The 142,467-nt window shown below is 41.8% G+C and overlaps 3 protein-coding genes across 10 annotated transcripts; all 3 read left to right on the top strand.

Annotated features, from left to right (window-relative positions):
- Positions 1–12,421: 12,421 nt before the first annotated feature.
- SINHCAF (SIN3-HDAC complex associated factor) lies at positions 12,422–27,951 on the top strand. Its single transcript, XM_066550320.1, has 6 exons — positions 12,422–12,504; positions 22,355–22,505; positions 23,919–24,018; positions 24,966–25,092; positions 26,430–26,580; positions 27,436–27,951. Exons 2-6 carry the CDS (start codon positions 22,378–22,380, stop codon positions 27,596–27,598), a joined length of 669 nt encoding a protein of 222 aa, XP_066406417.1. The 5' UTR covers positions 12,422–12,504; positions 22,355–22,377; the 3' UTR covers positions 27,599–27,951.
- Positions 27,952–49,195: 21,244 nt separating this feature from the next.
- CAPRIN2 (caprin family member 2) lies at positions 49,196–81,825 on the top strand. 6 transcript variants are annotated; one of them, XM_066549840.1, is made up of 19 exons: positions 49,197–49,956; positions 51,632–51,694; positions 54,762–54,848; positions 56,764–57,002; positions 58,371–58,453; positions 60,320–60,481; positions 60,987–61,030; positions 62,372–63,217; positions 68,365–68,496; positions 68,695–68,782; positions 69,216–69,271; positions 69,856–69,957; positions 71,562–71,672; positions 72,303–72,455; positions 75,377–75,560; positions 77,108–77,293; positions 78,552–78,652; positions 79,364–79,430; positions 80,911–81,825. In XM_066549840.1, exons 1-19 carry the CDS (start codon positions 49,708–49,710, stop codon positions 81,474–81,476), a joined length of 3,519 nt encoding a protein of 1,172 aa, XP_066405937.1. In that variant the 5' UTR covers positions 49,197–49,707; the 3' UTR covers positions 81,477–81,825. The 6 variants fall into 6 exon arrangements, with proteins under 6 accessions (XP_066405938.1, XP_066405937.1, XP_066405936.1 ...); XM_066549839.1 differs by having other exon boundaries at positions 49,199–49,956; positions 77,111–77,293; positions 80,908–81,825; XM_066549838.1 differs by having other exon boundaries at positions 49,199–49,956; positions 80,908–81,825.
- Positions 81,826–88,700: 6,875 nt separating this feature from the next.
- On the top strand, positions 88,701–139,407 carry IPO8 (importin 8). Of its 3 annotated transcripts, XM_066549569.1 has the most exons (26): positions 88,701–88,812; positions 96,926–97,007; positions 99,098–99,254; positions 100,892–101,050; positions 102,014–102,170; positions 103,463–103,552; positions 103,949–104,043; positions 104,607–104,691; positions 106,585–106,719; positions 107,567–107,666; positions 109,317–109,393; positions 110,654–110,770; positions 113,019–113,108; positions 113,766–113,931; positions 114,492–114,652; positions 115,099–115,224; positions 115,874–115,940; positions 116,584–116,709; positions 117,172–117,269; positions 118,307–118,402; positions 119,828–120,048; positions 126,469–126,674; positions 128,095–128,331; positions 129,008–129,124; positions 129,222–129,282; positions 129,832–129,946. In XM_066549569.1, the coding sequence occupies exons 1-25, from the start codon at positions 88,729–88,731 to the stop codon at positions 129,242–129,244; spliced, it is 3,072 nt and encodes a 1,023-aa protein (XP_066405666.1). In that variant the 5' UTR covers positions 88,701–88,728; the 3' UTR covers positions 129,245–129,282; positions 129,832–129,946. The 3 variants fall into 3 exon arrangements, with proteins under 3 accessions (XP_066405666.1, XP_066405665.1, XP_066405667.1); XM_066549568.1 differs by lacking the exon at positions 129,222–129,282 and having other exon boundaries at positions 129,832–139,407; XM_066549570.1 differs by lacking the exons at positions 129,008–129,124; positions 129,222–129,282; positions 129,832–129,946 and having other exon boundaries at positions 126,469–126,728; positions 128,095–128,153.
- The last annotated feature ends 3,060 nt before the right edge of the window (positions 139,408–142,467 follow it).

Below are 142,467 nucleotides of genomic sequence, written 5' to 3'. Positions count from 1 at the left end.
CTGTTCAACAGCAGGTCTGCTGTAATGTAAAATAAAGGGGGAAAAAAGCCATGAATGTGAAGCCAGGAATAAAGTCAAGTCCACTATTAGGACACAGCTCCTGTGTATTCACATTTCTATCAAAATCCAAGTGAGTTTCACTCACAGAATGAACTCTTGGTGCAAAAGCCAGTGAGTGAAACTCCTTGCTTGTTCCTTGCACCTGATGAAGATGCTATGGAACAGGCCTGATTTAATTCTTCCGCTGTGTCAATGCCAGACTAGCTTGAAAGAATTTGATCCAATTTTTGAGCACTCTAATCTGAATATATCGAACCTCTAAAGATAACAAAACTAAGAACTCTGGGATTACAAGAGCATGTAAAGCCAAGTGCATATTGTAGCCTTGCAAAGCAGACAGTATGAGCCATCCTGAATACCTGTTTCTTGAAATAGAGAGACATTTGGGGAAGTGCTCCTGGCTTAATGCAGAAACAAAACATTTCCCATTCACTACAAGGTCCTGCCACCACTGTTACAGTACAGTGAGCAGGGCTTTGGAAACAATTCATGAAGAGTTTGTAAAAGTTCCAGATGAGAACAGATGATTGAAAATGTATTTTCTGTGCATTGTGCAGGAGTTCATCTCATTCTATAATCTCAGTTTAAGTTACTTGTCCCAAAGAATCAGATCCAGAGGCACAAATACCCCACTGAGTCAATGTTTGCCATCTTGCAAGCAGACTAGGATCAAAAATATCATTGTATGCCTTGGTCAAATCAAAAATCACAGTTTCTCTCTTGTTTTAATTTTGGGAGTAGATTCTGTCTCTGTGTCTAGTGAAAAACTTTGTTCCAAGATGTTGCTTTATGTCAGAATCCAGCCTTGTTTAGCACCCAGAATTTGCACAGCCAACCTGGGTGCATACAGAGAGTAAGCTGCTCTTGGACTTACAAGCTGCACAGTCTGGAAGAAATTATCAGGTAGTAGTTACCAGTTTGATTTATCCTTTCTATCACTCTCACTTTCTGTCTCACCCTGGGCATCCTGTGTTGGTGAGCAGCATGAGACATGAAAGCTGACAGGATTTTTTATGACCTTCTTACTAAGGTTCACCTGATACAATCTAGATCAGGTGGTTTTTATCCAGCCAGAGCAGTCTCCAGTTCCTGAGCAGAGAATAACTGGAGTATGCTTGGCTGGCTGTGCACTAGAACCAGTCTGCACATCCAGGTACTGCTTCTTTCTGCCTTCCAAAAGCTAATCCCTGTTGTGGTCATGCTGGTCAGAGACACCTCACAACCTGGGAACAAGGGATGGTCTCTGTGCCAGCCCCAGCTTCCTGGGAAGAGACCAGGTTAATTTCTTAGCTGGCCACAATGATGCAGTTTATTTTCCCAGGGCAGAAGCCTCCACTCTGCTTCACACACCACATGTGGCCCTGTGTCTCTTTTGGGACAGCTCTGTGGAATGGATGCTGCCCTTGATGAACACTTTGGAGGGTCCTTTGCTGTAAGATCACTCTATGGTACATGTACTTGGGAACTGGTTAATGCTATTTCTAATTTCCTGTGACTGGTGTTCTGGGCTTTATTGATCCTACTTGAGAGAAACACAAGTTTTCCAGCAACAGGTTAGTGACTACCTTGAAGAAATTAGTTACTCTTATTTCCTGTTTAAGGAGAGGGAAGTGCCAGGAGCACACACAGAACAGGTGAGTTTTATAAGCCCTTAGTGCCAGCAGAGAACTAGCACTGGGGGGAACATATCATGCTTCCTCAGGAAGTTTTTGGATGCTTTCAAATCTGTCACCCCCCCCCACCACATCAGACTGATTCCTAGCAGGGAATTCCTTCCCCCATTGGTGGTAACAGATTGCACTCCAGCAACTCAGCCTAAATTTCTCTGAGAAGTGTAGTTAAGATGCTACAGCCAGCTACTCCCAGTGTTTTTGCAAGGGCTGTATTTGAATTTCACACAGGCAGATGGTCTACCAACCATTACAGTCCTGGTGAATGGAAAATGAGTAACTGGTATCATAACTGCTGCCTCTAAATGGTCCTGGGCTGTTTCAAGGATGACTTGCCTGGAGCATGACTGCAGCTACCTCTTGGAGGGGAGTCTGGAGCTTCTTCTGCATTGAAAGTATTAAAACCAGTGGAGCAGGAAGCAGTGGTGATGGTAGATGACATAAACCTGGCAGGGAGGGGTGCTGTTGCAGAGCAGAAGCTGGCAGCATGAAGACACACCAAAATACTTGGGAGGAAACAGTTGTGCAGGTATCACTGAGTGCTGTGTCCCCAGGAGGGGGCATGGATCCCCAGGAGGGGGGGATGGATGTAGAAGCCAGGCAGGAGCATCCCAGCCTTAAGGCAAGGGGTGTTGGGAGCCTGGGACGGTGGCCATGGAGGGGACTGTCACAGCACAGAGACTGCAAACCCACGCTGTGTTTAGCAGAGCTCAGGGGTCTGTGCCTATGGACAGGGGCACTGTGCAGGGGGATTTTAAGGAAAGGGGACTGTGGCACTGACCTGTTTCCCTCAGTCCTCAAGAAGCTGAGTCTGCCTGCACCAGGTTCACATCCTGACATTTTAGTCTGTATGGGGTAGATAAATAGGTGCCACTGATTTGAAGTTGACTTCTGAGTGTGGCCATTGGTGTCTCTCTCCCAGGACACCCTAAGAATGCTTTTTCCAGTGCCCCAGTCAGTGTCTACAAGCTGAGTCGGTGTAAGGAGCATGCTGGGAGCCCATTTACCACAGCTTATAAAAGAGGCTTTAAAGGGCTGCTGCTGCCTTAAAGAATGGCACAAACAAAACTCCTCCTGTTTTGCAGACCTGCTATGAATGGCTACTTATTCTAATTTACCACAGGATGGGCTTTATAAGAGGGTAAGTTTGGCCTGAGTGTGTAAGTGAGAAGCATTTGAACACTTACACAAGTGGGAAAGACCTGGACATTCCCACCTCACACACATCTGCTGGATGGGTGCCCTTGCTCCTGAGGGTGGCAGCTGAGTCCCTCCTTGCCTTTTTTGTGTGGCTGAGCTGTCAGGTCTCTGTGTTTTGGAACAGCTTGAGGGTCTAGAAGTAGAGGGAACACCTCACTGGCCAGACCTGCAGTCTGGGGTCTGTCTGGGACAGTGGCTGGCACAAGATGGCACAGAGGAAATTACCTGGGACCTCAAACTCTTTTGCTCACCATGAAGCAATTGGTCCAAGCAGGAGGGATTTAGCCCCTGTTTAAACTTTTTTTTACTACAGGGTGTGAATGGGATGTTTGTGATTCCCCAATCCACTCTGAGTGGAGTACTGAGCCCTGGCATATGCAGGGCAAAGTAGGATCAGCACAAGAGGTCACTTCCAGAGCTATCCAGTTTTCCCACTTTCCTCCTACAGATAATGCAAATCAACCAGTAAATATTGCTCTTGCTTTTGAAGCCTTGAGTTAGGACTGGTTCAACCACTACTAAGGGTAGTCATCCTGACAGGAAGAGTCAGTCAGTTCAGCTATGGATAGAGATTTGTTTTGACAGCATGTTGAAAATAGCATCTCAGAAACCACACTGCTAGGTGGTTTTAGAAAGGCCAGTTTTTGCAATGTTTCTGACCAGCCAGCTTGTTACTCTGTAAATAGCAATTGCTTTGTTTAGCTGTTTTTCAGAAAGTGCCCGTGCCTGGAGGACAATGCCATCCCAGGGCACCTCCTCACAGCCTGGTCATCCCTGCAGGCTGCTCCTTTTCAGCCACTCCTGGGGATGCCTTGGCTCAAGGAGCCACCCTCAAGTGCCTCAGGCACTGCTTCCCCTCTGCCTTCCCAGGTGAGCTCAGCCCAAGCTGGAGTGTTTGCTCTCCCACAGCTCCTAATCAGCCCTAACCCTTACACACAACCCAGTCACATCCTAGGTTTTAGCTTTTATGTTTTCCAGATTCTGTGCTGCTTTGGTGTGTAGTTCTGAGCTTCATCTTGGGGAGTGGTGAGCTCTCTTCACAAAGGAGGGAGACAAAACAATTCCTTCTCTAGCTGGGGACCAAGGACAAATGATCCAAATTTCAGGCCCAAGAGCATAAACAACATGGACTGAAGAGAGAAAAACAAGAAGGATGGGACCTTATAAGCTAAAGCTGTAATTGGACAATTAAGTCCAATATGCAAATGGACCAGAACTTATAAAAGTGTGAGACCCTGTGACTGGTCGTCCATTTTTGTGACCATTTTGGGTTCATCTTGGGTGCAGCCCTGGCTGGGCTCTTGTGCTGCCCAAGGCGCATCCATTGAGGCCTTCTAATAAATCCCTACTTTATTCTTTAACCCCATCTAGCCTCTGTTCTAGGTCAGCCTTCACAAGGCATCACTACTGACTGAGAAAGAGACAGAAAACTCTAGCTGTGGCTTTAACCAAAGAAACTTCTTTGGGAGGTAAAAGGTATGTGGTACACAAGTCCTAAACCCTCCTGATTCAAAACCCACCCTCTCCTTTCTGAGAACCTTCTTACATTTTTCCTGGAGGTGGAAATAAGTTGCAAAATACTCTGAGCCTGCAGGGCAGTACCCTCCTGCATCCCTTCTCTTCTACACGCAAATAGAAGAGGTCCTGGTGTCCCTGGTCATCCCTGCAGCGTGGGGACAGTGCACACAGAGGAACTGTGTCCCTGGTCATCCCTGCAGTGTGGGGACAGTGCACACAGAGGAACTGTGTCCCTGGTGATCCCTGCAGCACGGGGACAGTGCAGACAGAGGAACTGTGTCCCTGGTCATCCCTGCAGCATGGGGACAGTGCACACAGAGGAACTGTGTCCCTGGTGCTCCCTGCAGCGTGGGGACAGTGCAGACAGAGGAACTGTGTCCCTGGTCATCCCTGCAGCATGGGGACAGTGCACACAGAGGAACTGTGTCCCTGGTCATCCCTGCAGTGTGGGGACAGTGCACACAGAGGAACTGTGTCCCTGGTGATCCCTGCAGCATGGGGACAGTGCACACAGAGGAACTGTGTCCCTGGTGCTCCCTGCAGCGTGGGGACAGTGCACACAGAGGAACTGTGTCCCTGGTCATCCCTGCAGTGTGGGGACAGTGCACACAGAGGAACTGTGTCCCTGGTGCTCCCTGCAGCGTGGGGACAGTGCACACAGAGGAACTGTGTCCCTGGTGATCCCTGCAGCATGGGGACAGTGCACACAGAGGAACTGTGTCCCTGGTGCTCCCTGCAGCGTGGGGACAGTGCACACAGAGGAACTGTGTCCCTGGTCATCCCTGCAGCGTGGGGACAGTGCAGACAGAGGAACTGTGTCCCTGGTCATCCCTGCAGCATGGGGACAGTGCACACAGAGGAACTGTGTCCTTGGTCATCCCTGCAGCGTGGGGACAGTGCAGACAGAGGAACTGTGTCCCTGGTCATCCCTGCAGCGTGGGGACAGTGCAGACAGAGGAACTTTCCCGCTGGCCCTGAGATGTCTATCAGATCACTCTGTGCCTCTGGAGCATGGTGATCAGGCAGCAAAGGGCTCTGTGGCTCAGGCTCTGCCACCTCTGCCCTGGAGGCAACATCTGGGTCCTTTGCCTTCTCTTCGTGCTGTAATTTGCAATCTGAACAGGCTGTCAGACCTGAGGGACGTCTCTGAGGTCACATGTGTGTCCTGCTTTGGGTTTATTTCTATTTCTTCACCTCTGACTATGAACATCCACTATGAGATCTGACTTGTTTTGGGGATCCCCGTGATCAATTTGTGCTCAAATTTTGCCTGAAGCTTGCCCATCCTGCTTCTGCCCTCCCCTTATCTACATAGCTTTGTGAGTGAATACTTCCTCCTGGAAAGCTTCTCACCTTTTCTTATCTTCTTTTCTCTTTCAGAATGGGATGCCTCTGCCCTGAGGAAGGGGGATGTATCTTCCCTTTGTGCTATATTCTCCCTGCCTGCTCTTTCCCTCCACCTGCCCTTGGCTTGTTTTTCAGAGGATGTTGAGTGCCAGATTTGGTTGATTTGTTGCAGTCCAATTAACTGATTCAATCCAATTAAGCTATCTGAAGTTATCTCTCTAATGTGGTGGCTTTGTTAGTCAACTCCATTCCCTCCTACCCTTGCAAAAATTTTTGCCTCCAGCTCCTCCCTCCAGATTTTGCCGGTAGATTTCCACCTGGTTCTTGGCTCCTCGATCAAAGCTTGCAATCCGGACTGCAGATCCTGCAAGTTCCCTGCAAGGACCAGCTCCTCCAGCTGCCTCTTTTCCTTGGCTAGCCAAGTCTGCCCACAGCTCTTCTTCCTCACCAGGGCACTCACAATTACTGTGTCTGCCTTTGGCAGCTTGGCAAAAAGGTCAGCAATGCTCTTTTCTCTCCTCATGAGGCTTCTCACTTGTACCTGAGCCTGGAGAGGTATCACCATCCTCTGCCTTGCTTTGGCTCACTGAAAACTGCCCACAGAGACACATGTTTTCCATAGTTTCTTTGGCTTTCTGCAGTCAAAGTCTGAAATCTGAAATTCTGTCACCTCTCAAGGTGCCTTTGTTCCTTTCATTCTGCCTGCTGGTGCTGTAGATTAAGTAGTGTCACTGAGGACAAACCTTTCTGAAGAAAGAATGGGTGATGCCTTAACCTGGAAAGAGCTGCCTCAGGTTTCTTGGTTTTATTTGGCAGAGTACCTTACACCTGTAAGAAAGCCCTTCCTGACAGGCCCTGTTGCCCCCTATGCTGGCTGCTCCCAGCAGAGGATTTCAGGCATCAGACATGTCAGACAAAAACCAACCTTCTCCCCTAGGAGTTTCCATTCCCAAGCATTCCTGTTTACCTTCTTGATTCCTGTTAAGAAAGAGGTCAAGGTGAAAATCCTGTCACACTTTGCTTTGCTTCCTGGACAACCATGGATGCTCTCCCCACTACCTAGCCTTGCTTTTCATTTTCCCTCTGCCAGCTCTGTCTGTGTTCAGGCCATGCAGTAAAAAATAGGATTAAGGAGATGGATGTACCTGGTCAGGAGTCTTATGTTCAGTAAGAAACTTCAAAGAGCAAATTCTGTCCCCTAAGTGATCCCACCTGAGACCTACACTCTCGGGGTCTCTCGCTGCTCAGAGAGACCCCGAGAAAAATCAGAAAGTCTCTTTTCCCAGCCTGGTGGTCAAAGGAGTCAGAGCTCTTCATTTCTCGGTCTCAAGGTTGTTTATTGTATCTTATCTGTAAAATTCTTTCTCCTGTCCTGCCGAGGTCCATCCAGCAGGACAGTCCAGGGCACTCTGTCTGCCCCCAGGGCTGTGTTGTTTTTTATACTAAAAACGATGTGTACAATGTTTACAATTACTTTCCAATACCTATCACCTATGTTAGACAATGAGCTTCTACTCTAAACCAATCTAAAAGTGCCAACATCACAGCAGAAGATGGGGGCATAGAAGAAGAAGGAGAAAGGCTGGACACACCCAGATTCCTCCATCTTGCCCCCTGAATCCCCATTCTAAAAACCCCAAAAATCTATTTTTTCACCTTGTGATAAATTCACTATCATTCTACTTAAACTTTTGTGGCTTGTAATTCTTCATATAAGGTTGGTAATTGTTTTTTCCAAGGGCTAAATCAAAGGCACAGGGGTCTTGAGCTCTGTGCCAAGGTCTCTGAGCCCCCTGGGCAGGGACTTGAGTCCTCCAGGACAGCCAGAGGAATTCCCTGGGCTCCCACACTACACAACACTCTCCAAAGGAGTTATCAACTTCCTCTTCCTCAAAGATTACTCTGAAATCATCAGTATAAGATTTGGAACTGCTCCCCATGCTGTTGGGAAAGATGGGGGTCTCTGTTCAGAAGAGGAATCTCTTTTAGGTTTCCAAACACAGTCTCCATTTCCAGAACTACCCGAAATGACAGGATGAGGGGGGATAACTTTATTGACAGGAAACAGCCTGGCAGGCAGAGAGGGCTGATCTTCTTAATGGTGTCTTCAAATCTCCTTAATATAAATCCCCATAGAATAGTCTTACTGGCTTTAATAGGTATGAAAGCAATAGTGCTGCAAAGAAACCAGCAGTGCTTGAGAAGCTGCATTAAAGGTGTTTAACCAGTAATAAAAAATGGTCATTTTGCTATAGAATTTGAGGAATCCTTAAGAATTTAAGAGAATTATCTTCCTCTTAAGGAATTTGAAATGTCAATTAAAAATGCTTCAGAAAGGTTATTATTCTCTGTTAAGCCCTGATGGATTTCTTAGGCTGGACTATAAATGATCTGCCTTGCTCCTAGGAGTAAGCCAGTTCAGGGTCCTGTCTCTCTGAGCCTCACAGCTTGAGTACTTCATTCTGGAAGCATGAATATCATAATATCAATTTTGATTATCATCAAGATTTGCTGTCATTTTTTTTGTAGCTATCTGTTATTTGGCCTAAAACAGAAAATGGTGAAAATCCCATTTCTTTATTAACCTGCTTGCTCACAACTACCAGTTTTCAGAGCATTTGCACCTTCAGAAAATTAAAATGCTGCTACTTACATGGGCAACTGGTGAAAGCAGAACTAAAGAACTCATTTGTTGATGGCATCTCGCTCTGAAATTTTACTCCTTAGCAAAACCTTATTTACAACTCTATGTCAATCAGCAGTTTTTTGTTCCCTTGAAGAATTCCTGGTAAATATTTTCAAAATCTTTTGGTCAATCATTAAGCCAAGAAAGTAAATTTTTAAATTACTCAAGTTACAAGAAAGCATTTTACAGTTTTGGGGAGCATTGAGCAGTTCCTTGAAGCAGGAACAGCTGTCTGGGTTTTGTCTTGACAGCTGCTCTTCACCTAAAAACAAGTAGCCTATTTGTGTTTACTTATTCATTAATATTGAAAAATAACACAGTAGGATCAGATGTCTTGGCTGGCAAATGCTCTCCTTTTTCTCTATGTTAGCAGCTCTGCCTCAGCATTGATGATACATGCAGGTTTTAAGTTTTAAAAACCCTCATGGCTCACTTTATTATTACACTATTGACATAATTTAGCTTTCCAGATAAAATAATTAAGAGTCCAGGCAGGGGAGGTACCAGTTTAGCTGGAGCACAGCAACAGTCCAGTTAGTTTTCCACATGCATTCTTAAAATAAATGTTTTTCAGAAGTGATCTGGATGAGGATAAATCCTCTGGTCTAAAGCTCATATTCAAGGTCACCTGGGATCCCTGTGAAATCCCATATTCCTCCTTTATACCAAGCTCTGAGTGGAAAGGAAGATGCTTAATTTTTAAAAACAGAGCCTTGTGAAATGAGGCTTTACCTGTAGTGTAAAGGTACATGCATTGTTTCAGATATCTGCATTTTTAAATTAAACTCTCCAAGTTTGTCCCAAGTTGGGGGGCAATTTTTCATCACCCTCTTTCCAAACAGTGAGGTCAGACAAGGTGTCCCTCTGATGCTGTGGAGAGCACACATGCCTTGCTCAAGGGGAAGGGGCTAGGGGAACCTTGATGAAAGCTCATTAGGTATTTGAGTGCCTTTTCTTTATTTGCAAGCTGGCTATCAGCCAAAAATTAAATCTCAAACCACTGTGGAGTTACAGCAGAGCCCTGAAATGTCATCAGCAAACACTTCAGGGGAACCAGAGATGCTTCAGAAATGAAGGTTGGACCATGCTTTTCATTTCTGTGTTGCCATTTGGAATTCTGTGGGTAGAAGGGATTTTTTCCCTCTGAGAAGACAGGGATGATGGAGCTGTTCACAGGCTGGAGCAGCACCGAATTTGGAAACTCAAATCCTCCCCAGGTTACAGCAACACCTGTCCTCATGAGATTGGGATTGGAAGGGCACTGTGAAATAAATAGCAGAGAAGTCGTCCTGACCCTGGTTTGTTTGCCATCAAAGCCCACCCTGAGGTGTTCTGTGAACATTCAGCATGGTGGTGACAAGGGCAGCAATTGATTGGCACCAAGAGATCCATTTTGTTCTATTGGGTTCTGCTTGGTATCTTAGGGAATTCTCCCTGGAAATGTCATTTCATTGTCACTTGGGGATTTAAATGCTATCGTAGGTGATGCTGGACTAAAAGGAATGTCACCAAGGGGCCTTGAGAAGTGTGCTAGAAAAAAGAAATGGGGAAATACTGGGAGAAAATCTGGGAGAACCACTCCCTCCAATCAAAAAGAAAGAGGCAGGTGAAATCAGACATATTATATAAACAAAAGTTGCCAAAAGTGCTGGTAGAGTTCCCTAGATCAGTTAAAAGCAGTAAAATTACAGAAATATTTTGAGTAATTATTCAGCATTTGGTACACCCGTGGCTCACAAGTTGAATATGATTTGGTTCAGGTGTGTCTGGAAGGAAGCCCTGGTAGCAGAGGCAGCACTCTGATCATTCAAAAGGAACCCCAAAACTCAAATGACAACCTAGAGGGTTCCCTGGGAGGTGTTCTCCTGTGCTTTGTGCCCAAACTGGCTGGTCTGGCAGCACTGAGGAAGGAGATGGGGTACAATTACCACAGGTTTACAAGCAAGTAGAGAAGATGTAAGATCCTCAGACTAAGGTAAGGAACAGTAACTTGTCCTGCTCTCTGAAAATTCCCATATCACATCTAGTGCTGTTGATGGAAGCAAAAGGATAATTTCAGCAAAAGTTCTTGGTGAGTTGTTAATTCTGTGCCTAAATCAGGATTAGTCTGAAAAGGTCACTGTCATGAAAAAATCCAATTATTATAGAAATATTCATGGGCATTATTTTAGTTTTTTAGAGTATTCAGCAACACCTGCATGTGGTGCCTGAGCTGCAGTCGATTCTGTGGGAAACTTTTAAACTTTTAAGTAGCTCAAAAGAGAGGAATCCATATTTGGGCTCGGTTTGAGTGCCAGCCCGGGAGGGAGCAGCTCGCAGCTTTATTGCAGTCACAGGCTGCGATGGTGCTAAGTCATAACTCCTTAGGTGTTACCTTGTATATCACACGCGAATCCGTCTGACACAGTTTTTAAAGGAAATCTATTTCAACATAACCTGCCGGCCGCCTCGCCAAGCAGCTCTTCCAAAATTGCACAAAAGAGCCGTGAACCCAAAGGCTGCGATGACGCGACTTTTCAATTCACCCATTGTGACGCTGCAGGAAAAGTTACATAAGCCACTGACGGCTTTTGGAGCGCTTTAGAAAGCGAACATTAAAATTAACCCGGAGCGGAAAAAAAAAAAAACAACCAAAAAAAACCCCAACAACAACAAAAAAACCCCTTTCCCTGTTCCCCGAGGCGCTCCGCCCGCGGGGCTCGGTGCGGACGGACGGGATGCGCTGGGACGGGGGCGCCTGTCGCGGGGCTGTCACCGGGGCTGTGTTTGCAGTGCTGCGCTGTGTATGCGGGGCTGTGTTTGCGGGGATGTTTGAGGGCTGTGTGTGCGGGGCTGTGCTGTGTTTGGGGCTGTGTTTGCGGTGATGTCTGCAGTGATATTTGGGACTGTGTTTGGGGCGCTTTGCTGTGTTTGCGGTGATGTGCTGTGTTTGGGGCTGGGCTGTGTTTGCGGTGATGTTTGGGGCTGTGTTTGCAGTGATGCTTTCGGGCTGTGTTTGCGGGGCTGGGCTGTGTTTGCGGTGATGTTTGTGGCTGTGTGTGCTGTGTTTGGGGCTGTGTTTGCAGCGATGTTTGCGGTGCTGTTTTCGGGCTGTGTTTGTGGCTGTGTTTGCAGCGGTGTTTGCAGCGATGTTTGCGGTGCTGTTTTCGGGCTGTGTTTGCGGTGTGTGCTGTGTTTGGGGCTGTGTTTGGGGCTGTGTTTGCGGTGTGTGCTGTGTTTGGGGCTGTGTTTGCGGTGCTGTTTTCGGGCTGTGTTTGCGGTGTGTGCTGTGTTTGGGGCTGTGTTTGCGGTGCTGTTTTCGGGCTGTGTTTGCGGTGTGTGCTGTGTTTGGGGCTGTGTTTGCGGTGCTGTTTTCGGGCTGTGTTTGCGGTGTGTGCTGTGTTTGGGGCTGTTTTCGGGCTGTGTTTGCGGTGTGTGCTGTGTTTGGGGCTGTGTTTGGGGCTGTGTTTGCGGTGTGTGCTGTGTTTGGGGCTGTGTTTGCGGTGATGTTTTCGGGCTGTGTTTGCGGGGCTGGGCTGTGTTTGGGGCTGTGTTTGCGGTGTGTGCTGTGTTTGGGGCTGTGTTTGCGGTGTGTGCTGTGTTTGCGGTGTGTGCTGTGTTTGGGGCTGTGTTTTCGGTGCTGTTTTCGGGCTGTGTTTGCGGGGCGGTCCCGCGGGGGCCGTTCCGGCGCGGGGCGGGGCGGCGCGAGGCAGGTGCGGGGCGGGGGCGCGCGCGCGCCGCGTGCGTGAAGTCACCTCTGCCGTCACGGCGGGCACCGCCCCCTCGCGCGCGCTCTTCCCGCGCGGCCCTTTCTGCCTTAAAAGGACAATGGGGCGCGCGCAGCCGGCCGGGCCCGATTGATGAGAAACGGAGCCGTGGGAACGGCGCCTGCGCAGAGCGGCCGAGGGGCGGGCCCGGTGGGCGGGGCGTGGGGGGGCTCGCGCGGCCGCCCGCGCCGGCGGCAGAGCGCGGGGAGGCGGGAGCGCGCGCACGGCGGGAGCGCCGCGCTCCGCACGGACGGGAGTTGGTGGGCGCAGCGCGGCGGTGAGTGATGCCTTCCCTGCTTGCTTCTTGTTGTTCGGGGTGGCTTTTTGTTCTGTGTTGTTCTCTCTTGGTGGGTTTTCTTTTATTTTCTTTTATTTTTTTTTTTGGCAGTGTTGGGATTTAATTTATTTTTTTCCAGTAGCCGGTGGTTTATGTTCATTCCAAGTTACTCCCCGGAGCTTGTCCGCAGTTTTTGCAGCGGCAAAAAGACTTTGCCGCCTTAAAACACTTTGACACGCGTGTGGCTGCTGCGAGCGGCGTTGCGCCCGGTTTTTTCTTCCATGAGTAGAGTTTTAAAGGATGCGCGAGCGGAGAGGAACGCCTCCCGCATTGTTGCGGACCCATCCCTGGAACTCTGACTTCTTCCCCCCCATCCCAAAGTACGATTAAATCTCCAAGTCTTTAGGAGGAAAGAGTAGCCAGTTCTCCATAATTTAACTCCGCAGGCAGTCCCAAGGTGCGGAGCGGGGTTGGAAAACCGGGCTGTTTGGTGATGACGGGCTGCAGGGCGCCTTTCCCGGGCCGCGGCTGCCCTGGCTCGCCACGCGGGTGGCGCGGCCCCGCCGGTGCGGAGCGGGTGCCGCAGGTGCGGCCCCGGCGCGCCCCGCAGCGCACACCTGTAGCGCCCGCGCTCAACTTGGTGCCAGCGGCGCGGCGGAGGGGAGGGGGACCCGCCGGTGCCCGCCATCCCTCTCTCGCCGTGTTTCACGTGGGGAGAGCGGGGCACTTCTTATTGTTTCCAGTTATCGCTGGTAATTGCGGGGGAGTCCGAGTCCGTGCACGCTGCCCAGGAGCAGACCGTGCGGCCGTGGGCTGGCGGGACACGTGCTGTCCGTCGCACAGGTCGCGGCGTGGGGCCTTCCCCGTGCTGCCCCCGGCCCGGTGCGCGGCGTTGCCGGCGTGGGGCCGGTGCGGCGGGCGGCGATGGCGTCCTGCCGCTCCCGTAGCTCGGTGCCGGTGCGAGCGGCTCCCGTTCCTGCCGCCGCCAACAAGTTTTAACTCGGGGCTCCGGAGGGCGGCGGGGCGGGCGGCGTGCCCCCGGCGCGGCACGTAGGCAGCGCCCGGCTGCAGGAAAACAAAGGGCTCGCATGTGCTGCGGGCGGCGCGGCTCCCCGGCGCGCCGGGGCACAGCGCTGCTCCGCGCCCGGCGGGGGCTCGGCCCCGCGGTGCCGGGTGCCGCTGGGGTGACACTTGTGCGCGGGACGCTGCTTTTTAGGGGCTGCCCGCCGGTTTTGGAGGAGTTTGGAGGGGCGGTGAAACTTTGGCTGCCGGCGCGCTCCGCACGGCTCCGCGCTGCGCGCACGGCGCTGGGGCGGGCAGGGCCCGGCGGCCGCCCCGGGGCCGCCCCGCGCTCCGGGGTCCGCCTTGCCCCCGTTACGGCGTGCCCGCGTTGCCGGGAGGTCCGCGACGGCCCTTTGAAGTGAAACTGTTGCCATGTTTGAATTACGTCAGGGCCGAGCCATGAGGAACCGGCGCGGGGCGGGGGGGAAGGACGGGGGGCGGCGGGGCACGGTGGGCACCGCGGCGGAGCGGGGCTCCCGGGGCTCGGCGGGGCGGCCGCCGCTCCGTCGCCGCTTCCCGCCGCTCCCCCCGCGCCGGATGGGGCGGCTGCTCCGCGGCCGCGTGGTGGGGCGGCGTTTGCAGCGCGGGGGCCGCCTCGCAGCGCCCACCTCCGCGCTCGGGGCTTTCCTCCCTGGCGCGCCGCCTTCCCCTTCCTGTGCTCTTCTCATTTATTTGTGATTTCGCCCGTCCTTCGGCGAGTCGAGCGCTCGGCAGGGCCGGGAGGGGCCGTGGGCACCCGCGTGTGCGCTCCCGCGGCTCCACCTGACCGGCGGGGCCGCCCGCCAAAGTAGGTCGTGTGCCCCGGGGGGGTCTTTGTTCCCGGCTCCGGCCGCCGGCGCTAATGGGGGAGCGGGGCCGTGCCCGGGGCCACGCGGTGGCCCGAGCTCTGCCGTTCTGGGGCGTTTTTCACCGTTGTTATTCAGGGTTTGGTGGGGTTTTGTTTTGTTTTAAAGTCGCCGCGTTGCGCCAGGAAAGCGCTCCCCGTTGCGCTCTCGCTTTGGCGAGATAAAAGTTGCCGTATGCTCTCGTAGCCCCCTGTCCGGGTGCGTGCAGCTGATGAGGGGATTTAAAGGGACCTGCCAAACCTGTTGTTTACGCAGCGAGCGGGGCTGAATCCCACCTGCCCCGGAGCCCCCCCAGCGGCGCGTTCCTGGCGGGAACAACCCCGGTTCATCCTACAAAGAGCCTCGTCCCCGACTCCTGGCCCGTCCTTCGGACCGAAATGATTCAATTTACATTACAATTGCTAAAAGCTTGGGCGCTGTGGCTGTGCAGGGCTGCCGATGCAGGATGCTGCCGTGCCCTGAACACGTGTCTGCGCTGGAGGCCGGGCCGTGCCACCGTCCCCTCGTGGCTGGGGAGCGGCAGGAGAAGGCCCAGCGTCCTGCCTTGAGCCCACAACTGCAACAGCACTGGTTGTGCTTGAGCACAGCCTGTGATGCTCTTTTTTACTTTGATTGGGCGCTTAGGAAGGTGGCAGGCGACAGCCGGGCTTCACACGAGTGTTTCGCTCTTTAGACAAGGCAGTCGGTGAGGGTGATGGCTCCTCAGCAAACTCCTTTCCTGCTTGCTTCCAAAGCTGAGACTGCTCCTGGCAGCCGTGTGCAGGGTGTGTGCACCCCCTTCTCACCACCCTGCAGGCAGACAGATCCACTGTGTGCTTTACAGCTTTTTAAAATTAGAGATTGCACAAACTGTGTGCCAGAGGTTTCCAGTTCGCTGTCTGTCCCTCTCTTCTGATACCATGTGGACACTCAGCTCCTTTGGTACACAGGTGAGCTCTAGGTTTCCTGGGATCTGTGGTACCTGGTAGAAAAGCAGCAAGTAACAAGTCGGGATTTTCAAACACACCCACAGGCATGCAACATCCAGCTCCCACTGAAAGTAGGTGGGATTGAGTGCCAGAGCCTCTGGGAAAAATTCCTCCTCACTTCATTCTCTAAAAGAAGCTAATTGCCGATGTATTCAGTCTTCCTTTAAGAAGAAAATATCAGTGACTCCTTTGCAGAAGACGTTAAAAAAGCTGATAAATTCACAGAGGCTAAAAATAAAGTTAAAACTGTGACGGTTTGTTGTCTCACTCATGCTGAACAGCTCTTTCTGTGTTACCTAACTCTGCTTTGCATTGATTCTTAACACCTCGTTTCTTGTACCTCTCTCATAATGACATGAACAACATCCGCAGGGTCCTACTTGGCAATCAGCTTCGTTCTTGCACCCCCTGTAGCACTTGCTTTTTAACACAAAGAAGAAGCCAGTGAGCTGGGACTTGAAAATTGCCCAGGCAGGGCTCCATTTCACAACTCAAGCCTTTGCATTTCTGTAGAATGTGCTCAGTCCAAAGTCCAAGTGAAATGACCAGTAATACTGCTTAAGGACACGGAAAAGTATCCTTTTTAATGAAGTCACTTCAGTTGTTCTGCCAAATAATTACTGCTCCTTCTGTTTAAGTCCCCATCCAGGTATGTTGTCCTCTTTAAAAACAACATAAAAGAACCTGGCCAGAAAACACAAACCAAAGCTGTTGTGTCTCATGATCTGAAGTGGCTGTGATGCTTTTTTGGTAGCAGGTGCTCACAGACGGCATCATCACAGCTGTGGTGACTGCACCCAGATAAGCATCTCAGCCTGAACTCCAGCACATTCCAGCACAGGAAAACATCCCAGTTTTCCTGCTGGGCTCGGGCTCAGGCTGAGCGTGGTGTGAGTTAAGCAATAGGAGTTTCAGGCAGGGGGAAGTCATCTTTCAAGCTGGAATGTCTGCAGGTGGGACAGGTTTGGAATTTTTTTTCCCCCTTATGCAAATCTTGCTGATTATTGTTTTCATGCTTTGGCCTATCCCTTCTGGAGCATGAACCACATGGCAGCTCAGAGGAACACCCACGTGGCTTAGCCTTTCAGTTCTCTAGCTCAAATGAGTTTGGAACTTCCTTCCCAGGGAAGATCCAACAGGTGAGTACGCTTCTTTATGACTTGACTGCTTCTGCAAATGTAACTAGGAACAGCTTGTGATCCAGCTAGGATGCCATGGAGACTCAGACATGGGAAAGAAGTGTCCAGTTTGATTTTTGATACATGCTTAATAGTTGCTGCTAGGTGCACTGGGTGTGCTGAGATTTCGCTTACAACAGTAGCTGTGGACATCTACCAGCAAAAGAGTGACTTGCTTATTTTGTCAGAGGAGAGATTCCTGAAGATGTGGTTTTGACCTTTTCTGGTTTTGCTGAACTCATCAAGTGAAAGCATGCTGTGACAGTCAGATGTTCCTGGTAAATACAGCTTTCCTCCAAGTAAAGTTGTTTTGGGTGGAGAGAGGAAGGAAAGTGCAAGGAAAATCTGAGGATACAGGGAACCAGAAGAGTGTACAGTATGCACAGTTCCAAGGTTATGGTTGTTGGTTATTGGTGCCTCTGTTTTGAACTATAGGGAGAGATGACAGTAAAAAATATTTTTGAAGATACTGAAGTTGCATTTTCAGATTACTCCAATTAGATTGGTCTCTTACCATTCTTGGAGCATTCTGCCTCTGTGCATGTTGAAATATTCTTTTTTTTTTTTTGAGGGATCCAATCTTAACTTCTCTTCCAAGGGTTTTTTGCAGCAGCCTGTGAACTCAGGGGAGGTATGTTTATGTTGAGCCTCTGATAGAGATCAGTTCCTCTGTTGATGTACAGTTCTCTGTCTTGCAGTTGATTTGCAGTAGAGGTATTGCAGTTTATTTCAGCAGAGAGACAGGCTCAAGAATTTATTGTGAGATGGGTGACTCTGCCTCTGGTGCCATGGACAGTTCTGGAAGCATTTTTCATGTGTGTGCATGTGCCTGGGTGTATGCTCCTGCAGATGCAAAAGCCAGAGCACCTATGTTCTTTCTATATTAAGGCATCTGTTTAGTTCCCTTTAAAAGAGAAAAAAAAAGTAATTTTGTCTGTGTTTCTTAGTTCCAGTGAAATGCTGTAGGGATGACAATTGTGAGATTTTTACTTTTGACAGGAACCGGCTGCATCAAGGTATGTAGGGTAGATGGTATTTTTCTTCAGCCCAGCTTCAGGGAGGCTGTGCCAAGGCTGTTGTGTACACAGAAAGGGAAATCAAATCGTTGTTCTCCTCTCTGGCGAAGGTACTGGCAGTTCTGGGTTGCACAAAGGATGAATGATCCCGGGTCAGAGAGGGGAGATGGGAAGAGAGGAGGATACTGATACTGTGTATTTGCACTGGCGTGCCTCTGCTCCTCTGTAACTCCAGGGAATGTTTCTCTTTCAGCTTTGCAAAAAGCAGGTGAGCATGTTCGTTCCCACTGGCCTGGTAATTGTGTTACAAAGTGAGACGTGCCTGTCTTCTAGGAATTCCATCCTTTCTATTATAAAAGGTTTTCATTCTTCTTGGGTGATCAGAAAGAATGCAGAAGGAATCTGGAAAAGCAAATGAAAGTGGCTCGGCTTACTCTGAGATCTGAAAGAGTTCAGAAGTTCTTCCCTAACTTGAAAACTTAATGAGCATCTGAAGCAATGCCTCCTTTTAATTTAGATCATCAAATTAAATTTTGCAAAGAAAATTAAGCACCGAATTCTAGTCCTGACAGGTAACAAAAACATGAAACCATTTTCACACACATGCTTCTTTGTACCAGCCTTTCACAAAGGTAATAAGCAGGGTGTGGGGATTTTTTTTTTTTTTATTTCCCACTACTTTTTCTCTTCCTGACTTCACCATTCTCTTTTGCAAGACAAGTTTCTATTTTTGATGCTGCTTTTTCAAAAGTGAGAGGGCAGAAAAATGGTGAGAGCACTTTCCTGGGGACTTTGCTGAGTCCATTCAGGTTGCTAAAGCAGTTATATAAAGCAGAACTTGAGGGAATAACAACTTCTGCATGGAGAAGCTGTGGAGAGGGACACCAGGAAGGGAAGAGGATCACCTTTCCCCTGGCTTGGGGGAATACTGCTTTCTCACTAGTGCAGATAGTTCTTAATTTCTGCAGAATGACAGATAATGCTCTGCTGAGATTTCTTTTTTTGAGATCTGTCCCTTTCACTTCTGTGCAGCTGCTGATACATTTTTATAACATGCTTAAATTTGGCAAACAATAACAAAGTTAAATAGCATTAATGGCATGCTTAAATTTGGCAGAATTATGTTGTGTAATGCTTTTTAACTTCTGGGCAAGTTACTTCGTTTCTACTTGCCATCTTTTTTTATCTGTCCCAAATTTTGTTGAAGTTCCTCAGCTAAGATTCAGGTGTTAGGGCAGCTGGCATCCTAACTGCCTGCTTCTAATTCAATATCTAAATTGCAAAGCTTTCAAGTTAAACCTTAAATGGCACAGTCACATTTATTTCTAAGTCCATATTAGCTATTAAGCTCTCCAGCTGACAGAAAATTTAGTGTATAATGGTCAAATGGCAACTGTTTAGGATTAAATGTGTAACTGGACTGACGCCTTCCATTTATGACTGCACTTGGATGCAGTTGTCAGAGAAGTCTGTTTAACTTGTGGTTTTGCTACTAGCTCTTCCCCATTCAGGCATGATGTGTGGTAATACCATTGCTGACCATTCATCAAGTGGGAAACAGATGGCACTAGTTTCCCTTCTATTGAAGGATGGTGTTGAAAGGCTGCTCCTGTGAGAATGGTAGCAATGATGCAAGCCAAAATATTTTCAGAATATATGTGTTTTCCAGTCTTTGCCAGAACATTGATTGTAAAACATGCATCTTATTCTACTGTGGTGTAAATACCAGCTGGTGACAGAGATCATCTTATCACTGCTGGATTCCTAGAAGAAGCTTGGTTAGAAAGTAAACTGCATTGTTGGTAGTTGTTTCTTGACACGTAGCAGTCAAGATTTTCTTGCCATTTAAGTTTGGCAGCACGGGAGAACTTTGTGTCCGCAATTAGTCTTTGGCTTTCTAAAGAAAAGTACCAGACCACAGATTTAACGTTGGAGTAGTCATGCAACATCTAAAACTGCTGTTTGGAAGTTGAAAATTCCCAGGTGAGCACACTGTTAGATCTCCAGAGGCTTGTTGAGCAATGTCCTCAAGAGTATCTCCTGAAGAAGCACATCAGGTGCTAAGAAACCAAATACTCAGAGTGTTTGCCTAGATACTCTGTTGTTTATTTCCTTGACAAGCCAGGAATATTTGCCTGATTTGGCTGTGCATTCATTTGCTGCACAGCCAGCAGAGGCTGAGGGTAGTTCTGAGAGTAACCATCCCTCCATGGGTCCATTCAGCTGGTCACTATTAGATACCTTCTTTTACTTACTAGATCTACTCCTGGCCTTCAGGTCAATGCTGTACTAATACAGGGAGCAGTGAATCTCCTAAGAAGCCTGACACCATTTGGGGTGACTTTGCTGGATATTTGCACAAGTTAACCTCGGGAGAACGTAGCCCTAGGTGAGCTCCTTGTGCTGTAAATGTGAAGAAAGGAATTCAGCACTTGAAGCCTGTGTAAGACAGCATGACCTGGGACAGGAGGGAAGGAAGGACTTATCCTCTCCATCTCTCTCCTAGGCCTGGAGGATCTCCTTGGCATTCAGCTTGAGCAAGTGCCTTGCCATCAACAGGCTCTACAAGTCAAGACAAGCTTTATGGAGAGTTGAGTTTTCCTAAATGTTGGTGCAGTAGTAATTGCAAAGAGCCACAACCTCAGTGAGCCCCAAGTGGTCTCTATATGCTAGACTGAAATGCACCCTTTCAGCTGGAAACAGGTTCCTTGATGGATTTTGTGTCAGAGTATTAGCCAACAATATTGGATACAATTATTATTTTTCTCTTGCTCTCGGGAGTCTGGGAAACTGCATGTTTATTTTGCCATGCTCCTGTACTCTTGATCTTCCCCCCTGAGGTAGGGGGATGTGTTTTCACCTCTGCACAGGACTGTGCCTGGTCCTGGGTGGTTCCCTAGCTTTTGCTGTGGTCCCACAGAAGTGTGCAGGATCTTTTCCTGTTGCACACCATCCCCCTGTCAGTCAGGTGAGTGTGATGCTGAGTATGATCGTTTTGTGGAAGCATGTTTCTGACCTCACCTGAACCTGTCTTTCAAAATATTTTATTGCCATAATGATGTGGCAAGTCCTGGCAGTGTAGGCACAAGATTTCAGATGATTTTTCTCTGTACCACTGGAGGGTAAAAGGATTACAACCCTTACCTTTCTGAAGGTGGAAGATTTGGGGACAGATGCCTATGGCACAAATGTTAACCAGTAACCTGAGTTGGGTTACTGGGACTTGGTAGTACCTGGGACTGAGAAGTGACTGAGAAGTGACTGAATTCCTCCTCACTACAGTTGCTCCTCTCCTGAAAGTCCTTCCTGAGCTGCTGGGTCATTCAGTATTTTTTTTTTTTGGTCAGCTTCTTAATGAATTCAGCAGCTTGGCCTTGGTTAAGGAAAGAGAGGGAAATGTTGTGTTATTTGCATGGCTCCATCCAATTTTAATTTTTTTAAAGCAGTGGGAACCTATTCTCCTGGAGCATCCTGCAGCCTGTGCCCCCCTCTCTGAGCCCTTGGTGTGTGGTGAGCAGCAGAGGTGGCTGCTCGCTCCTTGCAGCAGGTGGTGGAGGCAAACCTTGCAGCAGGCTCTGCTCAAAAGAGAACATCTTGGAACAGTCCCTGCCTGCATTATGAGACTGATGCTGTGTGGCCTGTGAGGACTTGCTGTGTGTCCAGGCCTGGTGCCAGGAGAGCAGCAGCTTTGCTCAGTTGTTGGTTTGGGTTTTTGAAGCGCTGTGGGAACCCTCTTTGCTCTGACTGTGCTCATGCTGTGTCAGACTGTGCAAAGACCACCTTAGGGGAGAGCTGGTTAGGTGGGGATCATGGTGGCTGCAGTGGCTAACTTGAGAAGTTTCTGCCTGGAAAACGCCTCCACTGTGTGATACCTGCTCTGATAGCAAATCCCATCCTTGGTGTACTGAAAAGAAGGAGCCAGGAGTAGGAGGGCATTCTCAGCTTGCTGGGCTGGCACCAAGCGTGCAGAGCTGGTGGTTTCAAAGCAGCAACTTCCCTGTGACTGGGGTTCCATCCTTTTGGCGGGGCATGTGTGGTAGGCACATGCTGAGATGCGCCCCAGGGTCCTGCTCCCTGGCCTTTCTTTCCTAGCTTGGTTTCCTCCCCATGGAGAGCAGGGTGGGGAAGGCAGGAGGCTGAGAACAGAGCGTGTGCTGACATGGAGCTGGGATGCTCACCCAGGCCCTGAGAACAGAGAAGTGCTCCCGGGTCCTGCAGTGCAGACAGGGCCATTGAGGGCTGGGTGCGACTCCACCCTGCTGTTTTTAGAGCAGCTTTTCAGGTATGTCTGCCCTACAGCCCGGGGGTATGACTGCAGCTCATTTAAAATCACTCCTACTCACTCTCAGCAAAGTTTGCCAGGGGTGTTTCCAACCAGCCCCGGTGGTGGTGGTGGTGATGAAGTAGTTCAGTGACCCAGAGTTCAGCTGCCAGCTCCTTATCCATGGCTTGGACACAGGGGCTGTCCTGCAGCCTGTTCTGCCACATGCACAGGCCTCTCAGTGGCCAGGTTGGCTGCATTCACACATCTGGGCTTTGCTGCCTCTAGATGTGCCCTTGGAGTAGATTTCTGCAGTAAATGAGCTTGTTATGGGTCCTGCTGGGTATTGCTTAATATTCCAGCTGTTGATTATATAATTTTCTTAACAACTGCATTCTAGGTGCATCTGTTCTTCTGAGGCAACGTGGGATGAAAAAACTATGCCCTAATCTAGCATAGATTTTTGTTCTTTCATTATCTAACAGTGATAATTAACACCAGTTTCTGTTTGTTTTCACAGGAGGGTACAGCTGGGAGGAAAAGATGTTTGGCTTTCACAAACCGAAGATGTACCGGAGTATAGAGGGCTGCTGTATTTGCAGAGCTAAGTCTTCCAGTTCTCGTTTCACTGACAGCAAACGTTATGAAAAGGATTTCCAGAATTGTTTTGGGTAAGATTCCCACCTTGGTCAGCAGTTTTGGCATTGATCTCTAAGCTGCAAACCTGATGTAGTGTCCTTCTTGCTCTGAAAGCCTGAAAGATTACGTGTGTAAACACCTACATAAAATAATGAACTCTACACATCCATGGGGGCTTTCTGTGGGTCTGAAAATTCAAGAATGTTAGCTAAAACTTGATGAGTAAATATTTAGCAGTTTCAGCAGGGTTTATCCAGAGTACCCTGTTACAAATATTGGTGTCTTTGTTCAAATAGGACATAGCAATGTGTTATTAAAACTTCTCATTGGAAAACCATTCTCTTGGAAAGTGATTAGCTTTCCAGTTAGGTAATGTTACTTGAAGGCACTGGTAAATAAAACTATAAATACTAGAGATTTCTTGTACCAGTTACTGTGATCTTTCAAATTTTTTTGAATACTTTTGAAGAGCTTTGAAATTTTGTATAAAATTCAGAAAATTTTCCCACTTTTTCTAGCAACATTCTTTTCATGTAGTGAACTTTAGAGTGCTTTGTATTTACCTTGGATTTTTGTACACAAGTCTGGTGCTGGCAGTTTTCCTTATCATATTTCTTCACTACTGTCCTTGGCAGTCAAAGGCTGTGTGCAGATCCATTGCTTTTTTTTTTTTGGTGGTTGTTGTTTTTAACTGCAGCAAAGCATTTTGCAGTTTACCATGACCATTGATGTTGTGCTATCTGAAATATGTTTGCCAAGGTAAAAATGCAGACTGACCACTGGGAAAATAATGGTTTTCTGAGCCTGCCTAATTCATCTATAAATGATCCAAAGTCTTCCTATTTAATTGGCTGAAAGATTCTGCAGTGTTTCCCTGTTATATTTCTTTTAGCATGGATTAGCAGTAGAGATGGTTCCTGAGGAAAGCTTGTTAGAGGGAGCAAGTATTGCTGTCATTCCAGGGAGTGCTGTTTCTGAAATCTTATCCTGTGCTCATGTGGGAGTGTGTTAGGTGATGTTTGTTACTCATCCTTGAAGCTCTGTGGGAAAGTTAAGACCTGAGCAAGCTTTTGATGTTTGTTCCCAAGTGTACGTTTGAATAACATGATTATTCCTCCTGCTCCAAACGAACCAATCCACTGCAATTGTGTCTTGGTTTTGGGGGAAAAGATTCCAAAACCTGCAGGTGATGGGACTGTTGTGTTCAGTGCCCCTCTGGAGGCAGATGGTGACACCTTTTTATTTCTGTGTGGACGAGTGCTTTCTGAAAGTGAGACCTGATCTTTAAATGGCACTGCTTGAGCATCCCAGATTAACTGTAATGTCAGAAAAACAGAATTTCAGAACCCTTCTTATTCATCAGTTTTTATCCTTCTTGCTGTTAGCAAGTGGGGGTGTGCTCTTCTTAACTGTTGTTAAGTGATCTTTGCTTTTGTTTTTGCCAGGCTCCATGAGGCTCGCTCAGGAGATATTTGCAATGCCTGTGTTCTTTTGGTGAAAAGATGGAAAAAATTACCAGCAGGATCCAAAAAAAACTGGAATCACGTTAGTAATTCATTTCTCTTCTGCCCCAAAACAAACTCTTTCTAGAGAGGAGAGGTGCTGGCAGGGGTTTGGGGTTTGCTCTTTCAGCCATGTATCTCTAAATCCTTCCTGGAGTATTTACTACAGTGTGGCTCCTGCCTGCTTATGTGCAAATGCTGATTATGCAAGCCTGAGATGCAGTCACAGACCAACTTGCCTTGTAATTCCTTGCTTTGAAAAGCTCATAACTTTGTCCAAAAGTCTCTTATGACATTAAAAAAAAAAAACCAAACAAAAACAACCCAAAAAACAAATCAAGTTTGGCCTTTATCCAAAATTGGTTGTTTTTTTTTTTTCCCCAAACAAAGTGACTTGCTCAAGCAACACATTAATCAATCTCATTTTAATTACAATGACTAATAATCTTGCAGCTATTTTCGCTCATATCTTCTGTTTTGATATGTCTAATTCAATTCAGGCCTAAGGCTGGGAGGATGATCAGGATTCTTTGTGTAATTTTTATCCAGGATGCCTTGACAGTAATGGGAGCCATAACTATGGTTATTATACTACCACTAGCTTTGCTCAAAAGTTAAATTTATGACTAAAAAAAGCTCCAAAAAAACCACAGAGCAAACGCTTGGCAGACACTCCTAACTGGACCTGTATTAACTTAAACAATTATTTGGTTCTAAACTGAATGTGTTAAAATGGGAAGTTGGCAAAAGTAGAACCAAATGTGCTTTTTAAACTAGTTTGCCGTGTTTTCCTGCAGGCTCAGCCTCTTGCAGAGGCAGAGATTTAGCCAGATTTAAATGAAACTGGAGAGTGTCAGTGCACAGAACTGCCTTGGATTAACTAAGGGGGTTTGGAACACCTTCTGCTAAGTCAGTACCTGTGTCTTGACTCTGGCAATAATACCTCAGCATGATGCACAAGTATTCAGACATGCATTTTCTCTGTCCTAGGTGGTAGATGCCAGGGCTGGACCCAGCCTTAAAACAACATTGAAACCAAAGAAAATGAAAACCCTCTCTGGAAGCAGAATAAAGAGCAATCAAATCAGCAAACTGCAAAAGGAATTCAAGCGGCACAGTAAGTGGATCCAGAGAGATTCTGGCAGTAAACTTCAGCCTCCCCTAACACAGCTCACTGTGAACTGGCCAAGATGAATCACTGCCTAGATTTGGTTGTGTGCACTCCCACATTTGGGCTCTCCCTGTTTTCACAGCTTCTTATCCTCTGAGAGTTTTGGGAGGGTGTGGAATGAGAAGGAAGAGCTTGTGTGCAGGGTGGTCTGCAAGACAGGTGGGGAAGTGGCAAGGGGGCATGAGGAGTCTGGCTTGAAAGTGCAGGCAGCTGTAGCTTATGTCCAACACTTAAATGACACATCTCTAGAAAGAGCATCTTGGGCAAAGATCTCTTTGAAACTGAAGCTGGAAGAGGCTTCTTCCTGCTTTCAGTAAAGTGCTGTGGCCATTTTCAGCTCTCTTTTCCCAAAAAACATTGCAGTCTTTTTCTTCCATGTGTACTTTTAAACATAGATTTACCCCCCACCCCCTTAAATTCCTACCATGTTTCCTTACATCTTTCTCTGCCAGTCTCAGTGATTTCTTTCCAGTAGCATAAGGACTCTCCAAAGAGATTTGGATTCATAGCTTTCCAACAAAATCATCTGCCAGTTATACTCTAAATGTGTGTCAGTACTTAAGGCTTTTCTTCTAAAGCAAACCTTCCAGCTTCTTCACTGTTGCTCACCTGGTCTCTCTCTTTCAGTTATCCTGCCTAGTCAGAAGGAGAAGTCTCCAAAGAATCAGTGAAGGCCCTGACCCAATGAGCTTTTATCTCCTCACTCAAGGCACTGCAGTTAATTTAATGTTGTCACTGTAGCTGCCAGAGATGGCAGCTGAAAGGTGGGAGAGCAGACACTGTTAAGGTATGTGTCTGCACTGGGTCTGTAGTTCCTGGTCTTGATCCAGCAAAAGCTCAACACTACCTAACACATAATGGGAATATAGAATATATATAAAATGGACTATTGGGAAGAGCTTTGCAGCACTTTACCTGAAAGGATGAGAAAGAAAATGTACAGTGAGAGAGAGTCTGGAGCACTGATCTTCACTGTCTTGAGGGATCTCCCAGTGATTTCAGAGCGTGGCTAGGTTTGAGAGCCAGAAACTGAAGCCTGATCCTGAACCTCTTTCCAATCCCTCATGTACAAGGACTCCTTCCACTTCTGAAGGCTCTTTGACAAATCCTGACACTCTCTATGCTGAAACAGGCAGGAGCAAGTGAAATAAATGGGTTGTCATTGTTAGGTTTTTCTTGTTAATTGAAGCACCTCTGTACCTCTGCTCCCAATCCACAGGTCAGGAGGAGGGTAAGTCACTGGGTGCATGTCCTGACCCTTGCATTTCCTCTTTGCCCTGCAGATTCTGATGCCCACAGCACAACTTCAAGTGCCTCCCCAGCTCAGTCACCCTGTTACAGCAACCAGTCGGACGACGGCTCTGACACGGAGCTGAGCGCTGGGGCCAGCAGAACACCAGTGTTCTCCTTCCTAGATCTCACCTACTGGAAAAGGTAAAAAGCAGCAGAACCTGCCCTCTGTGCAGGCAGCAAGCTCACTTTGCATACATGCTGCTTGATTCTGCCTCTTCATCCTGATCTGGTATAAGGATATAATTTGCAGCACCTGTCTGTTCATGCTTGGAAAGAAATGCCTCGTGTTTAAGGCATTTTCCCCTATCTCCTTTCAGTTCCCTAAACATTAAAACAGTTGCTGGGAAATATTTTTGCTGGTTTTGGGAATAGCAGATTATATTCCTCTCTGTCATTATCTCTTATTAAAACTATGCCCTGTAGATATGATGTGTTGCTACATACAAGAGTGCTCCCAGTTGCCAGCAAAACACAGCATTTGATTTGGTTGACCTGTGATGGTAGTCATTTGGAAAAAAAAAAAAAGCAACCAAAAACCTGGAGTGGGAGGAAAACCACAATGTTTTCTGGGAGCTGACGAGCTTGTTATCTTTTATTGCATGTTGTGACACAGTAATCCCTTGTTTAGCTAATTGCTCAATTGAAATTGTTGTGACTTTGCTGCCTCCTCTCAAATAATATTTGCAAGTGCATTGTAGCCAAGGTTAGTTCAGACCAGATGGTTGTGTCTGAAACTTCTCTGGGAAGCAAAGTTGGAGACTTGGTTTTTGTTTAGGCATGTTTGGATTTTTTCTTTTTTTCTTTGTTGGTTGCCCCCCCCCAAAGACTTGTAGATTTAGACACAGACCTGTTTTCTCTTTGTGAGCAGTCTTTTTGCCGTGTCCTCTGGGCTGGAAGCTCAATAAAGCAGTGTCTGGGGTCAGACTTGCTTTTTTGCATGTTTGTGAATTCTGTATATTCTAAACAAAGTATCTGTCTCCCTGCCATTTCTTCCAGGCAAAAGGTCTGCTGTGGAATTATTTACAAAGGGCGTTTTGGAGAAGTCCTCATAGACACTCATCTCTTCAAACCTTGTTGTAGCAATAAAAAGTCTGCCACTGAAAAGCCAGAACAAGAAGGACCCCAATCTCCAGCAATCTCCACCCAAGAGGAGTGGTGACTTCCTTGGATAGCTGCAGAAGGTTATACAGATCCTCTTATTCTCTGGAAAAATACTAGAAAAGTGACTGTTCACTTTGGACACCTGCTATGCTGCCAAAAGACTATTCCCTGGAACTGTTTTGGGTTTTACTGCTACGATTCCACAAACTCTGAAGCCAGTTTGTATCCTTTCAGAAAGACTGTACATAATATTTAAGATGCTATGGAACACTTGGCAAAGCTGAATGCTGCTGCAAGGTTGTCTAATTTTCCCCCACACTCACTTCCCAAGTGAAAATGGATGGGGTTTGTATATGAAAGTATATGTAGTTCATGTTTCTGTACTGAAAAAAGCAGTGGTTGGAAGCCTTTTTTTTTTTTTTTTTTTTTATTTTGGGGGTTTTTTTTGTTTTTTTTTTTAATTTCTTTAAAAGTTGGTTGGCAAACTTCCTAAATTCCCAAGAAAATATTTCATTCTTAGACATGTATGAGTCAATAAGATGAATTAATACATAGAAATGTTATAAGTCACCTCTCTAGTTATATAAATATATATTTTTGAAGGTGTGGCGATTTCACCCTGTACTACTGACATAACAAAGACAAATATTTCATCCCTCCCATGTGACACAGACTGGTAATCTGCAGACATCTCTACTTCAAGTGGTAGCTATCTGAGAAGGCCTCCAGCATAAAAGTGCTCTTGAGAAGGGGTGGGAGAGTTCCCCACCTTTAGCTAAGGGTTAAGATTTACCTAAGAACTGAACATGCAAAATGGGAGGTTACTTTTTTTTAAGCCAGCAGCAGGCACCCTGGGCTTGATGTTAGTAACCCCTGGTGGTTAGAGATGGACCAAGAAACCCCTTGATGCCCAAGTCAGGTGTAGATGGCAGCCAAAACTGAGTAACTGCTCTCTGTAGGACCGGTGCAGCTGAAATGTGACCACAAACAAGACTCCTCCTGGTTTTGGACCTGACAAAGAACCAAACCCCTTGCTAAGCACATTAGGCTCTGGTCCAGGGACGTAATCTGGTTGCAGCCTGGGGTTTGGATTCACAATAACTGTTTTGAAACCCTTCCTCTGCAGTGCTTCTCTGTGTTTGGGTTTTGTTGGTTTTTGGGTTTGGTTTTTTTTTTTTTTCCATTTGTTTGTTTAAGCAACTGCCAGGTCAACACATTTGTGAATACTGAATCGGAAAAGTTCTGCTAAGAATGGTGCTGTGCTGAATCAAGGCAGCAGCTCTGTTTGCATATGTGATCAAAAGATAATACTTTCTACACTGATTCCCAGACGAGCTCATGTGCAAATCGTTGTGACACTCCTTCAAACTCTGCTTTGCCTCTAGGGTGGAAGCAGCTTCCTGGAAGGTTGTGCTGCAGTTTTAGCTCCCAGTTGCTTCACGTTCCTTTTATGAAGGTTTAACTTGTGTGAGTTGGGAATTCTGCTTTTTGTTTGGTTGGTTTTTTCCTGGTTTTAGAGGGAGGGAGGATTGGTTTTTACTATTACTCTTTCGGGATATCCTACAATGGATTGCTACATGGTGTGATTCTTGTGGTGTCCTGTGTAGGGCCAGGAGTTGGAGTTGGTCCTGATGGGTCTCTCAACTCAGCATATTCTATGATTCTAAGCTTTCCTTTTTTGTGAGAGTCATTGGCATAATACTGTGGTGGGTAGGGTTTAGGACTGGATTTCCATGTAGTCTTGGTTCCTGAAACGGGAATACTTAGCAAATGAAAATATAGATAGGGAAAGATATGCAGGTTTTAAGAGGAGCCTCTACCCTCAAAGCTTTTTTTTTTCTTTCTTTTTTCCTCTCCTGTTGGGTCAGCCAATCTCTGGAGAGAAAGAAAATCAGGGGAAACAGGGCTTTGACTTATCACAGCCTTACAGCTTAAAGCTTTCCTTGGTCTCATTTTGTTTTTCCTAAACTCTGGGGCTCTTAAGGGAGGACAAAGCTGCTTACCTTGCTTTTATTCTCAACCAAATAGAATCGTTCAGGTTGGAAAAGACCGAAGCCCATTGAGTCCAGCCATAGCTACAATGGATACTTGATTGTATAAAGGCATAACTAGGTTGGTCATGTCTAATAAGGGCTTGAGCAAGAGTCCTCACTGTGTTTGCAGACACCTATTTCATGTGAATTTGTGTTTTCAGCATCAGTAATTCTGTACACCTAAGAAGGCTGCAGTGTTGGTGGTAGGATGTGCTCTGATACGGATCATCTCTTCTGTATTTATTTATTTATTGCTAGATTTCAACCGCCAGCTGCTTCCCCTACTCCCTCCCACCTCTTCCATTCCCGGTAGTAATGCAAAATGAGTAGTCATGCACTTTGTATTAATGTATTAGAAATCTATGGAACCTGTTTTGTACTTTTATACTGTTCAGACACTTGTAATCCAAACTTTGTTTTTACTAGGGTAATGAATAAATTTAGTCTTATTTAGAAAATAAGCAACTTCTCATGTGTTTATTTCAGCTCTGTTCTTCTGTTAATTAGATTTAGTGTTGGAGCCAGCCCAGGCAACCCATGTTTCTATTTGAACAAGACCAAGCCTCTTTTTTGAGGGGGTGTGAGGTAATTCCCTTCCTATTTAATTTGGAAAGAAGAGCAGAGCAAGGGAAGGAGGTGGTGTTTGTTATGACAGACAGCTGTCTCAGGGCAGAGTCACAGAGCTTTCCCCTGGCACTGCCTGTGTGGCAGGCATTCCTTTACTGGCAGTGGGTGGTGCTGGCATTCCATGGGGCCTTGCTCTCTGTCTAGCTCACCAGCGTTCATCAAAGGCCAGCTGAAGTAACAGCATTGAAGGGTTGGTGCTGACAGCATTTGGAAACATCCCTTCCCAAATCCAGAGGAGTTGTGGAAGAGCCTTGTGCTGCTCTGTTGAAGCTGGAGCCTGGTGTGTGTCCCTTCCCACGGCAGGCATAGGCAGCTGGATGAGCTCCAGCAGACTGGTGGGAGCAAGGTCTCTGGTAGGAGCTGTCAGTGAGTAACTGAGTTTAGAAGATAATGGGGAAAACATTGCAACCTTAAGCACGATGGCTTGTTGCAAGAGACTACTTTGGACTTCGGTGGAGATGCTGATTTATTCCTGCTGATGTGTTGGCTGTTTTCTTGCAAACTGAGCACGATGATATTCAGAGATCCATGTAGAAATAATTTCAGAAAACTCTGCATAGACTGCCAGATTGTAAGACGATAGTATCTGGTTTTGACATATTTGCATTATCTGCTGTAGATGCCTAAATATACCTTGGGCATAATTCAGTTCACCTAACATGTAAAGTCTACGTAAACTCACTGAGGGGAAGCAGATGCACTAAAAAGTGGTTTAAAACAGGTCACCTACTGTGCAATCCATTATTTGCAACTTTCCACCCTGTTTCAAACAATTAGTTCCTTTTCTCACTCCCCCTTAGACTGCTGCTGCACACCAGTGACTGCAGCTACAGTCAGGGTAACCTCTGGGTGCTGAGAGCATCTGTGCTGATGGATAGAGGAGTTTGTGGGGCAGAACACCCAACAGGGTTACAGCTGTGGAGGAGGAAGCTCCTCTGGGAACAATGGGGAGGCATCTTCAGAGCAATGGGAAACAAAATCCTGGGTGTAAAGCCCTCCTGTGTTTCACCTGGCTGAGCTGTCACAATGACAAGTGTGGCATTGCTAAAATGCTTCACAAAGCACACACTATAAAGGTGCTTTACAGAGGATTGTATTGAAAGATGAGAAAAACACTGCATGGGACAAGAAGGTATTTTGTTGGAGGTCACCAGTGGACCATGGTTTCCAAAGCCTGAGCTGGGCATCCAGTGCTGCTGCTGCAGCATGCAATGGCAAAGTCTGTTTGCTTTTGTGTGGTGCTGCGTGAAGAGTAATTTTATTCTGATCTGTACAGTTTTGTGTACAGTCTCTGTGTCTTCTACAACACTGAACCTGAGACATGTTTTCTGAGCAGATGACTGGGTCCCATCCAGTCCCAGTGACCAAACAATTACAGCTCTTTTCAAGTCATATAAAAACTTCATTTGAATGTAATGTAAGAAAAAGGGAAACTAAATGGCTCTTGTATCACCTAACACAATTTTTTAGGTTGTCCAGATCAGGGGTAAGAGCATTCTGACATGTATTCTGCAGACCTGGTCCTGCAAGTGTCAATGCCAGAGACACAACTAACTCCTTTTTGGCTTCTTTTAAGTTTTCTGTCTCTTTCCCTGGACATCTGTCCATGAAGAGGAGAGGGAGCATGTGTCCAGCTTCTGTCCAGCTCCTTATTCTCAGACACTGGAAGTGGCACCAGAGAAATGCTGCTGGCTTCCTCCATAGAAACAGTCTACAGTAAAGCAACACAAAACCAGTGCTCCTTTACAAACCCTCCTATATGTAGGGTTTGTAAAAATGTTGTGGCATTATTTGGTCGTGGTGGGCATCATGTTGCCAACCCAGCCTTTTCAGGAAATTCCATTTTGATCTTTGGTAGCATTTCTATTGGAAATTCCATGTTTCTGTAGACCAGCAGCAGCTTTGATCTCCATTAATGGAGTAAGTTATGTGTCTATAGAGAAGTTACACATTCTGAGAATAAAAAGGTAAGCAGAACCCTTGTGTACTCCAAATCCTGAATGTGCTTGAAATGAATGCAACACTAACATTTCATACCACCTATCATTGTGAATTAAGATTTTGTACCTCTTTTATATTTATTAATGAGACTTATTTGGCAAATACTTTCTACTGTATCTGAGAGAGAGGTTATCACTACAGGAGTGTGGGACATTCCTTGCCATTGCCTCTGGCCCAGCAGAAGAGTGACTGGAAAGGGACAGACTGCTCAGGCATCCTAACCCTCAGTTCTGGGTGTGGGAAGGGGCTGCTCATGATCCTGCTCAGCCCTTGCCCTCGCTGCTGGTGTCTCAGCACCACAGACTTGGCTTCATATCTCAGCTGCAGCCTTGGCCCAGCATCCCTACAGAAGCCAGAGGATGGGAGAGCACTGGAAACGGACAGGAAAACACGCCGTAGCTGAGACTTGGAGAGGAATGGGGGGATCGGGCCCTCTGAGCGCTGCAGAGAAGGGGGTGGCACGGGTGACTCTCGCTGCCGACCTCTACAGCACGGCCTGACAACACCAGGGAGACCACGGGCGTTTATGAGGAGCTTGGAAAGCCTCAGTCCCCGACGGCCCCGCGGGAGCCACCGGGGCCGCCCCGTGCCGCGGACGGGGCGCGGCCCCCGCCGCTCCCGGGGCCGCCAGGTGGCGCCGGCCCGGCCCGGCCCGGAGCTGGGAGGCAGCGGCAGCGTCCGGTCCGGGTACAGCATCCCTGCCGTGCCCAGGGGCAGTGCCAGCGTCCTGGGCATTCCCGGCTATGGGCACAGCATCCCCGCCGGGCCCAGGGGCAGTGCCAGCGACCCGGGCATTCCCGGCTATGGGCACAGCATCCCTGCCGTGCCCTGCTGCAGTGCCAGCGTCCCGGGCATTCCCGGCTATGGGCACAGCATCCCCGCCGGGCCCAGGGGCAGTGCCAGCGACCCGGGCATTCCCGGCTGCCGGTACAGCATCCCCGCCGTGCCCTGCTGCAGTGCCAGCGTCCCGGGCATTCCCGGCTGTGGGCACAGCATCCCCGCCGGGCCCTGCTGCAGTGCCAGCGTCCCGGGCATTCCCGGCTGCGGGCACAGCATCCCCGCCGTGCCCAGCTGCAGTGCCAGCGTCCCGGGCATTCCCGGCTGCGGGTACAGCATCCCCGCCGTGCCCTGCTGCAGTGCCAGCGTCCCGGGCATTCCCGGCTATGGGTACAGCATCCCTGCCGTGCCCAGGGGCAGTGCCAGCGTCCCGGGCATTCCCGGCTGTGGGCACAGCATCCCTGCCGTGCCCAGGGGCAGTGCCAGCGTCCTGGGCATTCCCGGCTGTGGGCACAGTATCCCTGCCGTGCCCAGGGGCAGTGCCAGCGTCCTGGGCATTGCCAGCTTTGGGCACAGCATCCCTGCCGTGCCCAGGGTCAGTGCCAGCGTCCCGGGCATTCCCGGCTATGGGTACAGCATCCCCGCCGTGCCCAGCTGCAGTGCCAGCGTCCCGGGCATTCCCGGCTATGGGCACAGCATCCCCGCCGTGCCCAGGGGCAGTGCCAGCGTCCTGGGCATTCCCGGCTATGGGCACAGCATCCCCGCCGTGCCCAGGGGCAGTGCCAGCGTCCCGGGCATTCCCGGCTGTGGGCACAGCATCCCCGCCGTGCCCTGCTGCAGTGCCAGCGTCCCGGGCATTCCGGCTGCGGGCACAGCATCCCCGCCGTGCCCTGCTGCAGTGCCAGTGCTCCTTTCCCTCTGCAGTCCCGGCGGAGCCCCGGGATCGAGCCGGGAGCTGTCGTGGCTCAGGCATGAGCAAACCTAAGTTCATGGTTGTCAGCCTGAGTAAATTAGTGTCATTGTGTCACCCAAGCCAGGTGGCACCAGATTTGGCCTGGTGAAAGCAGCTGGAGGCTATAAGAGAGGCGCAAAGGAGCTGCTGCCAGCAGGATCCCTTAGCAGGGAAAGCAGCTCGGTGGATGATGCACACACAGGTCTGTGTGCTCTCTCAGAGCTGCTGCGATGATGTGAGAGCCACAGCCACACTCAGGGTGATCCTGGCCCGGGTGCTGCTGTTCTGAGGGTGTGTGGATGTGTCTGCCCTGTGAGGTTCTGAGAGCAGCTCTCTGCTTGGCCAACCTCCACAGCAAAGTAGGGCACAGGCCCAGCACTGCTGCAGGCTGGGACACATGGCAGGCAATTTTCTTAGAAGCTGGGCTGGAGATACTTCCCTGCTGCCAGGTCTGTTCCCAGGAATTTTAACCTAGCAAGTGTTTCACCTTCTGACATCTAGGCAGTAACTGCTTCCTGGTGGCTCTGCCTGATCAAGGAGCTGGATCCTGGGTGTTTGCCTCCAAGTGATGATCTCTGAGCTCCCCTTCTGCCTGAAATGAAATGACCAAGGACTGTGACCTCTTCCCTATCACCTGTAACTGTGAAAGAAATAGATCTTATATCCACCTACAGGGTTTTTTCAACTCTGCTTTAGGGAGAGCACACATCTGGTCACAAACCAGTAGGTGGGCTTTGCTGCTACATTGGGAGGCTCTGGCATTCCATGTTGCCCCATAACTGCTGTCATGCCTTCTGTGATTTTTTTCTTCAAGAAATGGAAGTGCAGGACATGCAGGAGACACACATGTCATCTATAACCTGCAGAGCACTGGGCCAAATCCTGCTCAAAGATGCAGGTCACTGCAATCACCAATCACACTCAAAAGGCCCAGTTCTTTCATCTGAGAACAGGTGCAAATTAAATGGCTGTGAAATTTACAGCTGATTCCCAGACACTACGTAACCAGAATCAACAACTTCTGTTCCACTCCAACGAGATTTCACATCCATGTGCTCCTGCTGCTCATTAACATTGCCTTAATTAGGCCACTGCATTCCACAGCAGTCTGGTGCTGCTGCAGCAGAGTTCTGATCTGGTGGGATGAGGTCTTCCACCTGCTTGAGAAACCTCACTAAGTAATTGGGAAAATGCAGTGGATTGAATCCAGGTGAAGCATCACAGGTCAGTCACTAATGGCTCCTCACAGGGATTGCCACCTTGTGAGGAACTGGAGAGCAAACCACAGCCTTTACAGAAAGGCTGCCACCTGGTAATGGTGGAGCACATTACCCAAGGACCTAATTAGATTTATGTAAATTATTAACAGTGAATGCAGCCTCTTTATGTCTGATTTACCAAAATGCCCGTGATCCAACCCTTTCACAGAATCACTAGGTTGGAAGAGACCTTCAAGATCACCAAGTCCAACCCATCTCCTAACACCTCAACTAAACCATGGCAACTGGGTGCCACATCCAATCTTTTAAACACATCCAGGGATGGTGACCTCCCGGGGCAGACAATTCCCTGTGGCTCAGGGGACTCTGTGCCAAGGAACCCTGCTGGGGGCCCTGGCAGGGGTTGCAGGGCCATGTGTGTCAGTGTGACAGGCTGCACCTGCAGAGGGCTGCTCCATGTGTGCACAAAGCAATGTGCCCGGGGCACAGCAGTGGCATGTGTGCCACACAGCCAGTCCGTGGCCTCCTGCTGAGCCAGCCATAGAGACAGAAATGCCAGGGGAGGAAACAAAACAAGATAGGCATTGTTCCTGAAGCTGCTGTGGCAGAGACACTACTGCAGTTGTGTCCTGAAGGGGCATTAGATTTATTGTCCTCCTTTATGTCTCACTGAAACATTTTCCAGGAAAATTGGAACCTGTTTACTCCTTTTTTCTTTCTTTTTTTTTTTCCTTTCTGCTATTTTCATATTCTAAAGTTCCAGAGTTTCTAGAAATTTCAGAATAGTCGTGAACAGGGATCAAGGCACCCTAGAAAGAAAAACCTGAGTAAAATCTAACCATGTTGTCTACTAACTCTCCTAAGTAACATCACCCGCGTAGTCTGATCCTGTCCCCTCTTTTCTCCCTTTCTCTCAGCTTTGTCTCTTTTAGTGTTTCTGTCATTTTTGTCTAGCCTGTTGGACACACTTTTGAAGTCTGAGTGATAACAAATCATCCTGGGTTTGCCGCTGACTCTGAAGCTTTGGGGGTAGATGGCAGTCCTGGCACCAGCTGAATGTTTGAGACAAAGATCACGTGGAAAGCCGGAACAGAGAATCCACATGGATTTCGTGGGAAGGCTAAGCAAACGTGCCTCTTAAAAAAAACAAACAGAAAAGAGAACGTTTTGTAAATGAAGGAAAAGATGTTTTTTGCCTAAATGTAAACAGGAGTATAATGCATGCTTCTATTGCAGGTGAGGAATGTGCCTTTAGGAAGGGTCTGGGAGAGTATGGATATAAGTGGGAATACTGAATAGGAGGAGAGCTGAGAAGCGTCAGAACCTGAATGACTTTTCAGTAGTGCTCGCACACAGCAGCCATCAGTTGTCTCCTGTGCTTCTGGAAGGCCCCCATGGGGAGGCAGGAGGCAGGAGAGCCTGTCCTGCTGTGTGTCCGCAGCTTTCCGCGGCAGACAGACAGACAGACAGACGGGCTTTATCCTCTGTGCCAGCGAGTGCAGAGCGCATCCCTCTGCAGCACCTCTGCTGGCTTACACGGGCTAACCCCAGGCTATTGTCCGTGCCTGTGTGCCCATGTGCCGATGGCAGCGTGGGGACAGCTCTGGCTTTGTCCCTCGAGCGACCCGCGGGCATCCTTCACAGCCAGCCTTACCTGCAGGCTGCACAGAAAGGAAGCTGAAACTAAATAGGACTGATTTCACATCCATGCAGAAAAGTGTAATGCAGAGCTTTGTAGGCTTTGAGGGGCCAGGGAGAAGTTTTGGAGGTGAAATTTTTGCCGTGTGGTTTGGAAGGTGATTCTGGTGCTGGGGTATACAGTGAGATTTGATTTGATTTTCTAGCACAAAAATGTCAGGAAAATCATGCCTTCTCCTTTCATATTAGTGCTTTACTATGTCCTGCATCTTTTGAATGAGGTTAAAAGCAGCAATGTCTGTGAGCTGTGAACCATGAGGTGGATTTCTCCTGGTTTTCTGATGTGGAGATTATGTACCTGTGAGCTGGCCAAAGTGAAAGGGCAGTGTTTGTATAAGGGATTATGCATTCTGCCTGCCTGTGGCTGCAGAGGAATGAACCCACTCCATTAGCCAGGATGGGTGCTCTCATATCTCTGTGCTCTGTAATGAGTATGGAAATGGTATTTTATACTGTAAATTATTTCTGTCTCCTTGTTTAGAGGAGTTTGGCCAGTTATTGCCAAGTTATTGGCCAAACCTAGTGAGAAGGCAGTACAAAAATTGTGCTGTCGGTCTGCTTTTGTCTCAACAAAAAAAGTGAAAACTGCATCTTTTTGTTTCAGTCTTTTCTCTCATTTATAGTCTAGCAATAGTGTAAATTATATGTGTATGTGCATGAGATGGGGGTTTACCCAGGCTCCTTGCTAACTTTATAAAACTGTCCCTTCCCCTTGGAATTTCCACCTAATTTCATTTTTTTTTAACTCCAGGTTTTCTAAAAGCTTGTTTGGTTTTTTGAAATAAAAACCAAACAAAAAACCCCCACCAAAGCCAGACAAACAAAACCAATATACAAATTAATAGTGGATATTAGCTGACTACTGCTTGTTTTCAGCCATAGCTCTTATAAATACAGCAGTTGTTGTGAGCAACCACTGAGAAACACTAAGAAAAATGAGATTTCTGTTTTCAGCACTGTCTTTCTGTCATCTCTTGTAAACCGTAAATTCATTTAAATTTTCAGGTTAGTTGAGAACTTATGTCCAACAGAATAAGTAAGTTTGGCTTTTAAAAACCCCAGATATTCATCATTACTTCTACCTGCCTTAGTGTCTATCAAAAATAAAAAATTCTTCAGTTTTCAGTGCATTCATTTAAAAATTATAAACATTCACTGGGCTAAAAGGATTCAAAGCAAATTAAATGTGCAAGTAACAAGCCTCATGACTATGCAATGAAGTGGGAAATTTTCAAATCACGGTTTTACAGCATGTGTATGAGTTCACTGTTCTCTATTATCTATTTAGAAATCACTGCCACAACTCTCTTATTAATGTATGAGATAGAACCCAAATGTATCATAATTTCAATCACCTTCATAATTTTTTTAAAGCATTGCTTTAAGACTCTCCATTATCACATGCAAAACTGCAAAGTCGATTCCACTTGATTTATTTCGTGTGTTATTCCAACAGCATCACAAACAGTTCATTGTTACGCATCTCTCCAGATAATGAGTTCAAGACATCCTTTCCTTCCCTCCACTTCATGCTGCACATTTCATCATGGGTAATTGTCTGATGGAGAAGGGAAGCAGGTAGCCTGGGGCTATGAGAAAGAAGCAGCATCAATGATGTATTGGACACAGGTCTTATACCCCCTAAGGACCATGGAATATTTGGAGAATGGATAAAAAAAGGAAACAGGATGAAACTAATCAACAGATGATTAAAAAACATAGTTTAACTTCCCTCCCTCATCAGAATGCTATCCATCATCACAGATGTTCTCTCCTAGGATGGGAAACTTCCAGGCAACCATGAGATTCCCATAAAAGGTACTGGATAAAATTAACTCAGCTCTGTCTGAATGCTGCACTTACAGTACTTGCTGGAACAATTAACATGAGTCTAACAAACCACTTATTAACTAATCAGTATATTTTTAAAAGCCTAAGGAAACAAAAAAAAAAATCACATAATGGTGCTAAATTAAATTGGAATAAATTAATTTCTTGTGCACTTAAGCCTGTGCTTTGCTGGATGGGCAGCACACTAATCACATAAAATGCATCTACTTAGAAATACTCCCATTTCTTCTCAATCTACAAAATATAAACACCCCCTGTTCCTACACACACAGAGTGAAGCACATGTTCCTCTCCTGATGATTGTTATGTAATAGTACAGCAACTTCTTCCTCCTCTGTATATTTGGAGGGGCAGGCTGTTTGGAAGGCATCTAGTCAATTTGCTAAAATTCAATCTGCTACTTGACACATTTTTTTATCCTTGATGCCAGTTTTCAAGGGAAGTTCCCATGTGAAGTTCTATTCAACTGCACCTGCTGCCTTGAATGAGTTCCTAATAGCAAGAGTAACATCAGCTAAACATGAAAGAAATTTAGAAATGTTTTGCAGCCCATTAAATTGCTATCATTTTTCTACTTGAAGTCTGTATATATAATTTCACTGTAAATAATCACAAAATTATTTGGCTGTGAGAAGGGTCATTTGCTGTGAGGCTGGAGGGGCAGAAGTTTCACAAAAATATTTTCTTTAAGTTGCATTGGAAATTTAGGCAACCAGTTTAGGTTCCACCCTAAGGTCATTCATAATTCTTGGGGTTTGGTATATTGAGTTTTCTCTGCTACATCCCACCATGTAAAGCAAAGAGCAGAAGAGGAGCTGAGCAGTGTTGTACTGCCTTGTGTAGAGCCATTTTATTCCTGGGGATGTTCCAGGTCTGTGGATCCCCTGTGTCATTTAAAAAGCCCCACAACTCTTAAGTAAGAGAGTCTGAGACTCAGCCTGTGATCCACTGAAGGAAGGCAAATAATAACTGCCAAAATAATGGGTCTAAATTATCTTGGCACTTTGTATGGCCATCACACCTGAGTATCTTTATAAAATCAGAATGAGTAATGCAGTTTCCAGTGGATTTTCAAGATCCTCTGAGTTTCTACTGCATGTTTCCCTGCAGAGAGCAGAAACATCCACCTACCTGCAGTCAGGCACTGCTTGGGGGACTTTTTTGTAAGGGTACAAGAAATTTGAACTGCACAGCAAAAGAAACTTTCAACAGGAGCAAACTTTCAACATGCAAACCTGAAACTGGTAAACCTTTGGAAATGTGAAACTAGCAGCAGCATCATGTGTAGGCACCAAGGTAAAGTAAGCGGGAATGTGGACATTTTTAATTTAAAATCTTTCTCATAAAACACATCCAAATATTCAGAGTGAGGGGGTTTTTTTTGTTTTGTTGTTTTGTTATTGTTTGTTGGCTTTGGTTTGGTTTGGGACTTTTTTGTGAGCACAGAAGTCAAATTTAGGTCTCCACTTAATACCTAAGTACAGAGGGAGTGAGGGGCAAAATACTGACTGGTGAGAAGCCCCCAGCAAAATTCCCAATGAAGGCTGGGTGATGTCTTGCAGGATTACTTATGTACTTCAACATAAACCTGTGAACAAATACCTACAGACCATGGGGCTTTTGGTTTAGTTTTCAGAGTGGCTGGACCTTTCTGGTTCCTTCTGATGTCAGAGGGAGATCTAGGTGGTTCAGCATTTCTGGAAGTGGAGATTTTAGTGGTGGTGCTCTCTGCTGGGTCTAGGTGTTTTATTCTGTGAAATGAATATATACTTATTTATCATTGAAACATGAAGATCTGTCTGTGCTGCCTTTCAGCCTTACTGTAAGATTTGTGCTTTGATGTGGTTTTTATAGTTTTCCCAAGCTCACTCCTGGCTCTTTGTTTTGTTATCAGCAGTGATAGTGCAAGACTGCTCTTCTGAGGGTCTGAAAACACTCTGCTGCTGTTACCTTGTCTGGAGGCTGAAGGCTCTCATTATTTCACAGGGTTTTTATCTACTGTTCAGCCCATTGAAAACCAGGAAAATTTAATTATTCTCCTCTATCTTGTCAGGCTTCAGAGATGGTTCTGGTGGTTTTTTTACCAGAAAATGTTCCTGGTATTCCATTGGCTCTAGGAGGTATGAGAGCAGTATGCTTTTGACAACATTATTCATTGCTTTTTTTTCACTACATGTCTGCATGCTCTAAGTGCTGCAGAAACACTAAGGTTTTCTTTTCTTTTCTTTTCTTTTCTTTTCTTTTCTTTTCTTTTCTTTTCTTTTCTTTTCTTTTCTTTTCTTTTCTTTTCTTTTCTTTTCTTTTCTTTTCTTTTCTTTTATTTTTTAACAGGATGTCTGAATTGACCATTATTCATAACCTTTAAAAAATAATAATACCTATGTATCTGAATTAGATGGAGGAATAATACCAAGAACAAATAATTATTCATAAACACTCTAAGTAAAGTTCTTTAATGTAGCTTTTTTCATTGGCAACCTAATATTGTCCTGGGAAGCTGTTTAGATTTTATATCTCAAGGAAGCACTTGCTACTTCTCTTTGAGAAGATGAACTATCCCATTAAAATCACAACTCTTGTGAGCAGGAAAACCAGCAAAGGCAAAAAACTGCATGCTTTTCAATATTAATCTTTAATAAAAATGAAACTTGCATATTGCCTTAATTAAGTCAGTGGGATTAGTCAATTGCTCAGGGTTAAACATGGGCTTATGCAGATGGCTAATAAGGGTCCTGGTTAAAAAAAATAATATTCAGGTTCAGCTGCAGTTTATACTCCCTGTGGTTTCATGTTCTGACACCCATGTGAATGACTGCACTTACATCAACAGAGCAAACATAAAAAATGCCAAGTACTTAATCAAAAACTATGAAGCATACTTAGATTTTACTTAATCAAGTTGCTTCAAGTGAAAGCTTCCTTCTTGTGGCAAAACTTAAAAAGGTGAGAGAAAACCAGATTAGTTTCTATGCAGGCATTTTAAGAGGGAGCTTTCTTTGTAACAGAGATCAAAAGTAAATGAAAATGGGTGTTAGATGAGGCAGGGGTTTAAATCAATGGCCAATATTGAATTAATTTTGATAGTATAAAAATATTAAGACCCAACATATCAGAATCCCTGGACAAAGGCATGCTGCTCTCTGAAAGCTTTATGAAATTGTTGGGATGGTTTCAGCCTTGTTAAAAATTGTCAACGATATTCTTATTTCTCATAAAAATCGATGGCTTTTTTTATAAATATAGTGATAGATTTAGGAGCAATTTGTTTGCTGGTGAGTCTAAGAAAATAATGGTTGCAGGATAAGATCTTTTTAGAATATAAATGAATGAAGAGCCTGGATTTTATTAAAAAGTAGGAAAATGAAGGACTATTATCAAAATTGGCTTTTGTACTTTGAATTCTGCAAGGAATCATTGGAAGCCTTCAAGAAAGACAGGGCCTGTTCTATAAATCTTGATTGGGTTTATTTGCATTCATGTGTTCACTACTGTTTTATATCGTGACAAAATAGCCAAAATAAAATTACACATATGCATGCACATATTAGAAAACACTCCTCTGTTTTATAAAAGTACCAGAGAGATGTTTTGGATCTCTGTTTTGTGATTTTCCCCTATAATTTCTATTTACTACGCATGTTAAATTTTGTCAACATTTTCCCCATATAAATACCATGTTATTTCATGTAAAATTTAAGTATTTACAGGAACACAGATGAATGAAATAAGTTAACTGATAATAAAAATTTGTTCAAGATTTGTTCACTAATAACTTTGGATGTTTTTTTCCCTCCTGACTGAATCTCACAATAGTACTTTGTGAAGTTGCCAAATTTTGCCCCTCTTTTTATTCAATTACATACAGATGCACAACATTTTGCATATTAAATTGCTCAGAACTTGAAGCAGGAAAAAATGGAGCCACAGAAATGGAGTCCTGAATTCAGGTCACAGAGATATTTCAGGAATGTCAATTGTCTACCACTCATCCTTTCTTCCTAATGAGAAAAAAAAATCAGAATGTGGGGTCTATTTTTTCCTTTCCTCTCAACTTATTGGGTAATGATGCAGAGGAAGCTACCAAATTGCAGAGATAATCTTCAATGGTCTGAAATCAGACTTTTAAATTAAGTTTAATTGAGTCCCAGAATGCATCAGTGACACAGTAGGATCCAAAGGGAGACACAAGTGAAAACATTTTTCACTGGTCCACCTGAAAAGCCTGAAATCAAAGGTGTTTAGGTGGCAATAAGAAGGAAATAAATCTGTCATTAGCATTTCCCTGGGAATAATAAAATTCCATTAGCTTCTCTGGAGGAGCCAGATTATTGGTTGTGGAGTAAAAGACATGAAACTCATTACTATCTAAACCATACTTAGGATGATTAACTGGATCAAAACCCCAAGCAAGTCAGGCTGTTATATTTTTAAAACCTATTTAACTTAAATATTTCTGGTTGTAAGTGTACAGGAAGTATGAGATTCATGTTTGTGAGGTGCCACACAGAGACCAGAGCCATGAGCCATTAAGGATTCTGCAGCTGAGTCAGTGGACAAGAAACCCAAATTCTGGGAGAAGAAAATGTGATCACATAAGAACTCAGAAATCTGAAAAGGAAGGACCTGAGAAAGATTTTTAAAAACAGTTGGAAAGCGACTTTCATGGAAGTGAAAACCCTAGCAAGAAACCATAGTGCTGCAGCAGGAAAATACAAGGTAAGAGTAATATTTTAATGGAGAGCTGCAGCATCCAAGGGCTCTTAGGGCTGTGATGGAAGGACAAGGACACCAAGCAATTCATAGGCACTCCTTGGGAAGCAAAGAATCCCTGGACTATCGAGGTTCTTCCAGGGGAGCAGATGAAGGTAGCACACTTGGTATCTCAGTAACATGTGGTTAATCCCTGTGCAGAACTGTGAGCATGTGCAGTTCTATAGCTTCTCTTTCCAAGATACTCTTTCCACCACAGAACTCTCCTTTCCTTTTAGGAAAAAGAAAACATTTTTCCACAGACTAACAAAATGAAATAATAAAGATCTGTTTTGGAGACACCGTTGGTTTCAAATGGACAAATAACCTGGGCAGTTTTTAATCAGTATTCCTGTGAATGGTAGAGGTGGGATTATCCCCCTTTTCTACATGCAAAAGTCACAGATGCTACTAGCTTTGAGTACATAATTCAAGACATAATTCCTCAGTCTCCAGGATATTTGTATTCAAAGGACCCTATTATGCTGAAAGCATCCCCTTTGTTTATGCTAGTTGCAGCCATTAGTGCTCTGTACCTCCTCCAACCAGATCCTAATTCATCTTGAAAATGAAGAACACATCCATGTAAAATTCCTCAGAAGTTTAACTTAAAAGTCAATGTTCACTTGCATTATTCATAAAAATCTCTTTTCCTGCAGTTATTTTGCTCATTCACTGTAAATCTTCTAAATCCTGCAAAACCTAGGGATGTATCCTGAACTCAACTGTTTTAATGCACAGCCCAGCTTTGTTCTAAGGTCACATCCACGCCAGGCACAGAAAAAGGGGATAGGAGAGGTGTTGTGGAGAAAATAACACTCCATGTGTGTTCATGTATCAAGGTATCAAAAAGAAATGTTTCTGACTCAAATAAATCCACTTTCATGCACTGGTCCTTGTTTTGAAGCATTTACAGGCACATGACTCTTTAATCTCACAGCTGCAAATTTGTGATCTTTTTAAAAAAAAAATTCCCTCAAGCCCACACCATTAAGAAATCCCATATGAATGCTTGCTCTGCAACATTCCCCTTTTGCAATTGATGTTTGATTGACTCCTAAGCAAGGACAGAGACATTAACAGAGGCAGGTTCTGCTGCTTCCACTGCTCAGATAACATAATCTTTCTGCTTAGCTGCGCCCTCTTTTTACTAAGCTTGCCCAGAACTTTTAAAATTTGCTTTTGCTTTAAGAAGTTTTCAGTTCTAAATGAACTCTTCCATTCTGGGTGAGTGCTTCAAATTGAGTTGAGACAAACTAGGGTTTGGATTAAGTGATTTTTAGATGTCCCATCCAACCCCAATCATTTGGTGATTCCCGGTGGGACTGAAAAAACAAGCAGTTCACAGGATCCTTTCTACACTTTCACTGAAATTCCAGAAGCCCACAGCCTGGAAACAGGAATTTCAGCTTCTGCCAGGGAACATAACTCCATTCCCTTGCAGATCTTATGGGTGTTAACATGGACCTTAATTAAACACATGCTGTTTGGCCTGGAGCTACGTAGGTGAAATTTGGCTAAGCTTGTAATGGCTGCTTCCAGGCACAGTAACTGTTTCTGTTTAATTTTGTTGCTCCTTTTCTTCTTTCCCTTGAAAATTTTGGGAGAATTTTTCTGATGAAAACACAGAAAGTGAGTGGGAAAAAAAAGAAAAGCAAAATGAGAGGAATGGAAAAGGAATCAATAGAATCTAGAATTCTGGTGAGGTGAGAAGTGAGCCAGGCAACTGAAACCATCTGGGAATTGGAAAGGAAATGGAATGGAAATGCCTGGCACTGGTTGCATGCAAAGAGCTGGAACATGAGCCAGTTTGCTGGGCAGGATTGAACATGGAGGTAAAAACGGAGGAAAAGTTTCTATACAAGGAAACTGCAATCAGGATCCTGTGACAAAAACAGAGACTACAAGGAGCTGGAGTGTAAAGGGAGAAATGTATGTTTAAGAAGCATTTCTGAAGTTAGAAATCACTGTGAGGTGCAGCAGCTTGTGTAAGGCAATGGTGGACGCTGAGAGGAACAAACTCTCTCCAGACCTCTTGGCTCTGAGTTCTGAACAGCAGACAGGCAGCCACAGGGTTTATATGTGGAAAAAACTCCTTGTAGCATAAAACAGCCTTGTAGCAACATATTTCCTCTCCAGGGCCTTCCAATAAATTGGGTGTAATTCTGACTAACAATCCTCTTTGTGAGACCTAATGTATTCATCTCATGTTGGATCCAGAATTCCTTAGCTTTTCTGTCTGAAATATGTTCCATGACTGAAGCAGGTCTCTCTAGTCCATTGGTGGATAATCTTTGCAACATCTTCACTGTCTCTCTCTTTCCTGAAGTTAACAAGGAGCTGATCTTATTCTACACATTGACTTGCTGGAGTTTGACAATGCACTAACAGGAGGGATGGCAGGGAGTGAGAATGGGAAGCTGGTGTCAGTGTTCACCACAGCTGGCTGTGGGCTGGCCCACTGCAGCTGGAGGAACACAGCTGGCATTGAGTGCCACTGGCATTAGGGAGGGGTTCAGTGGGCTGGGGAAAGCTGGAAGTCGTTGGGCAAAGGGTTGGAATTGTGTCCAAAGGAGATCCTCCTTCTCAAAGGAGTCTGTGACTTGGACAGCATGCAGACCTGGGGAGAAAGACTGAGCCTGGGGTTCAGGAGTGAAAATTGGACTCTGAGAAAAATGAGAGTGGGATAAACTTCTGTGACTGGGAAAAATTAGGGCAGTCCCAGTGGAAGGGGATAAGTAGAATCAGTCAAACATGACAAAAAGAACAGAACAATTGTCTTCAGCCATTAGAGTGTATTCCCCTTCTGATCCTAGAGAAAAAGGCACAGATCCCCATGGCTGTGACTGATGTGTGGCTTGACTATCATAACCTATGACCATCCTAGAGATGATCTCACAATGGATCTGCAAGATGGAATTTAATTAATTTAGGCTGTGCTTAATCCTGGCATTTCCTAACTTCACTGGGCTTGACCTCACCACATTAGTACAATCTTTACAGTGCTCTAAAGACCATGGATATATTATAAATGTATATAGCATTAGTCTCAATTTGCTACTGTCTATTTTTAAAAAATGAAATTAAAATATTCTTTGATTTTAAATATGGATTTGTCTTGTATGAATTTTCCTTTTGATTTTTCCTCCTTTATACAAATAATTGTAAAAGTGCACTATAAAGCAGTTTGTCAGTAGTAACTATGACTTACAGAACAGTCCCAGGTGTATGAACATTAATTATGACTTCTTATTAACAAATGCATTAACTGATCATTCATTTCATAATTACTTTTCAAGGATCTAGCCCATTGTGTTAGCTTTGCAAAAACCCCACAGAAATCTACTGGAAGGACTCTCAGAGCACACTGTTGATCCTAGACACAAGCTGTGTCTTACTCATTAGCATTTCTTTTCAGTCATGAAAACTGCCTCACAAAGCAACCTCTAGGAGTTCTCTAGCAATTCTAGGAGCCAGGGCTTTAAAAAAATGTAGACTCTTGGGACATGTGATTAAAGAATTTGACGCATTGAGAAATGGCAAGACTGTGGATGCTACAGGTGGGTGCATGCAACTGAATCTGATTCTGTGATACTCTGTGAATTCTCCTTATTGTTTGAATCATGTATCATTTGCTTGTTTATTTTAAAAAGCAATCTTTCTAATGTATAACCTTTCCTCCCCTGTTTTCTCATCCATCCATTATACTACATAAATGCGTCTTGTGTTCTGTAAAACCCGTCTTTGCAATCCTTCCTCACTAACTCACTTTTCTCTCTTTCAAAATGTCTCTATTTTCATTACTTTCACAAATTTCAGGATTGCTATGAACTTGCCATATAGTTTATTTATTCTTTGTGGTAATGGCCACAAAAACAGAAACACAGAAAACAGATTTCCAGCTTAGTCCTCTGACCTTTGGAAGGTCTGTTTTCCCTAGTCTTCCAGCCTTCCATAGCATTGATTGTTAGGGGTCAACAGAAGTTTTTTTGTGATTACTTTATATTCAATTCACTTCCAGTGCTTTTACTAGTTATCAAGAGTTTACACAGTTGGGTGGTATTGGGTTGTCTACAATGAGTGGCTGAGAGACATGTGGATGTTCAGCCTGGAGAAAAAGAGAAACAGGGGGGACCTGAAAGGAGGTTGTAGTCAGGTGGGGTTCTTGTCCCCTGTAACAAGGGATAGGATGAGAGGATAGTCCTAAACTGTGCCAGGGAAGGTTTAGGTTGGACATTAGGAAGAATTTCTTCACAGAAGGGGTGATTAGACATTGGAATGGGCTGCCCAGGGAGGTGGTAGAGTCAATGTCCCTGAAGGTGTTTAAGGAAGGGCTGGGCGTGTGCCTCACTCAGTGCCTTGGTCTATTGTACAGTTCAGTCATAGGCTGGACTCCAATCTAATAGATTCTGTGATTATTAGAGGACATTCACTTTTTTTGCTATGTAAGGTAACCCACAGTCCTGCAGGTCTCCTCCAGGACCTCTTATGGGCCCAGAGGAGCCCTTCAGCTGGTTTACAGGCACAGACCAACACTTTTCCTGTCACAGGGTGTGACTGAACAGTCGGCTCTGAAAGGGCCGAGGGGATCCTCTTGCCCTGGGAGGATGGAGCCCTTGTGTGGGGCTGTTCGAGGAGCGCTGCCCGCCTGCCCCGGGCTCACTGTGGTGCCAGGCTGCTGCGATACACGCCATGCGACAGCGCACCGTGGCTTTGCCAGGGCCCCGTGCCAAACCTCGCCCTCACGGGCGGCACATGGCGGAGTGTCACACCTGACCTCCCTTCCCCACGAAGCCGGTGACAGGGCCACTCTCCCCGGACGCTCCGTGCCCCGCCAGGGCCCTCACTCGGGTCTCTGCAAGAGCACCCGAGAGATTGTTCTCTCGCTCCTGGGGAGCCTAGAGCATCCCACAGGGCTGCCGGGCGGACGCCCCGACCTTCAGGGGAGCCGCCCCGCGGGCCCGCCCTCCAGGCGCGGCGCGGGGCGGGCGGGCAGGTGAGGCGGCGCCGGCCATTGGGAGCGGGCGGTGACCGGCGCGGAGCCGCCCCGCCCCGCCGCTATATGAGGCGAGGGGCGGGCGGCGGGGCGGGCCTGAGTGTGTGCGGGCGCCGAGGTGAGCGTGGAGGCGGGAGTGAGCCAGCCGGGTGGTGTGGGGCCGCCGGGCCCCGCAGCGCGGCGGGAGGCGGAGGAGGTGAATCCCCGGCAGGAAGGAGCCGCTGTTCCTCCCTTCCCCGCTCCTCCGCCACCGCCCCGCTCGGGGAGCCGTGGCGGCCGTGCCCTTCTCCTCCCCGGGAGGAGTTTCCTGGCCATCCCTGGCAAGGACGCGATGGAGGGCTCGCCCCGGCTCCCCCGGCGGCGGTGGCTGTCCCGGGGAAAGGCGGGTTCTGCCCTGGCTGCCCGCTGGGGTGATGTGGTGCGGCCTCCCCGGCGGCGGGCAGGCAGAATTGTGGTGTCATTGCTTTCCAGGAGCAGGTGTCCGTAAGTAGTTGAAGATGAGGGTGGCCGAGCGTGTCTTGGCAGAAACTCCGCTCAAGGTTACGGCCCCTCCAATGGAAGCCGGTGTCTTGCCGTGGCACAGGCACGTTTTTTGGATGGGTGTAGGCAGGGACCAGTTCCTCAGGAAGAACGATGCTCTTGTAACTAAGCTGGCTTAGTTTGCTTTATCCAGCGTTTTTCTTTTTCTTTTTTTTTTTTTTTTTTTTTGTCTGTGTGGTTTTGGTTTTTTTTTTAATCGAATTGACTTTAAGTTCTCGGTTGGGTTGCTGTGGAGGTCATGAAAGGGTAAACCGATTTAAGGGGGTTGAGAAGAAGAGGGGCTATGTCTTCAGGCATGGCCCTTCTAAATTTTCATTCAGGCTGCAGCCCGGATGCCAGGCTGGCGGTGTGATTTGCAATTGCTTGCTTGCAGTTTTTCCCCTGTGGGTGATGTGTGCAGGAAACCTGCCTAGTTTTATATGGTCACTATATTGAGTTTCTGGAATCATCCCCTGTGCTGTCTAATTCTGCCTATGTAAAGGATTTTTGGTGTCTGCATGGGTGGGGAGGCTGTGAACAATACGAAGTTTGCCTTGTTTTGAAATTCTTGCTACAGATATTTTGAAAGGGAGGGAGAAGCGTGGAAAAATTGTGGTCGGTCCTTCTCGACACTCAATTTTGTGGCTAAATGTTCTGTGACAAGAAAAGGCATGACTTGAAAAGGGGGGAGCAGGGTGTGAGAGAGCTAAATGAAAGAGTTTATTTGCAGCTCCATCCATTTCAATGGTGCGGCTTTCCCAAGCCCCTTTCCATCGTCCATCATCACCTTCAGGCCGGTCGGAGGAAGGGGAGGAGAAGAGGATGAAGGCGGCCAAGCAGCAGGTGACCCCGGCTGGGGAGAGCCCGGCTCCCGCCAGCCCCCTGCAGTCCGCGCTGAGCACGGCGGCCTCTCCTTCCCAGGCCTACGAGATCTACATCGACAACGGGCTCATCTGCCTCAAACACAAGATCAGGAACATCGAGAAAAAGAAGGTAACTCGGTTTTCTTGCCCGTGCCGCCTATTTAAGCTGCCGGTTGTAAAGCTCATTGCCTTTAAAATAATATTTCGTGTTATTTTCCTTCTTTCTAACGGCTGGAATAAGGTTATGTGTATATCGAGAGCTAATATATATTGATTGAAACTGAAGATGCTTCTCTTGACCAAATCAGTTCAGATCAAACTTGCATCTGATTTAAACGTGATTATAGTCTTGCAGAAATCTTTCATCAATTATATGCATCTGATATTAATTTAGATGTAAATTGTTTGTAAAATTGTAAGTTAGAACAAGTGTTTCCTCTGACAGTGGAAATGTCAGATTATATTAAATACGTACTGCCCTTTATTTTGCATAAATATTTGACTTACATATTTTAAATACAGGCAAATGTTACTGACTGGAAAACTTATACAGAAATCCTCCAAAACTTGATCTCTCATTTTAACCTCTGCTTTCCTGAGGCTGGGGGAACAGAACAGTGTTAGTAAGAATAATAACTGAGATAATTATACCCCTAAAACATTGTAGCTGTGGCTAATCAGACTTCTGCATTCTAAGGCTTTTCAGCTGATTGGCAGGTGACTGTGTGCTTGGCTTTGAGTTGAGAGAATGCTATTTTCTGTAGGATAAAAGATGTGAAGGTGCTGTTGCTTTCAGTGCTGGATCAGGATTACAAGTAAAGCAATTGTGTGAATATGCTGTGCTGCTCTAAATGCCTGAAAAGCTTTTAGTTATGTCTTAGGGCAAGGAGAGAGAGTAGATCAGACATCTGGCCATGTGCTTAGAGGACTTGATCCTCCTGCAGGAGATGCAGTATTACTGCTGTCGCATGTCATGCATCATGCTGTAATTTTGAATAGCATCAGACAAGCACGTTTCCTTTGTATGATTAAACAACTTTGTGTTGTATTCTAATTCTGTCCAAGGAAGCTTCTTGTTGTGAATTTCTCTGGTACCTTTGATTTTCACATGAATGACAATATGGCCTTATCAGCAAATAAAACTGTGATTTACTAAAATGAGTAGGAAGTATTCCTAGTCTTACACTCCTATAGGTACTGTGTCAGTGAAGCTCTAGATACACAAATGGAATAGTATTTGATTTCATGGCAGTGAAGTCACCTTTCTTTTCCCTAAAAAAGTTTTGCAATACCAAATGGTTTGGTTTTGTATTATTTGCATCAGCATTTAAAGATTGCTTTAGTATATTTGGAATAAATCTTATTTCCTCCCTGAATACACTTGTCCACTTTCTTAGGGAGCAGGGCTATAAATTTTTGAAAGATGTAACAAGGATTATTCAAGGATGATATAACTAAATTCTAGCATTGACTTGTGAAAGCTAAACAAGCCTACCTTAAACAAGGACACTGGATGTATTTGAAGCCATTTAAAGATCTTGGATCAATGCATTAATAGTTCCTAAATGAAACAAAAGTACAAAAGTAGCAAGTAAGAACTGAAAGATCAGTGATAGGGAAAGGAAGTAGACGGTCCTGCAGGCTGAAATTGCCAAATCAAAGGCATAGCAAAACTCAGTGTTCTTTTCTCCAGAAACAAGAGGAAGTAGGAGGTTTTCTGTTCTATGTTACAGTATTTCACTCATACCCCTTGCTTAATTTTTTGTATTGATTTCTGTATAATGTTTACTTTGAATTTTCTGCAGCTCAAACTCGAAGATTACAAAGATCGTCTGAAGAAGGGGGAAGCCCTCAATCAAGACCAATTGGTAAGCTCTTGCTTTTTAGGCAGGAGTGGAAAGCCTCAAAGCCTTCTGATCTAGAAGGATAGGTTGCTGAAGGAGACAAGGGTGTTTTTATAGAAGCAGTACCTAAAGGTATTTTTCACAAAACCAAATTAACAAATTATTGGTTATCAGGCTGAATGTTGAGCCCATGAGCTCCGTTGCCTGTTTTAACCTTTGTGGTGTTCCCTGAAGGAATAGAAGATCCCTGTTTATCTTTGCTCTGTAGACTTTCAGCTTCAGTGCTCCTGCACCTCTGTTTCTTAATGAGGTAACTGTGTGCAGCTGATCTATATGGCAGTGCAGTGTCAGAACCTAAGCCTCAAGAATTCTGAGATGGCTAATTAATCCTCATGATTTCTTCATTAGCAGCTATCACTTGAAATTGCCTGTTGTCTGCACAGTGCTGTTGGTTACAAGTAGCTGTTACTATAACTGACAGTGCTGGCTCTTTTTTGTCTTGGTCTGGAATGGATTTTAGATCTGAAACCAAGTTTCTGTAACTTGAAAACTTTAGCAGAGCTGAGTAGTAGTGTCACATAATCCAAAGAGTTTATTGCTCTACTAATCCAGGAGTCATATTTTTAAAATGTAGTGGACACATGCTAAGGAGTAATTGTCTGATGAGGGATACTGACACTTCAGTGATAGTGCTGATCCTGCTAATGAACCAGCTGGAAAAATGTCACTGATTGCTAACTTTATCACAGTGCAGCAGTCTGAGAACACAAATTCTATTTTCTTACTGTGAATCATTTGGAGAAGAGTTAGACATAAGTGGGATAAGAGGGGGGAAATGGTGCCTTCTTAGAAGTAGAGTAAACCTGCTGGAGTAAATTGTCACTTAGGACTTAACTACAAAATCTGATGTGGTCTCTTGCCATATCAAGTGCAAAAGTAAATTAATTAAATCTGATGGTTTGGAGTAGGTTGATGACCTTTCAATTCCTCTCAACTCAATCTTCAATCAGGTGGGCAAGAAACTTTTGTGTTTAGATCCATCGGTGTTCTTCACAATCTGTTTGCTGCCATGAACAGTGAGACTGTTGAACAATGTTCTGTAAGTTGGAATAGTCTTGAATGTATTGACTGCTTTGGTATATATGCCCTGGACTGTGAGAAGCTGTTAGGTGGCAGTATTGGAAAATGGCATTAATTTGATTACTGGTTTTTAGTATTCCTAGCTGGGCTTCACTTTTTGCGTTTTAGTGTCTTCATCTCAGTTTCTGGAGTTTCTTAGCCTACTAAAATGAAGAACTAAATTCAGTCTTTGTAGTGAAGGTGACCATTGTAGAAGCACATATGCACTCAATATTTAATTAATAATCTTGTAAAGTCTGCTGCTTCAGTGGTTAAGATATAGAAATATACTGCATTTGTAACTTTCAGATGCAAATTTGTGGTGTATGTACAAATTGAAGCTGGGGTAGAGCTTAATAGAACTTAACACCTAAAGAAACCAACTGCCTTGTAATACAGTGGTGTTCTTAATTTAACTTGATGTCATCTATAGCTTTAATTTTCTCACACAGAGGAAGAAGTGCATGTCTGGTGATGAACTTGTTTTGCAAGCAATTTGGATTAAGCTGTAATTATTTATGGTGCATGCCTGCCAGACCTAATGTGTGTGCTAGCCTTACATTAGGAAACATTTGTTTCAGGAATGAGGAGCTTCCAGCAGCTTATTGGGCTTTTTGCAAGCTGAGCAGATTTTCTTCAGTGCTGTTCTTCCAACGTGCTGTTAATGAATGTTAATAACAGGTGTGACAGAAGAAAGCTATTGCTTTCCTGTGGGCTGAGGTATAGCCTGGCATGAAAGCAGTGGTAGCTGTTTTCGATGTTTTCAGGTGCAGAGTTTTACTCTGCAATTTGTGTTGTTAAAAGCACAATAACTGTAACCTGACTAGTAAATTGTTGGTGTTAATTGTGAGTCTTCCTCAAATGTGTGGGCGTTGGATTCTTAGAAGTCATTCTCTCAAGTGCTAAGTGAATTGCTAAATAGTACTGCAAAGCTGCTTGGTAAATTGTGTGAAGACAAACCTAAACTACCAGGTGAGAGCTTGCACTTTGTGTTGAGTAGCATTTAGTCCAGGTGGTGTCTAGTGTGTCACCAACAAGGGAATAAAAGGAACTGAGCAATCAAACTGAACAAATGAACATATTACTTCTTTTCCAGTTGCTTAGGAACACATATGGAATTTGCAGATGTCCCAAATCTTATTGGGACAGTAGATTAAGCTTTTGTCACTGCACTGATGAAACACTGACACTGCTGTGAACGAGCTTTATGTTAGACTGATGGGCCTGTTCTAGAAAAACCTGTGATACCATGTCAGGAGCATAAACCAAACTGGATGTAAAACACCTGTGAATAACTGGAATTAAACTTGTTACTTCATGCCTTGTGGTGTGAAGATATGGGCAGCATGTCTGGACTACAGCATTTTGCTATCTTCAGAGCTGACAAGGGAACTTGGAGAAATTAATTAACCCATTAAAAATGGGGTATATCAAAATGCAATTAATAATCCACTGCAATTATTTTTGAAGACTAGCCAGTAAAATATTGGTTCAAGTCATTAGTAAAGACAGGAACATGGCTTCTTTTGTGGAAACTAAATTGGGAAGACTTATTTCTGCAAGTATGACTTGCTGTGTATATTTCTAAAGTTTGAACAAATTTTCTCTAAAGGTATTCAGTTAAGCATGAGGGTAGAAGATCTGTGCTGAATTTCTCCTGTATTCCTTCCAGGTTTTTAGACCAGTCTGATTTTAAATAGCTGTTTACCTCTGATTGCCAAGACCTATATAGGAAAACTTGTTGGATATCTGTCTGGTGGTATGATCTGGCTTTGAACTGCATCTCAGACAGTTACAGGTGAATGATATATGCAATTCAAGTACCAGCCCCAGACACAGTATCTTTAAAAAGCCACAGTTTCAGAGAAGAACGCACTAAATTCTTCACAATTAGAATATAAGTACAAGGCAATAGAGTTGCAATCAGTACTCTTAGGCATGAAAAATACATTTTTAATCTATTCCTTTGTAGGAGGCAGTAGAGAAATATGATGAAGTAGTGCACAACCTGGAATTTGCCAAGGAGCTTCACAAGACTTTTTCAGGGCTTAGCCAAGATGTAAGTATAACTATTCTTCTCTATATTGACAGGAGGTAACTGCAGAACTTTGTGCTACTACTTTAATGACTACATTTCTATTCCAGTGCACCCCTTGCTAGGCAGTTCTTGTCTGGTTTCTCTGCAGCAGTGAAGCTTAGGCATATGAGGAGCAGTTGATTAAGGAGAACTGATTATTTGGTGCTTGTTAACCAGTTGTCTGTTTCTGATCCCTTGGTAGGCAAAGTCTAAAGAAGCTTCAGTGACTCCAGTGGTGGGCCCCTGAATGGCTGGGGCCTGGAAAATGAGACCTGTGGGGAGAGCCTGGAACATCTGGGCTTGTTGGGCCTGGTGAAGTGAAGGCTTGCCAGGAGATGCACAATTATCCTTCAGACAGCAAATACTGAAAGGGTGGAGCTGGGATTTTTGCTGAGAGACGTGGTAGGAGAAGCAATGATCATTACTTGAAATAGATGCTAACCAGGTAGGAGGAAATGGTCACTCAGTGGGTGATTAAACATTAGAAGCAGGCTGCCTAGGGAAGTGGTAAAATCTGTCCTTGGATTTCTTCAATGCTTGACTGCACAAAGCTCCAAGCAATCTGGTCTGGATTCCCTGTAGCCTTTCTGGAGGTTGGCCTAGATGATGCCCCAAGATCCCTTCCAAACTGAATTTTTTACTGCTTCTGGTGAGGGAAAGTACTGGTTTTAAATCACTTTGACTTGAATGAGAAGTACATCCCTCAGTAAAATTTAACTGAAGCTTGTGGAGTTTGCTACTCAATCTGCCATAATTGTCTCTACTAGTGGCAAGACACTGAATTAGTGCTTTATTTAGGTCTTTGTGCAGGATTTAAGCCACTCCATACATTATTTTTATGCAAGCAAGTGTTTTATCTTTGGAGAAACTGGTCTCTTGGCTCAAGCAAATTCTACACTTACAGAAGATTTGATCCAAGGTAGTGGTAGGGAAGCTAAACATGATTAGTCACTGCTCTGGCATAATTTCTACAGAATGCTGAAGGACTGGTACCTTATGACCCAGTGTATCTTTGTGCAGGTGTTTTAAGTAATCCAGCATTCTACCAGTTCATGTTTGTTCTTGAACTTATGCTGTATTTAAAGGCTAACCCACCTTGTTTTTAACTTGGCTCTGCTTCTATTGAAATGGATTCTACTGTCAATAGCCATTACTGGAACACTAGGGGCCATTCTGGCAACAGCTTCCTTGCATCCTTTGCAGTGTGTTGTAGGGAACAAAATTTTCATAGATTGTGACACATATTGAGGCATTTTAAATTCTGCAGTTACTTGGATAGCTTCTGCTGGGTAGTTCTGTTAGTGCATGATGAGAGACTTGAATGCATATTCTGTATGTGTTCTGTAATTCCATATTGTTGCTTATTTAATGAATGTTTTAGCCTTCTGCTAACAGAAATAATTGTAGGATTCTGCTTTATCCTTTAAGCTGGGGTATTCAAAAGTGAAGAGCAGTTGTCTTACTTGAGAAACTTGAGACAACTTACTAGGAGACAACTTCTGCCTCTATAACTCTGTGGTAAATGTTAAAGATCAGCTAGGCCTGGATTGATGCATTGGTATCAATTCCATCAATTTCTTTAAAAGCTGTTACAATAAAATAACTATCAGGCATAATCAGGGTCTAGCATATCACAAGTGAAGCTACTAGTGTCCAGTTTGACTGAAAGTTAGATGTGTAGACAGTAGATAAATGGAGAGCTCTTCCAATGGAGGAGCTGAAAAGATTCTGGATATCCAAAGAATTAGGAGCTTCTCTTATCTAACCATAATGAATAGTTAGTTTCCTCATTGTAGGATAATCAATACTAGAACTCAATGTTTTGTCCCAGAATCTTGTTACTAAACAGGATTAGACACTAAATTGTGTTTAATTGTTGAATTTGGCATTAAAATAGCTGCTGAAAGCACAGAAGAAGGCTCAGAGGAGAGAGAGCCTATTGAAGCTGGAAGCAGAGAAGAAGAAGCTGCGTACAATACTTCAAGTCCAGTATGTGCTACAGAACTTCACTCAAGAGCATGTTCAGAAAGATTTCAAAGGTGGTGTGAATGGTGCAATATACCTGCCTTCTAAAGAACTAGACTACCTCATAAGATTTGCAAAACTGACATGTCCAGAAAGAAATGAGAACTTGAGGTAAGTTCAGGGGTTTTTGTCTAGTAGTGTGCTTCATATGTTGTGGTAAATGTCCTCTGTTAGACACTGCTGTGTCTTTAAATACCATGTTTTGGAACATTAATTAAAATTCTCTTCAGTACACTTGCTTTTGTCTGAGATTAGGAATGTGAAGATTTACCTCACTCAGAGCTTTAGAGGGAAGCTGCAGTAATTACAGCCCCAGGTGCAGGTTACAGACAGACTTTGCCATTTTACATCTCCCTGTGGGACTGAGGGGGCACAGTCCAGTACCATCCTTAGCAGGGAGGCTGGGGATGTGCTGCTTCTCTGAGTTCTCACTGCTCATGAAGTGAAAAAAGTGCAGTAAAATCAGAACTCTTTCTGTATTCCATTTACATTGATGATTCAGGTGTGCTTCTTTATTCCAAGGAATGGAAGATGGTGCTCCTGAGGTGCTCTTGCTGTTAGCTTCAAAGTAGTTTTAAAAAATTGCCTAAAGTTTTTGATACCTCTGCACTAAATGTCATGCATGGTGTTACAGAGGTAATGCCAGAATCAGTGCTCATGTGGCACTGCTCTGGTGCTGTGATGGCTCATGCTTAGTGTGACAGCCTGTCTGGTAGGGTAGTGCAGCAAGAATAGTATTTGAATATGGAATAAGTAGTTTCTAAGTGGTAAGCTGAGACACTTTATGGATAAGTCATGTTTGACTATGGACTAATTCTTTAGGTGCCTCAAAATTCTGGTCACTTGTCATACACTAGACTTGCCTAGTCTTTGCTCTTTAGTTAACTACTTCCAAAGAACAGCTGCTTACAAAAAGCTACACAACAGGAGTGTCTCATCCCAATGAAGTAACTTTGTTTCTAGTTTACTCTTTTGGTATTACTTCTACAAGAAGCATAGTCCTTTCCTTTGGGATACTGTGTTTCATTGCAGTGGACTGAAAAATTCCATCCTCTGGAGGAGGTGGATCTTGGACCTATAGAAGGTTTTCCAGGAGCTGCTAGTTAGTGAGAATGGCAGCTGTTGTTGGTTGCACCTGTACAAGTTTATGCAGTAAATGTGACCAGCTGATTAAACAGCATAAACAGCAGTTGTTGCCCTGCTTGGGAATCCTGGCTTGTAATGAAATTCAGCCATGTAGTTTTGTGGGACAGTGCTTAGGATCTCTATATTGGCCAACAAAAGAAGTTAGGTTTGCTAGGTTAAATCTCTGTGCAAACAGAGACAGCTGAATTGCTTCCAGTGATTTCAGGGCTTACTATTCACTTTGTATGCAGGACATATATGAAGGCTGGACATTAGTGAATGTTGTAAAATGAGGATAGTGCAGCACTTGATCTTGGCTATGGTTCTACCTGGTAAAACTGTAATTTGTTTCAGTGTTGAAGACCAGATGGAGCAATCATCTCTCTACTTCTGGGACCTTCTAGAAGGAAGTGAGAAACCTGTGGTTGGGACAACATGTGAGTGTCTCATTTGGAGAAATAACTTAAAGATCTAAAATTTGTGTCCTTGTTAAACATCTTAAAGCCAGTGAATACACATGGGAGGTTACCAAACTAACTACTTTCAAGTGATGTGTGTATCTTGATTATCCAAGGATGAATGGCTGTTCCCAGTTCGGTTAAGTACAGGTCAATCAATGCCATGTGCTTTCATTTTCCAGTCAAGATTTACTCTTCAATCAGTGTACTAGTGTATTTTTGAGGAATACTAATGGTAGCAATTTAAAACCTGATGCATGAATACCTTTCAGAACAGTGGGAAGCTTTTTTAGTTATGTGCAAATGGGTTAAGCTTGGAACAGTTCCCAGCCACGAAATGCTTAGTTGAGTACCCTGATATATTACAAAGCTTCATTGGCCCTGGGCTGAAGGTTCCACAGCATTGAAGAGTCTCCTTTCTTTGTAGGAATTCTAGACTCATACCTGTTCTATCCCTACAGTGCAGGACGCCACACTAGTTGTTAATGGAACTTGTTGGGATTTCTCATCATGCACAGTTGCAGTCTTTCTTTGATGTAATGGAAGTGTCCTTACTTTTTGAGAGTAGGACTCTGCAGATCTTCTTCCATTTGTGGCACAATTCCAAAATCCCTGGTTGTAAGCCAACATACACATTGTGTTCTTATTTACAACTTGCTTGTGAGGAAACTGCCCTTAATTGAGTTGTAGTATCTTTCTATTGCAAACAGCCCTTGCTTGTTGTGTTTATGCCAGTCTTGTAGCAGCTGTGTGGCAGCAATCTTCCATTTATTACTGACAGCAATGTCAGTAACTGTTAGAACAGAGCATTAGTGTGACCTGTTCAACTTCCACATACAGGTAGCTGAACTGGCAGCTAGGTGTTCAATCTTCACATGCAGTTCTGGACAAACTGCATGCTTGGATTGCTACAGGCTGGTAACCTTAGCCTTGTATCTGTTGACATGGATTGATTATTTATCAGTATCTCTGTCCCTTTAGTGTCTGTCTTGCATCCCTTTGTGTGGAGCTAGACTTCAGATAAAGCTGTTAGGTTGTTTTATTAGCATCCATTTCCTTGGAAGACAGTTTTTTATAGCCATAGTAAATTCTAGCTAGAATTCTTGTTTGTGTGGTTGTCACTGGTAGGAGTGATCTTTCACTGAAAGTTCTTCCTGTTTTCAAGGCTGTCTTGTTTCCAGCTCCTCTGAAACAACTTCTAGAACCACTGTTACTTCTGAGGTCTTACTCTGTACTTTTAGCTGCTGTCTCTTGTTTGCACAGAGGAGCAAACTGGACAGTGCTTCTGAGTACAGTTAAGCTTTTGTTCAACCATGTCAGCTCTGAATCTTTTCCACCTTCAGAGGAGTAAGTTCATTCTGGGATCACTCCCTTGCATTTCCCCTGCTTGTTTCTACAGTTCTTAACTTTTCTTTCTGAGACACAGTCCTGTTATCAGCAAGAGTGTCTTGTAGAGTAGTTCCATTGTGACTGTTTAGCTTTACCTCTGTTGCAGTCTCACATGATTTTAATATCAAAGCTGGCTAGCTTATACGTGGTAAACAAAGCCCTTTCCAAGCATATGGGAGACCAGGTGGCTCTGTGTTTACCTTGTGGGCATTAAACACAGGCTGCAGCCTTGCCCTGGAATTGCAAAGATGTTTTCAACTGCATTAAATTAAGCAGTCTAATAAATAATTTCCTTTACTAAAACATTTTGCTATAGCTTGGTAAGATGTGTGAACTTGGAGTAACTGCAGTTCATATGACTGCATATGGGAGCAAGTAACAAGTCTTAATCTGTAATCTGAATGCCCCTTAATTTCAGATTTTGCTGTTTTAACCTTATGGGTTTTTACTCTTTAGATAAACACATGAAGGACCTGCTGTCCAAGCTTCTAGACTCTGGCTACTTCGAAAGTATTCCAACTCCTCGCACCACTGTGCCAGTAAAAGAATTGGAAGAAGTAAATAGAAAACCTGAGAAAACAAGACAGCTGTCAAAAGGAGAGTCTGCCAAAGAATCAGGTGAAATATTACAGGGTCCAATTTTTATATTGGTGTTGGGAAAAGCTTGAACCGAGCACTGATTTAGCACCAAGCTATGCAAATTCTAATGCTGTGCTGTAGTTTACTTGCAATGTAGTAACTGAAATGGAACCTGCAGGGCTTGCAGCCCTATTTTAGCTAGTAACATAAAAAAACCCCTTTAAATCATAGTAATAGAGTGCTTTTGCGGTCTGAGCAAGTTGAAGATGTGGGGACTGTCTGGTGTGTAGGGAAAGTTACATATTAGAATAACAAAATTATGAATACTATAAAATGTTTCTTGTTTCACTCTAAACTTCTGCAGCTGCAAAACTTAGAAAATAAAAGCTTGTCTAGAAATAGCATGTTGAATGGCAAGCTGAGCTTTCAGAATATCTGGTTAAGCAAATTGGTACTGCTATTTAAATATATTTAAAGAGTTGCTACTGTTTGATCTGCCCTTTTGCATTTGATCAGTTGAAACAAATTAACATCCTTTCTCTAGATTCCATTATGGAGCTTATGAAATCTGAAATACAGCCACAGGAGGTAAGATACTCTACTGTTAATTGCTTGCCTTTTAGTATTGTGATTTTTTTTTTCAGACTTCAGACACACATTTGTAAATGCTCTTCTGCAGCCCTTTTTTTAAACTTAAAAAGGGTGTCTGAACAGTAATGTAAGTGTTGCTTGATGTAGGAAGCATTAAAGACTTGATTGCATTTGTTTTTAACCCCAAATTTATGGCATCTGGTGTTGTATTCTGGGATGAATGGAGCAGGATTACATGAAGCAGTATAGTACTTTATTGCTCTGGCACTTTCCTGACTAAAACAAAGCATCTGCCTTTAGAGTGGGAACATTGATCTTTTGTGTACTATGGAATAGAGAAAATAGACATCTGCTAAAAAGCTAAGCTTGTTGCAGTAGGCTTGATATTGGTGGGTTTGAGAATGTTGGTCTTACTGATTTGTCAGGAAGGTAGGAAACTCAAGACAGGCTTGTGTGCACGGGGGTGTGTAGACCGGTTTCAGCAGCTCTTCAGACTCCTGAACTTATGCTTTGACTGTCAGTACCATAGAAATCATTAGGCCTGGTTCAAAAGGTGGGGAGGGTGTCTTTTTCTGAGTGGAATTACTGGTTCTTAAAATGCTGAATCCCTGTTTCCCAGGTATCCCACTAGAGGGTGTACTCTAGAACAAGTTTTTGTAACTTACTGCTAACACTGTTACCTGACTCTTATCTGGTATCTAGCCAGAAAAAAATGTCTCAGCCAGTGAGCCTTGTACATTCTTCACTTCATGTATTTACTTCCTGTTCATGACCAAGTGGTAACTTAGAAAAGCTTAGGGCATCATCATTTAATGCTCAGACTTAACACTAAACACAGCCTGCAGTTGAAGTCCCGTGGTATTTAATCTGAGACTCTGGTGACATTTTAGTATCAAAACTCCACTAAGAATGAGGGTTATACTTGGTTACTGGGTCTAATATTTTGGGATGCTTAGCAGAATGTCTGCTAATATAGTACCAGAGCTTTTTAGTGCTTAGAGGGAGAGCTACTTTTACAAAAATCACAATTGAACTTGATATTGTTACTGCCTAGGAACATGAGGTAGCATTGAGGATAAGGGCAGTAGGTTCACTCAGTTGGATTTTACTTGTGCTGTTCAGCACTGTTCCCTGTTTCTCTGTGGCATGCCAAGCAAAGCTAGTCTGCAGTGTTGTAGGATAAAGCCATGGCCACAGTTTCTATGACTAGTGCTTAGACTGTCTAGGCTCTGCTTTGAGTCAGCAGTTTTCAGTAGCTGGGTGACCTTATTTAACTGACCTGAACTGTAGTAGCAAAATGTGTTCTTGGGAGCCATTAAGTTTCTTTGGTCTATATAGTTTCTCAACAGGCGTTATTTGCCTGAAGCAGAATACTCTGTCAAGAAGAAGCCAGAAGAGCCCAGATCTTGGGAAGCTGAGTGTGCTAGAAAACAAGAACCTCCAAAGTCCTGGGAGATGCTTGTTGATGTTAAAGAGCAGGAACAGAAGCAGAAACAAGAGACCTTAAAGCCTTGGGAAGCTCGTGTTAGACAGCAAGAACTCAAGAGACCAGATTCTCCAAAGCCTTGGGAAGCTCGTGGTAAAGAGGAGGAACAGAAGCGTGAGTCCGCAAAGCCCTGGGAGAGCCGTGTGGAGGAGGAACAACAGAAGAAGCCAGAAGCTCCAAAGGCATGGGTAGCACGTGTCCAAGAGGAGCAGGAGTCTCCCAAACCTTGGGTAGCAAAGGTCAGGGAAGAGCAGGACCAGAAGAAACAGGAATCACCTAAGCCATGGGTAACAAAAGTTAGGGAAGAGCAGGAACAGAAAAAGCAGGAGTCCTCAAAACCTTGGGTAACCAAAGTTAAGGAAGAACCAGAAGAAAAGCAGGAATCTCCAAAACCTTGGGTGACCCAAACTAGGGAGCAACCAGAACAAAAGAAGCCAGACCCTATGAAAACATGGGAAGTGCCTGTTAGGGAAGAGCCAGAGCAAAAGAAGCAGGAGCCTGTGAAGGCTTGGGCTGCACATGTTAGGGAGGAGCCAGAACAAAAGAAGCAGGAGACTCGAGAGGCTTGGGAAAAAGCTGACAGGCAGCAGCAAGTGTCATCTCCACAGTTACAGAACCCTCCGAAGGCCTGGGCAGCTGCCAGTATGGGGCCAAAGGAACAGATGGGCCCAAAGAAGTTTGATATGGAACCCAAAGAAGTGAGTTGGCATATGTAGTATTATCTGTCATAAGCTTTTGACACTGGTGTATTGGAATAAAGCCACCTATTAGCGGAGGGTATCTGAGGTGTGTTTTGTAGGCCAATATTATAGACTCCAGTTTCATTCTTTCTTGGGGGAAATAATTCTGGAGGCTAAAGCTTATATTTGAATAGCAAGATGGTCTACTTTGCTTTTTACATCAGCACAGTATTGCTGTGCTTGAACCTTGAATAACTGCTTTATGCATAAGACAGAAGAATTAACTTGGTTCATCTGTAGCTATTGGCTCTGGCCTCTGTTAGCAGTACAAAGCAGGTATGACTCATCCAGGGATCAAATACTTTGTGGCTGCATGTGAATAACACTTCAGTAATTTTTAGGCTTTTGATTAAAATAGCTGCTGATTCAAGAGAGATCTAATGTCTAGATCAAGCAATACCAACTGTACAGGGGCTTAAATATGTATTTCCAGATGAATGCATAAACCATATTGCTGTCCTGGGAGTCTAACAATAGCATAGTGTTAGAAGTATAAAAGAAAAGCCATTGCATGGCTTACAGCTGAAGAGGCTGCTACCCTTTGGTCACATTACCTTCTTTCTCACCTGTGCCTGGGTAGCAGGAACACTGGTCACTGTCAAAAGAGATAACTGAGCTCTGCTATGTCTGCCTTAGGTCACTAAGAGCAATGTTACTCTAAAGGTAGACTTCAGGAAGAAAACATGGGGAATTGAACTGTACAACTCTGTACACACTGTTGTAACCACAACTGTCTTCCTGCAAGCAAGCAGGAGCCAGTATATCCCACGTTACTCATGGCAAATGATTAAGCTTGTATCTTGTCAGTAAACTCGGCAAAACTGAAAAAATGGATGTTCTTGTGTCTAGAGGCGGGACCGCAAACCGAAGGTTGAATATGAGATTAAAAAAGTATGTAATGATGCAGCACTGGGTAACAGCATGGGATTAAGGTGTTTCAGCTTGAGCCATCTTTACTCTCAAGCTGAGTAGAATCTTATGTCCACTGGTGGTGGTGGTACAGGTAGAAAACCTGGTTGCCTCACTAAGTAACTCTGAGCACAAATAGGTGTTGTGCACCCACTTATGCACAGTATTCCTGTAACTGAAACTAAGTACTGGAATAGTCTCAAGCACTTGTAAAGTCCTTTGGAATTTCTGGTGTCAGATTACCTTAAATGCAAGATGGTTGGTTCCTAAAGAGAAGATGCTTCCTCTTATTTTTATATGGGATGGATAGATAGATGGATGGCTCAAGTGGTTGAGACAGCTGCTGCAGTGAGTAAAGAGGAGGGTCTCCAGTCATCTGCAGAAACTTGCAAACTGCTTCAGAATCTCCCCCGTAGTGTGCAGGTTTCAATATACTGACAAAACTAAACTAACTGCTGGAATGTGAGGTCATTGAAGGGTTATTGCTGAACTAAGTAAACAAAGCATTTTTTAAAGTATTCAAACTTGGATTTACAGAGACCATAGGTAAACATCAGCTGCCTTTATTTTTGCCTAATAGCTATTGAGAAATCCTAATAATCCTAAAAGTATATTGAATGAGTAGAAAACAGTGTACTATCAACATTAACTAGTTTCCATAACCAGTTTTTTTAAAAGAGATGTCTTTGACTTCAAGTGCATACAAAGAACAATTAAAATCATGTTAAGCTTTTCAGATAACAATTTCTTTTGCCCTTGCTTATGTGAAAGAGAGGCAATGTGGTGCTGTAGCTGGATCTGTTTGAGAAAATCTATAAATGCTTTTGTGCAGGGATGTAGGCAAGGCAGATAAAAGACCTGTGCCACTGCTGCTGCCCTCTGAGCTGAATCTGTTAGACCTCTGAGGTCTTTAAAAAGACTGTCTTGAGATATTAAACTATGCTTCTTTAACTTAATATATTGTAAAGTGGAGTACCTAAGAAGCTGAGCCTAAGACAGCAGGGTGAGCTGATATGCAACCTGTTTAACTGTTGTTCTGTTTAAATGTTTGTGCAACCTGTGGACCAGCAAGCTTGGTTAGAGCTGAATTTGTGGCCTGGTATGGGAAAGCAAAACAGTTTGGCTTGTGCTGTCATCCAGCATGTCATTCAATTCACACCCACTGTGAATGCTGCTCTGAGTAGAAATGTGATTTTAATGGTGTATCTAAATGGCAATCACTACCTACAGCTTAGGTATCACCATTCCACCTCATTTAGTACTCCATAACTGACAAATCTGAAGAGGAATTAAAGTCCTGTCCCATAGGATGAAGTTTCACTTGTAAATGAGATGGTTGAAGTGGTGTGTTAGTGTTGCATGTAAGTAGACCTTCAGTCTCTAAAAAATCCAGCTTTGACGGGAGTCCCTGGTAAATTTGCATTCTGACTAGCCAAATTCCAAAGTGGCTGTTGGTTTATTTGCAATGGCTTAACTGGTCCTAGGAAAAAAATTTTCAAGATGTTTCACCTCTACTTCCAGTTAGTCAGTTCTCTGGATGCAAGTCAAGATACATTTTGCTGAATGTATGAGTAGTGTTGAAGTTAGGTTTCAGAAACATTTCTTATGACAAATGAAATTCTGAATTTACCAGTGCTGTTCAACTGTAGTGGTTCAAGCAGCATTCAGGTTAATGTTAGGTGATCTGAGCCAGACTGATAGGTCAGAGTCTGCTGCTAGCTTTTAATGACTACCAGAAACAGCATCTGGTTGTAGGCTAGAAAGAAAACATCTTAAGAATGTTAAGTACCTGCTCTTCTTCAAAGCATCATTTCATTAAAAAGCATAAAAACTGAAGTACTTTAATTTTCTGATACTTTTCTCTATGTAATCTTATATTGCACTTAAGTATTGTAGTTTTGAACTCCTAGGTACCAGCAAACCAGCAAATCAATATGAGGTAGCTTCTTCTGGCTGGTGTATTTTAATATCTATATGAACTAGAAAATAATTTCTATGGAATGGAAAGTCTCAGTGTTTCAGTCCTAGCCTAAAGCCCTGATATCATAAATGTAATCCTGCATTTTTGTACTTCTTGTAGTAAAGAGTGCTACCAACAGAATGCATAGAGTATGAGCTAGGGAAGGAGATAAAAGCTCTGACAAATTGTACAAGCATACAGGAATTTTATCATATTTGGAAGTAAAAGTGACCAGTCTTTTCTGCTTTCATGCCCTTGGGGCTTTTTAAACTTTTTTTGTTGTGTTTAATGTACAAGTCTCACTCACATAGCTAATGGACTATCTTAAGAGCTTTAGGCCCTGCCAGACTTGACCTAAAGGTGAAGAGCTTCTGTTACCCATTTTCAAACGCACAGAACCAGTTTGGTCATGTCCCTGTGTCTTAGTAGAAATGGTAGTGGAGGAGGAAGAGGGTAACAAAAGCATTAATCAGTTTAACCCAGAATGGGTTTACTATGACAGGGAGTGTTGTAAAATTAAGACTTTTTGTAAGTGAGGACTAAAAGTGATGGACAGAAAGATCCAGGTTGCCAGTAACTAAATCTATAACTCACTGAGATTAAGTTAATTCAACTTTTGTCCTACACTTACATCCTTAAAAGCTGTAGTTACTGTTCATTATTGGAAACTACAGCAATATAAACTTGTATTTTTAACTGGTAGTTCAAGACAGTGTTTGTGCAGTGGAATTTCTAATTAAGATAGAGCTTTACAAAGATGCACTCTTTTAACTATAGAATGAAGCAAAACTTCTCACAGCTCATCAAGCAGTTGTCATGTGGGCCACATAGATAGGTAGAAACTGAGTCCTGCAGAGTTAATAATGTGCTGTAAGCTTCTTGCCTGTGCATGGCATTGGAATTGCTGCAAAGGCCAGAGATTAGTTTCAGAAAACCATTGAAAGGAAATGCAAGAGTGTTTTAGGCGTGTCCTAAAAGTGAACAAAAAGCACTTCATCAGTTTATGGTGGATTGAGTGTGACAGTTGTCATCATAACACAAATACCCTTCTGCCCTATATTTTCCAATGACTATGCAAATAATAACATTGCTGTACAGTATATTGAAGTTGTAACCTCCTGTTTGAAACACAGCTGTTTGTCCTGTAGGGAAAAAAGACTTTCACATGTTCCTGCATATCTCAACATTTGGGCCAGTTAAAATAATGCAACTAAATGTCTTCAGATTTGCCTCCCTCTAGCTGCACAGACCAACATAAGAACAGTAAAACTTTAGAGAAACCACAAAAAAAATTATGGATTTAAAATACTTCTAATGAGCCTACCTCCTCTCCATGCTGCTTTCAAAAGACATGTTAGACCATCTAGACAGTCTAATATTATTGTCACCTTATAAATAACAGGGCTTCTGCTGCTTAAGGAGCTTACTATAGTGATTTTTCTGTTACCTTAGACTGACTTGTTCCCTGACAAAACATTTCTCTCTTTTTAAGTGGAGTGAGAACCAGTTGGGATGAACTCTTAAGGAACCAGCTGAAATAATCAAGGAGTAATAAAGCCCTGCAAAAGTCCATGTTAGGCTCTTGTGTGGGAGCAGGGGTGTATTTATGCCAAACTGGGATGTAATACTTTCTGCAGGAGATGGTGCATTGAGATTATTGGGCTTTTTAGTAGAAACACTTTGGTCTCATCCTGACTTACTTGTTGCAATATATCTCTTGGGTGCAATTTCTTCAGAATGTCTGAAAATGCCCTCCTAATAAAAGATCTGCACTTATTGTTGTAGGCTCTATTGGGAGAAGTAAACCTTGAGTGATGTAGCTTTGATTTTTAAGGTTGTTCAGGCCTTCAACTGAAATGCAAGTTTCCTTAGGTGGTAGTGCCTAATTTTGCACTAGATGCAGGCAACTTAATTTTTAACATTTGGATATAAGAAACTGAATTGAATTAATCTAATGAAAGGTGTTCCTGCCCATGGCAGGGGGGTTGAACTAGGTAATCTTCAAGCTGTCTTCCAGCCCAAAGCATTCTATGAAATCTATGGCTTAACTAGTTGTAGCAACAGGAAGCTGATTTTTTTTTCTAATAAAGTGAAAGCATGATTCAGGAAATACCAATAAGAGCACAGAATTCCTTGGCCCACAGTGTGTGACACCTCTAGGTTACTCTGGAAGTATATTGGATAAGGAGCTTGTCTTGCTTCCAGTATTAGATTTAATGTAACTTCTCCTTATTAGGTGCCTAAACCTGTACATCAGCCAGCTGCAGAATTTTGCTCTACTTCAACTCTTCCAAAAGATCCAGTATTGAGAAGGGAAAAGCTTCAGGATCTGATGACTCAGATACAAGGGACTTACAACTTCATGCAAGTATGTTTTTCTCTGCTGTTGTAGCACAAAGCTCCTGTTCCTACTGGGTTAGGGAGAACACTGCTGACAATGTGTGTTGGCACTGAATGAATGAATTTAGCCCTAATTAGCTAAAAGCAGCTTGTCAAGTGAAAATGTTTCATTCGTTTCTAGAGTTTAATTTTTTTTTCTTCCCAATGGTGATCTTCTTTTTGAAAGGAGTCCATTCTGGATTTTGATAAAGCTTCACCAAGTGCCATTGGTTCATCCCAACCTCCTTCAGTTACTCCAGCAAGTAGTCCTGTAGGTAGGTGGTACTATAAGTGTAAATGGTATGTACAATTTTGCAAGCACTGACAGGGTTTGCTTGGGCTGTAGGCCTGGTGAAGATAGCTTGTTTAAATATAAAGAACAGATCATGCTGAAAGACTGGGTGGATCTTGGGCTGTAGAACTCAATTACCCAGTTTATTAATTTTCTTTCTTAATCTCGTAAGTGGATATCTTTTCTGTGGTAAAAATATTTTGTCATTGAATACCTGTCCTCTTTTACCAAAAACCTGAAGTCTTCAATTGGGTGTAGTTTGCTGATGCTTGGTTTAAATATTTGAATTCCACATGGTAAGAATAGTTTGCATCTTCACATACCAAATGTTTTTAAAAACTAGAACTGCACACCAAAACTACATGTAGTGTTTGAATTTGAAAGTAAATGTTGCTTAATGCATTCTATTTTTACAGCTTCAAAAGAGCAGAAACTGCCAAGTCAGAGTGATTTTCTTCAACAGCCCCTTCAAGTAAGTTGAAGTGAGGACTGCCCTGAAGAGGCAGGTAGAGGTTATTTACCAACATGGACTTATACTTGAGTTGTTTTTCTTGCCAGTAGTTTTGTGTTTCATACCATGTAGTAGCTTGTGAGTCTAAGCTCACTCAAATGTTGACAAAGCTGGCTGCTCTTTTGGTTGAAAAGGGGCAATAAATGCTTGAAGTTTCTTGAAGTATGTTGAAGACGCACTGAAATAGTTTGCGTATTTTCCCTTTAGATTCAGGTCATAGCCAGTAGTCATGTGCAGAAGAACAGCTAGTTTCTTTCCTAGATGGGATCTTGAAGATGAAAACACACACCAAAGACTCTATCTCAAGCTTTGGTAGTTGTGGTTAAATGAGCCTTAAATTCAGTCACTGTGCTTGCATGTCTTCTGACTTTTGCTTTTAAATGTGTTTCCTTACCATGAGCAAGAATTCCTAAAAGACAGACTGACTGGTCAAGACACTTCAGTCCTTGAATTATTCTGAGGTTTACTTGGACATGCTGAGGGTGTGAGCTTTAGTGAAACCAAACATTTACCAAAACCTTATGTCTGTTTTCTCTCCTTGCAAGGCTGCTGCTTCATCAATGGTGCTGCATGGTTCGAACACTTCCCTAGCATCTGCTGATCATGCTCTTTCTGGCTCTGAAGCTGAAGACTTGGTGACACCACAGGTACCATACCCTGGGGCTCACTGGCATTCAGATCTGTGTGACAGCCAGCCCTAACAGAAAGCTCAGCTGGGCCCCTCCTGAATAACTGGGCTGGAACAACATACAAGTGACAGCAGTGGTACAGCCTACAGTCTGGAATACTTAAAGATGGGTGGCAAATTCTTGCTAATACTGCATGAGTGCAAAGTGAACAGTCTGCTTATTGACACAGGAAGGGTGTGGGATGAAAAGTGCTCACTAAAAAGTGTGGTGCACATTCTTGTGGGAATATGGGAGCAGCATAAATATTTGCTTTGGTTACAGGGTAGAATATTCCATCTAATGATGACAAAGAGGTTGCATAAATTGAGATGGATATTGTCATGAAATTGCAGAGTCTGTGTGTAACCTGAAGACTGAGATATTCTCTCAAACACTAACTGAAGAAATACCAGGAATCTCACTTCCTGATATTCTGCTAAGACCTAAAACTTTGCTTGCTTAATTCTATTTATGTGCAGATAAACATTCAAATAGTGTTTAGAGCTGAAAAGTTTCACTTTATGCAGATCAGTGTCTTAAAGATCTCTTGTGAGTTGTGTTGCTGTGTTTAAGAACACAGCTGGCTCTTTCCTGTTGGATTCTATAATTCAGAGTGTGTAGATTATAATGGGAAATGTTCTTTTTACATTTGTTTTGCTGATGTACATGTTATCAGCATACTGTGTATGTAGTGCTTTATTTCTTAATATCCTATATACTGATAGGGCTATTACTCTCACAACCTCTTGAATCAGCAGTTTTGTCCCAATTCTTGACACTTTCTATCACTTCTACAGTGCCATGAGACTCCTTGTGCTGACAAAAATTCAATAATTCTGCTGTTCAATTTGATTCCAGAAGGCCTGTGCTGTGCTATAAAGTGGAACATCCGATTTTCTTGTAGAATACGAACTTATTGTTTGAAATAAGGGTTGCTTGTGCCCAGCCTATCTCTAGTCCCTTCAGCTTGAAGACTAGAGTCTGTCTTTCTTTTGTAGGAAAAGCAGTAGCTAAGTTTTGGTCCCAGCAGAGCCAGGGAATACACTCCATGGTGGCAGTGCTCCTCCTGGTGTGCAGGTACACCCCAGTGCTGTCTGAGGCCCTGTGATGTGTACATGGTGAGCACAGGACTGGTAGCCTTTAGCCGTAGGCTCCATATTTAAGCATTAAGCAACTCCTATATGTAGCATTACAGGTGTGAGCTAACTCTAGGACACACAGGCTTTGCAAAGCTTTGTTCAACAGAGCTTACCATTTTTTTTTCCATTTAATTCAGTGAGACAGGTGTGTGTTGCAGACTTTGCTGTAAGGACTTGAAGCAATCTACTGTTCTTAAAATGATCTGACTTTGCAGGGCTAGTTGTGCAACCAGTTGTGTAAGAAGAGTAATCTAAATCTGAATCTCTAAAGCTAATTACTTGAAGCTTTGGTTTAGATGACTGTTTAATACTTTGGCTTTGGAATTAATGTTTGTCCTGGTCTTTCAAAATCCATTTGTTTCAACTTAGGCACTGGTGTTTCATAGCTTTACCAGAACTCTGTAGTACTACTCATAATAGCAGGTGCATTATGGCTTCTTCTAGGCATCAACATCACTTTCTCAAGAGAATGAGAAATATACTTCCCAGCCTCTGTATCAGACAAGTTCACGTATTTCTGAGCCACTGATACCTAAAAAGATTGAAATTGCCCAGGTGAGCTATCACAAGCAATGTAAATATTTAAGTTGCTGAAATAGTAAGGCTCTAGACATGTCCCTTTTTGACTCCTGTTTTGTGTAAATATTGGTGTTCTAAATCAACACTTCATTTTGCCATCTGCTCAGCTGAGGCCTGATGCTGGTTAATACTTTGTCTGGACAACTCAGCATTGTTTCTAATCTGAAACATAATTAAGTTGGAAAGGGAAAAAAATCAGAACCCCTAAATTTTCTAAGTTCCTCCAGAAAGGAGAAGTAATTTCTAATATCAGCCAAAGAATCTTCTTTTACTAAATGGAACAGAAGCATTCTGTGTGTCCTTAGTGGAGAGAAAAATACCTAATGTCTCTTTATTGTGATATTATTCCAAAGAATGGTATGTATAGTAGCTCATAGGCACATTTCACTTAATCAGCAGAGACTGCAATAGAAGTACTGTTTGCTGAGGATGCACAGCAAGATTTGAAATTGTAAGCAAAAGCTATTTTGTAGCTCTACTATGTCCAAATGTCATCCTGTAGAAACTGCTGACTTCTGTCAGTCTAGGCTTTAGAACAAATTAACTGCTTCTGTTACTGCCTGATAATTATCAAGTGACCTTTCATTACATTTGTTCTTCCCCCAGGCAACTATTCCCCTCCCAAGTGAGCCACAGTCGCCATTGCCTACTTCAAGCACCCCCATGCCATCAGTGCCACCAGCACAAAGCTTTCAGTCTCCTCCAGCAAGCAGCAGCTCTGTCACAATAACAGCAGCTCCCTTTCAGGCTATGCAGACTGTAAGTATGCAACACACAGAAAGCACTGACAACCATGTGAGTAACTTGGGACTAACTCTGAGGAGCTGGTTCCTCTTAGAATAGTACAGAAATTGATAGGTCATTTTGTTTTAACAGTAAAATCTAGATTAGTCCTCTGATTCTCTTTGGAACTTAAAAGAGATCATCTAAGAACAAAGATCCTGGTTTTGCTCTGTATAGTGCCAAAAAACTAATACTAGACTATCTTAGTAGCCTTAAGGAGCTAAGGGAGAAGTCAGGCCTGAAATCAACAGATTGGTAGCAGTGCCCTAAAGTAAGGTGAGCTGCACTTACACTGTTCTTGGGATAAGATTTCAAATACAACAGACTTTGTTGGAGAAAAGGAATCCTGAATATAGATATTAGGCCAAAATGCTTTCAGAAGCCTGAGTTTGTCTTGTTACACTGTTTGCTTCAGTGGGGTAAAATTCAGTCCAGTGGAATCCTGGAAAATGTGTTTTTGGAAAACTGGTGTTGCTCATTATCCTATGTTGTTAACAAGTAGTCAGTTTTATGTATCTAGGAAATATACCACACAATCTGAGATGTTCACTGCAAATATAATCTGTAATGATATATGGCCTGAAAAAATAATATCAAACATTGCTACTTCCTAGTAATCTGCAGTGCAGACTTGGAGAGGTTCAGAGGAAGGGTTTTCCTTAAGTACAGGGAAGGTAACATTATTTACTCCTCTGTTACATTCTTCAGAAGATGATAAAAACATTGATTTAATGTTTTTTCTCCAAAGCAAGCTTTAGAGTCTCCAAAGGCAGTCTCCATTGTAACAGAAGTACCAGTTAGTTCACAACAGTAACAGTTCACAGCTTGCTGGCCTCTGTCTTGCAGTACTGAGACTGATGTGGTAGGAACTGGTGGAGGAAGGCATCTAATGGCCTTTCAAATCACAGGAGTTAACAACTAAAACTTCTGTGACATCCTGGTGTGGTCTGTAGTAAAATCCATTGACTTTTTTCTGCTTGGTTTTCTGTATTTGTAGAAGAGGCTCAAGTCAAACCTACCTGAGAGGCACAGAATTGTGATACACATTACAAATAAAACAACTTGTGGTAGGGAGGTGGTTTTTTTCCTAAGCTGCATGTGTTTAAATTATGCTAAGGGTTTGGGTGGGGATTTTTCTGAAAGTGGAGAAGTGGCAGCATGCTGTGATTAAGGAATCCAGAGTCTTTTGGGGACCCAGTCTATAAGATAAGCATCTGTCATGGTACAAATATGGAGTCCTGGTCTCAGTCATTCTGGTTATGTCTGAACTTGCTGTCTGTGTTCAGAGTGCTTTGATCATAACAATATCACTGAAAATTCACTTGAACTATTACCCTGTTTTCAGAGATGTTAAATGTCTGAGATTGCTCTTGGGATTTTTGGGGAAACCTGGCAAACATCTGTCCCTCAGTCACAAGGACGTTCATTCCTCTTGTAGTGATAGAAATCTCAAACTTTGCAGTGCAGGGTTTTCTTCCTCCCTACATTGCTTAGATTCTCATTGCTGCCAGGAAAGCACAGCCATTGGACTGGAGTAGATAAGCCAGGATGATTCCCTGCCAAATAGCACTATCACAGTGACAGTAATGGAAGGATCTGATTACAGGTCCTCAAACATCCCATTGCTGCTGTTGTGCTTACAGAAGCTTAAAGGCAGGCTTGACCTGTAGCCCTAGTCCTTGATTTGAATTCCACCTGTAACCCTCACTGCAGGAAAAAGCAGGCCACTTGCTACTAATTCTTCAGAGTGTGGGTGTTGATGGCCTGACTGCCCTGCCTTCTCAAATTCATTTTAGGACAAGGATAGCTTTTTTATTTACCAGATGAAGGGATCAAAAATTAAAAATAAAACAAATCAGTTAGTTTTACTTTACAGTGGTTCAAAATTTATGCTCAACACTTCAGTATCATGAGGCATTTCTACTGCCTCTTAGAGGCAACACTGGGTTTCTTGACCCTGGAAAAAGTATTATTTTTCTTTTTTTTTTAATCATAAGGGCATCTGCAAATGGCAAGAACTGTCAAGCTGTGAAGCTGTTTCTTGCATCATGTAGCTGTGGCTTTTGCCCAAGTCTGTCTTCAGAGAGTTCATAGTCTTGTTAGATACACCTGTAGACTCAGTACCAGTACTGCTGACAGCTCTTTATGTGAAATTTAGATCCTCTTAATCAAAAGAGATGTTGCCTATTTGATGTTGATACTAGTTGTCACTTTTCACAGCATTATTTCTGGTAATTGTGTTATTGGCTATAAAGTAGCATAGTCACTGGAGTGACTGAAGTCTGGGTTATTAGATTTAACTAGCAGTAGTAGTAGCAGTAGTAGTAGTATCTGCTCATCATTGTGCTGCCCAGACTATAACATTTGAATGACAAGCTTTACTTAGGTTAAGTGTTTACTCTTGGAGAATGTTAAACGAGTAGGAAGGATGGAGCTCCATTTACTGAAGAGGTAAATATGTCTAATATGGTGTTTGAGTGGATATCAGTGTTTATATCAGGTTCCAAGACATGCAGAAAGATCCAAATTCTTCCCAAATGTGAATATCTCATCTCAGAATAGGCTGCCCCAGCTTCAGCTTGAGCTCTAGGACAGATAGTCAGTGGATTTCCCATAGAAGGACAATAGCTTGTTGTATGGTAATTGTTCTGCTGACAGAGTACAGTAGCCATGGTCAATCAAGCTGTTCCTTGGGTAGTAGTTCCATAAGCAGGAGTGAGTTACTGAGAGGGAAAAGGATGGGTTGATGTATGATTTTTGTTATTTTTAAGAAACAGCTGGTGTTCTGGAAATAAGCTAAAAAACATATGGATTCAAACCACAGCATGGCAGGGTGGTGGCATTAGGCAGGGATGTTAGCTGGTAGTGTTAAGCACTTGTTATCAAATATGTTGTAGGTGTTTAAAGTGAATGCACCACTGCCTCCACGTAAAGACCAGGAAATTAAAGAGGATTCTTCATATTCAGCAGGATATAACCAGAGCTTCTCCACAGCAAGTACACAGACTCCTCCTCAATGCCAGCTGCAATCTTCTCATGTTGCAGAACAAACCTCTCTTTCACAAGAATCTCTGTCTTCAGGTAAGAACTGCACTTGCATCTGTATTTCAAGTAGTCTTTCAATATGTTCAGTTTATAATAGTATTTAAATTCACTATCATGTGCTGTGAATACTTCTAACCAGTGAAATTCTTAACAGGTGCTCCATAAATGTCTAATATTAGGCATACATCAACTCTAATGTAGTTGATGGTATGTAAACTTAATTTAAAAACTGCTAGCAGGATGAAAGGCTGGTTCAAACTTGTTTCTATATGAGATGAACAGACTGTTGTCACTTACATGCCTGAATTTCTCAGTAGGTGAGAAATTCAAATATGTGGTGATACTTGCCAGTCAAACAATGATTTGCTTGGAATAGTAGCAAATGATGAAATACTTTTATTTGGAACCATTAATTTTGTCTCTGGTAATAGTGCTGTCAGTGCTGGGAGCTGCTGAATGCTAAGCAGGAAAGCTGGGATAAGTTTTCAGTCTGACCTGAGAAATACTGAGCTAGTAAGGGGTCTTCAACACAAACCTGACTTACTTGATGTTCAGGTGTTGCAAGAGGTGGGTTTGTATAGCTAATGCTAAATTTGACATGAAACTGGCCCCTAAATATCTTGAGGTTTTAGGGTGAAAGCAAGTGGCAACTAGTGATCTGTATTTATAAGGCAATATAATGAAATGGCTCAAGGTCATTTACAACCCCTGTTGTTCTGCCAGGGTGATTGTCACAGGTCTTAGACTAGAAACAGACTGAGAGTGTGTGAAGTCAATGAGACATGAAGAACAGTGTAAGTGTAGCAATAGGAAAGCATGTTTAGCTTCAGTGTTCCTTTTCATCACTGAGACTATGGGTGATAAGCCTTCTGGATTTTTTTTTTGTGGAAAATCATAATTTTTTAATAGCCTTGTGCAATGGCTCTGCACACACTGCACACACTTCACACAGAGGTTTATACTGTTGTTCTGGATCAATTTTAAGCTTTTTGGGTTGAAATAAAGCAGGCTCTTGTGGAAATACAGTTATGGTTGCAAGGTTTGTGTTTAAAGCTAACCACTCACCCTTGTGAGTGAAAAACATTCTTGAATACATTTTGCTTGGAGTTGAAGGGCCTAGTATATGGTAGGAATGTCTATTGAAGAGACTGAATGCAAATATCTGCTTTCCACAGTTATCTTATTACTATCTAGGTGTAATGGAGCTTATCTTGCTGTTTCAAGGGATGTTAATCCTGAGGTGACCTAGTTTATCAGTGAAAATTCTTAATCAAATGTTACTTGATTTTAAGCTAGATTTGGCTATTTTCATGCTTCTGGCAAGCTGGTTCTCACCTGTGCAACTGACTCCTGTTGAATGCATTAGGGGCTTGCACTCAGAGCAAGCTTTTAACAAGCACTACACTTCACAAAACAAAGGGAAGGATCCAATCACTTAAATGAAGTAATGAAGGGACAGAAGAACAGACTATTCAGAGCAGCTTAATTGGTCTCTGAATCTCCTAATACTGCCCTTGCTTCTGTGTGTGGTAACTCACTGCAGTTATAAAAAGCTTTGACTTATCTGTGCCTTTTGTTTTAAGCAGTGAACTATCAACCTGATGGAGCTGTTCCCGTCAGCAATGGTAGCCTTGCCTTTTATCCAGCACAGGCTAATGTTATTCCCAGACCCCCTCAGCCTTACCTCAACAGTCGTGGGTCTGTCAGAGGGTCTGCTAGAGGTGGAAGGTCACTGGCTAATTCCTATCGCCCCCCTGGTGGGTACAAAGGTAGGTCTGTATTTACTATCATCCTACAGAAGATCTAATGTCTTGCCAGTAGAATGTGATTTAACACAACACAGTATTAAATTCATGTTCTGTATGTGAAGTGTCTCAAAACAAGACTTTAAGGGCAATGTGCAGAGAATGGGGCCCTCTGTTGTAGAATTTAAGGAAGTTCATTCTACCTTTTATTTGTGGTCCCTCTACTTGAGATGTCAGGCCAAATGGCAGAGCAATTTCACAGCTTGCCTGAATATGGAGATAGAAACTTTCACTAATAGGTTATTAGATTACTCATATGGACTTTTCTGTTAGCAATTTCATTTGTTCTTTCTGAACTTTTTACCAACTTAATTCTTTCTCTTGGTATCTTGCTGACAAACTGGGCAAACCAGTTTCCTCTTCACATACTACTTTCTGTGTTTGTGCAAAATAAAGTAATTTTTGCTTAGCGCTGCTCACTTTAATATTACCAGCAGAAACCAGGATGGGGGAGAGGGTCCCAGTAGCAAAGAGCCCTTCTAGACAAATAAGAAACTGAAGAGTTCTATGAGGAAGCTTATTTGGTCTTGGCAGAGCAGTTATTCTTCTAATTCTGAAGTACTTTAGAGAGTTTCAGCAGACTTTAGGCAGTTACTAAATTAAGGTTGTTGGTAGCTACCAGCTGCAGGCTGTGGCCTTTGCCGCTTTGAAGTGAAGGGCACTTAGTGATAGGTGCTTCAGCTGTTGGGCTGAGCCTGCTCAGTACCTTGTAGGAACATGTACAAATGATGAGTTTTATAGTTCTGACTCAACAGCAGTCCTGGGTTTGGTGGTGTCTGGTATGAAATTATTTGCAGTTCTGCTTTGGTAGTTAAATAATAGCTTAAGTGGCAAAATATTATAGTAGCCCCTAAATGTATACCAGTAATAGCTCAGTGTGTGTAACAGAAAAGAAAGTGTTTCTTAATCCCACTGCTGGATTTAGCAAGCTTTTCAGCTGTTCTGACATCCCATTAGTATCACAGGCAATGGATAGGGCCTGATGTTAATACTTTTAAATACGGAGTTTTGATACAGCCATAGTGTCTAAGTTATGAGTAGCTAATGAAATGCATTTGTTATAGGAGTAGCAAGGTTCCTATTCAATTCCAAATTTAAGAATGGCTCTGTTACTGCATAACTTAATGTACATAATTGCAAAAAAACATCTGTAGTTAAATTCTGGACTTGTACTGTAAATCAAACAGTAAATGATACTGAATAATCAACTTTATTTGAACAGGTTTTGATGCTTACAGAGGTTCACCTTCATTAACCAATGGCAACTATGGCCAGCTACAGTTTCCTGGTAGAGATTATGCTGGAATGCCATATTCTCAGAGGGTAGGTATTGACTTTATTTCCAGTAGCCTTCCACTGTATAGGAGCCAAATCTTCTAACATGGTAGTTGTTAATTATCTTAACAGGTGAATTTACAAGCTATAGAGGTTAGTTTTGTTTCACAGACAAACCCTTTTGTGGAATGGTAGACAGCAGCTGACATAAGTCACTTCAGACAGGTAACATCTCTTCAAACAGGTTGATTTTAGTCTGAAATGCATCTTTGAAATGCAAACAGATGGTAAATAACATATTGTATGGGCTCAGTTCATTATTTTAAACGAGTTGGTTCACTAAAATGCCTCTGTAATGTAAAATAATCAACTCCTAAATGGACTGGCTGAGAATGTGGCTAGGCCAAAACCCCAAAAATAATAAAAAAAACTTAAGGAGGCAAAGGTTCCTGGTGTGAGATGAGTCTGTCAATGTCTTCTGTGCAGGTTCATGGACTTAGAACAGACTTGAGATTCAAGGGTATTGCTCAGTAATCTCAACTGTTCAGAAGCCAATTTGCTTCAACTGGCATCAAAATAGATCTTTAATTTCATACAAGCTATTATAATAAGTGAATTTTCCATAAGTAAAGCTGTTTATCTGCATCTTGTTTCTGAACTGTCATTGTATTTTAGAGATGGAATTCCTTGTGAAAAAAGTGTATTACCTCAATTGAGTTCAGATTTGCTTATAGCCATCTTCTAACACGTCTCTTTCAGGATGTCAATTACCAGCAGTGCTATAAACGAGGTGGGATAAGTAGTGGTCCTCGAGCAAATTCAAGAGGTAAGGCCAACACCAGGGCCCCCAATGGGTCCAGTGTGTGCTTAGGCATTGCAGCTGGGGTGTTACTGGGAACAGTGTGAAAAGCAGAACAGTATCCCTTACCTAACAGATCAAGCTTGGTGAAAGCTAACCGAGCTTAGCTGGAGGCTTCAGTGCTGTTCTTCCACAGCATTGCACAGCAGAGGATTTAATTTCACTATTTTTAGTCTGGAGTCTTCATGTCAAAATTGTGACACAATGGTACCTTATTGAACTTCACAAATAACTTGGCTAGGAAAAAACAGCAGTTCCCTGTGTTCAGGGAAGGAGCACTGGGTGTCTCCCCCTAAGTGTGTATTCCTCCCAGATTCTGGGTAGGCTATCAGATCACAGAGACTTTGTAAAATATTTTTTTCTATGAAAATGTATTTGGTAATACAGGTGTACTTTGTATTTCCATAGTGGAGTACAAAGCCTAAAGAAATAAATAAGGCTAGTTGTGTCCAAGGATGAATAGCATGTGTTTTGAAGAGCTGGAAACAAGATTAATTGTTTCTGCTGTATGTGCTGGAAAAATATGGACTTCCAGTGCTACAGGTGAGAAGTGAGATGAAGAGTAGCTGTAGATCTCTATTTTAGAGACTAAAGAGAAATTATAGTGTATTGTCGAAGCTGTTTTAGGATAACGCAGGTCATATCCTAGCTTGAGGGACAGAATAAATTTCAGAAGAGAACTAAATAGGAGATGATGGTGGATTAACAGCTGATGAAAGTACTCATTAGCATTAGGATCTCACAGCAACTCCACTTATTCTAACATCTGTCTTAAGGTGTTGTTTTCCAGTGGAAATAACAATGGTTTGCAGCTTGACTGTGACTGCTTCAGATGTCTCAGATCTAATAAGGTTTTCATTCTACACTCTTTTAACCTGGATATTTGGAAAGATTAACAGCTTTATTTTGGGGAGTGAGATGCAGAAGACTTAAAAGCAGCACTGGTTTGTCAGACTTAAAATATTCTAGCATCATAAGTTGACAAGGTCTATGAGAAATCCAGATGCAGAAGGACAGTGTTGAGTAACATAAAATGAAAATAGAGATCTTGAAGATAACTTGCCTCTAACTTTGTCAGTGTTTTCAGCAGTTAGATTTTATTTCTTTAGATTTTATTTCTTCTCAGAAGTTAGCATATGCTTTTTAAGTTGACATATGATACACTAAAGCAAAAAAAGGCAAAAACAATTACAACCTCTGCTGCCCTCTCCTACTTGGAAGTACAAGAAGTAGTTGTTCATAGTTCAGCTATGTCTCATCCTGCTCAATGCAAGTGTGATGAATGTGAGCCAGCTTCCAAGTTGTGTTTTCACTGGGGTCCTTTGACAATTTGCTTTGGCTCAAAGATCAATCTGCTGCAAAGCCTGTACACTTAAGATTATGCCCACAGGCTTAAGGGTATCCTCCTGTTACAATACTTACTGCTGCTAATGGTTTTTAACAGCAGGGTGGAGTGACTCCTCTCAGGTGAGCAGCCCAGAACGAGACAATGAGACCTTTAACAGTGGGGACTCTGGGCAGGGGGACTCACGCAGCATCACGCCTGTGGACATGCCAGTGACCAGCCAGGCCGCCACCATCCTGCCGGTGCACGTGTACCCGCTGCCGCAGCAGATGAGGGTCGCCTTCTCCGCCGCCCGAACGTCCAACCTGGCCCCCGGAACTCTGGACCAGCCCATTGTGTTTGACCTGCTGCTCAATAACCTTGGAGAAACTTTTGATATCCAGCTTGGGAGGTTCAACTGTCCAGTGAATGGTACCTATGTCTTCATCTTCCACATGCTGAAACTGGCTGTCAATGTCCCTCTGTACGTGAATCTCATGAAGAATGAGGAGGTCCTTGTGTCAGCCTATGCCAATGATGGGGCTCCTGACCATGAGACAGCCAGTAACCACGCGGTCCTGCAGCTCTTCCAGGGAGATCAGATCTGGCTACGGCTGCATCGGGGAGCCATCTATGGAAGTAGCTGGAAATACTCCACCTTTTCGGGATACCTCCTTTATCAGGACTAAAATCCAGTGCAATGTTTACAAAAGAGCTGCTCCAAACACCTTGGTGAGGGGGGTGGGACTAGCTTTGCACTTATTACTGACTTTATAGAGGATATGTGGTTCCATTATTGGTGGGAAATGGTGGTCCTGTTTTGCAAGGTGAAATCATGGAGTTGGGGTACTGAATCAGCACTAATTTGGCACTTTATCAGTTGTGATGTAGCCTTGCTAATAAAGCTGTGAATGTATATTGTTTGCACTTACCCTAAACTGTATTAATGTCCAGCTTACTACACTATTGATTGCCTCAAGTATGGGCTATTCACAATGCCTTGTTGTGCCTCAATAAAACAAGTTAATATGCATTTTAGTATTAATCTTGCCCGTGGTTTTAATTTTAAGACACATCACTGACATTTTTCCTGATGTGGGGTGAATATGAATATTACATAGAACTGGTCTCCAAGTTTCAATAATTTAGGGTAGTTTGTATTTAACTGGGATTGTTTTAGTTCCTGCTTAATGCCATTCTCAAGAGTGTTACCTTGATCAAATGAATTCAAGATTTAGCTACCTTTTTTCTTTCTAAAGGTCAAGAAATTACAAGTGCAATGCTACCTACTTCATTAGAACTACTGCTTTTAAATACTTACCCTGTCAAAACCTAGTATGGTCATCATAGCATCAGTCTTTCAGAAGTGAAGTAGTTGAAATTCTTAAACCTGCAAACCATCACTCACGGGGCTGGCTTACACTGTTATTCAGCTGCAATATATTTTAAAGTTAAATTCAACTTTATGAAGCATAAATGTGTATGGCTTCCCCCCTGCATGAGACTTGAATCATATTTTAATACAGGTTATTTCCTCATTTCAGAGAACTGCTGAGGAACTTGGTATTTGTAGTTGAAGCCTGGTGCTTGCATTTTACATCAAACCTGAATACAAATGGTAGGAAGTGTTTCTGAAATCCCTGTCTTAAAGCTCTTGGGCTTTTTGACCAGCCCTCAGCACTCCTGTGGCCTGAGAACTGAACAGCCATGATGTATGTCCTTGTCTAAGCTGCTGTGTCAAATACTATAAATAGTTTCAATGCTTAAAATGGTAATATGAACTAGTAAGAAGGTAGGTCAGTGTCTCTCTCTCCTTTCAAAAGCTTCAGTAAATTGTTTTAATAGTAGAAAGCACTTGATCTGAGTGTACTAAATTAGCCAGTGCACAAGCCTGACTGGTATATCTAAGGCTGAAGCAGAACTATGCAGAGTGAAAGCAGCTATCTGCTTATTTAAATAAAAGTAAGAACCTTAACTGAACAAACTTCAGACCTGGTGTAAAGCTGCTGTTTCTTGCTAAGTGGTTTCACAGCTTCCAACTTCAGTTTGCCCTTGCTATCATGCAGATGCCAAAACCAGTCTGGCATGGCTTCATAAAGTTACTGGCATAAAGATCTTGTTCCAAGCTCAACTTTCTTTTTCATACGGATTTTGAGGGTGCTCATATTTCAAGTATGGGTTTAGCAAATTTTGAGAGAAGTTGAGGCAGGACAAGCTTTGGGAAATCTTGTTTTTACCAGTACAAAAATGTCAAGCCTTATCTATTGTATATTAAACCTGTATTTTGTATTTTAAAACATGCTAGTTCTGACTTTAGGCTACAAAGAGGCTTATTTCTAGAGCACACACTACAGAATTAGTGGCAGTTTAACTTGATAAAAGGTAAATGTTCCAGTTTCAGAGCTGTATCTTAAGATCCATTTTTCATTCCTAGCTAAAAGGAGTACACAGTTACAGCCAGAATTGTGCAGGTAAGATGATATAGAAAATTTCATTATACAATTCCTTGACCATAGGTTATGTAATGGATGTTTTTTTAAAAAAGTGACCATTTTTAGGCTTTAGCCTGAATCATAATAATCTTTACAGTAGTAGATAATTTAAAATAAAATGTCTGGCTTGTCCTGCTATTTTTATTTGAAAAGAATACATAACTTGGAGAAGTCTCATCCCTTAGAATAACTAAAAATATGATTGACTTGTAGGTTTCACACATGCAACTTTTTAAGCTAGAACTGTTTGTTTTCACTGTGTTTTTAGCCAGCTGTGAACTCAGATTTTACTAACCTCTGTTACCAAAAGGAGGGTAAGTACAACTGGACAGGTACTGTCCTAAGGAAGGTTTCGCACTAGAAGCAACTCCAAAGGCTGTAACTGAACCTTAACTGCTAAGACTGTTTAAAAAAACACTACAGAAGACCAAGCCAAACACTTTTTTTCCATACCCATAGCTGGCCAAAATCCACTGGTAGAAAATTGCTATTCTGATCCCCAAAATACCTAAAATTGTTATATAATTTTTCCATGATGACAAGCACAAGGGTAGGGATATGTCATTATGCTTCTAGATAATGAATAATTATAATAATTGTTTTTGAAAGCTTCTCAAAGGACTTCAGAATATTTCAGTGCATTTTCTACTGACACAGTTTTAGTCTAGTCAGTATGTCCAGATCAATGACCTATTTCTTTATTCTGCTTTTGGGCAAAGCATTTAACAGGTGAGTTTCACAACCTGGAAATACTTTACTGTGTAGTTTTCATGTAAATACTGTCTGACAGTGTAAGTTCTATTTACACTTCTTTTTCCTCAGTAATTGTTAAATGAAATTGATTTAATCATTTCAATAGGAAAAATGCCTTCACTATGTAAGGATTATAATCGGGTCTAATTAAAACATACAAAAGGTCATCATCATTCTGCTAAATTTCCTATTGCTGTCTGCTGTGCAAATTGGATACCACCTAAATTCTCTCTGATTTGCTTCTCTTGTGCAGCCTGCTGAAGATAAACTTTTAAGGTAAGAAACATTATGTTTTTATAAGGAGTAAATTTCTGTGTTTCCTTCTCTTGACATCAGTGAAATATTGGAACTACCCTGAAATGGGAGGGTGTAATGGTTTGGCTGGGAGAGAGTGAACTTTAATCAAAGTAATTGATATGGGGCTGTATTTGGATTTGTGACCAAAACTGTGTTGGTAGCTCCAGGGATGTTTTGGTTATTGCCGAGCAGGCCTTGCACAGAGTCAAGGACTTTTCTGCCTCTGACACTGCCCCACCAGTCAGTGAGGATCCCAAGGATTTGGGAGGGGTTAAAGCCAGGACAGCTGATCCCAACTGACCCAAGGGATGATACCCCAGCCCACACGATGATGATGATGATGATGTACTTAGCAATACAAGCTGGGGGAAGAAGGAGGAGAGTGGGACATTTGAGTTGTGGTGTCTGACATCCAAAGTCACTGTTCCATGTGATGGAGCCCTGCTTTCCTGGAAATGGCTGAACACCTGCCTGCCCATAGGAAGTGGGGAATGAATTCCTGTTTTGACTTTGCTTGAGTTTCTGCTTTACCTGTTAAACTGTCTTTATCTGAACCCACAGGCTTTCTCACTTTGGCCTTTCCAGTTCTTTTCCCTGTCCCATTGCAGGGGAGTGGCTGGGTAGGGCTGAGCTGCCAGCTCAGGGGGGTTCAACTGTGACAAAGGTTTTCTTAAAGTTTTCAAAATTCTAACGGACTTGTGACTTTTGTGGGGTTTTTCTCAGGTCATGGAAGTGAGAGGAGACAATGAATAATCTCCCACCACCACTGCCATGGCTGACTTCCTGCAGCTGAGGAAACCTCCATCCTGCAGGCTGCAGTGGTGCTGCAGAGAAGTCACTGCCCTGTCCTGCTGGTTAAGTTTAGGTTGCCTCTTCCTCCCTGACTGTTTTGTTACCTACAGCTAGGCCAACAAACCAGTCAGAGAGGGAGATGCTTTGGCATTTTAACTCTGATCAAGGGGTTTGTGTCTGGAGGATTGGAATACATTTATCTGCTAGCTCTTTATTCAACCTATAAATGTCTTGTGAAGGATATGAAAAGTCTGTTGTGTATTATATTTAGAGAGATGCAGTACCATAACCAGGTAAAAATGAATTAACCTTAGTCACACACTTGTTCACAAGTCTCTGATCAACTTAATTTTCACCCAACTATTGTTTATAAACTTGTTTATATACTGTTTATAACTATTCTTTATAAACAATTCTGTTAAGAATGCAAGAAACCTTAGGCATTTGTATTTGTGGATTGAATGTTTCCTGGCAGTGTTGTACTTGAAAAAATAATATTGTGAAGTACTAATCTGGTTGGAAACTATTAGTTCACAGCTTTTCCACAGCTGGCATGTCCTACAGCTTTTGGGCCCTAGAGTAAGGTTTGAGAAGTGGTTGGTATGGAATGAAGGCTTTATGCTAAGCACATATCCAATCACTTTAGTGATCATTAGTTATCATTTAGTCATTAATTCACTACAATGAAATAAAGCCTGCTTTGAGAGCAGTGGTTTGCTTTCAGCCTGTAGCACATCACACAGAGGAATGCTGTCTTCTTTCTCATGCTTTTTCAGGAGTGTCTGTTATTAACCAGAGCTTACAGGTGCTGTCCTAAAGGCACTTGGTTGGCATGAAAAGACAGGGGCTGTTCCATGCCACAGAAAGTGTGTAATGTGCAGGTGAGAGCCCACCAGAGTGCATTTCAAAGCCAACAAAAGTCAAAGGACTAATTGCAAGTAACCTGCAAGATGTAAGGCTTTTCAAGTTTTCCCCAAAGTTCTTGAATTTAATACAGTAATCTTGATGGCAACTCTGTAAAGAACCAGGTCTAATTTTTGTTCAGGTCAAACTGGTTACTTTGAAAATCCTTGGTTTCACAACTGAGTTTTAAAATAAGATTGTTTGTTCTAAATACTTCACAAAACTTGTTATAGCCCACCTGGAAAGATTGGAGCTTTAAAAAACCCCACATTTTTGCTTTGCATTATCACCCTCTCTCCCTGGTACTATCATTCTTTTTTTTCCCCCCTTCCTTGTATACTGGTGCAACTTTGATTTAATTTTAGTTTTTTAATATCTCATTTGTCCCTTCACATTGGATCTTCTGTCACCAGTAGCTGACAGGAAAAATCTCTGAACTTTACCTCAGATTTTTTATTTGCAGAGTAGCAGAACAGATTTAAAAAGCCAATCTCAAACATTCATTGTAAGTAGATGAAACCCCAAATATTAACAGAATCTTTGCTCTAACAAAAAGGCATTTGAGTTCTTGCTTACAAGCAGTTGCTTTCATCCTGAAGTTTATGAAGTCACATTAAAATATTTCAATTAATGACTAAACTTATTTTTGGACTAATATAGTCACTGGTATCTATGAAGGTTCATGTTGTACAGAAAGAAGTATTGGGCATCCAGAAAACAGGCAGACTACAATGCTTGCAACACTGAAAGTACCATTTTAAATATAAGTGGTAAGTGCAATAAAATTCATTTTAGGAAGATGTTATAATACCCTTTAAAGATTTTCTGTTCTTTATTGGTATGTTTTACATCACTAGCTCTGCAGAAGTCCTTCAATAAATAAATTTAATAACTTTTAAGCTCATCTACCACGGATGAATACACAGAAATGGAATGAAGCAGAACTGCTCTTAAACAGTCCATAACATGGTAATTTGGGAAAAGGGAATAGAGATGCACCACTACAAATCCTTAAAAGCAATTTGGATTTGCTGTGATATGGAATCCAAGATTTTTTAATTGGGCAGTTCCCCCTGGACAATTCATTACCTTAATCAAAATGGGTCAGCAACAAAGAATTACCATAGTTAATAATATATACACTAAATTTTTACACTAACATTCTTTTTGTTTGAATTTTATGATCACTGAGCATACTGTCATCTGCTTTTAAGAAGAAAGGGAAAGGTCAATGGAAGTGCCTAAGATTTCTTGCTAGATGCTGTAGAGCTGCATCCCAGGTGAAAGGCAAGATAATGTTCAGGTGTTCTGCAACACTTCAAAAGGTGATGAAAACCACAAGAGAGAGCACATCTCCCTGTGCCAGGTAGGTGCAATTTATTGTGACAGCTGGATTCCTTTTTAATTAGAGGCAAAGTTACTGAGGGACATAAAAAAATTATTAGTAAGTCACTATAGTGCCAGCTGCTTTAAGGTTTTGGTTTATACTGCAATTACAATGAACAAATGACATATTGTCCAACTGTATCATTAAGACACCTATATAATGGGATGATCTTGTAATTGCTGTTGTGTTTCACTCCTCTTAAGCACAGCAAATAGTCTTTCTGTTCTTCCAACCAATTAATCACACGTCTCTGGTTTGTATACATTATGTGAAACGTCACCTGCAGAAGTAACCAAAGGATTTGGCTCACCAAAACCACATTAGTCAGAGGTTTTTCTGGTCTATTTACCTGAGAGTTACACCTTTGACAGATTTCTTTCTTACACCTGCACTTAAATCTTCCTTTGGTTCACTAGCATGTTCTAGGATTTAAGGGGGGAAATAATAGGCAAGAGGTGGAGAATCAGGGTGGGGCAGGAGCGTTGGAGGTGGTGTTTGTATATTCCTGACAGCCTGAGGGGCAAGCATCTCCCACTCCCTCTCACACACAAACAGCATTGAGATATGCAAACCCTTTTCAGGTTCTACTAATCTACATAATGATGAGGACGAGCATCCCACAGAAACCTGCTCAGAAGCAGAGTAGGAATTACGACGTGTGACCCAACTGGGAGTTTTAGTAAACTCCTTGCAGTAAACTTCTGTCTTCCTGGATGCTGTCAGTCGTTCTTGTTCGTGGCACCTGGATAAGTGTGACCAGTGTCACCTCTCCTCCACGGACCTGACCTCATCACCTCCTTCAGTCCCCGTGCTCTCACTCTTCATTCTTGTCCCGCGGGATGACAAATACAGAGCGCCCAAGCCTGCCATGAAAGCTGAAACGCTACCTCGAAAAACAGAGTAAACTATCAAGAAAGAAAAATGGGATTTTGAAATCCTAATTTAAAAATAACCCGTACAGGGCGCGGCGGGAGCCGCCCCCGCCGTTCCGTACAGCGACATGGCGGCCCCCATGGAGCCGCGGCCCGCAGACCCACCCCCTGCAGCCCTCTCGGCGCACTCCTGTCCGTACAACAAGATGGCGGCCACCTCTCGCCGACCCCTTCCCGAAGCCAGAAGGCGGCGCCGCGGCCGTAAAGCAGCGCCCGTTTCCCGATATCCAGCTGTCGCAAACCGGTGAATGGCTGTGGAGAGGGGCCGGGGGGGTGGGGGACGCGGGCCCGCGCTGGTGGCACGGGGGGGCGGCGGCGCTAGCGGCGGCTCCTCCGCGTCCTGCTGTCCCGGGAAAGCGCTGCCTGCCGGCGGCCGAAGGCCAAGATGGATCCCAACAGGATCATCCAGGCGCTGAAGGGCACCATAGACCCCAAGCTGCGCGTCGCCGCCGAGAACGAGCTCAACCAGGTGAGGGGGGACCCGCGGGCGGCCCGCCCCACGCGCGGCACGGGGGCGTCCGGCCCCGCCGCCAGGGGCGGGGGGCGACCGCTGCTCGGAGCCGGGACCGCCCGCCCGCCCTCAGCGGGGCCGGGAGCGGGGCCGGGCGGGTCGCTGCCCCCGCTCGGCGGTCTCCGCGGTGCTGGGACTCCAGGCGCTCCCGCGTGCGGCAGCCCGGCGTGGCCGGGGCGCTGCCGCTCGGCGCTGGAGGGATGACATTTGCTGCGGCCCTGGCGCTCACGGGACGGGCGGCAGTGACGCTCGGGGGCGCGTTCTGTCCCGTCCGGCCGCACGGCAAGGGGAACTTGGAGCAAGGAGCCTTAGGTTTCGTGGACAGTGGATGTCCTGGCATCCTGCAGTTAATCATAGAGTTACGGAATATGCGGAGTTGGAAGGGACCCGTCAGGATCATCGAGTCCAACTCCTGGCCCTGTTGCCCAGCACCATCCCCAAGAATCCCACCATGAGCCTGAGAATGTTGTCCAAACACTTCTTGAACTCTGTCGGGCTTAGTGCTGTGATCGCTTCCCCGAGGAGCCTGTTCCAGTGCCCAGGCACCCTCTGGGGGAAAAACCTTTTCCTAGAGTAGCAGCAGTATGCACTAAATAAAACTGTGACCCCAACCTTTGAACCTTTGAGGAAAGAGAAAGTTCCCTTGCACAGCATTAGTGAAACTTTAATTTCTATGCTTTAATGGAATATTTGATCGATTCTCTTTGAGGACTTGGGATTTTTTGGTTGTGTTGGTGTGTTAACAAAATAGTCAGTGAGAATTGGTTGTCAGGAATTATGCTATTCAGGATTGCTCCTCCAGCTTAGTTTTATATTTAGGTAACTTAAAACTCCTTCTGAATTAGATATAGCTAATCCTTGCTTTAGCAATTGGTAAATTCCTTTAGTAAATCAGTGGATTAAGTGCTGGACATTGAAAATGCTCTTGTGAATATTTAGATAAGGATGCAAGGCTTTTTTCCTCTTTTTGGCATAGTTACTTTAAAAATGCATCAGTATCTGTTTTTATCCCTACTGTTAAGGGCTGAGAGGGAAATGACAAGTATTTGTAAGCAGCATGTTGCACAGCAGTCTAAACAACAATTCAAACTACTGCTGCTACAGTGTTCTGTTCAGAACAAAGAGGCAGCTCCTGGGTTCCTGGGTGCTGCTCCTCACGCTGTCATCACCAGTAACTACTGGGAAGCTCAGGAACAGTCTTGAAAGCATTTTAAGGCTGACAGCTGTAAAATGTTCTAAGTTTAAGTGATGGATAGTGCAGTTCTCATGAAAGACACAGGTTTTAGATTCAAGAGTGCAAGCAGACTTGCTGAGAACAGGTTGAGATGCAGAATTTTCTTTTAAAATACTTGATGCATTTTCTTTTTTCTAACTATTATGAAGAATGAATCCTGGAATTAAGACATTCCTATTTTTGTGCAGGCTTCCTGTTACTAGGTGAAGCATGACGTATGTGACATAATGTGCTGATGCAGTGCTGGGTTTGACATGGCTCTGGATGAGAGGAACAAAAATGCTCCCGAGCAATGTTGCTCAAGTGGGACTTTGACATCTTGAAGCTTTTTAGTGCTTTTGAAGCAAGGCTTCAAAGCAACGTGTCAGACTCCCCTCCTGTGTATCTGATGGTAGTGTTGACATGTCCCTGTGTTCCTGCAAGGGCTGCAATCCAGGTGCTGTTCTAGCAAAGGGACCAATCCACCAACCAAGCAGAAAATTCTCTGTCTATAAGTGGTGCTGGAGCCCTTGGCTGAACAGCACAGGAGTCACCTTTGTTCTGTGTCATAGTTGCAGGGATGCTGCTCTTGAGACAGCTTCAGGGGTGCTGAGGTAAAATTTGCCTGTGTTGGCTCATCTGCAGCGTACGCTGGCATTCAGCTTTGAGTCCAGGTAGTGCCATGAGCTTCCCAGACACTGCAAATCCTGCTAGTGCACCAGGACAGTGCCTGTCTGCAGGCACCCCAGTGCTGTACCAGAACAGAGTCCTTTAGAGCAATAGCCTAATAGTCCTGATTCCAGTTTGCTTACAGTGTAGAGCATGGGGGATAGAGGGTTTACATGAATGAAAGCTTTTCTATTGTAAGAAGTCCCAACATGTTTGAAAATGCTTCTTTCTCCTCTGTACTTTCCTGCTCCTGTATAAAGATACACCCAAATCATTGAACTTGCTGTCTGCCTCCTGGATTATCGCCTAACTTCATTCAGAAATGGAATCAGGATTCCTTTTTTTTTTTTTTTGTCCTTTTTTATATCTATTAGAAGGCTGCTTGTGAATTTTCTTCCTCTTGCAGCTAGAAACAAGTGTTGGTTTTCAGCCAAAATTGGTTTATGGTCCATTTATATCCATTTGTGCCAATCTTACTTCAGGTTTCTTGATACCCTCTCTGACAGCTTTGTCAAAGGCTGATCCCCTAGAAGCCTGTTTTTCTAGCCTCAGCAGGCTATGTTTCCTTTGCCATATCATAAAACTGAATTTATGAAATCTAGTAATAGGAGCACAGCTCTTCTCTGCACCAGTTTCCCTTTGAAATAATCCTTCTTGTGGAGTCTGGTCATTTGTGTTTGCAGTGTTCCAGAAAGTCTTGTGCTCAAAGCTGCTAATACCTCATTAAATACTAAATCTACAATTATCTTCTTTGTGTCCAACATCTACTTGTTTCTTATCACTCAATATACCAAAGTCCCTTGATCTTTTTATTCTGTTGCTGTTCTTCACTCACAAACCTCAAGTTTTTAGGGGAAGTTGTGTCATCCTTGAGTTCCTGACCATGTACTGTGGCCTCTTACCCAACTCCATTTGTGTTGGTGCAGTTCTATAGATCATTCAGTTCTTAGTAGGATTTTTCTGATCTTTCTCCTTGGTTGGTGCTACTTTGAAATCATTAGCAAACTTCACTTCTCTCTGTGGTCTGAACACAACTGTAAGTGTGGGATTTATTTGAAATCTGATTCTTGCTAAACTAGAGCAGCCTTCTGCCGTGTCAGTGTCTATCTCATGTAATTGCTGCCATTTCCCTTTTAGCCTCTTGGGTTTCTAAGTGTACATGTCTTTCCTTCCCCCTCTTTTTCTTTTGCCTCCCTGCCCTGCCTTTTTTTAGTTCAGCTCTGTAATGTAATTAGAGTGCACTTGATGATGATATTTATCACTCACACTGTACTTAGAAGAATGGTTAGTTATCATACCAAGAAATAGACTCAGTTTCTGTGCATAATTTGTCAGTGTCTGTTCCAGGCTATTACTCCTGTTATATCTGTCTGGTGGACTTCAAGGACTTTTGCTGGGTTCATTTATTTATTTATTTATATTATGGTTATATACTGCTTTCATGTGCCAGTTCTTGGAGTGCTGTGAAATATACTTTACTGAACATACAGAGTCATTCTAATTCCAGTTCAGATAGGATTCCCATACAGGTTTTACACATTAATCTTCAGTGGCCCAACATGCTGTAACACATTCCTTTGGCCTGTAGCAAAGGAGAGAACAAGAACTCAATTGCAGAAATACAGTTGGGCTTTTTAAATATTGAGTAGGAGTTACATAATTTGGCTTTGACAGCAACTGAATAGCAGTGCTGGAAGAAGTGTGAAAAGATTACCCAAAAGCAGAAGAATCCAGAATAAAGTTTGGCTTCCTTCCATATCTTTCCACATCTTTGTTGAGCTGGCTGCTATAGTAGGCAGGGATCTTAAGGCCACTCTGTAACTGCCAGTGAGCACTTCATGATACCTAGAGGGAGAAATCTGAGACCAATTTGATGAGGAAGTTGACTTGGATAATTAAAAGTTATGTGGAAAGTGAAGTTTCTTTGAACCTGGATGAATTTGGCAGCAGAATCCATGTAGGAAAGAAATTCAGGTGGGTTCTTGCGCAAGCTTATTTTCACTGTGTGAAAACAGTGTTTTCCTCACTCTACATAGTATCTTTGCATATAGGCAGGGAAAGAAAAAAGTATCTTTTGAAGTTCTGGTTTGTTTTAACAACTGTCTCTGACTGACAGTGTAAAAAAACAAGAGTGAAAATGCTATTAACAACTGCAGAAATACTCCTAAGTTTGCCAGTGGAATTTCTAAGTATACATTTTCAGTATACAGAAACAGAAAATAAGACTTGGTAAACCAGGTAGCTGAGCATTTGGATCATATGTATTTAAGCCTTGCAATTATGTTTGTAAAAAGTTCATTTCTCATTAATTCAAGGTACAAATTTCTTCTGTGTGTTTGTTTTTGCAAACAGAGATGCAGTACCTTGTTTTTTCAGCGATGGTATAAAAATGATGTTTACTATTGGTGGGGAAGGATGATCTGGGCTTGCAGAATGTGAAGGAAGGCTTCCAGATTTCCCATATCCATTGTCCTAGAGTGTCCTGATATTTTGCAGGGGAAGAAGAACCTTTCAGTGCCATTTTGCTCTCAGGCACTGTGGTTCCCATCAGTAAGTGAGAAGGTTACTGACTCTTGTGATTCTGGAGCAGTTATGGTCTTTGAATGTGGCAGCAAGCAGGACAGCAGAATAATGCTTCATGAAACGAGTTTAGCAGTGTATGATGTGTGAGAACCTGGGGGCCAAATATGAACATCAGATGTGAGATGTGTTTGCTTCAGTAGGATCTATTTGGGGAGATTTTAATGTATTTTTTGCTACTTATCTCTCCTTGTATTCTGGCCCTTTACAAGTGATGGTCTTCATCTTGATGTTTTTCAGTGGCCCACCTGAGGCTCACTTGTCTGTCATATATTCTGTACCTAATCAAATGGAAGAGGAGATAGGCAGAAAAAGATGTGTTCTCTGATCTTTTGAAGCCTGGAGCTGTGATGGTGATGCAGGGAAGGATACATCAGGCCAAAGGTGAAGGAACAGAGTGCAAAAAGCTGTGCAGCTGCAGTGCACAGATCCTGAGATAGTAGACACAGATGGAACAACATGCAGGGATCATATGCATCTCTTCTTCTCTGCTCTAAATTTACCCAATTATGCCTTCCCAGTGCTGTATGCTTCTCCCAGTGTAGCTGCTAGCCTTGCACACTCCTGGATCCCATCCTCTTAATCCCAGTGGAAATTAAGTGAGATTCTCTTTTAAGATAAATGCTCTGATCTGGGATTCATACAAAAACAGCCTGTATGTGTTTTACACAGCTTTGAAATAATTCCTCTTTGTAAGTACTCAGTGAAAGTTTGCTTTTCAAAAACTTTCACTTTCTCTTTCAAAATAAACATGTGCCCCAGTGGATCAGCACTTTTCACAAGAAGTTTTACCAGATCCCAGCAATGTGGGTTCAGGGCAGTGTAATTATTCACCAAGTGCACAAAGCACCGTGCTGTGTTGTGGGAGTTGTGCTGAAGGTCTCTTTCAGCCATCTGGTGCCTCCCTGCGGCTCCTGGGCACGACTCTTCAAAATCAGCCGATAGTTTTGTGTTCCTTCTGTGGCACTGACAGTATTCCTGCTCTCCTTTTGTTAAGGTGCAGCTGCAGTGATATAAAGAACCGTCTTGTTGAACTCATCCAGCTCCAAGGTCTCTTCCATGTCCATTTCCATGTCACAATATACACCTGACAATTGCTCTGCACCTGCTCCCGTGATAGGTCCAGCTTTGTTTGCTGATGTCCGGAGCAACAGGGAAGGGACACCTCCCAGGATCACAATTAGCATGACAACTAAACAGACGAGAATGTGCTGGTATAGGAAAAATGTTGCTGCATGCAGCTTTTTAAAAAGTCCTCTGTTCTAAAAACTGCAAGCAGCATGTAGTTTTCCTGACCCGGGTTTGTTGCTGCACAAATGAGCAGGATGTAATTTGAGCTTCACAAATACAACAGAATCGTGTGTCTTGTTTCTAACGTGGGCTCACAGTCTCTGTTGATCTCTACAGTCTTCTTGTTTCCGATAACGAGTAGTAAACAGAGCTATGTAAAAATGTAAATTCCGGGCACGACAATAGAAGGGAACAGAAGGATTTAACGGGCCTGGCGATCTCTGTAGGGGTGGCGGTGTGTGAGGTGTAAAGACACGCGGGTAGCGCTGTGCTGGTGGGGATGCGACCCCCTCGGGGACCCTGTGCCTTCCGCCTGCGGCACAGGGCTTTTGTCGCTCGGGTGCTTGCTGAGCCGATCTGGCACGGAGGCAAATGACCATATTTGTGTAGATCCTGGCAAAACTTCAGGGAGAGCAGTTGTACACCAGCACAAGTAGTACTCATAAAGCTTCCTGAACTAGCAGTGGTTTTAATGTAGATTCAGTAAAAACTGTTAGGACAGGGAAAGGGAAATAATATTGTTAGCACTGTGTCCAGCCTAAGTGTGGTACTGGTAGGATTGCAGCTGGAAACCATCACCAACAAAACACCCCCCCAAAGCTGCATTTTTAATTGGTGTGTTTATAGTAGTAAAAGCTTTGTAGATTGGGTCTGAGAACAGTGTACAGGCACAGTTGAGAACAAAAAGGACAGAGTTCATGCATGGTTTTGGGTTTCTGTGCTGCTGTGATTTCTCGTGTTTTCCTTATCTCTGTGCAACTTGGGTGTTGAGTGCTGGAGGATGCTGCAGTCGACTGTGGCCCTTTCAAAACACACCGGTGTTGTCCAGTAGTGACTGAAGGGCAAGCTTTGTACTCCAGGCTACTAGATTAAAAGGTGATCCTTGTAATCCAGTATGCTTCAACAAGTTCAGCATGTCTGTAGATAAATAGAGTTCCTATGCTGGATGTTACAGCTTTTACTTTATTTGGAACATTTCTTAGGGATAATTAAAGTTTATAAAGAAGGAAATTGCAGGAGAGTATGCTTTTGATTTGCCACTACTGCTTTTATCTCGCATCTCAGATTACTCTATAAACATCAAATGAGTCTCTGAGTTAGAATTACACTATCATTATAGTGAATAAAATGAGGGCCAGAAAGTTAAGTGATTTGGTGAAATTATTGAATGATAGTGTCGCGATGCAGCTGGGACGCTTAGACATCATGAAAGCAGTGTAATTTCACCTTGTTATGGATATGGTAGATCAAAGAACTGGGGACATGAAGGGCAGAAAGTATCTTTTATTTCACAGCTTTTGAATGAGGCAGAGTTCTATAGGAGGATGTTCAATACTTGTCCTTTGAGCACAACTCTGGGAGCAACCACAGAACTGCCAGGTATAATCTAGTGGGAGGAAACACTATAAAAGGTGAAATACAGAAAGTTGCTGCCATCTAGCCCCAAGAAACCTCTCTCTTTGAACATAAAACACATGGATCCAAGGGATGAAAGATCTGACCTACCAGTACTGATCTGTCAAGGCTTAGTAGTAACTGCACCACGCTGAGTCAGCGATTCCTCGCTGGAGGAGCCCTGGTGGATGGCAGCAGGATAAAGCCATCAGATTGTCACATCTTTTAAATCTGGTGTGCTTTGCTCAGAAGTTCACTGAGCATTGTTTTCTCTTTGAAATTCTTCAGCTGCATGGCTGATGTAGCGTTTGAAAAGTTCCCATGAAGGCTGTGGGTTTTGAAGTGTTATCTGCCTACACTTGATTTTAATTGAAAATGTTTGTCCCGCTGTTTCCCCAGTTTTTATTGAGATGCACTATGCATCTAGTTTGCTAAAAGATAATTGCATATGGCTAATGCAGATGCTGTTTACACTTGAAAACAATTCTAAATGATTTTTTAAAATCTCTTTGCTATTGCTGTTCTGCCACACACTATTTTGCTAATAAATGGCATGTATTGGTGAATCTTGTCAATGTCCGTTTGACCTATGGAGCTAAGTTGAGTAATTCAAAGGCAGATATCTAGTGCTTTTTGCTATGTATTCTTAGAATTATTTAAATATTCTTTATCACTAATCTGTAATTGAGGACCTCTTCACATTACTTATTCTGCCCATGTGCAATTACATGCTTTGCTTTTACAAGGAATTATTTGGATTTCTGCAGGTCTGGGTAAATTCAAGTCTTGAAACCTTTCATCCATCATGAGGAGGATGCAAAAGCAGTGCAAAATCCTTAGTTTGTGCTCCTCATTCAGCATTTGCTAATACAGTCTACTTTAAACATACTTTAAACTTACTAATGTGTTGTCTGTGTGTTTCAGTCCTATAAGATCATCAACTTTGCTCCAAGTCTGCTGCAAATCATAGTGTCGGACCAAGTCGAATTTCCGGTGCGTCAGGCAGGTGAGGTGAAATCCCTTGTTCCATTTTCTTTCAGTCAGTCTGCTCCTTGAACAGACTCTTGAACTGTTGCAATGTAAGTCAGTTCAGGTTTGCTCTGGGGAGGAAATGGAAAGGATCTAACTTTGGTGTTTCTTTCCATCGTGAGGATCACATGAAACCATGGGTATAGGATTGAGTCCTACTTCAGCTTTCCCTGTGTGTATAGTGATCCCTACTGGATTGCCGTGATACTGATAGGAAAAAAGCATGATTTCTACTCAAAACTGAGAACCCTTAGGTATTATTTCTCCTGCTGGTACAGCAGTAATGATGCCAAGAGAAGTGTGAATTTAAAAATAGAAAAGGTTATCACATTTGAGTGCATGTTTCTCTATTTGAATCTCTTTTCTCTGGAAAAGTGAAAATTTCTGTAAAAGGAAAATCATTCCTTAATTCACAGATCAAGGGTAGCCACATACTTTAGTCAGTATCTTGGTGGCTTAAATAAGTAGATGTGAAGGAAGGTCACATCACGGATAAGTTGCACAGTTACAGTCTGAGCATGTCTGGAAGGATTGCTCAGCTGTGTGTGTGAGTTCAGGTATAGTGGTGCAGTTAACTTTACTGTATGCATTTGTGGAAGATCAGATTCTAAATTCTCATAATCCATTTTAACTACTCCTCTGTAATATGTTTGTCAGATACAGAGACTGTTCAGGCCTTTCAGTAAATTAATTAATACTGTTTCATTCACAGCTTTGTTTTTATCCTGTGGAACAGCATTTCCCATAGAAGCACTGTTGAGGTTTTTTTTTGTACAGATCCCATTAATCCCCTGAGTGCTTTGGAGCGTGCTGACATATTCTGTTTGTCATGCTGGCCTTTATTTTTTCAAAGATAATCCAACTTTGAATGGTGTTGTTAGTCCATTCTGTGGTAAAGTTTGAAGCTTAATCTAAACTCCATAAGGTCATTTTTATAAATTAATCTCTCATTTCAGTACCATTCAGGAAAAAGACCAACTATGTAGAATGTAATTTTTTTTTTTTTTTTGCAGAAGAGGGGTATAAAATGGAGAAGCACATTTAAGTCATATTTGCAAGCCAACAGATTTCCCTGGGAATTTTTTAAAAGCCAAAAATTTGTATAACAACAAGATCTATGGACAAAATAGATTAAAGTCTTGGGCTGGTCTTTCAGGACCTGTTTCTTGTCTGACTAGTCTGGCATGTCATAGACAAAGAGCTTTTTTTCCTCTTGCTCCTATAAAGTATTTTACAGACTACATGTTTTCATGCTTTGCAATTTCTTATCACCAAAAGAAATGACTGTACCCAAGGATATCTTATTTCTACTTTAAAACCCTAGCTAGTAATCAACCAAAACAGTGTCCAGGCATAAGAGTTTATTAAGAACATTCCTTTAATGCCTCATACCATATTTCTCATGTTTCCTGAAGAATGCCTTCAGGCATTTTAGTACTGATGCATTAATGCTGCTTTATTTTCTGTTGAAGATTAACTTTATTTTTCTTGTTTTTTTCATGTGAGACAGAAGGGAACAATTCGAAGGTATTATGGGAAATCCTAATAGTGAAATAAAGCTTAGGGAATTCACAACAAACATTTCTGTCTGAATAGAAGGTAGGCCATGTGCCAGTTTCATACTGGGCATTTCCCCAAGCAGAGTGTCCCATCTGTGTGTGCAGTGATTTGTTTACACGAGCCTTCCAAAACTTCACTTACTGAGCTTGAGTCCTTGTTTTAGGAAGGAGTGAAAACACACATAAGTAGATTTTTGTTGGCTTGTTTAGAATGATGGGACATTATTTTCATATGGAAGACTGCTGTAGTAAAAATGTACCTTGAGAGATGCTCATGGAAGTATTATCCTGGTCTGTTCTAATCAAGTGCTTGAGCCTGATCTTGTGTGAAATCATAAGAAAAATGTTTTTCTGATTCAGCTGTGCTCAGTGCCCATAATTGTTAAGAATTCAGGTGGTGGTTTTCAGTTGCTTTTTCAACTCTTTGCTCTACTTTTAGCTATTCTACATGTTGAGCACTGGGCAATGTGTAGAATTAAACTATTCTTTCCCCTCTGTCTGTCCTTAGCTGCCATTTACCTGAAGAACATGGTGACCCAGTACTGGCCAGACCGTGAGCCACCCCCTGGAGAAGCAGTTTTCCCATTTAACATCCATGAGAACGATCGGCAGCAGATTCGGGATAACATTGTAGAGGGAATCATTCGTTCTCCTGACTTAGTGAGGTACCTTACATTGCACACAGATGGTTCTGTTGCTCAGGTTTTCAGACCTGCCAGTCTGATGTTGTATGTCACAGACATGTTTTATGAAAAATCCTTTCCTTAGGATTTTTTCTCCTGAGAAGCTGAGAGGCCTCAGGAACAAAATGTAAACAATGGTTATCTGCTGCTGTGGAATGCAACAGGTGCATCTGTGATTGGTCTCATGTTGGTTGTTTCTAATTAATGGCCAATCACAGTCAGCTGGCTTGGACTCTGTCCGAGACACAAGCCTTTTTTATTTATTCCTTTCTTTTCTATTGTTAGCTAGCCTTCTGATGAAATCCTTTCTTCTATTCTTTTAGTATAGTTTTAATATAATATATATGATAAAATAATAAATCAAGCCTTCTGAAACATGGAGTCAACATTCTCATCTGTTCCCTCATCCTGGGACCTCTGCAAGCACCACCACAGTTGTTAACATGAGAATCTCTATGTTTTGGAAGATGAGACAAGTACATTTTTGCCAAAGTAATAGTAATCTGTTTACACTTATTCATGGGTGTTTTTCAGAAAAGTAATAACCTGGCAGCAAGCCCTGTGATGTGGTTTATCCTCTAAAGGTGTTCAAAGTATCTTGTAACACTTGCTGTAGTAACAGCCTGTCTGTTTGTTGATTCAAGGCAGATAGTATATACAGGGCTGTCTGCAATATGTAATTAACCATTCAGGGAAATACTGTCCAAGATTCCTTTTTTCTAGTAGCCCTTTTCTTAATTACTTTACCAATTTTTATATGTAACCCCAGTATTTAACTATTAGGCTTCTTGGTTTTACGGTACTAAAAGAATGAAGAATTGTGGTTCTGCTTTTGCTGGAAGAATGTTCAAGAATCACAGACATACTACAGTTATGATTTTTCACCCCTTTAATTAAAGTGAGGCTGATAGGATGGGAATTGATATTTTCTGCAGGCTTTGTTTTTTCATTACTTAGCAGAACTAAAAGTATTTCTCCACAGGTTCTAGTTCAGCACTGCTCAGCTTTTTTACCCACACCTCAGTTTAGTCAATCAACAGTTCTGCCTTGCCTCCCCATTGAGAGTGGCCTCTAAAGGTGTGTGGCAGGAGAGAAACAGAAAGATGTTCTTCAACTAATTGGCTCTGCCATATGCTTTGGAGGTTGAAAAAGTGCTGTTCTAGAAGGTCCCAGGAAAATTGTAATTTCTTGAGGAGGCAGTGGCTTGGATCATAACACAGGCCATTATTCTATTATGAAAACATACGAATTTGTGGTTTTGTGGTTGCTTTCAGCTTAATAAGCAAGTATAAACATTCTTTGTCAAAGAACAAAGCTAGCTGGTTCCATGAGCAAGTAATTATTTTAAAATACTGCTTGATACATGTGAAGAGGGAGGGAGAAAACTAGTTAAAATGTTCTGAAATTAGTTTATTTTTTTAAGTTAAATCCAGTCAAATTTTTTTCTTGCTTTTCCTCTGCTACTTCCCAGAACTCTTTCAGTGTTCTCAAAATATGTTTGGTGCTTATGACGTAATACAGGTATTGTAGCCAAGAAACCAAGATTTGGGATTTATCCTTTAATTTAAACACAATGCCATGACCTTATTCACTTACATATTTTTCCCTCCCTGCACTAGAGCCCAGCTGACAATGTGCCTCCGTGCTATCATTAAACATGACTTCCCTGGCCATTGGACAGCTGTGGTAGACAAGATAGGATACTACCTGCAGTCTCCAAACAGTGGCAGCTGGCTTGGGAGCCTCCTGTGCCTCTATCAGCTGGTGAAGACTTATGAGTAAGTTGATGTTCATCAGTAAATGAGGAATTGGTACTTTCAGTCGAAGTTGATGACTGAAAATGACATTCTTAAGAGCACTGGCAGTTCTACAAGGGATTTCAGACAGAAAATGGGAATTAATAATTATCATATGCTTCCTTTCCTGCAAATAAATGAAAAATATTCATCATCTTTGTATCATTAGTGAATTGAAAGCAGAGCTGCCAGCAATAGTCTGTATGAATTTACTGCAACTTTTTTCTTCAGACTTTATACTTTCGCTTTGGCTGTAAAAAAAATCCTTAGGATTATAACTTTCTTTGTTTGAAGATACCCCAAATTCTAAATGTATGAATGCAAATTATTTTCTGCTTTTATGTCATGAATACAGTGCTGTCATTGTCACATACTGCTATTGCATATTGTTACCTGTAGCATCTTCCTGGCAAGAAGTCTAAATCCACACAGCATAAATTAGGAGCAGTGTAGTGGGGCTTATCACTCGTATTTTTTTAAAATTGCCTATTATTAGAAACATATGTATAAACCACACAAAAGGAATGTAAATGGAGAAAGAGAATGTTTTCCAAAGCAAGGAATTGTCTTTCCCTTTCAATGGCTGTTCACTCCCATTCGTTCAGCACCCAGCTTGGGTTTAGCATTGGGTGAACAGCAGAGAAAATCAAGTCCCTGCCCCTGTGAGGTGACAATTCAGTAGTAAAGAACAGTAATTCTTCCTCTCAGTAACTGCCTTTGTGTAAGGCAATGTTTATTGCTTTCCATTTTTTTATTTATAGGTATTTTTAGTGAATTTGCACAAAGGGTTCAGATGGGGGTTAGAGGAGGGGAGAGTGATTGAGTGAGTGCTGGATATTCTTTTTTTGGTTTTTTTAGGGCACCAAAATGAAGTTGTTGGTGGGGAATAGGCATTAGAATCGCCAGTGTGTAGATCCTGGACCAACATTTTTGTTTCCATTGCAGGTACAAAAAGGCAGAGGAACGAGATCCCCTCATAGCAGCCATGCAAATATTTTTGCCTCGGATTCAGCAGCAGATGATCCAGCTTCTGCCTGATAACTCCCATTACTCTGTACTGCTTCAGAAACAAATCTTAAAAATCTTCTATGCTCTTGTTCAGGTTGGCATCTGTGTAGAGGAAAAAGAAACTTTTACTTTGCTAGGCACAGTGACCTCCTTCACTACTTTCAGAGGTGTGATTGAATAAGAATACCCTTTTGGATGGGAAAAGTCATGTACAATAAATAGCTGTTATAAAAATAGGATATTTATAGTTTTTTCTACCTTGAAGCTGGTCACATCATTGCCCAGATTAAATTTTTAATGAATGGAGGGTGCTTCTGCACATTGTATCTGTAAGCTCACTAGAGAAGTGTTCCTATTTTTATAAAGTTGCACATAGCCTGATACAAACTAGGTATCTAGACCATATGGCTGGTCTCTGAAAGTGTCAGTAATGAATATTGTAGTGTAATTGTCAAATGTTGCACTTCAGTAGGAGGCATTTCTCATTACCTGCTGAAAATCTGGCAGATACTGTGTATTAAGGCACAAGCACTTCAGAGAGATGAGTTTGGCTTTTACTGAGATGAGTTTTGTGAAGGAGTATTTACAATCAGAAACCAAACCAGGTCCTTCATAAGGAACAGCCTGAAAATTCTTAGGGTGTGTTGAAAAGCTAAAATAGTTTATTTCTAAATGGATGGAGAATTTAAAAAATACTAAGATCCTATTTTTCTTTTCAATACCTTGGCTGAATATTGTTACTTTTCTTTGGATTTTGTAGAGAAGTGAGGTTTATGGGATAGTAGCTTGGTAGTAGTAGTGAATCACAGAATGAGCAGGTTGGAAGAGACTTTGAAGATCATCAAGTCCAGTCCATGCTTTAACACCTCAACTAAACCATGGCACTGAGTGCCATGTCCAATCTTTTTTTACACACATCCAGGAATGGTGACTCCACCACCTCCCTGGGCAGACCATTCCAGTACTTTATCACTCTTTCCATAGAAAACTTTTCCCTAATATCCAGCCTATATTCTCCTTGGCACAGCTTAAGGCTGTGTCCTCTGGTTCTGTTAGTAGTGAGTACATTTTGCTTGCTAAAATGCTATTAGTCTGCCAAAGCCCTGTAATACTGCTGTAATCCTAAAAAGTACCTGGGCTGTTGTGAAGAAGAAAAACACAATTGGCAAGTTCTTAGACTGAGGAAGTTTCCTTAAATTTGTCTGCTCAGAAATTCCTTTTCAAATTGTACCAAGAGAGATGCAGTTAGAGTAGTGTTGATATGTAACCTAATTGGTTTTAATTTTACTTAAAACCTCATCTTCCTTAGAATGTAACTGCTGCAGAAAGATCTGCCTTTTACAGAGAAAAATGGTATTTCATACCTTGTTTTTTCCCTTATTGCAGTATGCATTGCCCCTCCAGTTGGTGAATAACCAGACTATGACTCAGTGGATGGAGATCTTCCGGACCATCATTGATAGAAATGTACCACTGGTGAGTTCTAGCTTTGTGAAGACCTCTGAAACTTGTGTGTTGACATTTGAGGAACAGTCAGTGGAAAGATTTTCTAAGTGGGCTTTTCTTAAGATTCTTATCCTTGGATTTTTGAACCAGAGTGATGTGGTATTCAAGTGTATCTGAGAATCTGCATTTTTTAAATATGCATAATTTTAAAATTAAAGTACAGGCATTGTGCAGGTATTGCACATAGACATTATACTGCCTAATTAAGATAACTGAAAATTCCTGAGTCTCATATAACTGTTAACAGAACCAAAGCTTTAGTCCATGCTGTGTGTTTATATTAGTTTATTAGCAAGGAATATTTAAAACATAATTACTTCTCAACAAGTGACATAACTAATTTAAAATAAATGTATTTGTTTGTAGGAGACTTTGCAAATTGATGAAGATGATAGACCAGAGCTGGTGTGGTGGAAATGCAAGAAGTGGGCATTGCATATTGTAGCTCGTCTCTTTGAAAGGTAACTGATTAAAAACTAAGTTTGGGTTACAGGTCTGTACCATTACTTGGCATGGAAGTAGAGAAGACAGTTTGAGAAATTTAACAGCTCCTGGTCACTCAAGAGGTTTTCCTGCTGCTGTCCTCTGCCTTGCACTGGCACAACTGCTGGTCTCAGCTCTTAGTGAAATGATTGGACTCCCTTAAGATGGCAAGAAACTTGTCCCGCAGGAAAAGTAAATCTATCCAATTACATATTTATTTTAATACACTCAGCTACAAGTGTTTATATTCTCAAGCATAAAGGCAGGGAAAGATTTGAAAAGAAATTCATAAACATGGAAGTTACAGAGGTTGTGACAAAAAGCCATGTTTACTTCAGTATAATACCTTATCTTGGGATAATTTAAGAATAGGGAAGTGAGGTGTTACATGGGAAAGGATGACTTAGCAGGAATCTGTGGTAAATTTTTCCTTTGTTGATGCAAGACCACTCAGGGTCCTGTATGGTTTAGGAAGTACTGTATCTTCCTGACACCATAGACTTCTCACAGTGTAAATATCTGTGTCCTTTTCCTTTTAAAGATATGGAAGTCCTGGAAATGTAACTAAAGAATACTTTGAATTCTCAGACTTCTTTTTAAAAACCTATGCTGTGGGCATACAACAGGTAAGCATAGTTCATTTTTTATGAATTGCATTATTTTGACTGAAGAAATGTATTACTTTTTAACAGTGCTTGTGTTGAGGTTCATTTATTGAACAAAAATGATGAGAGTCTGGCAGATTTTCCTTGTAGTGACTGAGAAGTTCTTTAGAACTCAGTGCCATACAGCTGAGGTGTAATAACACAATTTTTCAGCAACTCAAAAAACACTGCAGGAAAACTCTCAGAAAAGGTGAGTGCTGATAAAATGGTATTATTGTCGTGTATAAGCACTCTAGGTACAACTGAGAGGAACACTTGGTGCAGAGGCCTCATTTCACAGAAGGGTGTATTTTCAGGCCTGTCACACTTATCCAATGATACTGTTTTATTTCAGGAAGATAGAAGCAGATTAGAAGATGTCTGGAGAACAGCAATGAACATTATTTTATTCCTGGAAAGCATATTATGTGAAAATATAACCTAAATTCACCATTTGCAAGGAAATTATTTTTTGTTAGGAATGCTAATTATTTGTGTTTAACATGGTGTGTGGAGACAGTTCAGTTCTGATAAAGTTGCTAAAGAAAATTACTCTTCTTCATCCAGTCTGACAACAGAATAGTTTAACCATCAGGAAGAAGTAAGGAGGGGAATGGTTGTGGTAAGACTGTAAATTAAATGAAAAGGGAAATAACCAAATATCCTTTCTAGATGCCTTGCAGTGTGTAACTTCTGAGCAGAAAAATGGGCTCCCATGGGCAGTTATAATTTGAAATACTTAAAGTTTGTCTGTTAAGGTATTAGACTATGTTACAGAGGGAACAGTTTAGCTTTCAAGATAGATGTACTGGATGATCTGCACATTTCTTCAATTTCTGGCTCTTAAATAGTGATTTATCATTATTCCTTGCAGAGTTGGTAAGAATTCTGTTGTGAATATTACATGACTAAGCCTTTGTTACTTATTCATCAGTTGATAAGTGCTGACATTGTGCTGGAGTCTGTATAAGATATAGACAGACAGTTCTTGTCCTTGGAGCATTTCATATAAAAGACTTAACATCAAACTTAGTATTCCTAATGAAGGAGCTATATTCAAAATAAAATTTATTATAATGCTCTGAAGAATTACAAAGCAGAATTGTTCTGCTGAAAGCATATGACTCAAAATTTTGTTATGCATTGCCCTTGACTTTTATTGTTGTTCATGTATATGCCACTTCTTTACACTTACTAATAATTCACCTGCCATTGGTGCAGATTAGTAGCTTTGTACTGTGTTTTTTTCTTAGTAGAGGAAAATTTTTTACCAAGGAAGCTTTGTGTGATAGAGTTGGTAATAGCATGTCAGGTGATACTATCTGATAGCTACAATAAGTAATTGAAGTTAAGGGGGTTTGCAGCTCTTCTGATTCAGAGGCTTAGGTGAACCTATTTTTCTTTGCTGGTTTAGTATTTCTATTCTCTCCACTGTTTTTCCAAAGTAATTAATCTTCTTTAGGGACCTATCATTAACTATGAATGCAGACACCACTTAGCAGGTATAGAAGCCACCAGTTTGAAAATCTCACTGTGCCTTTTCCCTACCTATTCCCGGTTTTGCTGAGGCCTCTTTAAACTGTGAGCCTCTCACTGTTGAAGTATAGCTTTGGTTTATAATCACAAGTGATCACATGGTAGGGCTAGTAGTAAAGGTGGGCATCTGCATAAATGTTTGCAGGATTAGAACCTTGATCTTTAAATTATTTATGATTTTTGGATCAAAGGCATTATAATGATTTCTAGTGCTAGAACATCTGCTGTAAAACTACTTTATCTGTTCATGTATATTCACTGAGGAAGTGCACTGCATGTTTATGCATGAGGCAGAATTTTCAGTCTTCATTTAAAAATACCAATTTGTCACTTCTTTAGGTTCTCTTAAGAATCTTAGACCAGTACAGGCAAAAAGACTATGTTGCACCACGTGTTCTTCAGCAATCATTGAACTATCTGAACCAAGGGGTGATTCACTCTATCACATGGAAGCAAATGAAGCCACACATACAGGTCAGTGCTTAAAACCCAGTCATAAACAATGCATGTCATCAGAGAGGTTAAAAAACACCCCCAGCCCCCCAAGTTTTGTGTTTTTAAAGATTTCACTAATCATTCAGCAATTGATCTGGAAAATAAAATAACATTTCTACACAAATGTGGTTGTGTTTTGCAATATATGACTACCCTTTATTGCAGATAATGTTAACTCAAGGAAAGATTCCATTCCATAAGTTCTTTATTTGAGTTTTTACAGTCTGCTAGAAAGTCATAGTGTTCTGGCTGTTCTGGCTTTTATTAGTTACTGGTGTTCAGAATTGTCATAGATTTCTGATTGTAGTGCAAAGATAGTGCACAAAGAGAACATTCATCTAAGAGGAGCTAAACCCTCTTTTAAAGACATGTTTTATAAGTGAACTAAAGAACAAGCAAAAAGTAATCTTCCTGCTCTTTTATTTTTTCATATCATAAGATCCTCTTTGTAGTTAGTTAATTCCATGACTTTTATGGGGAATGACTCTGAAATCTGTTCTCATGTTAAGTATTGCATTGGTGAGATCCTTCTGCAGAATGTAATATTCTGCTCTGTACAGAGCAGGTCCTGAAGTGTATTTTGTGCATGGTAATGTAATATTATAAAGATAGATTGTATAACTACTGCTGCTGTCTGGGCCTGTTTCAAAAGGAAAGTACCTATAGTAATGTGAATTTGTTTCTGGTAGATAAAATAAAAGAATGCTGCTTGAAGGAATGTAACTCTCCAGAAAAATAATCTAATAAATTAGTGCGTGGTGGAGGGCAGCTGTACTGGAATTGGATTTTATGTGTACTTACATGTATTTGGCTTTTTTAAAATTAGACTATAACAGAAGAGGTGATATTCTCTCTAATGTGCTACAAAGATGAGGATGAGGAGCTCTGGCAAGAGGATCCATATGAATATATCCGCATGAAATTTGGTAATTTGGCTTTATTTTTTGCTTTCATCATAACTGTACCCTGTAGTTCCAGTGATCAGCATGGCCATTGTAATGTCTCTCTTCACCTGAACAATGGGAAGAACAAAACTTTTTTCTTAAATCTCACCAATCTGTAGATAAAACCATGTGGCAGATCAGGTGAGTTTGGGCTATGGGGCTGGTAGCTTTGATTTAAATGATTCTCTCAGAGTTTTTTTCTACTTCACTTGTGCTCAGAACAGCCCAGACAGACTGGCTTGCTCCCTTGTTAGTGCCTGTTTCAGAATCCTGGCTTGCAGATGTGCCAGCTGTCTGCAGGTTCCTGCAGCTCTCACTTTGACCAGAAGAGGCCTGACTTACTCTTTCCCTGCTGAAAATTGTCTGCGCCTTTAGCGTTCTTCTGCCACTTATTACTACTCAATTGTAAGATAATTAGATATATATATTCCTTCAAAAGACACAGTGCAAAATCTTGGGAATAACACATAGGGCCATATTATGAATAATTGCATTTATTAAAAGATTCATGTCATTGAAAAAGAGAAAGGTACTTTAAAAGTACAGCAATTTTAGCTGGAAAACTCCTGCAAGCCAGGCACCACAGAGATATATATGCAGCATTTGGGAAATTTTAATTAGTTGATTTGGGATTAGTGTATATGAAAATGGAATTTAAATATTCATAGAATTATTTAAAAGCTTGGAGAGTTGTTATGCAACAAATTAATTACAGTATAGTGTTGATCACTAGGGTATACATACATCCTTGATATTTGGTGTGTGAATTCAGTTCTTTCTGTGACAGTAGTGAATCTTATTTTTATGTGTAGCTGAGGCAGTTAAAAACAGATTCAGATTGTATCATGGAAGGTAAAAAACCACTCAAAGTACATTACACTCACATATCAAAGTACATTAAATGGAATTTTTTTGAGGCACTTTTTCATTTGGAACAAGGATTCCAGTGGTCTGGTAGTATTTCCTAATGATGTTTTATCTAAAAGTTTTTGGGAAGAGTTGGTGTGTAATTTGAGTCAGATTTTGAGATAGCATTTTAAGGTCTTTTAGTTTGGTTTAATTTGTGTGGAGATGTTTGGATTAGAACATGTTTGCATGTTTTTTTTTTCAAGATATAAATTACATTTTCAATATGAGCAGCAGAGGTTTAGTTGCAGTGAATGAAACTAAAAAACTTGACCTTTCAACAGACTTAAAGCTACTCCAGATCTAAGTAGATTTTATGTACAAAAAGTTTCCCATGATGTTTTAATAAAATCAAGTAAAAAATGTGTACATGTGGTATACAGATGGTACTGGAGTGTATTGTTTTTCTTCCTATAGGGGTTTTAATTAAAAAAAGAGACAGGATTTTTGGTCCCTTGTATATGGTCTCAAAAGTGCTAATGAATAAAGAGAATATTCTTAATTAAGGGAATGAAGAGGGGCAGTGGATTTGGAAGGCAAGAAGTAAGGTGTGTGACATAAGCTTAGGTCTGACTCTTTAACCAGGAGGTGAAGACAATCATGGCAATAATTTTGAGGTTATATATTCATCCAGATTTTGTGATACCCCAAAACCAAGATGGTTTAGAAAAAAATTATTATTCAGACAAGAAATTTTTTTAATGCTCTTTTCTCCCCATTTTTTAGATGTATTTGAGGACTATGCATCCACAACAACAGCAGCACAGAATCTCCTTTACACCGCTGCAAAGAAGAGAAAAGAGGTATGATGCCAGTGGCTTTAAATTATTTGAGTTTTCCTTAATAAAGTTAATTCCCCATATATTTGAAGATGCTACAGGAAGCTAATCTTGAAAAATATACTTGCTGCTACATAGTTCAGTGTTTCCTGGCTGAATGCTATCAGTCTGGGGAGAGTTAAAATATGGTGTGTATAAATACTAAGTAGATTCTTCTTGCATCTGCCAGATACAAAATGGGTTGGAATTGATATATTGGAATAGATTTTCCCAGGTTTACAAACAGCCTCTGTCACAGCTGTTCTCAGCATCACAAACTGTAGCAGGAGGGAAAGTGGATCTGATCCTTATTAATTTCCACTGATGCTATTTAAAATCCTTCTTAGCAGCAATGAAGTTAGCAAGGACAAAACCCATTCCATATAGTTACTCTTTAAATGAGGACATAGCTTTTCTGTAGATCTTTCTGTATTTCCAGTGACCTGTACAAAAATACTCAGGCAAGCCCCCTGGAAACACAGCTGGCTAAAATGGCAAATGCTTTTCTTAGGTTCCATTTTAACATCCAGTAATCATGGAGCTCCATTTCCAGATGGATTTTCAGAGGAGAACACAGTCTTTGCATTAGGTGGAATAGGTGGAATATGACCTTTCTACTTTTTTATTGTCAAAAGAGTTCTTGTCCACTGATCTTCCTTCTCATTTTCATAATTTATATTTAGACCATCCCAGTGGCATGTTGGAAAAGGACATGATGAGTGTGGAAATCACATTCAGCCATTGGTTTTGCCAAGAAACTTTTCTAAGTCTAGTCAACTTTAGAAACTACTGCCAAAATCAGTAGGTCAAATTAAGTTTATGAGATTTTAGTCCAAGCTCTCCTTGAAAATATATGTATTTTCATAGATATATGCACACACACATATGTATTTATATTTATGCGTGAGACAAGCCAGAAAAGAAGAGAAAAAGTGGGCGAGGTTCTGTTTGAGCCTTTTGCCTTTTCATCACTTTTTTTATTTGCTTCAAGACAGTGACAAAAATACCTTACTTGCTGTTAGTAATGAGAAATTTCATGGAGATTAATCTAATTTTGATCAGTTTGGCTGAAAAGTTGAGAATTCCAAAGTTTTACACTTTAGCCATTGAAAGATGCTGCATTTAGTACCTCACATTGCTCTGGCCAAGACAAAATTTCTTCTTGAAAATGTCATAGGAATTTTTTAAACAATGCTATTAAAATAACTTGACTAAAGGGGATTGTGTGTTTTCTGTCCTGCACAGGTATTACCAAAAATGATGGCGTATTGCTACCAGATTCTGACAGAGCCAAACATTGATCCAAGGAAAAAAGATGGAGCTTTGCATGTTATAGGATCCCTAGCAGATATTTTACTGAAGGTAAGTGGGTAAAGAAATGAAAAAAGCTTGCAATTCTTGCTATCAGCTGTGATTTAAATTAAAATACTCTTACTTTATAAAGTATGACTAGCCCTTAGCCATATTTATAAAAATCTGTAGAGAGATTGCACTCTGATTGCAATCAGAATATGAGAGTCTATTTATTTAAAAATATTAACATTTTTTCCTGGGTTTTATATCACAATTTTATACACAGATTTTTCCTTCTCACGTTTTTCCAAAGCTCTGTTCGTTTGTTACACAACAGTCCCTTGGTCCCCTCCTGCTTTACTAGGAAAATGGAAGTGTTAAGAAAGCAAACATGCATTCCATCAGCAACATGGCCTATGATTCTTTATGAAATTCCCCAACAGCCTGCACTGTTATGGGCTTCTTCTGGTTCCAGGAAAAGGTTTACTTAACATGTTACAGGGGTGTTCTGTCTAGCTTTCCAACTTTTTCACTCTTCAATAAGTGGCTTTAAGTCTTATTTCATCTGCCAGTTGGGAGTTTTGAAAAAAGCTGAAAAGAACAAGGAGCCTTCCTCCATTTTTTATAGACAACATCTTCAGAATTTTGGGTGTATTTCTGGAATCTGAATGCAAATTTAATCCACACTGTTACTCTCTAATTGAAATTGATTACAGTTTGCCTGGTGCTTTTGTAGATGGTGGAGTTCAAAATATGCCTTTGCTCCATGTCAGAAGTAATTGACAAAGCATTATCACTTTTAGCATGAGAATGGTGATCTTGTGCTGGAGGCTTCTTTTAAAAATTGATTTATTATATTTTATCTGAATTTTCTCGCTGTGCAGGATTTGTCTTCATATTACGAGCAACGTCTCACCAACACTTGACCATCTGTTTTTTTACCAATCTATTTTCTGATCTTAAATCCTGAAGCATCAGTAACTTTTGCAGAATTATCATAGATTATTTTGGATTGTAAATGCCCTTCCTCATGCAGGAGTATAACAGTGAATGAGGACAACATTGTTTGTGTTGTGAGGAGACTTTCATATTAACATATTATCTCTGTCCTGTGGGGAAAAAATGGGATTTATTCCAGTATTCTGCTCCTATTTGAAATTTTCAATCCTGAAACATGAGGTTATATTGTACTTTATAAAAGAGTAATAACCCTGAACACCACAGACCCCTTTAAAATTTGAATTTCTCGTGTTTGGCATTTGACATATTGAAACATTCCATCTGCTGCTTCCATCTCAAATCCTGGATTTGTAAGTGCTTTCTGGCTCTTGAGCTGACTGAGATCCTGAGTCTAAGGAGCTCATAAACACAATGGGCCTGCCTGAGCCACCTGGCTCCCCACAGCAGCTCCAGTTCAAAGCCTACAAACTTCTGGCCAGTATGCACAAAAGAACAGTATTTTCTTTTCTCTCTGTTTTTCTCTCTGCTCAGTCCTTCATCCAGCTCTGTGAAGGCTGGGGAATGAGTGTGGAAAAAATGCTGTGTGCATTGGTGAAATCAAGATACATGTTGTATTGAGTGTCCCATTTCACCCTTCTCTGTCTTTGCCACTGAATCATTCCTTTGGATGGTAACAACATCCCTAGCATGTATCTTTTCTATTATTCTGGACTATAAGGAAAGTCTAAAATCTCCATGCTTGTTCTAGCTTCCTGTGAGAATCTTGGGATTTGCTAAGTTTGGAATAATGAAGTATAACTCTCATCCAGTATCCTTCTCCAGCTAAGGAAATTTCTGTCACAAAGGAATTATCTTCATCCATTAATAAACATGAAAAAAGATGAGATTTGTTGCTGTAGTGTCCAAGATAGTAAGTTTTGATACTTAGAGTAACAGTAGTTCATTTGAAACTCAGATCTGTTTCATACTAACCCCATATTTATCTTCAGGTTTATATTTTCTCCTTTGTAGGAAGAATGGAATTACTAGGTTATTGATCCTTGTTAGTTTTTAAGAAAAATCAGCTGGTATTAATTGCCTTAAATAACACGAGAATTCCAGTTTACATGTTGTAATAAATAATGCCAAGTAAAATATTATATGTACAGTTCTTTCACTTACCTGGTTTTGAACTTGCTGTGCTTTTGAGTTGGTTCTATTCAAGGTAAGGGATCCACTTCTCTTTGTGGGAGGATACCTTTATTATATAGACAAATTACTGTGTTTCCCATGGTTGATATTTAAAAATGCATTATGGGCTAGAAAGAAGTATGTGAAATGAATGGTCTCCAAAATTAATTTTTCCTTACTCCAACAGAAGAGTGTCTTCAAGGATCAAATGGAGCTGATGTTGCAGAATCACGTGTTTCCCTTGTTCATGTCTAACCTGGGATACCTCAGAGCTCGAGTAAGTTCACCTGTTACATCAATTCCAGTGTTTGCCACGGTTCCTTCCTTTGCAGTTTGATTTCATTCTGAATGTTACTGAAAGAAATTAGGTAAATACATAGTAAAATTTGAAATTACATTCTCTTGCTGGCTTTTTTTCATAATTTTGTTTTAAAAATGATTTTTCAGTTAAAGGAATTGATGTAGGGTCTGTGTTATATTAATGTTCACCTCTTCAATCAAACTTGAGAATTTGAGCAGCAATTGTGGCCATTTTTCATTAGCAGAGATGGCTGTGAAGAGCAGGCAGGATTTCCACAAATAGGTAACATCAATTTGATTGTTGCTTGAAGAAAATCCCCAAGTGCCGATATCAGTCACGGACAAACAGTTTTCATTGTTTTGTTATGATTTTGTTTCCCCCAGAAGGACCAAAGCAATGAATGCAAATTATGTGCACACTGAATTTATTAAAATTTGGGAAAGGATAATAAAGAACTGCTTGAGTGCAAAACCTGTGCTACATTTAATGAAAGAATACACCATAAGTGTATTCATAAATGGGAGGAAAAAAACAATGCATGCAAGCACAGAGATAGTTAGCATTGGTTTTGACTCAGTTAAAAATGCTTAAAATTGCCATAGTCCCTAAATTGCTTCTGTTTTTGCCTTGCAGTCCTGTTGGGTACTTCATTCATTCAGTGCTTTGAAATTTCACAATGAGATGAACTTGAGGAATGCAGTAGAGCTGACAAAGAAGAGCCTGATTGATGATAAGGAGATGCCTGTCAAAGTAGAAGCAGCCATAGCCCTTCAGACCTTAATATGCAACCAAGAGCAAGGTATGTGACAGTGATTCATCAGCTGTATACACTGATCTATTGATTTTTTTGTCAAGACAAGGAGGTTGGTGCAGATTTATCTAAACATTTCTGTCATTTGAAGACATAGATTTGAGAATATTTTATCATGTTTAGGCAGATTCACTTGCTTATTTCATCCCAAAATTCTGACTTGAAGTTTTTATGATGCAAAAGAAGTTAGAATCAGCATGTTTTTATAAAGTAAATATCACCCATCTTTGGGGGTTTTTTTTAGTGAACTTAAGCAGTGTGTATGTTTAAAAATGAACACTGCTTTATGTATGAGAGCAAGTGTTCCCTCAAAAGTGGATTTTAGCTGTAGGTGGCATTTCAATATTACACAATTTATTTACTCTGTCTACTAGTTATGGACTGTAAAATTGCCTTGGTATGTTTTTTGGCTTTTTTATTTCTTTAGTGAATTCAAATTTTAAAAACTTACTTTGTTCAAGAATAGTCAGCTACCGTGGCAGTTTATGGATGCAGTATATTTGTGTTTATGGATAGCTGATTTCTCCTGCTTTCTATTCATCTTTTAGCCAAGGAATATGTGAAGCCTTATGTAAGGCCAGTGATGCATGAGCTCCTGCACATTGTGAGGGAGACAGAGAACGATGATCTCACGAATGTAATCCAGAAGATGATCTATGAGTACAGCCAGGAAGTCGCCACTATCGCTGTGGACATGACCCAGCACTTGGTGAGAGCAGTAGTAAATGACCACTCCAGTCAGAAGCATGTGCCTACTTTGGTGAACATTTAAAGAACTCTGCTCGAAGTACACACTGTTCAAAGTAATCTTTGTAAGAGTCCACTGGTAGTATTTGCAGTATTTGTGGTTTTTTTCTGTATGAAGCATTTTTAAAACCTATAGATTTTTCAAAGACACTGATTTGTGTCACTGGTTTTAATGAGCTGTGGTCTAACTATTTAGCATTTCAAATGACTTAACGTGGACTTCTGAAAAAAAAGAGGAGATTTTAATTTGCTACATTCCCCTTTCAAAAGCAGCAAGCATATTTTTCAGTGCTGACAGCTCTTAGAGATAAGGCATTGCTGCTGCTGCATTAACTGCCTTGGTTTTGAATGACAAATTAGGAACATGGGTTTGCTCTTGAATGTCAAGTTGGTTGGTTTTGTTCACAGGCTGAAATATTTGGTAAAGTACTTCAGAGCGAGGAATATGAGGAAGTAGAGGACAAAACGGTTATGGCCATGGGCATCTTGCACACAATTGACACAATCCTGACAGTTGTGGAAGATCACAAGGAGGTGAGATTTTCCTTGGTACTTTCCTGCTTTCATGCATGACAAGAAGTACTTCTGTGTATGTTGCATTATTTGCCATGAATGTGCATTTACTGCAGCAGGATGATACCAAGCCATTCTCTGACATATTTGAATCTAAAGCCCAGTTTACTTTTGTGATTCATTAATTGTTTAGCTTTCAACTTCAAGGGAATTTATGTCCCAAGGGTAAAATTCTTAGCCCTTACTTGGTAAACACTTCATTGGAATGTGCTGGTTTTGGTTGGGATAAAGTTAATTTTCTTCATAGTGACTAGTTTTATTACAGAGCATTAAAGTAGAATTTAAAAAGAAATATTTTGAAGAACCCTAATTTTTTACAGTGATGACCCATATCTTTAGTTGACCCAGCAATATCTTGGATAGAATTCCAGGAATTAGTCTCCCAAGCTGTGGTGCAATATGCCCACAAATCACATATTCAGGGTAGAGAGGTTCTTTCTGCATCAGGGAGACCTTATTTCATAATATTGTGATTGTTAATGCAGCATTTAAAAAATGATAAAAGCCTTTTTGATCTGAAGAACTTCTCAAACTGAATTAGTCAAATACATTTATTTGATTGCTGTACTTCTAATTTTTTAAATAAAACTGCTTTATGTTTTTATTTCAGATCACTCAACAGCTCGAGAGCATTTGTTTACAGATCATTGGCCTTGTTTTGCAGAAGCACGTTATAGGTATGTTTCTGAGATATGTAAAATCATGTAAATTAATTATTGTTATCTTCCAGAACAGAATTTCATCTTTTTGTGTGTGTATCTTTAGAGAATAAGACACTACTTTACCGTTGTAATTTGTTTTTCCTGATCTTCTCTTGTACCTTAGTCAGATTGGCTATTGTGTTTTGGAGGTCAAAAGCTGAAGATGCTGTTCTGATTATAATTCTGGCTAATTGTGTTAAAGGACAATGTCTAAATTGCATTAGTCTCTTATGGACATGGTCTGCAATTAAATTACTGCTTCATCAGTATGCTGCACTAAAAGTTACACTTTTATGATAAGACCTTTCAGAAAAACCAAGACTGAGGAAAAAATATATTTTTCAGTAAATCAATTAGAAGCATTGTCTTTAATGTGCTGCTGATATATTTTTTTGGTGTGTATTTATAATGGAAAACTATGCATATCATTGTAACTATAGCTAACACAAGACCTGTCTGAAGGAGTCTTTTACAATTTGTTTTCTTTTTCTATGTATGATTTAGTTTCTAATTGCTGTCCTCTAGTTGTTACATGACTCAAGACTCAGTTTCAGATTTCAAGGTATTTGCAAGTTAAATTTTTTTTGTAAAGCACCCTGCTACAAATTGTCTTTTGCAGAGTTTTATGAAGAAATTCTGTCCTTGGCCTTCAGCTTAACATGCCAGATGATTTCACCTCAGATGTGGCAGCTTTTAGGTGTTCTGTACGAGGTTTTCCAGCAGGACTGCTTTGAATACTTTGCAGGTAAATTCACTTCTGTTCTAATGATATTTTTACTGTTTGAGAATTCATCTCTAGCAGATCAGGGTCTCTTCCATTTAGTGTCATGGTTTAAAATGATCATGTATTTGAGTCATGCCCTGCCCGTCTGTTTAGTGTGGGAGTGGAACAGGAGATATTTAAGTAGGAGAAGCAAATCTGTCAGTGTGATCAGTTGTTGTAGGGGTCCTGAACTCAAAGAAAGTTGAATATTCAAAGTTAATGTGAAACTACAAATTGATTCATTAAGATGTGATCCTACTCTAGTTCCAAGAATGCACCCTACATAGTGCATTTTATGAAGAATTCTTCCAGAAAAGACTTTCACAGAGTTTGAATTTCCAGCCCTATTCAAGAACATCAGCTAATGAATTCCCCCTTTTAGGACTACCTCTCTGGTTAGCACTTTTTGCAAGTTTTTTCTCTTTTGCTCTCCCTGTTCTGCAGATATGATGCCTCTCTTGCATAATTATGTGACCATTGACACCGATACTTTACTGTCTAACCCAAAGCATTTAGAAATCATTTACTCTATGTGTAAAAAGGTAAGGCTTCTGATTCTTACTCTTGTTTTTATCACTGGTAAATAACAATTAGAGGAGCTGAGTGACAGGAACATGCCACGTGGTGGCCAAGCATTTCAGAATTAAGTGAATTTTGGTCTTGACTCAGTTCTGAGCACATGCAGCACCTTCACACTTTGTAAGTGACATGCTTTAAGAAAATTACATGCAAAAAGCTGTGTGGGAGAAAGCTGCTGTTAATCTTGACTCTCTTCCATGGAGAGCTATTTTGGTAGGTAGGGAATTAATGAAGCCTGATTTCCTTGGGTTGTGTATCTTGCAGTTGGACTCTCTGGTTGTCAGCTAAGGTGCAAACTCATTTGAAGTTCTTCCTACATTTATCTTGTTTTTCTTTCATGCTGAGTCTCTCATGTATAATAAATTATGAGATCATGCTGCAGTCCTCCTCTGATTTGGGGCATTAGAGAGTGTTAGGCATCTAGCTACCTGCTTATTTTTAAGAAACTTGGAGTATTTATTTGATTGTGAAAATTTTGCTTCTTTTGTCAGGTTTGATTGACAGTGACCATGGGGTTGAAATGTATTGAGATGAAGCACTCAGTTTCATTTGTATGTGCCTACACACAGAATGATTGCATACATCTTGTTCTTAATCAGAAACTAGCCTAGACATAGCACTTCACTTTGCCACGCTGTTAATCTGCCAGTGACTATTAGAATTGAAGTGAAAAAGTGGAAATGCCATGTGGAAAACATCAGTGATTCTTCTAAGTGACATTTCTTTCTAAAAAAGGGAAAGTGAGAACATATAAATAATATAATATTCTTTAAGAACTACAGTAATTTCTTCTAGTTTTTAAAATTCACCTTTAGCCACTCATCCTTGCTTATGTCCTGTAGAGATGAATTATGTGTCTTAATTCCTCACAAAATTTAACATGAATACATATGTATATGCTGTGTAGAGATTTTTGGATGTATGCAGGTACAGGAGCACTTGCTCTCAGTGTTGTCAGTGATTACTGATAAATTAAATTGTCACTCTGATTGATTGTTAGGTACTGACAGGAGATGCAGGAGAAGATGCAGAGTGCCATGCAGCCAAACTCCTAGAAGTGATTGTTCTTCAGTGCAAAGGACGGGGTATTGACCAGGTGATATATATTGAACAGGTTTTCTCTTTTATTGCTTTCTAATGGTCCATGGCTCCTGAGAGAAACAGCTGAAATTAGAGAATTTGAGGGAAATGTGCAGTGGGGAGAAAGACAGAAAGAAGTAAATGAACTCAGGAAAGTTTGTAAGGTTGGGGTTTTTTGATTTTGAGACAAGATGTTAGTGGGCATGACCACAAAATGGATATGGAGTGAATTATAAGGATATAGTATGTTGTGCAAGATTGTAGTTTTTTTCTTTCTATTAATAGAGTTTCCCTTTTGATGCAAAACGCATACTTAAAACTACTGTGGCTGAGAGTTTAACTGTACATATCCAACTGCTGTTGTTCCTCCAAGCTATGGGAACTTTTTGATGTCTTAAATTACTAAGTGCATTTGGAAATGCAGATTTTTTAGCATGGCTTGATTGTGATTGCAGGGAGAAACATAATCACAGTTTTCCAGAGTTTCTTAGAACACCTTTTTAGAAAGTAGTCTTTTTCCTGTTAAGGGCCAAATTCTGGACTTATGTAATGAGCCTAAATTACCTTGACATATCATGTTTGATGTTGCCACAGTACAATCCATGGATTTCAGTGATAAGTTTTCAGGTAATTTCACTGAAAGTGATATAACTTTACTGGTGTAAATCTGAAGTAATTGAAGATAAAAACGGTCTCTGAAAAGTTTGATTTTTTAAAGGAAATCTGGAAGAGTTTAAAGTGACTTCAGTGTATTTGCATTGAAATAAATATGTGGTGGAAGGCTTAATTGAGCTATACAACTCTGTGAATTAAAATGGCTGCACACAGAACTGAAACTCATAAACTAAAACTTTTGTAATGCTTGCCAAATTTTTGTAATGTATAAATTTGTCCATTGAAATATACATGTGTTTAGAAGATGCTTATTTCATTGTTTAGAAATTTGTGCATGTTTGCTTTTATCCGAAAAAACTCATTTTAAACTTCTATAAAAAATTTAACATCACTTTACATTTATTAGGAAAAACTCCTAACTATGTTATGAATTTAGGTAGTTTAATTTCTAATGCCTGTTAGTTTTGAAATAGTTTAGTATCTTCCTTCAAAGATGAGAATGTCTGAGTCTTTTTCTAAATCTTTTCAACATGCTAGAGCAAACTCCACCAAATGGCCCGAAATATTCTCCCCTGTGCTCAGAATAACACTGCAATTTTTAGCTCAGAGAAGAGCTGTTTTGGGGAAGATTTATAAGCCTGTGATCGGAGGCTAGAAAGTGAAAGGAATGTGTTCCTTTCTCTATACCTGAACTTTGGATAACTCAGGACATAATTCTGGTAAAAATATTACAAAATTTTGTATAATCTGGCAATATGTCTAATGACTGTTTTCTTTTTTTTTTTTTTTTCCCTTTCCTTTTCTTTTTGTCTTCTTTTGTGCCCAGTGTATTCCCCTCTTTGTGGAGGCTGTTCTGGAGCGCTTGACTCGAGGAGTTAAAACAAGCGAGCTCCGTACCATGTGTCTTCAAGTTGCCATAGCTGCACTCTACTACAATCCTGACCTACTTTTGCACACCTTGGAGAACATCAGATTTCCACACAATCCTGAGCCCATCACTGCACAGTTCATAAACCAGTGGATGAATGACACAGACTGTTTTTTTGGGCAAGTATTGAGAGGGTTTTTTTACAATATTCAATATTGACCAGCTGGTTTTCAACAATGTGAGAAACTATGATCACTCTTGAAAACTTTTAAAAGTTTGGTAAGGGACAAAAGGGACAATATCCAGCACTGGGGTGTTTGGCAATCTGCCAAAGGCACATTGTTAACTTAAAACAATGTTCTCTATATACTGTTATGTTACAGGGGGTCCATGCATATTCATAAGAGTTTATGCATATTCAAAGATTCATGTGAGTTTACATGTTCTAGGAACTCTTTTGCTTGTTTTAACCTTTGACCTGTCTGCATGCCATCTTGTAGATTAAATCAATATGTTTTATTTCTTCTTGATGCTCCATTCTGTTGTTTTGACACTTTTTAATAATTGGAGAGTCAGTAGTAAATTTTTTTCTCTTGGTGTCCTGGTTCTTGTCACTGTTATCGTTCAGATAAGATGGTCCACAAAGGTGAGAAACAACCTAGCTATTTCACACCATTACCTTGGCTAGTTACACAAATAAAAGCATTTTAATACATTATTCAGTTTTCATTTTAATATTATGCTAAGGCCTAAGATAAATATGTATTTATCACACTATTATTTATATAAACTATACAGTACATACGTAAACTGACAGGCTATATTGTACCAAAAAGCAGTTAAAAGGAATTACAAATTGTATTATATCAGAATCTTTGTGATCAATAATAGCTTGTAAAAGCTAATACATAGATGTAGATTACAAAGCCAGTAACTATATTTATCATTTATAACAAACAACATGTTAACTTTTTATCTGAAACACTGTGTACATACTTTCTGTTCTGTATTTTGTAAGTTTTTTTTAACTGCTCCATTTAATGAAAAAATATTACTCTTTGCAGTGAACCCCACTTCTGATTTTAAATGAATTTTCACAATCAACTTGCATGTTTATCGTTGTGCCATTGACTTCTTAGCATCCTGCTGAACTTAAACGTCACTGTGACCTCCCTTGAATGTGTGTGTGCTGCACTGGTGTGCGCTCAGGCAGGAGCTGAGCATTTGTAAAGTTAATGAAGGAGAGAAAAGCCTGTCATCACCTAGCAAAGCTTGCACTTGATGCTGAGCAGAGGTGAAGGCCAGTGCTTGCCTCTCAGCTGAGATGTGGTGTCTTAACTGGGAGATTCACATCCACTTAAGGGCAAAGCAGACAGATGTAGTTAACAGCTACCTCTCACCTTCCTGCTTGAGTTTTGTTTTGTTACTGGAGGCTGACAGCTGCCTGCAGGTGTATGGATAGGCTTAGATGGGTGTCTTCCTTAAGTTGCTTCTTCCACACCTTGTGGTAATATTATTGGTAATTGCTAAATTATTTTTATATCTTCCAGCTTTAGAAAAGGGCAAGACATTTTAGGATTTCCGTGTACCAATTTTCTTTTATGGCTGAAGCAAAGTTCTTGAGCTTCATCTCTTTGTGCTTTCATTTTTTTCTACTACATATCACATGCTGAGCAAATAGAGAGATGGTAGGAAAGAAGATATTCCTTAAGATGGTAAACTGAAAGAGATTTATAGTCTGAAAGAGTTCATCCTGGAGCATTCACTGAGAAGCTAGTCAGATTCAGAGAGGAAAAATGTTAGGGTCTGACTAGGCTCCAATCTCAGAGAGTACTGTGAGCTAAATTTTCAGTTCTTCTGTGTTGCTCATCAAAAAGCATCAGCTACTGAAACTACTCTTCAAATAAACTCGTACTTGGAGCTGAGACAAAGGTTAACAAAGCCTGTGAAAATGAAAAGTTAAACACGTGGTTGTCATGCCCATCATTCTACCCAGAGTGCACTTGAATGGCAGCAGAGGGTTAGAAATCTCTCTTTGATCTGCTGCTACCAGCAGAGAAATAATTATCTATAATATTGCTTAAATCTAAAAGTCACTGTTCCTTCTGTGCTGTCTCCTCACTTTGTGGCTTCCAGGTGTAGGGTAGGGCTTTTGCTGTGGTACTGCTGGTGAGGCACTGTGATGTGCTCTAAGGGACTCCCTCCCTTTCCCTCAGGAGAGCACTGCTTCTAGCAGACCATTTGTTTTCTTAGGAGTATTAAAGGAGCCCCAGATTCAGAGGCCTAACTGAACAGGAAAAGACAGAAGTGCAAAAAAATTTGGTGTTCTTGAAACCCTTTCTTGGGTCCTCCCCTAACAAGTTCATGTCTTCATCAGAGAGCAGTGGGCATCTTTATTTGTACAGCCCTTTTTCTCATCAGCTGCCATTTGTTGCTTTGGTTTACACTTCGCTTACTTTCTATTAAGAGGCAGTTTTAGGCCCAGATTCAAATCATTTGGTAAACTCACAGATCCTAGAGAAACTCAACAAGATCAAAGTAGATCCACCTTCAGATGTGAAGGACCAGGTGAATCTTGCTGTCATTTCTTTGTCAGCCATGCAGGAAATCTGGAACATGGGGGTGACTGTGGCTGTTCAAGATGCCTTGTCCACATAAATCTCACACGCTTTTGTGTGGACACTCCGTCCTTGGAAGTGTTCAAGGTCAGGCTGGATGGGGTTTTGAGCAACCTGGTCTAGTGGAAGGTGTCCCTGCCCATGGCAGAGGAGTTGGAACTAGATGACCTTTAGGGTCCCTTCCAACCCAAACTGTTCCATGATTCTATGTCTTTCTTGTGTAGCTGTGAAGTCTTAGTCCCCATAGATTGTGCTCTGCCAGCAGTAGGGTTGTGCATGGCTGCACATGCTCAGGCTGGAGCCATTGGTGTTTGCCAAAAAAATGCAGTGTTTCTGGAGCAGCACATGCAAACACATGAGATGGAATCCATGGGAAAAATGCAAGGGAAAAGCAGTTATGGTAAGATAAGTAGCTGTTCTTCCATGTTATTAAAACCATGGAAACTATTGAAAAAGTGTTACAAAGTTGGCATATTAAAAATTAGCCAGGCAAGGAGAACTTAGAATTCCTTGTAAGACCGTGCATAAATTCAGTATGTCATAGTGGAAATCACAAATCTGTGGTTGTGTGCTGATAGTCCCTATATGCCACAGGATATTGTATGTATTTCTAAATGCTTTCTGCAGTGACTTCACACTGGAAAGCCTTTTGCAGAAACATTTGCTCCTTTCCACTTTCTACCTTTTTACTGACAGCTGAGGTTTGGATGACACATCTGCATGACTTACGCTTATTCTCATACTAAAAGTTCTTCTATGGTAACTAGGGTGAAAGGAAAATCTCACTTGCTTCAAAAAAACCCTCAATAAGTGCTTTTGGGTTTTTTGAAGCTGAAAAGGCTTATATATTTGATAGGAGTTTGAGTAGTTAAAAATCCTAGGTTTCTCAGAGTTGTACATAAAAATCCCAGTCTTCTGTTGGTTCCAACTTTGCAAATAGAAGGAAATGGCTAATTATTTGCAGTTTGTCCAGGAACTGGATTGATGTAATAGAAAGAAGCTTGATTTTCACAGTAAAAGCAAAGGCTTAGCATTTTTTCTCTGAAATACTTTCAGCTTGGTTTAAAATACAAAAGATTTTAAAATCCTTTGTGCTGTATTAGAGGAATATGTGTTAGCAAGAGGAGGTCCTGCAGATTATGAGGACCACACACAGCTTGTTAAAAATAGACGTGGCTTAGAGTCATGCATTGCAGGGCTGTGTGTTGTGTGTTTAGCACTCCAGGCTTGATAAACCATTGAGGAATAAGCAGAGTCCCTGATTGTTAGGGAGGGCTATTGTGTGCTTCTGAGCAAATAAGTACAGATCTCAAAGCACAAATTACTAAGGAGAATCATATCCAGGCTCCCTTGAGCAGATGGAAGGGTGCTGAAATAATGAGCCTTTTGATAGCAAGGGAATGATCCTGAAGCTACTCTTTGCTATTATGAAAATATATAAAACTCCATTTTGCTTGTTCAGTCCCTCATACAGCTGGGGTATAGTAGAATACTGAACTTCAGGCAAGGCAGATGCTTTTCCTGCTGTTTCTCTCTGCTGGCAGGTGAAAGAAAAGTCTCCTTCTGGCTCAGGTTCACTAAAGATGGCTCAATGCCTCAATTTCTGCTGTCCTGCAGGGCCTTCTCATAACATGCATATTCTGAAGACGTGTTCATTCTTGCAACTTCTCTCTTTAGCAGCTTTAAAGTGGAGCATGACAAATGTGCTGTGGGTTTTGGTCATTTGGGCTGCTTCCCAATGATGACTCCCTTTCTAACAGCAGGGCCTCATTCTCGTACTTTGATTTGCTGTCCCAAATTGATAATTTCATATGAAGCTAAGCTATTAAATACTAAGATTTTTTTTTTACATTTTGCTGTTGCATTTTGCAATTTGTGTTGTGCAATGGTAGCTTTTTCAAATTTATGATAAAAAATAGTGCTAAGAGTTGTTAGTTTACTCTGGTGCATGTGGCTGAAGTTCCTTCTTTGTACATTTGGGTCTTGAAGAAATTTCATGGCTTCCCAGTGTCAAGATGCAGGATAGAAATCTTGTGCATAGATTACAGAGCTTTGGTCACACTTGGATGACAGTGCTGACAAAAAGAGGAGGTCAAGAAAGTTTTTTCCATTTGTATTTGCACTAAGGATAACTTTCCAAATAACAGCTATCCCTCATTTATAGGTAGCATAATCTTTAGCTTGGCTTTTGGTCTGCAAAGTGTCGGCATGAGAGCGAATGCCTTGTTTTTAACATGCAGGAGTTAGTCATTTCAGCTGACAGGAGTAAGGGATTTATGGTTTTTTTCTCATGAAAGCAGACCTTGTTCCTCTATCTCAGTCTCCCTGGTTTGTATGCCCTCTTTTGTGACCCATGCCATCTGAAAAGAGAGGATTATGGTTACAGGAACTCTGTGTTCCTGCTTGCGCCTTGGTGCGTTTTTCGACACATGTAACCAAGCAGCCAAACCCAATGTGACAAAGTGTGTCATTTGATATGCTGCTTGACTTTGTTGTTCTTGGAAGGTCTGCTGGGATCATAGTGTTCTGCATGGTCATATATAATTTATTTTTGCTGTCAGCTACTCTTGAGAATGAATCACTTCAGAAAATCCTAACAGGACTAACAACATGGGAGGTGTCATGAAATCCCTCCAGATCTCCAATCTTGTTTAAGCGCAAGTAAAGTTTAGAAAGCAGCAATACAAGATCACTTGTGTTACTTAAAGGATATAACAGTTCAGTAGCATGTTATATAGGAACTTAGGTAATGAACTACTCAGCACTGAAAAGCTGTATCTCTGTAGTGATTTTTGAAGTGGTGGATTGAACTGGTAGTCCCACTGTTAGCTTTATTGCAGCCTGTGGTGCCCATCTTATTTCTTCTCTCTCACCTTGTATTCTCTTAATTCCAAATTAAAACTGGTTCAGTAATGGAAGTATCCCAAGATTTTAGAGGATGGCCATTTTCTCCCAGCTCTGGAGGTTTGCTTGGTTTCTCTAGGTTTGGCTGCAGAAGGCTTGCACAGAAGCTGTCAGCATCAAATTGAATAGTTCAAACAAAAAAGCTTCTCTCAAGCCCATAATAGCAGAATACTGTAATGTTAGCTCCAAGTTGAATACTTCTGATGTTTCCAGTAAAGGAGAACCAGAGAGTGTCTGCAGAGGCATTTAGAGATTTTTTTCCATCTTGTTTGCAGAAATTCCTGTTTCTGGAAGTGAAAATAAATTCTTATGTTTAAGAGCATAGGTTCTTACCTAGTTTCCTGACTGTGGTCCCATAAAAATCTTTCTGCTACTAATTCAATTAATTTCTTTCCCTTCAATTGTCTTCAGTTTGTTTTACTGGAGGGCTACTCACTTGTAAGTTCCCAGTTTGAGTATACTGCCAGTTACTCTTGATAAGACAGAATTATTTCCCTGCTTTCACCAGAGTTAGCAATGTGTCTGAAGTTAGCATTAGAAATTGTATATTGAAATATGTATAAGCCATTCTGATGGATTTCTCATAATTTAACTTCAGCTGTCCCTGGGGCATTCCATAAATGCACCCTGCAATTCAATGCATTCCCGCTTATCATTGCTCTTCACTAATAGTTTTTGCCAATTTCCATCCCTGAAACAGTACTGCTATCAAAGCCAAGGCAAATTAATTTTCCATCCTATTTAATAATGATAATCTGTATCAAATGCTTTATTAAAGACAAGATAGTCTATATAATTATTAAACAGTATTTATTTAGCATTACAAATTTTGCATTTGGTAATCAGAAAAAGTTGCTCCAGGAATTTGACCAGTGCTTGAAAGTTGTTTAATTGTTCTTGGATGAGTACTTTCCAATGGGAAACTTGCATTCAAAATGAAGAAAATAGTTTGTGTAGGATCTTTGAACATAGCCTCTGAGACATTGTCTTCTGCCATGTCAAGCACCAGGATTTTAATGTTCTTTATACATCCTTGCAGAAAATCTGGTTTTGTCTAACAATTTTGTCTTGTTTCAGACTCCATGACAGAAAGATGTGTATAATAGGACTGAGCATCCTAATGGAATTGCAGAACCGACCACCTGCAGTGGATGCTGTGGCTGCCCAGATTGTTCCTTCAATCCTCCTCCTCTTCTTGGGCTTAAAACAAGTGTGCGCCTCACGAGAGCTCACAGAACACGAGGATCATGCTAAAGATGAAAAACACTTTGCAGAAGATAATGGTAAAATCTCCCCTTTTCACATTGTGGATTTTGTCTGGATTTAATTTAAAGGGGGTAAGAAATTGCAGTTCATTTTTAAGACTCATTAGTCTGCTGAAAATAGCTCAGCTTACTGGGTGCTTGAAATACCATCTTAGGAATTGATTTTTCCTCCCAAAAAAACAGTGTAATCAAAATATTTCAAGATGTAACAGCTAACATTTTGTGAAAGGGTAGTATTGGTTCAAGAGTAACTTGCAGGTGTACTCTTCTGGGTTGGGAATATACCATCTTCTCACATAAGCAGCAGGAGTTTGCCAGGACTCCACTAGGTATATTGTTATTTCCTGGAAAGAAGCTGTTCCACTACCCAGCTGTTTGAAAGGCCTTTTTGATTGAATTTTGAAGGAGGTCCTGGCAGGTCTTCTTTGTCCAAATGGAAGGTTGTTTGCAGAGTAGGGTTTGAGACAGCTGAGGTTCCTTGAGCACACAGACCTCTAACCTCTGTGTCTGCCAGAAGAGAAAAAGCATCAAAGAATACCTTACAGAGGGAATTGAGGGGAGGGAATTATCCACAGCATTGCAGGCAAATGTGTTTGACAAGGAGTAGATGCTTTGAGGTCTGAAAATCAGATTGAATGTAAGCAGATTATGTAATCCACTCACATTTCACCCATAATTGTTCTGTAATGGAATCACAGAACTCTTCTCAATACATAGGAATACAGTATGGAAACAGCAGAGGAATGTTCAAATCTCTGTCCTGTGATTCCAGTCCCTGCTTGCTGCATCTATAGTCATCTTTATTCTTTCTAAACTGTTAACACAGGAAGAGCTGCAGGTTTGGAAATGAAGGTTTTGGTTTTTTAAAATCTTGATTATAAGTCAGAAATGCTTTTCCTTAAGTAACAAAAATCAGTATTTAGAATTGCAGGTTGTAGTTGCATTTAAATCAGGGGATCATAGTTTCATAAGCAGAATGGAAGGTAACACCAACTTAAGGTGTTCACATAAGGCAACACTCAAGAAGAGAAGGCATACAGTTGGTCTACAGATGGATTTCTCATGGTTTTATGTGCATTTGTGAATTCTATGCAAGTCTCTGTAATTTAAAAAGCAGAGTGATGGACCATTTATTGGAAGACATTTCCTCAAAAATTTTGGACCCTACAATTGCACAATGACTGCATAAATGAAAGAAGAAAAAAGATGGCAGTTCCACATTCCTCAGGTCTGCATAGAAACAAAAGTTTAACTGATCTTGAATGTAGGAAAGGTTTTAACATTTAACATAAGACTATTAAGATTTTGGGGAAGGAGTGTTAACAGATGGTCCCCTTTCCAGCCAAAACCTAGATTTACTAATTGTTTTTAATTCATCAGTCAGTGTTTCCTTATAGTTTTAAACCTTGTTTTCCAAAACATATCAATGCTTTTGCAGAAGAGATACCGAGCGATGAGGATGAGACAAATGAAGTGAGCCAGGCAATGCAAGAGAACCACGGTGGAGGAGGAGGTGGCAGTGCTGGAGGTGGAGAGGAAGAGGATGAAGACGATGATGATGATGATGACTGGGATGAAGATGCATTGGAGGAGACTGCTCTTGAAGGGTTCAGCACACCTCTTGACCTTGAAAATGGTGTTGATGAATACCAGTTTTTTACACAAGCACTTCTGAGTATGTGTTTGCTGGTTGGCAGAATGATATAACATGATGAAATCATGCTTTAATTTGGAGATGTTTATGGTCATCACTGGGGAAAACCCTTTTCTTTGTTATGAGTAATGGTTTAGATTACTGAAATGGTAAAAGGTGATCTCACTTTCTAATGTTAGTCCTAAGATTTTTTGGCTTACTAGTGCTACAAAAAAAAAAGGTAGCAAATAGAGCCAAAAATTAATTCTCTTCACATTCTCCCTCAGAATTTTTCAATCACAGCCTAAATAAGTGGGGCTTGGTCACTAGAGGGACTAGTATATAGAAAAATATCTGTCACCTTCTTGATGTTAATGGAGAAATTATTTTCTCCCTTTCCTGTTTCACTAATCCAGTTGCTTTTAGTTTCCATATGAGTTTTAAATGAGAAGATTCAGTTCACATTGTCCATGAATAATGGCCACATGGTTAACGTTCTGTTTCAGAAAGCAGAGGATGTAATTAAGTTCCCCAAAATGGATTGCCTCTATTACAGTGGGAATTCTGTGCAAAGAGAACCAACAGGAATACTGATCTTGTTTTGCAGTGCAGATTCTGTTTTAAAACCAGCCAGAATCTCATGTGGTTCAGTTTGTTATTCTGAAATGAACTTGTATGTAAGCTGATGGTCCCTTTTCCTGCCTTGCTGCCCTGACAGCGGTGCAGAGCCGGGATGCAGCCTGGTACCACTCCCTGACCGCGCCGTTGAGCGAGGATCAGAAGAAACAGCTGCAGGAGATCTACACATTAGCAGAGCACCGGAGAACTGCTGCAGGTGAGTCACTTCCCTGGGCCCCTTTCAGCTCTTGCAGAGATGTTGGAACTGCTTCTAATCTGTAACAACCACCTCTGTGCTAATTAACATTTTCTAGGAAGCGTGAGCAGGATATCATGATTACATTATTCCTTGCCTGGAAGTGTGTGTTATTCAGAGTAAGTTTACTGTTGTTTCTAATTAATTATCTTCTCATAGACTTGTGCTGTTGTTGTTTTTCAACAGGGTATGAACTAGTTTTACACAATCTGACATTTGAAATGAAGAACAAATTAAGGCAATATCTATCAGCAGCCAGGCATTTGATAAAGATTACTATCAGTTTTTATGTGTTTAACAGTTTTGTAACTTTTTAACTACTTATGTTGCCTTGCAGTTAGTGTGAGGTTTTAGATGTGTAGAAAGCTTTGCATCATGGAAAATAAATTCAGACTTAATCAAAAAGAATGGTGTAGCATAGACTGACTCAGTAAAGGATTAATTTCTCAACTCTATTGTAGAGGTGTGCACATTTATGCCCTCAGAGAAAACCTGAGTGTAATTTATTCCTGTCATTGCATTTCGGGAATGAAATTTTGACTCAGCTGAGAGTTTTTTCCATAACTTTGCATTCATAGTTGAGCTGTATTGTCTCTTACTTTGTAAGAGTCACCACGTGTTTGTTCTCTGTAGACTTATTTTTCATATCCTTTTTCTTTGAATTCTAGAGACTAAGACAATAGAACAACAAAGTGGCTACACTTTTGACAACAAAGGACTGATCACAGCATTTAATTTTGCTGGAAATACTCCCGGTGGCAACTGAAGGATCGGCTACAAAGGTCAATGGGAAGGGTCTCATCATTACATTTTCTTGAAATCATCGTGACTTCTGAGTGATAGGGGAGGGTAATTTAATGCTGCTGAAGGTTTTCTGGGAAATAGCAGTGTGCTTCCCCCACCAGAATGCTCTTTCTAACCAGCTACTGTAATGTACAAATTCTTGTGGTGTTTTTATAATTTGATGGACTGAAAGGAAATGTTCGTCCTCAAGAAACCTGGATGACCGGGAGGGGCCAGACTGCATCTAATTGAGTTGCACTTCTCAGGTTTTTGCTGTGCAGAATTGATAGATTCATATGGATAACAGTGCCTTCTGTTGTACATGGATTGCCTGAACAAATGGATTTTGGAGTGCATTATAATTTTTTAAGTGTAAGGACATTTCTTGATACACTGTAAGCCTTGGTTCCATGTTTTCCAATCACCTGCTTTTTACTGCTCGGTTTCATTGTTTGTTGGTTGCATACAAATTGCTGGATTCACAATATTAGCACACCTTCCTGATTTGGTGCAGACCAAATACGTAGAGGGAGGTGTCTGTTGGAGTTGCAGAGAAAACACTGGTTATGTCAAAGGGTCTTAACAAAATGGCAGATTTTCCCTTGATGCAGTAGTCTTAAATTATTTCTCTTAGCCATGAATTCAATTTGCTTGAGTTACAGTGGCTTGCCTGGCAGGTGGCTATCATAAATCTAGATCAATATTAGCTCCTGCCTGGACAAATGGTGTGGCCCTCTCATGTAGATGTTCTACATGACAGCTTTTTTCTGCTATTATTGATGAATATTGGATTATACGTGGGATAATCTCTTCTGGTTTTTTTCATTCATTACCATTCCAGTGGTAGTACTGAATAATGTGGTACAAAATATTTGCAATATTTTATTTATTTTGATAGAAGAAGAACAGCTTCAAAATTACTTCTTACTGTTACACTCTGTGATTGTATTTCTGGTCTGCATTGCAGTTGGTTATTCTTGTTCCATGCTAAAATTTCTGACAGATTTTTTTCCTGAATTTTGAAGACTGGTTTCACCACTGGAGGTTTAGACTAGATATTAGGAAAAATTTCCTCATGGGAAGGGTGGTCAGACATTGGGACAGGCTGCCCAGGGAAGTGGGAAGAATCAACATCCCTGGAAGTGTTTATGCAACACACAGATGTGGCACTTAGGGGCAGGGTTTTGCAGTGAACACGGAGTTAACAGTTGTACTTGATGACCTTAGAGGTCTTTTCCAACCTAGTGGGTTCTATAGTACAAGGTGTTTGTGGAGAAGTTCATTTAGAGAGGAAGTGATAGCAGTACTAATTTGAATAGGTGCCCCTCCTTTAGGTCTACTGGGATCACAGTGGTGTAGCAAAAAGCAATAGGGGTGCTTTAGAATGTGAACTTTGGATTGGAGATAAAATGTTTAGACCAGATTTTGTCTCTGTGTTAATTTCTTTATAATTTAAAAATATTCACCAATCAGTTTTAAACACATACTAATAATCTATTTCTTTACAGCAGTGTCCCAAGTAAAAAGTCAAAGCCTTTCTCATACCCCATCAAATTTCCTTCAACTACAGTAAATTACAGACTGCTGGCTCTGTGCAGTGCTTTCATTTTGTTATTCTGGGTGAGTCTGATAAATCTGAAGCACTCTGTGCCTTGGCTTCTGGAAAAGGCCAGAGGATCTCTGCCCGTTCCTTCTGGAATTTTCCTGGCCTGGCAGCTGTGGGGCAGAATGTTCCCTACACTTTCCTGTTTCCTGCACCTTTTTGTCAGACTCTAAGGCTGTTTCTGTGCTGCTGCTTCCTCTTTCTTTTTTTTGCCTTCCTTTCCCCAGCAGCTACAGAGTGAAGTTGGCCTGGTTCATGTAGGTTTTTCACTGATGCTGCTTAGTTAATAACAACAGTGAAAATGTCTCGTTTTTAGGCCTGTTGTGCATGTGGAAACAGTGAGAATTCCAGGGTCTGTATTTCTAAAAAAGAACAGTCTGTTGAGCTGCACTGGACAGGCTCTTTAAGGTCAAGCAGAAGACGGCCAAGATATCCTTTATTTGGAATGTCAGGTTATGAAAATTACAGGTCACTTGCTAATTTAGGCCTGGAGGTATACTGACTGAGACAGTAAGTAAGAAAGCAATACCTCCAGTTTGTTGGGGAGTTTATCAGAAACCTCAGAAGTTTTGAAATCATTCACGAATTTAAGAAATGGTTTTTGGAAGTTAAGGGCACTGGTGACTTCTCTCTTACCTGTCAATTGAAGTTAGGTATTAGGCAGGTAAACTGTTTAAGCCCTTTATTACTTTATTAAAAGAAACAAGATTGTGAAGTTGGGTTTCTTTCAAAGCCCGTTTGCCTTCTCTATACTGGTGTGCAGAGTAGAAAATGGATTTATTTTTCTTCTGCTAATGAGGTTGCTTGCACTGTCACAGGCTTATATTTAGGAGTTGATGTGTTCAAGGTAAAATCTGCTTTTGCATAGCATCATCTTGGTGTCACTAAGCTGAACTATGGCTGCTCCCTAGTTCTGCTTCTTGTATACTTTTCAAATCAGCTGCCAAGAAAATTTCATCCAGATGTTTCATACAAGAGTTTAATCAGCATTGTGGAGTTGGGAATCTTTGTTGTCTATTTTGCATTGGGGTCAGAGATGTCTGAGGGACTGGCATGTAAAAAGGTTAAATGCCTTTCCCTTCCCAGAAGATTCATGAGCAAATGTTTCTACTGGCAAAAGCAAATGTTAATTATTTTATTCCTTTTTTTGAAAAGGGTTTTCATCCAAAAAGATTTATTGGGCTCTGGCCTCCACTTTAACATATGGTTCTCTTTTAACATGATAAATACCCATTTGTACATGATCATAAATAGGTAATGGATTTTAGGTGTTTCTTTCTGAGCTGTGTCCAGCTTTGTACTACATTAAAGGGAGAGTAACACAAATGTGCATTTACTGTCTCACTTTGAACCGAGGTAATCGTGGAATATCAGATACCAGCACTGCCAACCAAGCATGATGTATTTAGCATTGGAAGGAAAGAGAATCATGAATGTATTGCAAAATAAAACAAAGGCTGATAACTGGTAACTTATGTTGCCCCATGCCCATAATCCCAAAGTGTAAAGATGATCTGTGTGGGCACCACAGTGGCTTTACATAGGAAATTAGTGTAATGGGGGTTGTAATCATAGCAAATGGGAACTTGCATAAGCTCCTTTTCCAGATAAAATTAACTGATCCTGGTGTTGAACTGCATATGCTGTTATGTCACTTGTGAAAGGAAAATAAGAATCACCACATGTTTTGGCTGCCTCTTTTTACTGTCTCTCTTTCAGCATTGAAGTACATTGCTTGCTTTCATTGCAAAGCAGAATCTTTAATCACAATGGCAAGCTCCAGGAAGAGTGCAGAATATCAAGCTGAGGAAAAGGTTGGAAAACCCCAAACCTCAACAATCCCCCAAAACCCACATGTGCACAATCTGACTGAAATGAATGTACTTGGGGAGTGTTAAGTGAAAATATTTAAAGAATGTCACACAAAATGTTATTGTAAGATTCTTTGCTTTAGGGAAAAAGGCTGCCTGTGGGGTGTGAGGGAGCCATGAAATGCTCTGCTTTAGGACATGCCCTTTGCCTGTGAAGTCCTGGCAGTTTGTGGCTCTGGATTCCATCATACGTGGTAGGACAGTAGAGATTTTTTTTTTCTTACTACAAAGCCAGAGTCTGTCTTGAGATTGTCTTGAGCCAAAGGAATTGTAGACAACATTAATTATTAACTGTCCTGTTTCCAGAATGCTTTCCTGTCTTTTTCTTTCCTCCTTTTCTCCTTTTGTCAAGCCACAATGTTATTGGATATTTCAGGGAATTTTCAAAAGACCTGAAAAGGTAAACCTTAAGCAATTTTTATAAAATCTTTTTCTTGAAACAATGCAATTTATCAGTTGGATTTCTCTTTGTAGAACAGTCTGTCATTTGACATAAACAGATGATACAGAACTTCAAAAGCCCCTCACTTGTGCCTGTGGTTTGATGAGCCTTTCTGTGATTTACTCCTTAATATGGGCACTTTGAAATCCCCATACCTTGGACTGAAATTTGTTCAAAGGATAGGCAAAAATGCACTATGTAATGGAGTACCCAGTCCTCATCTGAGATGTGCCCCAGTCAATCTTCTCTTAATATTTGGCAGTCGGGTGGTCAGTTCCTCAAGGATCTCTGTGTCTGATTGAGGACATTTTTCAGACCCAAGAGGCTGTCTCTGCAGGTAGGCAGAGAATTGATTTTCCCTCGCTGCAGAAAAGCATCCAGCAGGGATGGCTATGAACTTCATGATCTTAGGAGTGAAAATAGCATTCTTTTCTCTGGGATATCAGGTTTTAACCCAGGTGGGTGGGATACAGTAGAGGTGCACGTTCCCATTGTGTTTAAGGAAGCCAGATGCTATTCCAGATACCAAAAAGTCTCAGCATAAAACCATATCATAAAGGGGATGTGTGAGGAGGCCAAGCTGCTTGCTTTGGACACCTCTTCCACTGCTACTACTTTTGTTAAACTGGTCAGGGAAAACCAGTGAAAAATGAAAGAAAATTAAAGCAGTGCTTGGGCACTGGGCAGGCCGAAACTTTCCTGGCCTGTGGATCTATTTCCAATACTCACTGCAAATACGCACAGATACTCTTCAGATCCAATATGCATCATCTGTAGGGATGTCAGTACCCTGCCTGACAGCCATGCATGAGAGGTGAAGACTTAAGGTGATTTTTCTCTGGCAGAAATCAGATGCATCTCTTTAAAAAGTCTGGAAACTCCTTGTCCTGACTGATACGCAATCACCAACATGAGACACTCAGTGGGATTACAATCTTTCTTAAAGATGATCAGCATACCTCCTAAAGGGCTACTGAAAGTGTTCTTTGTCTAGGGAGCTGGCAGATGAACTGCTCTTGGACTAGAAGAGTTTTGGAGAACACCAATTCAGAGAGAATCTGCCGGCATATGTGGTTGTGATGAATTGGGAAAGGATTCATCTAAATTGGGGGGATGCTTTTGATATGACCTGAGATCTGCAGCATTCCCTATGTTGCCTAGGTCTTCTAGAGCAGCATCCAAGAACTTCTTCCCATGCCTGCCTTTGGGAAGAGAATATGCTTGGGCAGCCCCAAATTTTGTGCAGTGCTTTGAACTTGAGATCAGAAAACAATTTTGATTACAAGTTGTTCATAACAGAAAAATGAGGTGGAAGTGGTATATTAATGCTAGAATTCTCTTTGTAGGCTGTATAGAGGTTCACATTTTGAGAGTTTGGCTCTGTTCATGGTGGGGTAGGAGTTGAAGTTCCAGATACTTGGATTTCTCTAGTGTGAATACAGCAGTGTCAGCTGCAGGATTCACCTGAGAGAATGTCGGTCAGGGGCTGCCTGCTAGACCATCTGGATGAGGTTACATGAAGTGAAATGCAAAAACTGTGAAACTACTTGATAGTTAAAGCTGTTGAGCAACAAAAATTTTCTTGAAATGAGATTTTATTATTCTCAGGTATGTTTTAATTTTCATGTTTCGTGCCCTTATACGAAATGTAAAATTACTGCATAACATAGAGGCCTATTCATTTCTCACAGAACTGTTTACCATTGAAGGTGTTCATCCAGGAATTGTTCCTCATTTTTAGGTGTTTTCAACAGGTTTGTTAGTGAAATTGCACATATCCTCTTTCACCACTTTTCATGCACAGAAATCTTGGAAATGAACTTAACAAAAAGAAGAACAGTGCTTTGAAAAGAGAAGATTATGCATAAGCAGGTTATTTTTAGAAAACAGAAGAACTGTGGCTTCTGAAGAAAATATGAAACCGTCACTATTTATACAAAAGTGCATGAGGTAAAGAAATTAATGTAAGACAATATAAGCAAGACATGTTCTTTGATCACAGCTGTAATGTTTATTTTTCATTGCCAAACAATGTGTGACACTTACTTTTGATTGCATGTTCTGTTGGAATAACACCTAACATAAATCACGTGAAATGTTTTGGGGGCTCAAAAAGAGACCAAAGAGGCCATGCACATTTCTTTTGATACTAAAAGCAAGGAGATGAGCCCAGGACTTCTGTGACTGGAGGGAACCTGCTATGTGCTACATTAGCAGATTGAATTGCAGGATCATCACCTTTGTAAAAAGCCTGAAATACTAAACTGTGGGTTGGCTTTGAGGGCAAGAACTGACAAATGCAAAGCATGCATTGATGACAAGAAGAACCTCTTCCTAGCTTAAAGAGTTCTGTACAGTGTTCTCTTAAGCTGTGCTGAATTTGCTTTAAAAATAGTAATAAATCTTACTGCTTAGGTCGAATGTTACATCTGTTGTGCATTTATATGGGAAGAATAATATTTCTTAAAAAATTGTAACATGCCACCTACCAAGGAGCCAAATCTCATTTTATAGCTGCTTTTCATACAGCCATAAAACTTCTTTGCAAGAACACCCGAGAATTCATTTTAAACAAATGTGTGTGTTACCCAGAGTTAATAAGTGCATTTGTATAGCAGTGTTTGTTAATCTCTGACCTGTGAAGGCAGCTGTTCACTTACACACGTTGGCTGGGAGAGAGCATAACTGATGTTTGATGCAGAACACCCGAACACAACCCTCAAAATATCGAACTAGTGAAGATATTCATCTGCACCAGAGCTTTGGCCAGTCTGCTGTGCATGCAGCTCATAAAGAAGGCACTGTTACCAGACTTCCACAGGACAAGAAATGAATTTTCCAGGCAGGAACAGCAGGCCTGGTATTCGTATGAGTGGAGTATTTCTCTGGTGGTGAGTTGCTGAAGTAGCCTGTTTGTTAAATTGCACTGATTGATAATGCTTGCCCTTTACTGTATGGACCACTTCTGTGTGTCCTCCACAGTCTGTCTCTCTAAAAGCAGTCCTTAGTGGTCTATGTTTCTGAACTAGGGAGGCTGAATTAGGGTAGTTTGCCCAAAGCCATAGCAACGTGTTGCAGCTGGCATGAGAAATTAAAATTCTGGCTCTGTATAAGTGCCTAGGAGTTTTGCTATTGGTTCTAATGGTGCTAGGATTTTACCCATGCAATTTGCTAGGTCCTGGTGTTTGGATTACTGCTGATACCTTCCACAGAAACTCTGCCAGAACATACTTAATTTATGAAATTGCTCAGCAACAGCGAGTTCCACTATTGAACCACAATTTTAATCTGTCTAGCAGTGACACTGTTTAATTGTATTTTGTGTGGGTTGCTTGGTATGACAAGCTCTCCTGGAGAAAAAATGGTTCTCAGCAAGGTGATGAATGACATCCCAATTGCTAATTCCCCTTGAGGCTTTGAAGTGAACCTGATGGATTGGAAGCAGAACTCCGGATGACTGGTAGTGTCATCTGCACCATGTGTGAGGCTGCAGGCTGGGGAGCCCCTCTGCAGGTACTAACAAACATCCTGGATTGGATGTGAGGTTGCAGGTTGTGATTGCCACTTCTAACAGGCTATAAAGAGTGTATTTGTTACCCAAGTAAATATTTGGCTCCTATGCTGCCTCCTGCCCTCTGACAGTGTTGATCTTTTTTGGACTAGAATCACATTCTTAACCTGAATTTTAACTCCTAGTCTCTTAAAATGGTAACTTGTACCATTTGGTCCCTAGCAAGGGTGAAATAGGATCAGTGTTTGCTTTCTCTTGTTGCCAGGTATGTTAAATGAACAATTTAATTTAATTACCCATTTGATTAAATTACTGGGACTTTACCCAATGTCATATGGTTTCCTGATGATTTTTTTTTTCTGGCAGAGCTCAAGCTGCATGGTATTGTGTGCACATCAGGAAAACTCCATAGTCACATAAATGAGATTCTGAGCGAAATACAGAGAATGGAAAGGTCAATTCAGTATATGAATAATGGATTCTTTCCTTTTTTATTAAATGCATTGGTCTTCTATCTTTCAGCACCTTGTAGAGCACAATGTGCAACTACAACAACAAAGGATGCCTTAAGCAGTTTCTATTAAATAGAAATACTCCATACTGTCCTTTTTACACGGCATACCTTGCCTGCCCTGAGAGGTTGTTGTGCAAAGTGTGGTAATGGGGCCAAATGTCTGCACCTTTGTGTAGGGATTTGAGCACAGCCATGGGGCTGGCACTGGGCTCTCAGCAGCAGCTGTGGCTGTGCTCTGCAAGAATTGCGTCCTCACAGGGAGAGCACATCCTGTGTCTCATGTTCCTCCTGCCATAAGGATCTTCCTGGAGGATGAAGGGGGTTAAACAAAACTGCAACGAGAATAATCTGAGAGCACTGCAGTGCATCTGACTGTGCACTGAACTGAACCAGTTATTGCCATCCTTTGCTATGTATAGACCACTCAGAAATGTGTCAGCATGAGGTGAGATTAAACAGAGACATGGAGTCTGGTTCCTCGGTGTGGCAAGGACCATAATTCTGCCAAACAAGAATCAACTCAGTTAGGGTGAACAGCAGGATTAGCTCTGTTTCTGTTACTGTTTTGAAGAAAAACTGACAAGGATCTGTCTGCACCATTGTGATAGAGGGAAAGCAAAAAAAACAGCCTGGCCAGGAGAGAATCCATGCACAAGAAATAGCCTAAGCATTGATTTCACTGGAACAGCAAGCGTGGAAATCACTGCGAAGAAGAGCGACTATTCCAGATGTTCAGTTACAGAATATTTATCCCAATGCATTGTTAATCAAAAGGTTTACTGATTACATGAAGGTAGATCTAAGGTAAAGAGGTTGCAGATACTTTCCTATTGTGCTCCTCTGATCTGTAAGTACTTTGGAACTGGGGCTGTCTGAGCCACCAGGCTGGAGGCTCTAAAGGAACTTTCCTGGCTGCCAAAGGTGGTTGTGTCAATAAGAGAGAATTCTGCACAGTCTCAGGCTGCCTCTGTTATTGTGGTTCCTTCTTAAGTCTGGTGAAGGCTCATTTGATTTTTTTGTTTAATGGGATTTTCTGTTGGTGATTGATATTTTTCTAATAAAATACACACACCACTGTCACTGTGTGGCTGAAGTAGCAGCTGGTTTTGGTTGCAAATCATTCCTGGCTGCCTGTCACAGAAGGATTGCTTGTGGTAGTCACTGTCTGCTCTAATAAGGCTTTGTTACCCTCTCACTTTGCTGTCTGGTCTGTAGCTTCACAGTGCAGTGATCTTCCAGGGCATCAGGACGTTGTCTTAGATCTTCAGCTTCTGCTTTTTGTAAACTCAGAAATTTTCTCACTTCATTGTGATCCTGGATTCCTCTGTCCACTTCTCACATGTGCACCTCTTTGGGGTTTGTGACTGTGATTTGCTGAAGTAGGAAACCTAACTATGGAGTGGTGCTAGTTTTTTCTGTCAATAGATACTTCCATAAAGCATGGATCATGAGATTCTCTTACTTTCTTTAGATACGGTTCAATGTAAAATGTTTTCAAATAGATTTTGTGCATTTTTTTTCAGTGTTTCAGGATCAAATTACTGAATTGATGCCCAAATCCTTATATGATGAAATTCTGTTACTGTACTGCAGGTTGGAGAAGATACAGAAAACATAAGGCAAATACATCCAAGATTAACTATGACAAGAAGAAGAGAGTATTGCTTTGCTTAGTATTTATATTTAAAATATCTCCATATTTTTGCTTTGTTCCAGTTTTGGGCAGGGGAAGATTTAATTGGCTTCTGCTTTTTATTTGGGTATGGACCTGTAGTTGACTTTTAACTCTGGATTTTACTTTATGACAGCATTGCTACAGGAAAATATAGCACCAACTACTTAATGTCAAAGGATGTGTGCTAGTTTATTTTGTTGCCTTCCATCCAAGGTCACTTGTGTCATGGGACACCTGAGTCCAAGATTTATTCTGCTGCAGGAGATTGCCTAGCAGTACACTAACAGTTCATAATCTAAAGAATTTTTGAAGCTATATTAAAGCACAGGGAAGCATTTTATCCTTCTCTGAATGGTTTCTGTTTCACAACAAAACTTTGTACAATAAAATTTTCTTTTTAAAAAATATCCCCCTTTTGGTTGAGGAAAAAATAGAGGGCAAAAATCAGCAACTGTGGACCTTTGAAGATATACAGATGAGCACTAGGATGTGGAATGCTAGTAGGTGGATAAGGAAAAAAAATAAGCACACTACCTAATTTTAGGCACCTAATTTAGATTAGGAGGCTTATCTTGTTAGATTTTTGTTAGGAGAGTGAGGGTTGTGCTCCTAAGGCATCAGATGTCACCCTCTGGCAAAACCTGCTTCCTTCTCATAAAGCAAGCTCAGGAAAATGTGCCATCCATATTGGGTGGGGAATTCTGCTATTGTGAGTGCACCCCTGGTGGGTTATTTTGCGGGGAAAGAGAAACACTCCAAGGTTTATAACCTATAGTAATTAGAGAAGAAAAGTCTCCACATCTTGCTTGCTGGTAGTGTGCAAGTGGATAGTCACTTTTGTTGATGTTTGTGCATAAGAGAGATTCTGAAACATGACTAATATGATGCATATGCTTTGTCTTTGCCACGGTAAATTGGAACTTTTCCATACCCAGGAGCTGAGCTGTAGCTCTTCTTGATTTAAGGTGTGTTATGTTGCCTTAATTGCACCATTTATCATGACTTTTTGGTGCTTTTTAATTTTGCTTTTTACTGTGGATTCTCTAACCCGAGTAAATGATACTACTGCATTCAGGAAACTTGGAAGGCATTCAAACCAGCACTTCATCAGCACTCTGAAAGATAATCTATGGACACCAAAGTTGCAGGACCTTGAGAAAAGGCCATTGGCATGAAGAGATTGGAACTCTGTGGGACAGAAGCACCTAAAGGTATGTAAGGTTCTGATTCTGAGTTACTGAAGGGGTTGAGCCCCTGGGCCAATGGTGTCCAGATCTGTCTTTTAGAATTAGGAGAAAGCCCTAAAGAAAGGAAACAGAGCCCTTGAAGAAATATGTTACAGAGCTGAATTTTCTGTCAATTTCTATTGCTATCCTTTCTTGAAGACTTAGAACCAGAACTTAGTTCAGGTTAGAAGGGATCTTAGGAGGTTCCTAATCAGCCTGCTGCCCAAAGCACAGCCAGCTCAGAGATCATGGACGGGGGAATCTGAGGGTAGCAGAGTAGCTTGGTTGGCCTGTGTGGGCAGAGATCATTAGGAGGGCAGGTGCTTGACTTGTTCAAAATGTGATAATGGCAATAATCTTGAATGAAGTGGCTCTGCTTCCAGCAGAGGATAATTAGCCTTTGCATTTGAAAGGAAATGATCAGGAAAAGCAATAAGCATTAGGCAGGAGTCCCACTACCATGCAGTTTCCAGCTCTGGTAACCACAGCTTGCTTCAAGGAGTGTTGGCTTCAGTCACAAGGGTATGTCACTTCCTCAGAGCAGGCCAAAAGCTGGAGCATGAACTGTAGAGTTCTGTGGCATCACAAACCATAGAGCTGTGGGGGAAGGGAAGGAGTAAAGGCAGAATCCACATGAGAAACCAGTGGCTGTTTGGACTGCCACGTGTCAGCAGGTGTCTGGTAGGTTCTGCTTGCTGAGGGAAGCAGAAGGCTTATTGTTCACAGGAGAAAAGAAGTATCTCTCTGGCAGAAGATCTAAACATGGGAGAACCAGATGGATGGAGGGACCTCCGGAGGTTTCAAGGAGATGGGTTGTGACCCTCATGTTCTTTTCCAAGGAGACAGAGCATATTGGTGAAGGAGAAAAGGCTAGACAGGGAAATCCTGGCTTTTGAGGGTTGTGAAAGGTACCTGCTGGCATTCACTTTGTGTTATTGTCAGGGAAAGCATAGGCATATTCCTGACCCTGAAACTGCTCAAAACAGACATATTCCTCACCCTGAAACTGCTTGTGGTGGTGTTTGCAGGGGTCTTAGGATGAGGGAAGAGATGAGAATGTTGACTCCATGTTTCAGAAGGCATGATTTATTATTTTATCACATATATTATATTAAAACTATACTAAAAGAATAGAAGAAAGGATTTCATCAGAAGGCTAGCTAACAATAGAAAAAGAATGATAACAAAGGCTTGTGGCTGACTGAGACAGTCTGGACAGCTGGACTGTGATTGGCCATTAATTAGAAACAATCACATGAGACCAATCACAGATCCACCTGTTGCATTCCACAGCAGCAGATAACCATTGTTTACATTTTGTTTCTGAGGCCTCTCAGCTTCTCAGGAGAAGAAATCCTAAGGAAAGGATTTTTCATAAAACATGTTGGTGAGAACTGCTCAAAACAGGCATATTCCTGACCCTGAAACTGCTGAAAAGAGTTGTGCTGCCTGTAGCATAGAGATGCACATGTTCCCTTCATGAGAGGTGCAGGTACATACTGAACATACTTATATAATTGGTATAAGTTTGTACAATTATACCAATATATACTTATATATACATTGGTATAAAGTTCGTACAATGTATTGCCTCTCTATGGATGTACTGAAAAGCCAGATGGGAGAGACTGGGCTGTGGGAGGGTGTAGATAACAAGGTGGCATTGAGGAAGAGGGGCT

Source organism: Molothrus aeneus, chromosome 5, assembly GCF_037042795.1.
Source record: "Molothrus aeneus isolate 106 chromosome 5, BPBGC_Maene_1.0, whole genome shotgun sequence".
Taxonomy (NCBI): domain Eukaryota; kingdom Metazoa; phylum Chordata; class Aves; order Passeriformes; family Icteridae; genus Molothrus; species Molothrus aeneus.
Note: the sequence above shows the minus strand (reverse complement) of the source record. Positions and strands in the feature narration are given on the sequence as shown.

What these genes read in the sequence shown, in the direction of transcription:
- SINHCAF (XM_066550320.1), top strand. Translation starts at nt 22,378, where the DNA reads ATGTTTGGCTTTCACAAACCGAAGATGTACCGGAGTATAGAGGGCTGC. An exon ending in GATTTCCAGAATTGTTTTGG is followed by an intron (nt 22,506 to 23,918) that starts GTAAGATTCCCA and finishes TGTTTTTGCCAG; the next exon opens with GCTCCATGAGGCTCGCTCAG. An exon ending in AAAGGAATTCAAGCGGCACA is followed by an intron (nt 25,093 to 26,429) that starts GTAAGTGGATCC and finishes TTTGCCCTGCAG; the next exon opens with ATTCTGATGCCCACAGCACA.
- CAPRIN2 (XM_066549838.1), top strand. Translation starts at nt 49,708, where the DNA reads ATGGTGCGGCTTTCCCAAGCCCCTTTCCATCGTCCATCATCACCTTCA. An exon ending in GGAACATCGAGAAAAAGAAG is followed by an intron (nt 49,957 to 51,631) that starts GTAACTCGGTTT and finishes AATTTTCTGCAG; the next exon opens with CTCAAACTCGAAGATTACAA. An exon ending in AAGACTTGGTGACACCACAG is followed by an intron (nt 69,958 to 71,561) that starts GTACCATACCCT and finishes GGCTTCTTCTAG; the next exon opens with GCATCAACATCACTTTCTCA.
- IPO8 (XM_066549568.1), top strand. Translation starts at nt 88,729, where the DNA reads ATGGATCCCAACAGGATCATCCAGGCGCTGAAGGGCACCATAGACCCC. An exon ending in CAGCTGGTGAAGACTTATGA is followed by an intron (nt 101,051 to 102,013) that starts GTAAGTTGATGT and finishes TTTCCATTGCAG; the next exon opens with GTACAAAAAGGCAGAGGAAC. An exon ending in TTTACTCTATGTGTAAAAAG is followed by an intron (nt 117,270 to 118,306) that starts GTAAGGCTTCTG and finishes ATTGATTGTTAG; the next exon opens with GTACTGACAGGAGATGCAGG.